The following is a 144179-nucleotide window of genomic DNA, read 5'->3' as shown; positions in this document are numbered from 1 at the left end:
AATCATAGGACTAAATATCTTATCTGAGGGAGGAGTTGTAAGGAGGGTGAGGAGAAGAAGAACCCAAAGAATTTTCCTGTTTACTCTTCCTCATCCCAACAGTAAGTTCTTAGTATGTGTTTCTTTTTCTCAATTCTATAAGTGCTTCTAAGAACATTCATGAATTTATTCCATCCAGGTGGAGATGATGAAACCTACCTAAGGAGGACTTTCACTCGGTTACCCTATACAAGACACACAACGAGTCTCTGCTAGCACCTATTAAGTTGGTAGGATAAGGTCCTAAAATATGAAGACCTTGACTTATTTACCATTGCATCTATCTCATATAAACAGCTCCCGGAACACAGAAAATACTGAAACATTTGCAGAGCAAATGAGAGCTAGCAATGGACAGAAGTGAAACCCAGAAATGCAGGAGGGGCAGGTGCACATGGTAGGCATTGAAAATGCAAAGGCTTCAACATTCTTTTCTTCATCTTTTTAAAACAATGCTGGAAACTACATAGGCTAAGCCCATTACAGCTTTTTCATAGTTCTTCATTCATTGGGAAAAGTACTGTTTTTTATTTATTTACTTTTTAAGGACAGTTCATTTTCAGTTAGCTGCTTCATATCAACCTTAATATCAATCTTTAATATCAACCTAATATCAACCTTAATAAAAACCTATGGTTTTTTTCTTAATGTTAAATGTATGAAGAAAAGTGCACAAATGCTACTTAGAGCATTTGATCACTTGGTGCTGTGAATATTTGGAAACCTCCTCCACGCCCACAAATTACCTGTCTCTGTCCCTAATTGTACAATTTAACTTTACAGCTTCATTTATCTTGGAAGTGCCAGACCATGTCCTATAATGGGAAGTCATTTTGCTTTAGTAAGGTTTTGTCTTATTGTTCTTTCTTCTCCCTGAGGCCCATTGTGTGGTCAGGGTAAAGACCGGAACTCAGATTAAATCCTAAAATGACTCCTTTCCTTTTCATTTCAGAAACTACTTTGAGGAAAAGACGGCCTTTAAGAGACTGGCTGAGCTGACAGATTGTAAAATGGGAATATGCACCATACTGGCGAGGTCCTTGTTCAGCACTGTCTCTGTAACACCTAGCCCAGTGTTTGGCTCATAAGTGCTCAAAGCATATTTACTCAACAAATAACTATGAATATGGAGATCCTAAGTCATGCTATGTCAAAGACTTTTTCTGTGACTTTTAACATTTTGTTGAGGATTTAAGCTGTGGACATCCAGAGGACTTTGTTTAGACAATATCAGAACACAGCATTTAATTAATAACTTTGTGTAAAGTCATTTGCTATACAACTATCAGTAGAAATCAATGGCACAACTGGTTAATTGGTTAGAGATGCATTTGCTTCATTCCTATGTACCCACAAAGTGTTGCAGGTTCATTTCAAATGAACGATACAGGAATCAGAATAATCACCAGAGTTTAAAAAAGAAGAACCCATATTTCCCTAAAATATTGGCAACCTAAGTTTGCCCTCACACTGCAGGAACTACCTTAATCAGGATCAATGGAAATATAAGGTTAAAGATTTATAAATAAATGCAGCTTGCTTATGGTCCTCTTTCAGTTTCTGCTGGGGACTAGTTCACTTAGGTCCAGGACTGGACCCTCATAAGCTGAGGAATTTTAATTACCTTCATTAAGACAGATAAAAGGCAATAGGACCTCTGGGAGTGGCCAGGAAATTCCTTTGATCTGCTAAGGAAGGTCTGGGAGCTAAATAGATTAATATGGCATTACAGAAGGATTTCTCAAATCAACAACTCTATGAGTTTATTCTGTTTAGATGTAACCATTAAAATATCCTGTTCAGCAAATAAAGAAACATACAAATGTGGAAAAAGACCAAGTTATATAAACTGTTTGGGGAAATACTAAATCATCACCACAATAGCATTACAACAAGAACAAGAATCTTAATGATTTCCCAATTTATAATCCAGAAGCAATAACATGTCAGAAAAATTTATAATATACTTAGGTACTGCAATAGCTTTAATGGGTGGTCACTATTAAATGTTAGCAATAAAAAATGCAAAAACAATTATAAATGAGACCGGAGACATGAATTTAAAAGAATAAATGATGGCCAAATAATATAGAAAATGACTATATCACTACAGACTCCCAACAGTATATAGGAACGCCTTACCTCAAGATAAAAACAAAAGTATGTTTATAATAATAGAATTTAAGCCAGAGTATAATTCTATTTCCTTCTACTGAAAGAGAAATTACACTTCTTCCAAGGAAAAGTGTTGATACACGTTTACATCCAAAAGGAAATCGGAAATAAATTCTCTTCCATTTAGTCAATTTCTTTGGTGAGAATTTTATTATCTCTAGTGGCTGGTGAGCCTGAATTTTGTTAGTCCAGAAGTTATCCAAAGATGGGGCAAATAATTAAGACTCTCCCTGTTTTAATTGTTTTTCCAAATCAAAACGAATAATATATGCAACATTTTTCTGCAAATTGTCTTAACACACCCTGCAAACAGTTTTAACACACTCTGCAAACAAAATGAAACAATCCTATACACCCAGAAGGTGCTATGTCATATCAATATCTTCCCTAGAGATTTCCCTGATGTGCCTCAGCAGAGGTGCCTTCTCCTTTGTCTAAACACCTGTGAGATGTGATGGCTTCATCCTGGTCAAGCATGAATACGTCTTTTCTCCCCAGCTGTATCATAAATTCCTCAAACTTCTCCATATCCCACAGAACAGCAATCAATCATAGCATGCCAGAAGCAGTAAATAATCAACAAGTATATTGAATTAGGGAGGGCAAGGAGAAAATCCTGTTACTTTTATTGTTTACATTATAATGGCTGTCACATATGTTGCATTTCATTTCTGCATGTAGTATATAAGGATACTTTCTAATAAGCTGAACTTGGTTCTGAATTTCAGCTTCACCACTCACTTTGTGTGTCTTGGGCAAATTCCATAACCGCTCTGAGACAGTTTCATCTGTAAAACGAGTATAATGATGCCAATCTCTGGGGTTATTGTCAAGATTTAGTGAGATAAGAGACAGGAAGGTCCTAGCACAGAGAAAGCATACCAAATACACCCAAGTCAGTAGGGAGAAGACAGAAAGCTGAAGTGTGTCCACCTTTTGGTAGCTACAAAAAGGTTGGTTTTCAACTTGCCCAGTTCCCCTAAGATATTCTAAATGCAAAAATCCTGCTCTCAGCCTGGTTCCACAGAGCATGCAGCAAGACAAGAAATCTTTCCAAAGCCCCGAGCCCAAAACGTTTGAGCAACCACCCTGCCCTCCAGTTGAGCAAGTGGAGTCTGGCAGATTGGTGAGTTTGTTTTGTTTTTTTCCTGTGTGTGCTGAAAGGTTCCCTTCAGAGTCATTCTGCCAACAAGGCCATTTCAATTCCCCTCCCCAAAAGCTCCCACCCCAATCTGTTGCTGGTGAGGGTTGGGTTCAGCATGAGGTTCAGAAAGGAGATATCCCCCCTTCCTCCCTGGGGGAGCCTCAGTTCACCCTCTCACCCCCTTCCCTGCATCACCTCTTGTTGCACGGTGCATGGTTCCCGGATGCTCTCCTAAGGAGTCTCCTTCCTTGGTATTTCATTATTGCTCATTCTTGGTGCCATGTCCTAAAGTCCATTCAGAAAAGTCATGCTATCATTTTAACTTCTCCGGGAAAGTTGTTTCTTTCTCTCTCCCTCTCTCGCTCCTCTTGTTTCCACTCAGTGTCTTCTACCTGTGCTGCCACCACAAATGCATGGTGTTCTAATGAAGGAACCCTCACTGCAGAGCCAGCATGGCTGAGCCTGGACAAGTATCTCTCTGACCAAGCAACTTCTCCAGACGTGATTCACCCCGAAGGAGGTTGCCTGTTAAAGTAGTGCTCCTCAAACTGCAGTGAGCCTGAGAAGCACCTGGAGAGTGGCACATCTGAAGGTGATCTGGGAATCTGCAGTCCTAATGAGCACCAGGGTGGTACAATACTGCTGAACCACAAACCACAACTGGAACAGCACCCTGTCAAAGGACCTTTGGCATGCATGTTAGGAGAACCGCTGGGTTCCTAAGAGAATGAAGAATGCAGCAATCAAGTAGTCGCGATTCATTTTGTTTCTGCTGCTATTGCCAGTTGGATCTCCAGCTCCACTGAATCCTGCTGCAGAGAGTCACTCTCCCTTCTCTCTGCTGATTAGCATTAAGAAGGTACTTACTGTGGCCAGGTGCGGTGGCTTACACCAGTCATCTCAGCACTTTGGGAGACCAAGGAGGGCAGATTGCTTGAGGTTAGGAATTGAAGGCCAGCCTGGCCAACATAGTGAAACCCTGTCTCTACAAAAAATACAAAAATTAGCCAGGCATGGTAGTGCATGCCTGTAATCCCAGCTACTCAGGAAGCTGAGGCACCAGAATCACTTGATCCAGGGAGATGGAGGTTGTAGTGAGCCGTAATTGCACCACTGCACTCCAGCCTGGGCAACAGAGCAAGACTCTGTCTCAAAACAAAGACAGAAAGAAGGCACTTACAATGACCTAAGTGCTCTACAGACATGATCTCAGCTGGCACTCACCGATCTCAGAGAGACACATCATTCTCATTTTACAAAGAGAAAATTAAAAGTTTAGAAACACGGAGTTCCCAAGGTCATGAGTGACAAAGGAGAGGTAGGAGCCAAGGCCTGACCCTTAATTCATGTCCTAAGTCCACCCTGAAGCCAGATTTTCCCCACTAGACTCTACCATGTCTCATTTCCTTCCTGGAGAAATATCAATGTGTGATGTGTGCTATTTCCTCACTCAGACAATGAACTTGTCAGCGTAGGATAGAGATACAATGTCAATTCTGGTCACAATAACATGGCATGTTCATTGTAGACTACTGAAGACAGTTTTGTCCAAGTGGATCTGATCTTACTACTCTCAAAACGTATGCAGTTCTCCTACTCATCTACCCATATGCACTCTTTGAAGATAAACAGGAAAGTCTACCTTTAGCAACAGGTACCCACGATGGCAGAGAGGGCAAAAGGACCTCACCCAAGTGATGGTGTGACTAGAATTCTATCCAGATCTTCTTGTTCCAGCCATATCGTGGTTCTACACAGCAGATCAGATGACCTGGAGGCAAATAAAGGTTCTGCCTCCCAGCAACTGTGTGACCTTTAAAGTTCTGTAAACCTTTTTGAATCTCAGGTCAAAATTGGAATAAAATGATATACCTTGCAAGATGGTGTTAAGGAATAAATGAGGTAAGATATGTAAACATGTTCAGCCCATAATAGAAACTCAGTAAATTCTAATTCTCTCTTTTCTTATCCATCTTCTAATCTTGTGCAGAGTGTCTTCAACTTTATTAGTTAAAAAAAAAAAAACAAGTCCAAGAGCTACCAGACTTAAGTGCACACTAAAAATCACCTGGAGAGCTTTTCAAAAATGCAGATTCTCAGGACAAACCCTGGGCCACATGAATTATCATCTCTGGGAGTCTAGTCCAGGAATCTGCAAACTATAATGTACAACCCATTTTACACATCACTAGTCTGTCCAAGATCAGAATGTCTGGCCCAATAAGTCATCTATGGTTCTCCATGGTCAACTGGAGGGAGGAGCCCACAGGTAAGGTCGGAGGTTTCAGAACTTGTCTTCCCATTTTTTCATTTCCTTTTCATCTTTTCCCCCATTTTTGAAAAAGTATAATGCGTGGTTTTCAGAAATATAGCACTTAGCTTATTTACTCTGTATTAAAATTAGGAAAAACCCAATATAAAATATCCTTCCATGAAAACACTATTATTGCACTCAAAGTAAATAAATGAAACAGGAAATTCAAAATCATTCTTCCCATGGTGGTTCAAACTCCCTATGCAAATAATAGCTATGAATGCATCAAATCAGCAGCCCCCTAGACAATGAGAAGGCTGCATATAGATAGGCAGGAAAAATGCATGCAATTACTGTCAGAATAACAACTTTGAATTCTTTGACTGCCATTCATTAAAATGCTCAGTCACAGCTTCAGATAAAGGGAGCTCCTGTGTCAACCTAATACATGGTTCAAGGACCTTTTGACTCAAATATTTTTCTAAATTAGATTGATAGATGTCACTTTACAAGTATTTATGCGACAAGGCATTGTATTCTCGTAGGACCTGGGTACCAGCTATGAATGGTACTTAATTCTCAAGTCAGTGTGCCAAGAAAAATTTGAACAATAATTTGTCCCTGAAGCGGCTTATGTAGTACATAGGGAAAGAATTCTTAGCTCAGGGGAAAAACACATAAAAGAGTGACCTTCAGCAACATGTTAGTAACAATCAATTTTGATGATTTTTTGAAAAATCTTATCTTTATACAAACTATCCATTGGGTCTCTCAATTTAGCCATTCTTCCCAGACTTATACCCCACCACCACAGAAAGCCTTGGAGTACTTAAAACAGCTTTGTGCTACTTATGTCCAGATAAATAAAAATATTACTAAAACCCAACCTTAACCCGGAAGTTGGCGAATAGTACTTCAGTCTGCTCCTGGTCTGGGCTCCACCTCTGGCATTGGCCAGAACTGTGTCCTAAGTCCTCACTGGTCCTAACTGCGATGTGCACTTTTACATTTAAAATGTGTGGCAATACTCAGCAATCCAAAAGTCCTGGTTTGGGCTCTCTCTTCGCCCTCTTCCATCAGGATGTTCGAAGGACTCAGATGCAGCAGCCACTTCTTCCCTCCTGAATCCCTTTTGGGTCTTCCTCTCACTGCCCTAATTGTTTCTTTCCCATCACTCTGCCCCCTTCTCTGCCTCACCTTTAAAGGTGGCTGTTCCTTATGCTTCCTTTTCTCTTCACTTTTCCTTACCCTCTCCCACCTTCCCTAAGCAATCTTATCTACTTCATGGAGCTAGAAATGTCATGTCTTTGTCCAAAACCACCACACTCAAAAAGACAACCGGGAATTCTCTTCTGACCTCCAGCTCCAAACATGCACATGCTTCCTTGGTATTTCCATGTGGATATATCAACAATACACTAAACAAGGCCTTCTTCTCCTGCAGTATTCACCATCACATTACCTACTGCGCATACAATTTGCTCAAGCCAGAACACTTGGGGCCATCCTCCCCACCGCCCTTTGCAGGCATTGCCCCATCACAGTCAAGGCTAAAAGAAGCTTCCAAAAATCATCTCAAATCTTTTACTTCTCTTCACCTCTGTGGCTCCCACTCTAGTCCAGGCACACATCCAGTCTCAGCTGGAGCCCTACCTCAGCTCCCGGAATGCACTCTTATTCCCTTTCAGTCCATTCTCCTTACAATCACCAGTTCTGATGTTTTTGAAATGAAAACCATATAACTCCTCTTCTTAAAAATCCTTCATTGGGTTCCTCTGTTTTAAAGATAAAATATGGAATCCTGGGAAGTCTAGAATGACCTGACTGTTCCTTACCTCTCAGACCCCATTTTTCTTCCTTTGCACTGACTGTCCTTTCTGCTATTCCTCATCCCTCTGCCCCAAGATTGGAAATGCAAATCTTTCCTCTCCTTATTTCCCCTCCTCCTCCCTACCCTAACAGAAATGCTTCTTTCTCAAGAAGTCCTTCTTGTATCTTTCAGACTAAGATAGATTCTTCTGTTATATGTTCACCTGGCTAGGACATTGTACTTTTCCCTCACGAGGCTTAGCACAACTGTAATTATATAATTATTTGTGTAACCATTTTGCCTCTCTATCTTCTTAGCTCAGAAAGGGGCATGTCTAATTTCTTCATCATTGTCATGCCAAAAATCAGTACAAAGCCTATCACATAATAGATGCCTGATAAACATTTGTTGAGTAAGTAAATGAAAAAAGTAGGCTTGCTGCTTCTCTTTTTCTATTAGCCACCTACATTTGTTTAGCAATCTCATGATTCTTGTAATTTATTTAGGAAACATGCTAAGAATGGCACCTATAATAATTTCTCCCATACGGTGGGAATGCCTAAATCTGAGTGGAAAGGAATAAGATTTGGAGGCTATGCAAATGGATTGGAAAAGAATACAGGGTATTCTTTTTTATTTTTTATTTTTAAAGACGGGTCTTATTCTGTTATCCAGGCTGGAGTGCAATGATGCAATCATAATTCACTGTCAACTCAAACTCCTGGGTTCAAGGGATCCTCCTGACTCAGCTTCCAGAGTAGCTAGGACTGAAGGTGCACACCACCAAGCCCAGCAAATGTAATTTTTTTTTTTTTTGTACAGACAGGGTCTCACCATGTTTCCCAAGCTGGTCTCAAACTCCTGGCCTCAGGCAATTCTCCTGCTTCAACCTCCCAAAGCACTGGGATTATAGGCATGAGCCACCATATCTAGCCAAAGCAGTAGAGTAATGACAAACTTCTCATCTATTTTAATGAAGAGATACATTCCTTATTGACCTGTGAGCAAGACAATGTGTTAAGCTGTTCTTCAGTGACCTTGAACTCAAGATCCTCACAAAGCCAAATGGCTGATGGCAAAAATGACACTGAAAGGCACATTACATGTATCATGATTCTTTATACTTTACACATAATTCACAAGTATCTTGTCTTCTCAACATTTAATAAAATGCTTTAAAGACAGCATAGCAATAACATACATGAAACAGATGCACAAAAGACTACTCCTTTTACACGGCTTCAAACCCATTCATTATCTCCATTCACCTGGGATGAACTGGCTGTGTTTCCTCCTGGGTTGCACAAAGAAAGCACAACCATATACCCAGCTCATCATAAAATCACCAACAATTCTTGCTAACAGGAAGTAGGCGGGTGATATTGGCACTTTAATCATTTTCATGGACTTTTCAATAGTATTTTAAAGAGAAATATGACTGAGCCCATAATGACAGTTACTTTGCAAGTTACTGGAAATAAAACTACTTGAGAGTTAATAAAAGTGATTAAAAATGGTGGCCAAATTATTTATCAATACATTTAATACACCAGGCAGGTCTAACCTAACAATTCTGCTTTTACAGGCAGCTTTATCAGCCATTTTTAATTTATCCTACTATGAAAAAAAATGTGCATCATGAAACTCAATTAAGTCAGCGGTGATAAAGCCTGAGAATATTTCTCCACAGTCTCTACATCAAAATGATTTGTGAAACACAGAGCTCTAGAAGGCAACCTAACATGCCTGGGAGAGACAGAGTGAATGTAGCCTGACCCTCTGCATTTTTCAGTGATATCAAATGAAACAAGACGTAGTGAGCATTAAATGTTGAAGATTTATTGCAAAACTCACCCATAAAATACTAAGTTGAACATAAGGAATTACACATAGTTAATACACTATTTATCTACAATACACATAGATGCCTTTCATCATCAGCTCTGCACACCGGCATGGGGCTCTTCCACTGCAATGAGGCAGCAAAGGGCAAATTTGTCTACATTTCAGGGAATAGAAAGGCCATTAAAAATAAATGGCCATCACAAATTGGAACCCTGCCTATTTCAACAAATTTGGTCTGGAGGTGAGGTTTGGCTATGCCTCAGGTGTTAGTGCAGATTTTATTCAGGGGAAAATCAGGACCAGAACATCTTGTGTTCTGTTCATTCAATAGGTAGAAATAAACTATTGCATTTTACTTATTATGTATTAAGGGTATCATTTGTTACAGCAGTTAGTCTACCCTAACTAATACATCTTCCATGAGGAAGGCAATGTTCTAAAAAGACAAAGATAAGTAAGACATAGTACTTGCCACAAGTCACTATTTTTTGTTAAAAATAGCATTTACTACTTCTTGTTAAAAAGTAATGTGCATTCGTTATAGAAACTTTAGAACATACAAAATGAAGATAATTCTAAAGATCAATAATCCCAATACCCAGAGATAAACACTGTTAACATTTAGCTATACAGAGTTCTAGGCTTTTATTTTTATTGAAAGATCAATGGGAAGAAAAGAGAAGGGAAGGGAAGGGAAGGGAAGGGAAGGGAGAAAGGAAGAAAGGGAGGGAAGGAGGAAGAGGGGAAAAAAAGGAGACAGAGAAAGAGAGAGAAAGAGAAAAGAAAAGGAAAAGAAAAGAAAGAGAAAAGTCAATCACACATATATTATACAACACTTTTCACTTGACAATGTGCTATAAACATATCTCTAAGTCATCATATTTTCTCCTAAAACAAGATTTGTAAAGACGATAGCACAATCCGTTATAGAGTTATCCAGTGTTATTTAACCATTCCACGGAAGCACAGTCAATCTGAAATGACAGGTAGTGACAGTACAACAAACAGGTAGACAGAGAAGCAGACTATTCTGGGAAAAGAGAACAATACGTACAAATCCATGGAGCCCTAAAGCTGCCTGGAGCATGTAGAGAATGTCATCAGTGTAGCACAAGGTTCCAGAGAGGAGAAGGAACTGGACAAGAACACTTGGGACAAAAGCTAAAAGCCCTTACATGCCATTCAAAGGGGTCTGAGTTTTATCCTGATGTCAACCAAAAAGCTTTAGGTAAAAGCACAGTACCATCTATTCTACTTTAGAAAGACCATTCTAGCAACAGTATAGAAAATGGATGAAAGAGGGAAAGAATCCATGCATAAAGAGGTTGTTACAGTTGCTTTAAGAATCTATTACAGAGAAGATGAAGTGAGGGAAGAAGGGATGAATCTGAGATTTGTTAAGGACATAGAATCAATGGGATGTGGTCACTAATCTGGTATGGGGCAGGAGAGGTTTCTGGTTTGAGGTAACTAAAAAATATTAATGCTGCCATATGGTGAGGGGTTAACTGAATTTATCTCAGCACCTACTACTCTGGCACCAGATAAGAGTTGACCAAGGAAGTCACTGGGAATAACTGTTGTGCTCATACTAGCAGTGAGGGTAGAGTCGTTATTAGGATACAAATGTGCAGAGGGACTGGCAGAGAAGATGAGGCACTGGTTAAAATATTTCACATAAAGTGTTTGTAGGACATAGGTTACCAGGTAAGTAGTTAGATGTACAGATCGAGAACCAAAAAGAAAGGTCTGGGCTAGAGATATAGATTGAGGAAACATACTTCATAACCAGCATTGGCTGTTCTGCAGTAGGCGAATCCACCAGGAGTCGGAGACATCAAACTGAAAGAAAAAAAAAAATGGACCTAGCCCAGCTAAGCCCTGCCCATCCTGCCCCAATGCCATGGAGCTGCCAATACCTCTTCATGCAGAAATGTAAGAAGTCAGATCAAACTATTCCCATTTGACAACTGTTTAAGCATTGCTTATTTTACTTACAAAAGGGCTTAAATGCATCCTTTTCTTGCTGAAACCATAAAAATCATAATTTGAGAAAGAACCCAACCCTGGCATCTCCCTGCAGTCATCAGAAATGGTGCCATCTCCCTGAAAACCAAGGTCTCCACATTCCCTGTGCCGACCTCATCCATTTCAGCAACAGTGCTAATTATTAGAACCTAAAACAATGCCCCATCAACATTGTAAAAATAAATTCATAGTAAATAGTAAAACCATTCAAATCTTTATTTTTCATTTTAGCACCACAAGTGACTGAACTTTCTCATTCTAAAGTATACAGTTGTGGATTAATCATACTTTATCATTTCAAAGACAGGCTTGCAGAGGCAATGGTATTTGCTTTTTGAAAAGACGATACCAGCGAATACAAATAACTGTTAGTATTTTTTAAAATGACACAGAAAGGCCATGGAGATAAGATTTGGAGGAAGAAGCCACCTTCCCTTGAAGGTTCCCTCTCATTCAGCTCTCTTTCTCTTCTCTTAGAGTGTCTAAAAGTTTGACAATTGTTTTCCTCCATGTATTCTCCTGAGAACAACACTAAATAAGAGGAGAGGAAGAGAAAAGCTCTAGAGAAAGGAGGTTTGTATGTTTGGGTCATTTCTGAGGACCAAATACAGTTTAAATGGACCTTGAAAAGCATTTTACCTTCTCATTTTGCATATTAGGAAACTGAGACCCAAACAAGTGAATAAAGTCAGCGTCCCACAATCACACAGGTACTAACTACAAAGCTGAAAGTGGAAAGGATTCTTCTGAATCTGAGGCCAGGGCACTTTTCACTGACAAGTAAGCTGAAGACCCTGCTAGTGTCCAAATGCAAGAATAGCGTTGGCTGCCAGTGAGGCAAGACACACAAAAACAGAGAAAATTTTAAAAATCCATACATTGTAACAAACACAATATGGCAGAGGAAAAGTTTGTAACAGTACCTTGTGTAAAGTACACAGGAAAGAGGAGTTCTGTGTTCAAATTCTAGAGTGCATATCTCAGGTAGGAATCATTACTAGTTTCGTTACGGAAGCAGTAGGATTTGAGCTGTTCCTAGAAGGAAGAACAGAAATTCCACAGGTAGAAATGAAGGTGGAAGAAGATTGAGGCAGAGGAAATGGCATATGTAAAAACAGGAGGGTTAGGAAAGTGCCTGGCCTGCTCAGGGAGCAGTCGGAGTGGATAAAGTGTTCATATGGGAAGGTGAGAAAGATAAGACTTTATTGAGGCTAATGAGAACATTGAATGTTGAAATCTTGAGTTAACTATGGTGCATCCATTGAAACTTTGAGTAGGGAACATGGCTTAAGAAAAGTAGTATTTCAGGCCAAGTGCAGTGGCTCATGCCTGTAATCCCAGCACTTTAGGAGGCTGAGGTGGGGGGGATTGCTTGAGCTTAGGAGTTCAAGATCAGCCTGGGCAACATGGCGAAACCCCATCTCTACAAAAAAAAAAAAAATTGTCCAGGTGTGGTGCCATGGGCCTGTGATACCAGCTACTCGGGAGGCTGAAGTGGAGGATTGCTTGAGCCCACGAGGTTGAGGTTGCAGTGAGCCAAGATCGTCCTACTGCACTCCTGCCTGGATGACAGAGAAAGAACCTATCTCAAACAAACAAACAAAAAAGTATTATTTCAGAATGACTCAGCCACTTCTGCAGTACTGATTAGAAGGGGATTGGAGTAATGGACAGGAATATAGACAGGGAAATTGCTGGGGTGGGGCAATTAATGAATACATTAAATCAATTAAAAGGTTCTGAAACTAATCAAAGTATGATAAGGCTCCTTTCTGGACTGCACTGACAGCAATATGAATAAAAATATAACATTCTCATGATAGCCTTGGAGGACTGTTTTCTGTAAGTGCATTTTCTAAGCTTATTCTTTACATCTTTCATTGTTTTTATTTCTAAGCTTACTCTTTAAATCATTGTTTTTATTAAGCTGTTATCCATTGTAATTTCCTTATTTCACAGCTTCAGATTCAGGATCTTACATGCTATTTAAACTAAGTTGAATAGATGAACACCTCTCTTTTCTGAGAACTTTTGCTTCTTATTAATGACAGTGTAATTAGAGACACTAACTTTGTATAGAAAACAACAACACTATAAAAACTGCTCACCACTATTCTACGTACATTAGAAAGGCTGGTATCAAAACAGTAGAAAATAACATGTGTGAGGGAGGATGTGGAGAAACTGGAACCCTTGTGTACTGCTGATGGGAATGTAAAATAGTACAGCTGCTATGGAAAACAGTGTGATGGTTCCTCCAAAAAGTGAACCTAGAATTACCATATGAGGCCGGGCACCACGGCTCGCTCCTGTAATCCCAGCATTTTGGGAGGCCAAGGCAGGCGGATCACCTGAGGTCAGGAGTTCAAGACCGGCCTGGCCAACATAGTGAAACCCCATTTCTACTAAAAAATACAAAACTTAGGCATGGTGGCACACACCTGTACTCCCAGCTACTCAGGAGGCTGAGGCAGGAGAATCACTTGAACCCAGGAGGTGGAGGTTGCACTGAACCAAGCTTGTGCCACTGCACTCCAGCTTGGGTGACAGAGTGAGACGCCATCTCAAAGAAAAAAAGAATTACCATATGTTTCAGCAATTCTGCTTCTGCATACATACCCCAAAAAAATTGAAAGCAGGGATTTGAGAAGACATTTCACAGCAGCATTATTTACAATAGCCAAAATGTGAAAGTAAACCAGGTGTCCACTGATGGATGGAGGAATGAATCAACAAAATGTGGTATTTACATACAATGGAATACTATTGAGCCTTTCAACAGAAGGCAATTCTGACATATGCTACAATATGATGAACCTTGAGGACATTATGGTAAGTGAAATAAGCCATTCACAAAAAGACAAATACCATATGATTCCACTTAAATGATGCACTTAGTAAAAATCAGAGAGGCAAACAGTAGAATAGTGTTTGTCAGTGGCTGGGGGAGGAGAAAATGAGAAGTTGTAGTTTAATGGGTATAGAGTCTTGGTTTAACAAGGTCAAGAGTATGGCAATGAATGGTGGTGACAGTTGTACAACATTATGAATGTATTGAATACTTCTGAACTCTACGCTTTAAAAAGGTACTTAGAGTAGTCAAACGTGTAAAGACAGAAAGTAGAACGGTGGTTGGGGAAAAGGAGGAAAGGGAATGGGGTGTTAGTGTTTAATAAATACAGAGTTTCCATTTTGGGAAGATAAAAAAATCTGGAGATGGATTGCAGTGAGGGTTGCACAGCAATGCAAATACTTAATACCACTGAACTACACGCCTAAAAATGGTTAAAATGATAAATTTTATGTTACCATAAATTTTTCTAAACTGCTCATTGGAATAAAACTATATTCCAAAATGCTAGGGTGTTTTATAAAATTTCTGCTCCAACAAAAAGAAAGGTGCTGGTATTCCTGAGGACAAGATGCAACCCATCTCTACGGATGAGAATGAAGACAACAGAGGAAAAGGTCATTCGGAGGTATCCAGGCTTGCAGAGCAGCAGCATGCCTAGGTTATCTCAATGTTGTGGCCCTACGTGCTGATGACAGGACAATGCGCACACCGGCTCTGAGCAGAACCTCTCCATCCTGGCAATCACTAAGTGGCCCCAACTGCCAGAACCACTTCCCAAGGCTAATGAGAAATTCTATGTGAAGCATCCATTTCCTTCTCAGTAGACAGCTCCCCTGCTCTGTACAGAGGTACAGCCGGGATGCTCCCTGCAGTGGAGGAAAATGCTGCCACCACATCTGCTGCTTCACTGATAACACATCGTCTCCCACAGTGCCTCCAGGGCCGACCACGGAAGTGAAGGCAAAGAACCTCATTATTCATCAGAGCCCAAATGGGCACGTGCCACCTCACCTGCAGGCTAACCAAGAGCTCTTGTGATGTTAGAAACAAGAAAAGTAAGTGAAGAGGAACTGATCTAAAATCTCTTTGTATTACTTCTTAGGGATATAAGCTGTGTTTTTCCATCTTCGATTATGAGAACAGATTTCAATATAAAGTATCACTTATAGTACTGAGATGGTTAAACACCTGTGAGGAGAGATCCAAGGAGAACATAAAATTTCTGAATGCTGAGATCTGTCACCCAAAATAAGTTGGGATGATTTACAAATGGTTCTGCTGAAAACAGTGGTAAGGGTTCATAGACTGTTGCAAAACTCTTCCGTACTTTTAAGTATTTACGACACTGGATTTTTTTTTTTTTTTTTTTTTCCCCTGCTGGGCTATAAGCTACACAGAACAAATACTGTTCTAAAAATAAGTGAGAGAAAAGTTTTGGGAAATTAAATAACCTTTCTCTGAAGCCCCAAAGGTCGATCCAGATTACAGTAAGGCTCTGGATGGGAAGAGAAGAGAACAGTGTTCTGGTATCGAACTCACCATACCAGAAACCAGAAGAGAAAAAAATCAAAAGTATGTTTTTATCTTTCTAAATTTAGGCTAGAACTATCCAACCAGCTGGGGTGCTTCAGTCATTTATTCATTAATTATTTAACAGGAATTTAATCTACACATAAAAATCAAACTCTATGTGTCTATCAAAGAGGCCAAAAAAATATACCAACTCCATAAGTGGTAGTTACAACTATGTGGTTTTAGTATGCCCTCAATTTTTTAGGTGTCTTTGCCTTAATGGCAATTCCCAGATAAAAGACAGCCATTTGGGATGACAGTATTACTGCTATGGGTTGTCCAAATTTAGCAAAGCTGACAGTACTTCACATCTCTTATCCCTCGTCCATCCCCTGGGCTCCTGGGTATACCCAGTACCGAGACTCTAGTGCCCTCATCAGGTATGTTCCCTCGCACTGGGCTTGATTCAGCTCACATATTCTGGCACAGCAGAGCAAAAGAAAAGGAAACAATTCCCTCCTCTAGGTTCTCTTGGGCCATTGCTACCTCCTGAATCTGGCTACCAGCTCCGGATTCATGCACCACTCAGAGCTGTTTTCTTGCTCCCAGCAAGCCAGGGCACATGTCCAAAGACAGAGCCTTGGGCTTTGGAGAGAAAGCCTCTGAACTAGAGATGCAATGCAGGTTACCATCCACGTCCTCATGGGATAGACAAAGAGCCCATCAGAAACAGAAAGACCATTTGCATTCACAGTCTTGTGATCTAAGACCTCTATTTTCCAACATTTCTTGGACCCAGACAGCCGAATTTCAAAGTTTCAAGAGAAGGCTAGTCCGCGTGATAATGACTAGCAATCCTATACTCACACACCAAAATCTACTCCTGGGCCCCATCATTTACCCAAGGCTTTCCCTGTAGTATCTTCATAGGGGAAATAAAGATGAAGAAAAAAAAAAAGAAAACAGAAGTCTGAGTTAGAAAGTAGTAGGACAGTCTCCAATGATCCATCCAGACTGTAGGTAAAATTTCTTCTTTTTGATTTTTTAGTTATAATTTAAAACAAGATATAAATTTTTACTAGATCCAAATGAGGTAAATCAAGGGCCAGGAAAGAACTTCCTAACAAACTATTTTCCATAGGGAAAAATAGCCTGGTTCTCCCGAAGAAGACCAAAAATTAAAGTAAATTACCACGTACGCATCTCTCTCTAGGATGCCGGGATGGCCAGTCTATGTTAGGCAGAACTGTTTCCTAATAATTGTATCCATGCCAAGAAGAGGCTAGTTGATCTATTTTTAACCGTCAACTTTACCAAAATTTCTTGTATTTTATCTGCTTCAACCTGTATGGAGCATTTAGGGATGAAAATCCAGGGGGCAAGGCTTCAGAAACAGATTTACTTCAAGTGCACTACAGCACTCAACAACTTAGGCAATATGAAAACACAACCTCTCAACTACGACAATCCCTCAACTTAAAAAGACCAAGTTTTGTCTTAGTCATACAGTTATTTGTGAATTTGTACATTCTGTAAATCCACAAATAATTCAACATTAGATTTCAACAGAATGTGTCAGTAAGCAAACGTTCAAGTATTAGAAAGCGACCGATATTCTGGAGAGGATGGGGGTAAACTAGCCAGGTTATATATTCTTTCATAACACTAATTTTAACTTACGTGTTATAACATAAAAGCAGAGTAACAATATGCAGGTGCAAACTTAGAGCATTCATATATGGGTTGAAAACTGTCCACAATGCCCACTTCTGTGATATAGAAATAAGATCACACAAATGTGATCTTATTTAGAAATAAATTTATTTAGAAATAATTTATTTAGAAATTTATTTAGAAATAATTTATTTAGAAATAAATTAGTTTTTGCTTTCTTATGAAGACTTTCACTAGGCCATGTTACACTGTTTTGGGGTGGTAACAAATTGCTTGAATCAGTAAGAACCCTAACTGTATGCTTTTCGTTTTCATTATCATTTATCTATATAAAGCTAATCAAAATACCCATTCATTAAGAGCTATCAAAAGAGATCATTTTTTCAGATCATTCAACCATATTAAAAACAAATAAAAGGCTAAGTATTGCTAGGGGGATTTAGAGATCTTTGGATATCTAAGCAGTTCATAAATTGTTATGAAAATGTACAAGAGGGTTGTAAAAGACATTATGTTTATAATTAAGAAAAAAAAAACAGGAAGAAAATAGGTATCGAAGCAAAGGAGATTTCCTGAACAATGAATAGATTATATTTGACAAGGGCAATAACCCGCCCAATCACGTCTTTTGCTCTCATTTGCTATAAATATACCAGCCAGAGGAAGTACAGCTCACTGTTTTAATTCTCTGTTGTCTAAACCTCCTAGTCTTACTTAATACATCAGGACATATGGTAAGACTTTCCCTAGATTCGGAGGATCTATAGATACTCCAGAACTGATGAGAACGATCCCCTGGTGCTAGTTAAATATTCTGACTCAGATATTTAAATCCACTTTTTAAAATATTTTTATTCTAAGGAGTTCTTTTCCTAAATGACCTATGTTGGTTTCATTTTTAACATAAATATAAACAAATATATATATAGTTTCTCTACTCAGTAGAAGGAGCTATTTTAAATTCAGCATATATTTTTGACAGCAAGATTTACAAAGTTTAAAAAGAGCAGTCACAAACACTTGGGAAATTAAATTTACATGTGTATTTACAACATACAAGCAGTCGGGCTATATCTGTTACTGTTCTGTTTCCTTAATATAGCTTTTATTAAGAATAGTTTTCTTAAATGCTGACTGGAAAATCTCTGCAGCATTTTCTTTCATTTTCAAAACACCACAAGGTTAGCACACTTTATTAAATAGTGACTGAACATATTAAAAAGAGCAAGTGCTATGTATCGTAAATATTTGATAAAGATGTTTACATTATCAATACATGCATACGTCTTCATTCTACCATCATATGATATAAAATACTTAGATCGGCTTGTAAGATCAGAATTGATGTACAAATCTGACACGGCCCAGTTGTAGATGTTATCCAACCTCAGTGTTTGTACTCCTTTTTGGAAATCAGCTTCTGCCTTGTATAACCACAATGCTTTGGAAGCTAAAAGTGTAGCACATCAAACAATGACTTGTTTGAATAATAGAGATTTAATTGAACAGCAAATTATCCTGCATACCGATGAACATAAAACCCAGGAATATTTCTTAGGTCGTTCAGTGAGCAACAGAAAAAGCGAAGACTACAAAAACTTTAAATAACTGTAAAGGAAGTGTAATTTATACAAACTTCAACTACAAAGCAAACAAGCTACGAATTTCCATGTTGTCTTCTAAAATACACTAATAGTTTCTGTTTCCAAAGGTCCATGTTTCAAAGAGCTTCTTGTTTTATCGACATTATTCAGGAGTTTATATTAGATGAGGGGGAAAGAGAAAAAGGAATTTCAAGAGGAAAGATTTTTATTAACTCAACCCTAAGGCTAATCTGTTGCATGTGTAGTTTCTACACTAGCAAACAACTTGTAGGAAACAACACTGCAGCTGACAGCAGCAGAGCTGGAAACTGTTCCCCTGGGTATGATATCACAAAATGACTTTGCTCTATTCGTTCTCCAGCCTAGCATTATGGCTCAAGGCTGCACACAACCATCACGCCCCCAGGGCAGCTTGGTGTTAGATGAGGGCCTTCTGCTCCATCACTCTCCCTGAAATCTTCTGACCAGAAGCAGCTCAACCAGGACAAATCAGTCCCCATTCTCATTCTTATTCTCTCCTCTCGTTTCTCTCTCTCTCTTTTCCACTTTTGTGTGTTTCTTTGCCTGGCAGATTCTGAATGGCATTATCTTAGACCACACAACTGGATGAAGTCACACATTCATTCATTCTCCCTCTCTCTCTCTCTCTTACACACATACACACACACACACTTTTACACTCAATATTCCAAGTACAGATTTACTGAATTTGCATTATATAAAATAGCTGGTATTATTTACTTTTATCCTCCAGTATTACAAGAAACACTATGTTTGTAAAAATGTGAGGAGAAACTTTTAGCACGATTTCAGTTAGAACTTAGCTAAATCTATTAGTTGAGGTTAAAAGCAATATCCTACTTTAAATCACATAACACTAAAATCACCTAGCACACACAATAACGATAGAAACCCAGGGCAGTCACTTTGTGATTTCTTAATATACTCGATTACATGCAGAAAGATTTCCAGCTCACTAAAAACCCACTTTTTAAAAATGTGCCACAACTTACAACTATGTGTTGTTTCTTTTGACTGGCAAACTGAGGGACAAAACTAAGTACCTTCAGTGAAGTTTTTCCTCCTTAGAAGCACAAGAACAGAATATGATTCCTCCAAACAACATGGGCTTTCCATTTCCAAACATTCTCTGGATGTTTATAGTAACTTTACCTCTCAAGTCTTACATTTCTTTCTAGTTAAAAGGCATAACTAACACAATTGATAATCTGGTAATGCACCCCCAATGCTAGGCATCATAGCTGACTACGAACCCCTTTATATCAACTTCCCACCTTGTGGAGTGAAAGATTCAAAACTCATATGACTTGGGATAAAGGGAAAATCCTTCCTGAATTATACACAATAAAACATGTGAAAACTGGACAGTGGTGTTGCTTAAAAGGTTTTGTTTCCGATTCTATAACAGAATAAAATATGCTGCAGTACAGTGGTGCTGAGCTTTTCTGTTCCCTAATAAGACAGTTCCCAGCAGAGCATTTCCCATGCTTTAGAGTGACATCTATCAGTGGGTCTCGGGGAATCCCGATGCCACTCAGCTTTCTTCAGCACCACTCTCACTGAACAGCTTCTGTCCACTGAGTGGTGCAATCCTAACAGGTCTCTGGCATACAAAGTACATTGTTCAGATAAGGGAACGGTGGGTGAACAATGATCTTTGCTGTCATTAAAACCAAATCATCAGGTATTAATTAACTGCAGGACATAAGCACCACAAATGCCAACTAGAAATTTAAATAATTGGCCCCCACCAGACACAAATTTAAAAGAACTGACATACTCTCCATCACAGGCAGACTCTGCATGGCATGGTGCTGAGTTTTATAAAAATTCAATTAACCCAAATGTCTATTAGACGGATACATAAAGACCAGGGGGAAAAGCTATTATGCATGTTGGAATTTGTGATGTGTAATCGTGTTAATTTACTGTTTGAGAAGAAACCCCGCTATGTGTTAGTGATTATATGGTAATCAGAAAATTATACAGATATTTAGATCATAGAAATTAGTTTATGAATGGCATAAACATAACGCTACCTCGGCAACATAATGAGATAATCAGCTAATTTCTCAAACCTGATCATATGAAGCAGACCCGGGAAGAATACTTTTCAGTGGTGAGTGGGAAAAGGTGTAGCAAATCAACTGCTAAACTTCCAAAATTATTCTTCTTCAGGGCCTACATGTGATACTCCATAATTTCGTTCATCTGTTCTGATTCACTGAAGTGCAAAAACATCCTCCAAACCAAAATATTGTGAAAACAAAATTTCTTGAGATGATTTGGCCAAAAAAAAAAAACCCCACCAATAACAACTTTATACTTCTCACCTATTGCACATAGTCACAAGGTACAGACCGCACCTCTCTGTTGGACATTGAGTTGCCAAAAAGCTCTACCTCATCTGTCGGGGAATGTCAGTGCACTGCCCCTTCCTTGCAGAGACTTCTCAGACACAGAAGCAAACCCCTAACCATCTCCACACTGGACTCCATGTGATGGGAAAGCGTTCAAATCCTGCGGGACTCACCCTTCCTCCTTCAAAGGAGGCCCAGAATCAGCAACTCCTAACCAAAACCAAGTTCATATCACCCACATGCAAGAAAGCAGCCGGCACATTTCCCATCTACTTGGTGAGCCAAATCCCAGAGCATTAAAAAGTTTCAGGCGGCCCCAACGGAAGACCAAACTTGGGCTTTCCCCAGTGGCAAAGCCTAAGACAAGGGAAGCTGGAGAAGGCGAAACCTCCCTCTCTGAGGATCGCTGAGAGCCCACCACCCTGAAACCAACAACTGGGACCCGGAGCGCCTCTGCTCTGCTCGGGGGGCCGTCGAGCCCCGGTGCCCGCGCGCTCGGAATGCGCCCTTCTCGCCGCGGGTTCGCGCCCCCAAGGGCGAGGAACTTACCGCACCGCTTGCACAGCACCCGGCTGACCTCCTTCTTGAGGTTCCGGCCCGTCTCCAGAGGAGGGAAAGAGGCTCGGAAGGCGGCCGGCACGCGGCTGGTGCTGTTGGCGTCCGGCTCCATGAAGAAAATGTACCTGCTGTCCTCCTTGAGCCTCCCGCAGGAGGGGAAGGCGGGGTGTCCCCAGGTCCCCAGACGCACGGTGAGCAGCGAGTCCTTCTTCAAGCCCCCGGCTTTCACCGCCCACACCTGGTGCACCTTCACCAAATAGGGTGCCTCCTCCCCGGGCTCGCCAGCGCTGGGCACCGGGGCGGTGGGCCAAAAGGGCAGGGTCCCGTTGGCGGCGAGCAGCGGCTCCTCGGCGGGCGGCCCCAGCGCCCGTGGGCCCGCGGCTGGCGGCTCGCGATCGCCGCCCCACGCCCCTGCCTCGCCCGCCGCCGCCGCCTTCCTGTCGAGTGCCCCCTGCTGCCGCCGCGGCGGGTGCACCTTTCCCTCGATCACCACCGCGGCGCGCTGAGCTAGCTCCTGCACGGATCCCACGCTGGGCGGGGACGAGTAGCACACCGAGGCCCCCGCGGGAGCCGCCTCGTCGCCGGCCGCCGCCCCCGGCGCCAGGGCCGCGGTCCCCAGCAGCAGCAGTAGGGGCAGCAGCGGCAGCGGCGGCGGCGAGCGGGCGGCTGGGCCGGGGCGCTGGGCCCAGGGCCCGGGACGGCCGGAGCGGCGCGGGGCGCGTCGCCATCTCATGGTGCGAGGTGCGTGCGGGCTTCTGGCTGTCGGTTCGGACTCTGCCCGGCTCTCTCGCGCTGCCTCCCTTTTCCTTCCCCTCACAGCACCACTCCTCCTCCTCCCCCCTTGCCCTCCTCCTATTATTTATTTATTGGGGGTGCGGGGGTAGGAGAGTTGTTTATGGGAGGAGGAGGGGGGAAGAAGTGGATGGAGCCACAGAAAGGAGAAGAGGTATAAGGGCAAAAAAAAAAAAAAAGCAAAATAGAAAAGGCAAAAAAGCCGCTGCCGCCGCCTCGGTTGCAGGGAGTGACAGGTCCCCCCACCCCCCGCGCCGCCGCTGCCGCCGCCGCGCCCGAGCCCTGCTGTCGGGGCTGCTGTCACCGGAGGAGGACGTGGAGGTGGAGGAGCTGCTCCGCGGGTGACAGTCCTTTGTGTGAAGTGGTGCTGCGGCTGCTGCTGGGGCTGCGAGCAAGCGGCTGGGAGAGAGCGCGAGGGAGAGAGCCCTGGAGGCGGAGTTGCGTGCCTGGAAATCGCTGGGTGGCCGCGGCGGCGACAGCGTCCTGCGCCTCGCCAGTCTGTTTACCTGTGGTGCCAACTCGGCCCGCGCGTCCTTTCCCCATGCTGCTGCCAGAGCGGAGCCGGACCCGCGAGTGGGTCCTCCTGGGCGTCCCAGTCCCCGCGCGCCTCCTCCCTCTCTGTCGCCCCGAGTGCTGCAATGGGAGGACGGGCGGCAAACAGGCTGCAGTCCGAGTGGGCTGCGGAGATTTACTGGGGAGTGAGAGGTGACGCTTCAGTGAGCAAGGACCTGTAGCCGGCGCAGGATGCCCAGGCGCCGGTGGGAGGCAGGCAGAGAGGGGCAGGTGGGACCCCGGGCGTGCGGGTCCTCGGTGCAGAAAAGTTTCGGGTGAACCGCTTGCTTGACACTTAAAAGGGAGCAACATGTTCGCAGGCGACAAGCGGCGATTAAAACAACAACTTTATAACGCGCTCTCTCCTTGCAACGCGCACACACAGTGTCCACTTCAGGTGTAACGCCTCCTCTACTCCTTGCTCCTTTGATCCTTCGGTCTTCATGACCCCCGCTTTTTCTTTTATTGAAATTCCTGCTTCACCATGACTTTATGACATGTGTGGTACTGCTGATAGGAGCATAGTTTGAATAAAATATTTGCTCAACGAGGCCATTTTGTATAAAGTTTATGGCACTTTGTCAAGTAATGGTTTTGCAAAAAAATAAAACATGAAATGAAAGAAGCTCCTATGGCTACTGGAACAAAAGATCCCAGGCATAAGGAGTTGTAGGTCTTTAACATCCACCTGGTATTGTGCCACCTGAATACCAAGCTCCCCCACCTCCACCCCCATCTGTCCCCCTATCCCCACATGTCCTGCCAAATTTAAAGAGCTATTTCTAAAACAAGAATCCATCCTCTCCTGGGATATTCTTTTCAAACAAATACCATTCCACAGAAAGGGAACACATTTTTAGCACTTCAAGGTAAATATTTCCTCTTATGTTCTTTTATGGTGAAAAATATATTCAGTGACCTCATAAAACAGTTAAAGTTGTTGTTCAATGGGCGATAGATCCACATTGTGAGAACTGAAGAATTTTAAAGTACTCTAACTTCATGATATCTTTACTCTGGGATTCTACGTGTTGCCTCTGGCAGTTTCTTGAAAGTATGTCATAGAAGCTTTAGATTTTTATATAAAAAATAAAAACAGACGGTAAACTACAAAGATCTTTTTGTTCTTGGCATAATATAGTTGGCTACAAAACAAGGTTCCGTTCTCTCAAAGTGCAGTTTAGAGGGACAGGGTCATCAGGCTCCCTGTGTGTCTCGGCAAGGGGAGATTCCTGTTTCTCATTCCCTGATGGAGCACTTCAGGAGAAGATCACTATTTAGCAGCATAGCTGGGCAGGTCTGGCCTCCAGCATATGTTCGCTTGAACCCTGCCTGGTGCTTCTAGCGATTTACTGAAAGAAAGTGGTTCAAACATCCAATCCTACTAGTTTCTCTACTTCTCTCTAGCCTGGCCTCACATATTTCTGACTTGACTTTTTGGGAGGTACAGCTCTGGCCTAGAACACTTTCTTCTTCTCTACCTTTCAGATTTCTATCAGTTATCTGTCACTATATGACAAACCACTTCAAAATTTGGTGACCTGTTGGTTCATTTAGCCCAAGATTCTGCAAGTTGGCAATTTGGACTGGATTCAGCTAGGGGGTTCTTCTGTTGATCTCATTGATGGCTCTGCTGAGGGCTATCTAGTCTCCCATGGCTTCAGCTGAAACATCTCATCTCATAAAGTATGTGGTCTCTTCCTTCCACAGACTTAACCTGGGCCTGTTCTTGGCAGCTGATTGTGTTTCAAGAGAGTGGCCAGAGATGTGTGAGGTCTCTTGAGGTCTAGGCTCAGAATTAGCATGTCAACATTGCCACCATTACAAGTCCAGCTCAAATTCTAGGGGCAGAAGAGTAGACTCTACATCTTCACATAAAGACCTGAAAAGTTGCAATGCCAAAGAGCAGAGATACAAGCAGGGGAAGAATTAGGCCATTTCTGCAAACAATCCACTGCTGATCTTAGACATCCTTTGAGATCCATCTGCCCCATGAAGCCTACTTTCTGACATACTAAACACTGGAACGACCACTCCCCAAAGTGCACTTTCCCTGCATTTGCAGTCTATGTCATGTCTTCTCATTCTTGATCATGTTATCTTATTGACCCCAAGTTTTTCAGGAGTTTTACTCCCATCTCTCCAACTAGATTGCAAACTTGTTAGAAAGCAGAGATGATAGTTTCTATATTCCCCAATTTTCATCCAGTTTGGGGCAAATATTAAGTACTCAATAAATGTCAGCTAATTAATCATGGACTGATGTGGCAATGTGCTTACCACACATTAACCCAACACTCTTATAGATAAATGGAATTCCAAGCAATAAAAACAACAATAAAATTTTAAAGCACTGGCTTAGAGTGTCATTAAAGGCATAGATATGCCCCTCTTAGTACTACACAAAGCATTTTGTCTATGATAAAACATAAGTTTCTTCTTTAAAATGGTATCTTTTTAAAAAGACCCTATTCCCACATTATCTTCTACTCTTCCTCTCTCTGTTAAGCGGCATTAGTGAGTAATTCTTATAGACATTTTCTGTGCAAAGGTAGGCCTTCTTTAAACTGTTCAGTACTAAGAACTGTTTGCATACATATTTCATTTCAATTCTTGTATCGGAGCCTTCATTTACCCACCCACACTGGAAGGATGTTGCTGATTTTACCCTTTTGCATGATAAGGGAATGGCATTTCTAATATGATTAACATATGCCTGAGAAAAGGTATGAATAATTGTTCAGTATGATTAAATGCTGTTCAGAAAAGGGACAATTTAATTTGTCCACACCACTGTTTTAAAAAGACAGAAAAAAGATTCAGTCTTTTGTAAACATCCTAAAACCAGTGGTTCTCAATTTTTAGTGAGCATCAGAATCATCTGTGCAAATGCACAGATTGCTGGCCCTGCCCCCAGATTTTCTGATTTAGTAGATTGGGGATGGGGGTGGACACAAATTTGCATTTCTAACAAATTCCCAGGTGATACTGATACTGCTGGTGATAGAGACTGTACTTTGAGAACTGCCAAAATCTTGAGATTTATAAGCATCAATATCCACAGCATACTAACCTGTAAGCATACTTACGCACGACATTCAAATATTCAATATCCCCTCTATCATGAATCTTCCCCTTCCCTATTTCAGTAAGGGAATGTGGATTGCCTCCTGGATTACTAGGGCCTGATACTATTTAGGAGACATTATGACCAGTTAAGGGGGCAACTCTACCTGTTGATAGTAAAACTGAGTGCTTCCTTGGGGCTCAACATGTTTCCATGGTCAAAGTCGAAAATAAAAGGAAAATTAGGGATCAGAGCAGCTGTCATCATGTTATCTGCTCAAGCAGGGAAAGAGCAGACATCAAATTATGCAGGTAAATGTGAAACACTATTTTTAGTAGTTTAGAAAATATGGGGGGAAAAAAAGGCCACAATTGCCTCCACAGTGCAATGGCAACCTGAAATGGTTTTCCCACCGCTAGCACTTTATACCTGATTAAATGCTCCTAAATGGTGGTTATTGAAAGGACAACAGAAAATTCACAGAGGCACTCATACCTACTTTATCATCATTGACCAACAACACACAGAAGTACACACCTCCAGCTATACATCATGAAACAACCATTCTGCAGTTCCTGGAGTCCTGAATTTGCAGGCTCTGAAAGAAGCCTCACTTCACAGCCTGTCTTAGAGCAGGTGCAGGATCCATTACTATTTAGACACAGCAGATTAACAGCAAGCTGGGTTTGAGTGAAGAACAAGTTACAAGAACTGGTGAATGTAAACTCTTATAGGTCACCCAGGAGAGAAAATGTAGCAGAATGTCTGTCTGTCAAATGGTAGCGAGAAAGTTAGGGAGATTCTTAGAAGACCAGCTGCAATATGAGTCTTTAAGAACTGGGCCTAGTTCCTTATGTCACAGACTCTAGGGTCCCTAGTCACCTCCACCTACCCACCTATCCATCCGTCTCTCCATCTATCCATTTCTTTAATTACATGTGTGTGGTGGTGTGTTTTTAAGTCAATACTATGTAGCATAAGGAGGAAATATAAAAAGATGAAAGGTTCCTGCTCTGAAGAAACTCACCATCTACTGTGCCGCTAATTTGTACAGTTGGTATGACATGAAATCCCATAGCTTTTGCATATTTTAGTCTAGCTGGGATGGAGGAAAAAAACGAATAAAACCAACAGGGTTTTCTGATTGTTTTTACGTGATTCAAAACTTCTTGGAACTTTGGGGCAGGTATGGACGATCAAAAAGTCTCACAGGTTTGCTTTTTCAACAGCCCTTTCCAGACAACAAAGAAATGAGCGTTCGTTGAACTTTTACACTGGGCAATATATGTAAAGTTTAAGGACATAATTGGTTGCCATCAGACTCCAATTCTGCTATTTGCCAGCCCTGAAACTCCAGGAAAATTTATCAATCATACTGAACCTCTTTCCTTATTTATTAAATAAGCACAATCCTTGCTTTATTTCACAGGGTGCTTGCAAGGATTAAAATAGCTTAGTATATGTGAAAATTCTTTAGAAACTCTAGTGTTATGCAAAATACAATGTTATGCTAAATAAATGATATGTTGCCCCCAGGTTTCTTCCAATCCAGCAATGAGGACAACAGATATTGGATGCCTCTTAAAATTGATCATATAATATGTCTACTTAAATGCCTTTATTGCTGGAAGCTCAATACTTCTGGGGGATGCTTTTCCCATTATGAGACATATGACACTATTTAAAAGTGCTTTTCTATAACAGGCTGCAAGATACTTATTAAAGACCTGGTCATAAAATTCAAATGGTGATTCTCTGTTGTGTACCATTATTATGTTACTCTTTGTTTAGACTGAGTCAGTGATTGCTGGTGTGCGGCTGACAATCTTGTCTCTCCCCATCTATTTCCATGAATTAATGATGTTTGGAGGATTTTTTTGTGTATGTGTGGGTGGATATACTTTGTTTGTTGCTCTTGTCCGTGTGTGTGTGTGTGTGTGTATGTGTTTGTGTCTGTTTTCTAAAGGAGAAAAGAGAGACTTGAGGAAGAAACAAAGGAAGAAGGATGATCAAAAATGGAGGGTGGAATGGGTTGTATTCCGCAGGCTGGCTTAGCAAAACAAGGGCTCATTCTCAGAGAGAGAGAGACTACAAGTAAAAGCTGAAGTTCAGGCCAGGCACAGTGGCTCACACCTGTAATAGCACTTTGAGAGGCCGAGGTGGGCGGATCATGAGGTCAGAAGTTCAAGACCAGCCTGACCAACATGGTGAAACCCCATTGCCACTAAAAATACAAAAATTAACCGGGTGTGGTGGGCACCTGTAATCCTAGCTACTCAGGAGTCTGAGACAGGATAACTGCTTTAACCCGGGAGGTGGAGTTTGCAGTGAGCCGAGATCGCGCCACTGCACTCCAGCCTGGGTGACAGAGCGAGACTCCATCCCAGGGAAAAAAGAAATGCTAAAGTTCAGACTATTTTTATGAAGAACATTGTGAAACTTCTTAAAGGCACAACCATGCCTGGTGATTTCAAACTCAGGTGAAAAAGCAAAAGTCCATGCGAATAAAAGAGCTTTTCCCAATTCTAGGAGGAAGGAAAATTGTAGATGTGTCCTAAAGAAACTAAGGGGGAACAACACAGCAGTGGGAATGTCACGGCACTTTTCAGAGAAGTAGGGGATCTGTGTTCTCACGGCAGCACCCCCTAAGGAAAAAGAACAGAAAAAGGGTAACAGATTGAGTTCCCACTAGGGCACACCTGAGGAGAGCTGGTGGGGGAAGGTGAATATCAAGTTAAGACTCTGCAGTTACACTTTGTAAGCTAACAAACTGGAAAATATAAGAATTGATGTTAATATGACCTCCCTGGGACTCTCTTGGGAATGCTGAGATGATGACTATTAGTACTATTAACATTATAATTAACTAATAACGTAACAATGCTGTGAGGTACGGAAGGGATTATTATCACCATTTTGCAAATGATCAAATCCACTTGTTGAAATCAAATTCTATTTTTATTGTATCCCTCCTCTTTGAGCACAAGTTTCTTTCTTATGCCTTAGTAGTGAGGTGCTATCTACAGATAACATATAAACCACCCAACAGAAATACGCCACTTAAGATCCTAAATACATTATACAGAAGTTACACATTTTCCCCCAAAAATTGACTTGGAAATCCCATCGTACAGTGGTATTTAGGAGTAAGAAATATGCATTTTATTTCTAAGAACACATTATTTCTAAGAACAGCTTTTTGTTGCTATTACAAATATGCCAAATTGGAATAAAGAAGAGGTTTGATGGTTAAGCTTGTTTTGAGTTTCATTTTTCTCAATGATAAAACAGCATTTTTGCTTTCTTTCCCTTTATTCCAAAAGTATTCACTGAAGATTCTTAAAACTTTCTAAGGAATTTTCCACAGGGATGAATAAACCCAAGAAGAAACTTTTGAAAACCTTGTAGGAAATTAAATGGTCATATTTACGATAGAATTTTTTGTCTAAACATTTAAAGTAACATGCACCATGGCTGAGTAAAGAAAGAAGGCAAAGAAAGCAGATCATGAATTATGAGTCTCAAAGGTTGAATCCTAAAGCTCGATTTTTGACAATTTGACAATTTTCTTTGCCATCGCAGCCTCCAATGTCATCCTTCCCTTGAAAGTGTTGGGCTATATTGATGGCACTTCCAGTCAGACCAAGAGAAAATAAATAGACTTTTAGAACTGAAGTGGCATTCAACCTACCTTACTTTGCCCATCTGCCTCCATAAAGATAAAAGTCCTCCAGTTTTGTCACTTTTGTTTTCCTTTGGTTTTATAGATTCTTCTACTTTAGCATAGTCCACACATGTGAATAGTAGGATGCTTTGAAGTCCTTAACATACACGTCACTCCATGAAAGCCATAATTACTATACTTTATACCAACTTCTATTCTGAAGTTTTCAGTGAAGGCTTCAGTGTGGAGGAGAGTTTATTGCTACGTCAAGGAGGGCACTGAAGTGTAGAAGCCTGCAAAACAAAGACATGTAATAAAAGAGATCAAAACAAGAGAAGTAATCAACTTGCTGCCCTACTGGTAAGTTTCACACCAGTTTTTTCTGTATTTACTGAATGAAAGAGTGGTATAAATAAATATTTTATCATCCACTCCTAACCCAGCATGCCAAGTTAGAATGGCATAAACTTCCCCATTAGGTTATGCTTTGAACCATAGAGAAACACATCAAATGTTAGACCAGGAAAGAATCCTAGATACCTAGTCCAAACCCCTTAATTTCATATATGATTTTAAAAAGGGTTTTGGAAACTGGCTTGCCTTTCCCAGGGTCATTAAGCAGATTGTTGTCAGAAGGGGGTTTAGAACTCAGGTATTGGCTCTCTCATTTCTGCACTTTGCCTAGGAGCCACAATAGTATAACTAAAAACCCTGTGTTAAGCCTTCCTAAGAAGTTGCATGCCTAGACTCTTATTTTCCAAAAACCATTTCTGGAAGTGATAGGATCCATAATCTCAGCAACTTAGAAATGTTGAGTTCTCAGCAGCTAGAATGCTAAATTCTTCATGTATAAGATAATTCCACATTACTTTGAGATAAGAGGTGCCACAAAGCCAGCATTCAAAAGCTGTTTCCAAAATACAACAAGCAATAGCCTTCTAATTGTTCCTGTTTATTGAGTGTGTCATTTTTCTATAGCTATGAGTTCCCTTGGCCCAAATTGGGACATGAAAGAGTTAAAGGCGTTTTCCTCATATTTTACAGAATGCATCAGAAGAGATTTGTTCCAGAATTCAAGGACAACTCTACAAAGGACCCACCAATATTATCAGATATAAATACAAACAGATACAGACACTACAGATAATATAGATATAGATGTTATAGATACATATATAGATATCTCCCAAGGCTTAAAGTCTAAATGAAATTACGATGTCTACTCCAAAATAATATTAAAGAAATCTATTAAGCTATCTATTTTATTGCAAAGAACACGTCTCTGGGTGATAACACCAAAAAAGATATTATAATAAATATTACAAACAGCTGAAACTCGGAAATGACACTAATGTGTCCTTTCATTCCAAGTCCTAAAGATATACCTTGCATTTATGGTTGGCCTTCCCAGAGCATTGGAACATATGAGTCTGAAGTCTTATCCAATGTTTTCAGGTCACATTAATCCTTCTCCTTGTAATCTTGTCTTTAAACTTAATCATAGTCTAAATTAAATTCTGTATTAGAGGAAATACCTTATATTATGAGAAGCAGCATAGCATGAGTTCCTGGGTTCAAATTCCAGCTTCAACTCTTACTAGCTACATAATCTTAGGCAAAGTACTTAACCTTTTTGCAACTCAGTTTCACTCATTATTAAACAATTATAATTTGTAGAGGAACTACCTTTTGGATTAAATTAATTACATTAGATTTATGTGCATAACACACTTAAAATAGTTCCCAGCACATACTAGCATGTATAAATTACTGTTATTTTATTTTTCTCCTTGAGCACAGTGACAACTGCCTTAGCATTACTTTTTTCTATGTGTAAGACAGAGGCAATTAATAAACATTTGAATAAATGAAGCAACAAATGAAGACCATATTAAAGACTTAGTAAATCACATACACAAATTTTAGTACTAGTAATAAGTCATTCCGAATAGACTGAGCCCCAAACATTGATTTTATTCACAGAAGAAATCTACCAACTTCTGTGGTAGTTGCATACCATCCTCAAAGGGACTCTTTACCAGTCAGCAAAATAACTTTACTGCATAATCTCTCTCAGTATAATCAATTGACTGAACAGTCCGAATTTAGTGGGAAATGGCTTTACTTCTCTCCAATCACTGCTTTTAAGCATTCTCTGTTGGACATGCATCTCTCAGTCCTTGTCTCAGGCAGATCACATAGCTGCCACATTCTCTCAGGTATACAAAGAAGCCCCATTCCATCAATGGTGACATCCATGCAGGGATTAAAGATATCTGGTCCAGTCTAAATCAAAATTTAATTTCATATCCAATTCAAAGCTTCTCTTCTACTCTCCTAACTCAGGGCTGCAGTGGTGGAGAAGAAACTGACCTGTTCCTTCTCTTTTCCTTCCTATCCTTCCCCTGCTCTTCTGGCTTCTCTAAGGTCAGGAGAGAGGAAGAGAAGACTAAAGGAAAGGTACATGTTTTGTTGTTGGCTTCAATTACTGTGCATTTTAGCTCTCCTTTGGTTAATACTGGCTGGCCATGAGTTACCTCTGGGTTGGTCAGACATCCAAATCCTAGCACTTCAGTGAGGTACACAGGAAGTTTCTTTAGAAGCTTTGAAAGCATACGCTTGTGCTCACTTCTTGACATTCTCCCTTACCTACCCATTGTGGTATATCTCCTCCCATCCCAACCTATTACTAGGGTGTTCTCTTGCCTTAGCAAGCCACCTTTGGAGCAAGAAACCTTTAAGGTAGCTTGTACCTTTCACAGCATCCTCTTAATCTGTGGGAAACTCAAACATCCTTTCCACACCAAAGGATTTTAAAAAGCAGGCTACTCTCAGACACCCCCTCATTTTGCTGTCGTTATGGCTGTTCCAGCTGCCCTCTTGCCTTCAGAATTCCCCAGATAATCAGTAAGCCCCAGTCTCTGAATTTACGGAGGCGTAATCATCAAGGAGCACTGTGCACTCACTCAGGATAAGTTTCACTCCCCATTCTATACTCCCCTGGCAGCCCCAGGAAAGGCAAAGGGCTTCTGTACTTCCGAAAGTCTCTAGCTGGGGACAAGAAGGCCAGTTTCCTCTTATTCTACGTACCCTCACTGTCTCCTAGTAGTACCCTTGCAGCCAACTCCTTGGTTGGCTTAAAGGACATGTTACAAGAGCCTCCTCTCACCTCTGCTTCCTTTACCTGAGGTGGCGGGGGCTGGGGGGCTGGAGGATGTTGCCACAGCCCTCCTCAGTAATCCAAGGGCTCATTACCTCTGTGAATCCCTTCACCTCAGTTTCTTCCCTCTGTATAGGCTGGGGTGAGTCACAAGTAAGGGAGTGAAAGGGTGAAGATCCCAGGACAAACCTGGCCACACGTGAGTCCACAAAGTACCCTACTGCTTATATAATCTTTGTGCCCGGCATGGAATTAGGGCAACATCACAAAATCAGTGAGAAAACTAAGTAAAATGTTCTATGTAATAGGGGCCAGACACAGTGGTGAACACCTGTGGTCCCAGCTACTCAGGAGGCTGAGGTGGGAGGATCCCTTGAGCCTAAGAGCTCGAGGCTGCAGTGAGCTATGATTGTGTTAAGGAACTGCAGCCTGGGCAACCGAGTGAGGCCATTTCAGAAGAAAGAAGAAAGAAGAAGAAGAAGAAGAGGAGGAGGAGGAGGAGGAAGGAAAAGAAGAAGAAATAGGAGGGGGAGGAGGAGGAGAACAAGGAGGAGAAGGAGAAAAAGAAGGAGGGGTAGGGGAGGAGAAGGAGAAGGAGAAAAAGGGTAAGAAAAAGAGAAGAAAGAAAAGAGAAATGTTCTATGAAATAAAAGAGGAGGAGGACAATTCTTCCTAGCAGTCAGTAAAACAATATGAAAGATCAGCCAAAAACTCATTCTGGTAAATAGGATTGAACATATCTGTATACCTCCCTTTTATCTATGAAAAAATTCAGCCTCCCAAAGGAAATATTCAGGAAAATACCAAAGCATTTAGTTATAATATTTATCCTGATATTAAAGATGCAGATAAAATGCAAAACTGATTGAGATTGAATTTCATAGACTGAGCATCCTTTTCTGTGTTGTTATGAGCAACCAATTATGTGCACTGTTCTGAAATTTTAGAAAATGGTCAGTTCTTTAAATAGATATTTTTCTCTTCGTTAAGTTAATATACAATTCTTGGGTTTCTTCATCTGCTCCAAGGCAAAAGTTCTTAATTATTAAGCATGTTAACTTAAGAGTTTATATTCTTACCATTTAGACTTCGTTACTCTCTAATGAATTGTGAAATTTCACAACATTCATTGATACTAGTTTTTGTGAGATTGACAAGATACCAAAATGATGTACAGACAGCTTTTGATTTATATGAGCTCAACATATGTGTGCATGCACCCAACTCAGAAGATATACAAATATATGTAAATAAAATATCTTGAGCCAGAACTAGAATATTATGTGACCAAGGAAATCTCCTTCTTTCCCTCTTTCTTCTTGAGATTCTACTCTACCTGTCTCTTCAATCTATTATTGCCTAGAAATGCTCCTAACTACATGTTTATTCTCTTCTAGCCCAAGAACTAAATCAAATCAGATTCAGAATGGGGTCTGGATACCACAGTATTTTCTGCCAAGAGGCACTGGAAGAAGAATTGTAAATCTTCACTGCTCTAAGCTGTACCTTTCCCAATAGTAATACTCTCCTGCCCTTAAAGAGCATCTCTATTCCTGATCCCACCTATCGTCAGTACTTTTTAATTTCCATTACAAAATAAGGTCACAAGTATTCCTGGCTGCCCAATATGAAGGCATATTTGAATTTTTCCATAGAAAAATTAGTCCAGTGCTTTGTGGCAACCAGAGATGAATGAGTCATTAGAGGGTTGGCATTGTAGACCCAAACACCTGCAAGTGTTTGCATAGGAAATTACCTCCAGAATTCCAAACAAAGGACATGAAACACTAAGAGATACCTTACATTCTTTATAAATAACATAAAATCAAAGAAGGAAAAGGTTCCTTATAAAGTTCCACCTTTTTGAATGAGTAATAGTGCCATAGTGCCTCATCTAGAAATATTTTCAGAATTTCCCATTTTATATAAAACAGCAAACTTCTCCTTGAAATTAATTATGGGTCCAATGAAGAATAAGATCTTCCTTTGTGATCCAATAAATGAATCTGCTCTGAACTTATCTGTTCTTATCATCTTTACTTTTCCCACTATCTTAGTCCATTCAGGCCGTTATAACAAAATATCTTAGACTGGGTAACTTTTAAATAACAGAAAATTATTTCTCACAGTTCTGGAGTCTGGGAAGTCTAAGATCCAGGTGCTGCCAGGTTTGATGTCTGCTGAGGGTCTGTTCTCTTCTCCAAAGATGGAACTTTCTATGGGTCCTCACATGGTAGGAGGGGCAAACAGGCTCCTTCAAGCCCCTTTATAAGGTTACTAATCACATTCATGAGAGCTTTAGCCTCATGACCTAATCATCTTCCAAAGGCCCCACTTTTTAATATCATCACCTTGGGGATTATGTCTTAACACATGAATTTGGGGGGCACACATACATTCAGACCATATCACTCACGTACCTAATGAGGCATTTTTTTCTGTTAATATTTTTGTTTCAAACATTAAAATTCTGCTAACAAACTAGCTGATGGTGGAACTACTCTCCTCTTGTCTCTCTCCCCAACTTAACAAAATTTAGTTACTCTCCACCTCTCTAAGGGCTAATATTACCTGGATATTCTCACTTGTCTATCATTCACCAGGAGGTTGGCTGTGTCAGATGTAAGCCATGCTTGAAACTGCCCTGGAGCAAAGAGCTTATGAGATCCACGATCTCATCACACATTTGGGAGGAGTGTTAGAAGTTCTCAAGGTTTACATCAGAGTGAATAGAAACTTCTAAGGGTTGAAAATTCTAGAACTGAGGACAATTTTTTAATTTGTGTTTCTTATCTAAGTGATACATGCACATAGTTCAAGAGTAAGCTACTTCTATGACTTGTTAATACAAACAGGAATCTCAAGACACCCCCACTTTCCATTTCTCCTTCCATAATCATTTTCAACTCTTAGCTGAGTCTCAGTATTTGCCCCAAGAACATGATCACATTGCTATTTCTAGATTTCTTTTCAGTTTTAGGTGTTATGTATTAACTATAGAAAGTAAAAGTGTAGTTCTTTTTGCTCTCCAAGTAAATGTTCACTCCCCATACCCCATTCCTTTCTAGTAAAGTCAAAATTTTGATTATTCAGTATTTTCATTATCAAATCTATGTATATAATTCAAAAATGAGCCATAATATAAATTATGATTAAAATTCTTCCTTGCTCAATATCCTACTTACCCTGGAGCTAACATTGTTTCTGGTTTTCTCCTATTTGCTTAACTTTGTGTGTACTTATCCCTAAGTCAGCTTCAAGTTCTTCCCTATGTCGCTAAATACCCTCTTGATATATTTCTTTACCTTAACTATTCTATCAACTTTGTGTTTTTGAAGACATCTCTCTCTCTGAAATTATAACCTCATTTACACTCCAGTGATTCCCCTTAATGCCTGATAGTTCTCATTCAAAGATTTCCTTTCACCATCAAACAAAGGGAGCTTGCTTGTCTCCTGAGTTGGATCTCCTGTTTCCTCCATCCAATCTCTCCCTTTTTCTTGTTTCACAAACTTGTTTTAATAAAGTGTATCCTTAGTAGCTTCCCAAGAAAGGGTACATGGGAGTAAACGTTTTGAGACTGTCCTTGGATTTTATTGACTATTTGGCTGAGTATAGATTTCTAGGTTGGAAATTATTTTCCCTTAGAATGTAGAAGATATTGCTCCATTGTTTTATAGTTTCCAATATTACTTTTATGAACTCTGAAGCTGGTCTAATTTCTTTTCCTTTTTATATAACTTGGTTTTCCCCTCCCCTGGAAGCTTATGGGATCTTCTCTTTATCCCCAGTGCTCTGAAATATTATGATGAGCCTTGGTAGTAGATCAATTTTTAATGACTTTGCAGCATCCTTTCATTCCAGAAAATCACATCTTTCTGTTTTGGGGAATAATCTTGAATTATTTTTGCTAATGAATTCCTCCCCTTCACTTCTCTGGAATGTCTTTCTGAAACTCCTGGACTTTGGGCTGGTCTTCTGATTTTCTTATTTTTTTTTTCATAGTTTCCATTTCTGTTTTTTGTTTGTTTGTTTGTTTGTTTTATTTTGCTTTGAGTTCTGGTTTTGCAGTACTCACAGGAAGAAATTCCTTTAATTTCTCAAGTATTTTTTTGAGTATCTTATTTCTTTTTCCACTTTATTTAAATTTCCAAGGTTTTTTGGGATATTCATTTTGAAGCATCCTGTTCTTTGTAAGTATGTAATTTTTAAATTCTGTTTCTGGAGATATTGAGAGTTTTTGAAAAGTATTCTTTCCACCAAATTGGATTTTTCTTTTTTAGTTGTTATATCTCATTTAGAAATTTCATCAGCTATCTAGTAATTCTTGGTTGTCTTCTCATATCTAGGAAAGGGAGCTAAAACGTTGACAGAAGCTACAAGTCCAATGGCACAGCTTTTGTACCAAGAATTTCACAGTCAACAGAACTGGGTGGACTGTTCATCTGGAACCTTCAATGTCAGTTTCTTTAGATATTTTCCTCTTGGGCTGGTCAGATTCCATAGAGCATTCAATCTCCTGCCCAGAAGGAAAAGTCTGCCTACTATTGTTTCTCAAGCCCATAAGGGAAGTAGGCTAGGAGCCTCAGTATTCATTGTGTACATATTCTCTGAGCACCTTATTGTCAGTATAATACCGCTATTCTCAATTTTGCCAGGCATCTCCAGTCCAGAGACTCTCTGTTTTACTCGACCCAAGGAATAAACTTCCAGTTCCATGTCTGGACAGAGAAGGGCAGTGCATGGGATCATAGAGCAGGTGAGGGGGAATCTAGGCATCTAATGCTTCTAAATCAGATGCAAACAGTTCTTTTTTACCTACACCCTTTCATTCCAACTTCCAAGAGTACTCAGTGCTGATAATTCCTGAGCCTTTTGCAACATTATGCAAGTTGATTCTTGACTTAACTCATTCCCAGTTGAAGATTTGGTATTCTCAGGTAATTTGCTACTTTTCAGTCTGATTCAAGCGTTCAAAATTTTATTGTTGTCATTTCCCTATTCTTGTTTCTTAAAGGTCTGTGGCTTTTAAAAAATTCCTTTATTCATATTTGGTTGAGTATCAGGAGTAAATAAAATTAGATTTATGCCATCTGAATCTGGAATTTAACCTAGGGTTTAAGAATGGATGCTCACTTGCTCCACAGCTGGAAAATCTACAGACCTGTCTATTAGTGCTAATTTGTTCAATCTTATTAAGGTATAACTTAAGTGCTTGAAAATGTACGTATTTAAGGCATGCAACCGCAACCTGACATGTATACACATGTCATCATGATAAAAACACCAAATATGTCCATCACTCTTAAAAGTTTCTTTGTGCCTATTTATAAGCCATGCATTCCCTCACCTCTTCCCTGAGCAATCACTCATCTTCTTTCTATCCCTATACATAAATTTACATTTAACAATATTAACATGAAATATGAACCCTGCAATATATACCCTGGTTTTACCTGGCTTTGTTTACTCAGCATAATTAATTTGATATTTGTACATGTTGTTCCACATATCAACAGATCATTTCTTTCTGTTGCTGAGTAATATTCCATTGCATGGATATATCACAAATTGTTTATTTATACATCCACTGATGGACCTTTGGGTTGTTTGCAAGTTGGGGATATTATAAGTAAAACTCTACAAACATGTGTATCTTATCTTTAGGTCAACATATGTTTTTGTTTCCCTCGAGTAAATGCCTAGAAGTGGAATGTCTCGGCCACAGTGTATGTATAAAACTTTTAAAGAAACTGCCAAAAAGTATTTTCCAATGTGGTTGTACAATTTTACAATCAAACTAGTAGTTTATGAAATTTCTATTTCCTCCAGATCCTTGCCAACATTTGGAATGGTCATTTTTTACCATTTATAGTCATTTAATATGTATGTATATAGCGGTATTTTATTGTGATCATAATTAATAGTTCCCTAGTGACTTTTTTAATGTGCTTATTTGCCATCCATCTATCTTCTCTGGAGAAGTCTATTCATACCTTTTGCCTATTTTTTTATTTAGTGTTTGTCTTATTATGTATGGAGTCATGAAAGTTCCTTACATATTCTACATATAAGTTACTTTCTTGATATGTGTGTTGTGAATCATTTCTCCCAGTCTGTGGCTTGACTTTATATCTTATTAGTGGTGTCTTTTCAAAAATCAATTTTTTTTATTTTTATGAAATCCAATTTGTCAATTGTTTTCTCCATGTTTCATGCATTTTCCTTCTAAAATATTTCTCCCATCTCTAGTTTGCAAAGATATTTGTCTATATTTTCTTCTAGAAGTTTTACAATCTCAGATTTTGCATTTAATGTCTATGATTCATTTTAATATACTTTTTGAATGTGGGGTGATGTAAGGATAGATGTTAATTTTGTTTCCACATGAGTATTTAGTTGACCTTGGACCTTTCTTTGAAGACTTTATTTCTCCCATTATATTGCCTTCCTTAGCACTTCTGTCAAAAACTCATTGATCAAGTACTTGTGGCTCTATTTCTGGACTCTGTTCTGATCTGAACTATATGGGTGTGCTTTCACCAAAACCATACTGTCTTTGTTACTGTAGCTTTGTCGTAAGTATTCAAATCAGGTAAGATAAGTCTCCCAATTCCATTCTTATTTTTAAAAATTTCTTTGGCAATGTAGTTTCATATACATTTTATAATCAACTTCTTAATTTCTACAAAAATGTGTGCCGAAATTTTTATTCAGATCATATTGACTCTATGACCAACTAGGGGAGAATTGTCATCAATACTGAGTGTTCTAATCCATGAACCTTTACTTTGGCCCTCTTTATTTTTCTCTCAGCAATGCCTTATTGTTTTCAATGTAGTGGTCTTGAACTTTTTTGGTTAAATTTATTCATAAATATTTCATATTTTTGGTGCTCTATAAATGGGATTTTATATCATTTTACTTTTCACTTGTTGCTGCTGTTACATAAGAAACAGTTGATTATTTTATATTAACTCTGTTTCCTGTGCCTTTACTGAATTCATTTATTAGTTCATGTAGTTGATTTGGAGACTTGCATATTTCCTTTGGGAACAGTCTATAACACGGAACACTTCTACTTCTTCTTTTGTAATCTTTATAATTTTTATTTTTGTTGTTGTTCTTTATTGCAATGACTAAGACCCTCAGAACAACCATTCATGGATGAAGCCACCATTCAACCTACTTCATCCCCATCCTTTCTTATCCCTTTGAAAAGCAGCAGCATTGTTTGGAATAAAGACCTTGGCTTCGTAACAGATGGACTTGGATTCTAATTCAAGCTCTGCCTCCTATGGTGACTGTGTGATTCTAGCTGTGTGACCTTTGATCAGTTACTGAAAACCAGGAGCCTTTCCCTCATCATTAAAATAGAAGCATTATCTGTTTCATAGACAGATATAAGGATTAAATGAAATAAATCACCTAACACATAATGGATAGGAATAACTGCTCGTTCCCCCTCCATCTTTATAAATAACCCCTCTCGAAGGCCAAATCACACATTTAGTGCTGCATACTAGACTTCATTAAAAGAAATCACTGAAAACAAAAGTTCAGTTTTTAGGCATGGTTATCGTTTGAACTCTGCCAAGTTTTCTTTCAACTGGTTTCTGTTTTCAATTTCCTTAGATCTGGTTCCGATCTTAAAATAATTAATAGTCACATGGATACATAGTCAGCTTATGCATTTTCTAAATATTTGTGCATTTTTGTCAATTGAAACTAACAAATATTTTAAGGATATGTATTAGTGCCAGTTTATGAGCCTCAAATATGTCTATAAACATACCTTATTATTTATCCACAATAATGTTATCTAACTCAGTCACCAACTTTTAATACCGGGCAACTTTTGGCTATTCTCAAAACCGGAATTGATCCTCAAAGAGTGAATATTTGCTTCTCTTGAGTGCATTCTAACAAATATGATAAGCAACGTAGTTGGGGAGAAGAACAATGAAAAGTCACAAGAACTTGCTTCAAAATTTGACATGTTATTACCAACCACATGACCTGAGGAAAGTAATAGAACCTTGCTGAACCTGTTTTTCTTCCACCAAATAATGTTGCAGGTATCTGTTTATTAACTTTTAGAGACATTATGCATACATGTTGCATGTAACAAAATATAAAAACCCCAGATTAGTCTAGAAATACAAAGTAGAGGGAGAAGAGAATAGACTCTGACTCTCCCTAGTGAACAAAATGAAAAAAATATAGTGCCGGTGAAAACATTTAAAAATTTTTAAGTGATATATGTTACTGGACTCCTCATGCTTCCAATAATGATGAGCACACTAGAATTATGGTGTGATACAGAACCCAACCTTTAGTAACCTTATGATTAATTATGGGAGTAGGCAATAAAACAGCTCCAGCCCAACCTACAAAGGAAAGTTTCTAAAACATTAATAAAGGCTAAGTTTTGCAATTCATTGCAATAGCTTTCAAAATTCCCTTCCAGTTCAACAGTCCACTCTCCCACTCCATCCCCCATGAAGCTCCTTAAAAACTTGTTAGGAGCCCTCTGGGGGCTAAGTCTGAAAATGTTGCTTTCCCACCAGACCTCAGAGTTATCTGGTGGCCTTGTGGTCCCCTGAAGCATGCAGTGCTGGCCAAGGAGCATGTGAAACCCTCTCTGGGGTCAGAATGCAGGGTTGTTTACTAATGATTATCAGAGTGTCCTCTGTATCAGCCTGTATCCATGCTAAAAAAAAAATAAAGGAAAGGTAAAGAATTCTAACCATAAAATTTCCATTAGCACAAAGCCAAAATATAAAACATGTTAAGAAGTGCAGGATACTAAATGTTAGCAGAATAAACTCAAATCAGACAATATTCTGGAATACTGAAATGAGAGAGGATTGCAGGCCAAACAATGAGGTCACTTTAAGAGACTCCCTGCTGTCCACAATTATATTTACCCAATTTTAAGTTCTATTCAATCCCATGAAAACACACAGCACAGTCCATGCATCACAGGTGAGACTCACTAGGAACACAGCTAAACTACATTTCCCAGCCTTCCTTATAGTCAGGTATAGCGCTATGACTGAGTTTCAAGCCAATAGAAAGTAAGCAGAAGTTATGTGCATCACTTCCAGGCCTGGCCCGCGGGCATCCTTCTGACCATATGGAAGAAGATAACCCCTGAATACCTTGTGCCAAAGAAGATGGAGTGTCCATCAGTCTGTCACTCCATGGAAGAGGACCACTCTACTGATCTGTCTACCCATCTGATACCATCACGGGAGCAAGAAAGAAGTTTCTACTACCTGTGAGACTTCATACATTTAGGGAATTAGATTCCTCTAAACCATAGACTCTGAAAGCAGTTCCTGGAAAAAAACTTAGAACATATGTGGAAAAACTTTCAAGTCATGCTGGCAACACTGACATTCTTGTGGGAAAGCAGAGTGGTAGTTATGAGTATGAGTTTTGCAATCAGATAGGCCTGAGTAAGAGCCTGTGTTCACTACCTTGTAGATATATGGTACTGATCAAGTTTCTGTAAGTGTAAGTTTATTGTTTGTTTGTTTGGTTTTAGACAGAGTCTTGCTCTGTCTCCCAAGCTGGAATGCAGTAATGCAATCTCAGCTCACTGCAACCTCTGCCTCCTGGGTTCAAGTCATTCTCCTGCCTCAGCCTCCCAAGTAGCTGGGATTATAGGTGCAAACCACTACGCCCAGCTAATTTTTGTATTTTTAGTAGAAATGGGATTTCACCATGTTGGCCAGGCTGGTCTCAAACTCCTTATCTCAGGTGATCCACCTGCCTCGGCCTCCCAAAGTACTGTGATTATGGGTGTGACACCGTACCCGGCCTCAGATTTTTTCCTAAATGTACAATATTGGGATATTACTGCAATAGAATCTATTTCATAATATTGCTCATTGTCACAGTGCCTAGCTGATACTAAGTGCTCAAGAAAAGTTAGCTTTCAGACTAAGTATCTTCCCAGATAACTTTTAAAACTTAAATTGCCATAATCTTAGTGCTGTTCCTGAAGTATTTCTGGTTTTCCTTCCAGGAAGAGGGCGGGATTACATTTTCCTTCCCACCCTTAGAGTTATATTTACCTACATGATTCATTTTGACCAATGAAATGTGAGTAGAAATGGCATGTTTCATTTGCAGGTAGAAGTGTTAAGAGTCAGCATGCATTTCAAATGCTATATTTTTCTCCACCACAGCAGTGGCAATGTTCCAGCTAGTGGCTGCTCTGTCAGGTTGAGTCCTAAAGTGAGGAAAAACCAGTCAACACATGATATACATGTGGCATGGCCAAGAAATAAATTCTTGCTGTTTGAAGCAACTAGAGATTTGGAGTGTATTTGTTACTAGCCCACCTGACCTAAACAGGAACAAATACTCATATAGGCAAGTTCATGTGAAAACCAGTTTTGTTATTTTATAGCAGCCTCTAATAATAATGGCTGACAAGTGTTGAGCTCTCACGATATTCCAAGAACTTCTATAAGCTTTACATGTGTTAACTCATCCACTTTCACAATAACTCGGTGAGATAACCTGCAGTATCTTTATCCCCACTTCATAGGGACAGAAAGGTTAAGTAACTTGCCCAAGGCTACATAACCAGTATGTGATAGAAGCAAGTTTCAAGCCAATGTATCTGTCTCTTGGACTGTGCTATTAACCTTCATTACATTACCTACCGTAGTGGATGCTATAGTGTACCTGGTAGATCCCAGCTTCAGGACTGAGGCTGAGGCTCTCATTTCCCTTTTTTTTTTTTTTTTTGAGATGGAGTTTCACTCTTGGGGAGTGAAGCTCTCATTTCTTCAGCTATCAGAAACATTGGTTGACAGTGGTTCAGAGCTTAGCCCCTCCTTGGGAATCACCCTCAGGCAAAAAGAGCTGCCTCACCCAAAGTGAGGCCCCTTTCCTGTGGGATTGATAGGGATTCTGTTGCAGCTGCATCACAGTTCAACTTCTCCCTCTGCCCTGCTTTCCTCACTCAAGTTCTCAAAAGTATTCCTCAATAAACTTTCCTCATGTAAATCTCAGGGTCTCAGAGTATGTTTCCAAAGAGCCCAGAACAACAATACCTCCCTAGATATTCCTACATGTGTACTGAAACATACACAGACTCTATATGAACTCCGTTCGCAATTAATTGACAAATGACGGTCATAGACCATGGAGTTGAGAGAATGTGAAGATCACTGGGCTGTCTGGAGAAGGTTTGGAATGATGAGCCTCTCACAAGTTAATGGAGATACAGAATCTTCTACTTTCTCAGTTGAATTCAGTGCAGTTCATTTCTCATAAATGTCATCTGTGGTTGTCTAGATCCAGAAAAAAGTCAAAGAAAGAATCACATATTTTGTATATAACAAATGATAGCTGGTCTTTATTATGACATATATTCATTCTTGTAAGTAGAAATGGGAACTCTCCATCTCTTTCATGAAGACAGATGTCTCCAGAGACTGGAAGCCATGTATCTTTATTTTACCAAATGTCATATATCTCTGTTTTAGTTATACATAAAAAAGCTATTGAAAACTGATGTCTTAAATTGATTTCTAAGAAACGATAAGTAGAACCTAAAATTTAATTCATAACCCATCAGCTCTCTCTTGGACATCTTAGGTAACTTGACACCTACTTCTAGTAAAATTTAAAATCACCCAAGTTCTAGTTCTAATGCATTTCTTTTACTGTAATTGAATATTTTTCACAATTTAAACTATCCCAATATCAGTTGTCTACATTTTCTCAAAGGAGAAATAGATGTTATAAAATTTGAAATAAATCAGCAGAATTATAGAGGCAGTAACAAAATATATCAAATATAAAACTAAAGGAATCTAAATGGATCTGTGGAATTTAAAATAAACATTACTAACTACTTTACATTGATATATGCATGTCTTATACATTGTACATTCTGCTTACGTATCTTCACCATACATTGAAGTAAATTAATGGCCAATGTTATACAGAGTTCAGGAGAAATTAGATGATTATATTTTCTTCTTGATGGTAGTTACTTTTATTCTTTGCCTAACCAAAGAATCTTGAATTCAGAAATGAAAACTTAAAATTGAGTAGCTTATGTAGTCCATAGAATTTTAAAAGAGCTCAAGCCAGTATGCAGCTTAAAGGTAACAAAGTCATTTGTTACCATCATTTCAAAATAAATAAGAATTACATTCCTTATTGGCTGCCTTAATTTCATTGAATGTACAGTAAATTATGCTAATGCTTCTGCGGAGACATATTTTTGCATTCATATTACTACCCACTGAACAATTGCTTTATTTTCACAGAATTGCAGATAGGAATAAGAAAACATTCATCCTCTAAGCTACGGTAGTACTTGAGAGAAACCCCTTGAAGTAACCAGGCAAAGAAGAGCCAGAAGAGTGAAAATGTTAAGTTATAGGATATTTTCAGAGAAATATAGTCTTTGAAAAAATTGCAAGTGCCTGAGACAATTCAAACCAATGAAATAACTACCATAATAGTGTTTTTTAATGAGGTTTGGCTAATGCCTGGAAAAGAATTACCTACAGTTAGCATACCAATTACTTACAGGTAGGCAGTTGCTTCTTCTCCAGCTTAAAGGTGTTTAAAAACAACTTGTTTACTGAAAAATCTATAAACCTCTCCACCAGCAATCTTGTTTTATATATTAACTTAGATATATTAAAGCAAAGTTTGTCACTAGTCTTGTTTTGAGGTTTATAAACTCATACTTCAGAAGCACCTTGTTCCACTCCCAGAAACTACGCCCCCTACTCGGCTAAAGCACAGTTCAGTATCTTTGTGGTATCAATTGCTAGACCTTTCCACCTCTTTTTGGTTAACTGAAAGACATATATTATGATTTTTCATTTAGTTGATGCCGCTATCAATTTTGTCATGAAAATGCCTAAGCATTAATTAAAATGCCCAAGTAAATTAAAACCATGTTTTAATTTAAAACAAGGTTCTAAAAGACTATTTGCCTATAATGTTTCTTCTCATTACATTTTATATCTTATGAATAATTATTTGAACCAATCCTGACTTTGCCCAGGACAGAGGAGTTCAAATGCATCGTGCACTCTTAAATCAGAGTGAGAATATCCCAAACCTGCCCAAGACTTTCAATCAGGCAAGCTCACCACCAACAAACCCTGAGACAGAATTAAAACTAAAGGAAAGTTTATAATCATGACTATAGAAAGTATTTTCCATTTAAAAGATATATTAAACAGAAAAGTACTTTTTCCATTTTCAAAAAAGTTACAAAATAGTTTCTTCTCAACATAATTATTAATAGCATGGAACTTTATTATATTTTTTCAAATGATTATAAATATTCAATTAGTATAGGGTAAATATGAAAGATTTTTATTGTAGTATGTATTTTAGGATAACAGGGCAATACTCAGATAGGTATATCTTACATTCTACAAAGAAGTTACTCTGTGTAATCATTAAAGAGAATGATAGGGCATATTAGTTTAGAATGCAAGATCTGGGGCCAGATTGTCTGAGTTCAAATCTTGACCTCAGCACTTCTAAGCTGTGTAATGTTGGGCCATTTACCTAACTCCCAGTGCCTCAGGGTTCCTCATCCACTAAATGGAAATGACCATAAACACCCACATCATAGGACTGTTAAGAAGATTAAATGTGTTCACACGTATATAGCAATTACAACCGTGCCTAGCACATGGTAATCACTCAAAAAGCATTAGTTACCCAGTTGCCAGTTAATTTTCTCATGCTGAGATTGACTTACAAATTCCCCAAATTTTAGTCCTAGTTTAGACACTCTCATGCAATCTTTTATGTGTACACATGATTTTTTTTTTTTTAAGTTTCTTACCATTGCAAAATGTGTGTATAACATCTGGACACCAAAAAAAAAATAAGGTGACTTTTTAAAAAGCTTGGTATTGTAAATAATCGTGATGCATTTACTATTGGTCTCTTGAATAGCCCAGCCTTTCACACCTAGAGCTTTGAACAGAAGAAATACCACACCGTATTGCACCCATGGCCACTGTAGCTGATTGTTCTCTCTTTGACAATGGTACCTAGAAGTCTCCAGGGATAATATTGATGCCCTCCATATAAACAAACCAAAACACTCAGGAACATATACAACCATCTTATATAACTTTCTTCAGACCCATCATCTATTCACTAATTTAAGCCTTTCCTTCTTAAATCATGTTAAATTTTTTAATCTCTTGCAGACTATGAGGCAGACAAACTAAATCAATGTTATTTTCCTTTTATATTTATTCCAAAGACTACACTTTTAATCTTCACTAAGTGCCTTTTTGTTTTAGAATTCCACCAATAATTAATATTAAAGTGAGAAGAATCATACACATAACATACGAGTTGAAAGCTATTCTGGATATTTTGTACTTAATTCCTAGAAAGCTTTATTAATCCTATAAAGCCTGTAGTAATGCTTGTTTCTGGGAAAAAAAAAAATACAGTTACAATTACACTCATGATTCCCCTTGTTCAGATCAATGAACTTTTCACCAAACCAATGAAAATGCTAAGGCTTTTGCAGTTCATTATAATACAAGCAATCATTTCTTAGCATAGTTTCTCATTTTATTTGCTATGAATTCTCTATTTGTACATTGATTTACACTAATTAGCTTTGTGTTTCTGCACTTGAGAGATGTTATATAAATAAGTACATGAAATGGCTTCTTATATTTCCTTCCTCAAAATGTGTGATAATTAGAGCCATGCATCTAATTTTTTTAATTACCTTCATTTAATATAGGTTCAAGTATTCCTATAAGTGAATCGTTTGGGGTAATATTGGGGTTCTAAAGTAATACCTACTCACTCTCTCTGTATATATAGTTTATATCAGTAGTTGACTAGAGTACTACATATCCTTTACACTTAAAGGTGTGCTTTTTTATATGGTTAATATTCCTTGTTATATAAAATAAGCAGCCCTTCACCTTTTTTTTCAAACATGCAAATCAAGTCAAAAGAGCTTTAAGAAATATTATTTATAAAGAGCATTGTTAAGCACTACAAGGTTTTGTTTTTCTAAATCTTGTCCTGAAGATAGCATGACAAAAGTTAACTTAAATGTGTTATATAACCCAGCAATTCTACGCCTAGAAATTTACCCAAGAGAAACGAAAGTATATACCATACAAAGACTTTCATGTGATATGAGCCATGCTTATGGCAGCATTGTTTTCATTAAACAAAAAGTTGAAACAATTCAAATGTTCATCATCAACTGGTGAATTGTTAAACAAAATGTGACACAACCATACAACAGCACATTATTCAGCAATAAAAAGGAGGTTGCTGATACACAGTACAATAGGAATGAACCTCAAAAACATTATGGTAAGTGAAAAAGCAATATGCAAAAGATCACACACTGTATGATTCCATTTACTTGGCAGGTATTATATATGTATATATAGTATATATGTAATATACTATATATCATATGTAATTATATAATATATATTATGTAACCACCTATTATATAATAACCACTTATCACCTCTGAGAATATAATACATTATAATTATATATGTATTATATATAATTATATATTATAATATGTCGTATTACATATTATGTATAATAAAATATATTATAATTACATATATTTGATACATATAATTATATATTTATAATATATAATTATGATATATTCTCAGAAGTGAGAAGTAGTGGAGCTATTTCTTGAGACTGGACTGCTATAACTAGTTCTTATCACAATATTAGGGAATAGGGTAGTACTGAGAAATTGTAAACTTGACATCCATGTCATTTCTTCCTCCCGACCAAACACCTACATGTAAATCCCTCAACTCAATATATAAATAACCATATTCGTTTGACACAGATGCAAAATCATCCAGAAAAATACTTATCCAGCACATCCTACCAAACTTACTTTGTACCAGCAAATCACATGACACATCAGTAGTAGGCTCACCAGACCACACTGTTGTCTCAGTGTCTGTCCTCTGCTTCCTTTCTTCCTTTCTTCTTTATTTCCCACCAATATTTACTAAACACCTCCAAATTCCAGATACATTTCTAGCTAGGTATATGACAAAATTATTTACGATCATGAAACTTACATTTTAGTAAATTCTATGTATTCATTGTTGACTGCTATGCAACAATGTTACCCCAAAGTTGGTACCTTACAAAAACACATGGTTATTATTTCATAGTTTATAGGAGGCTAAGCACAGCTTAGCTGGCTGTTCTGCAAGGTTACAATCAAGGTATAGGCCAGGGCTTCCTATCTAAGGCTCAATTAGGAAAGGATCTGCTTCCTTACTCCTGTGATTGTTGGCAGCAGTCAGTTCCTTGTAGGTTACTGGACTGATGATCTTGGTTCCTTATTGGCTATTGGCCAGAGGCTGCTCTCAGTTTCTTGCCGTGGGACCCTCTTCATGTGTATCTTATAACATGGTAGCTTGCTTCTTCAAAGTTAGCAAGGGAAAGACAGAGTCCGCTTGCAAGATACAATTGCAATCATATGTGACTTAATCACATTTATATAATTACATACATACATCCCTTTTGCCATTGGTTAGAAGTGAGCCATGGATCACACTCACACTAAGGAAAAGTGGCTGCATAAAGGCATAAATACTTGGGAGGTGGAGACCATGGGGGCACCCTACAATCTATCTGCCACAGTTCACCCTCTAGCCCCCAGTGATTCACATTCTTCTCATGTGCAAAATACATTCATCCTCTCCCGGGTCCCTCAGAGTCCCATCCTTTTATAGCATCTCCACAATATCCAGAAATGTATTATCTACATCAGGTCCATGCATTGATGAAGGCTGTTTAAATTGATCTGTCAATCTGTCAAACCAAAAAGACAAGTTATTTGCCCACCCACACACCCAACATATAATGGTTAAACAGGCGTAAGAAAACATCTATAGACATACAGACATTCTTGTTCAACATAGGGGAAATAGAAGGTACAAAAAAAGTCACTGGTCCATAGCAATTCTGAAATCCAGCCTGGCAAATGTTAAAATTTTTCTTAACTAGGTTTCTCAGCATAGGATAATTCTTCATGACTCTCAGCTTTGCCCTCTGAATCATCCTTCACGCCTGTGTGTGTGTGTGTGTGTGTGTGTGAGAGAGAGAGAGAGAGAGAGTACATGTTTGCAGCTGAGTAATTGTAACAGCCTGCTCCTGCCTGTAAAATCTGAGGGTCCAGAAGCCTCTTTCACATTTTATTCTCTGCCACTTTCAGTTCCAGTTAACATTGTTTTTGCTGTAACAATTTTCTCAAATACTTTGTGGGACTCCTGTGAATTTCACTGAGGTTCACTCCATTAGACAAAAGGACAATACACTTAACTTCTTAGAGATACTATCATTTACTCAAAAAGTTCCATGAGGTACAACTTCAGTCTCTTGAAAGGGCACTTTATGTAACTGAAGACTACTCTGGTCCTTTGATTTTTCTGAGGTTTTTAACAAAAAGTTGTACAATCACACCCTCATGTTTTTCTTTAGACCTTCATTTGTGGCAGGGACTAGAGTCATTTCTCAAATGTCATGGGGTTTTTTGTTTCTGGAGAGGCCAAGAATTTCCTAAGTCATCCAGCCCTTGTTTGTTTTTGTTTAACAGTTCTCTCAATTTATGACTCTCCTCTTGCATCTTACCATAAGCAGCAAGAAGAAATTAGGCAGAATATTCAACACTTTTCTCAAAAATCTCCTTAGCTAGATAACTATGTGCATGATACTTACAAATTCTTCTTTCCATATAAATTGTAGGAGACAATTTTGCTAAGCTTTCTGCCACTACAGAGCAAAGATTCTGTGTTAATTACCTACCTATTACCACAAACTTAGTACCATGAAAATGCTTTTATTGTCTCACTGGTTCTGTGAGTCAGGAGTGTGAGTACAGCTTAGCTGAGTATTCCGCAAGGCTACAACCAATGTGTCAGCCTAGTAGTTTCTCTAAAGCTTGAGAGGAGAAAGGTCCACTTCTTTGCCCATGTAACTGCTAGGAATATTCAGTATCTTATGGGTTGACAGACTGAGGGCCTAAGTTTCTTGCCCTGTGGACTTCTTACAACACAGCAGCTTTCCTCTACAAAGCCAACAAAAAAGAAAGGCTTCTCACAACACACACATTACAAGCTTATATGATCACATGCACATATTCACATACATCCTATCACCTTTATCATATTCTATTGGTTAAGAAACAAATCACAGTTTCCATCCACACTCAAGGAGAGGAGACTTGGGTGTATTAATGTACACCAAGAGTTAGAGATCTGCTGGTGCTCTGAACTTGGACTTCCCAGCCTCCAAAACTCAGGAATAAATGTTGTTTAAGCTACCCACTCTATGGTATTCTGTTACAGCAGCCAGGACTGACTAAGACAGATGCCAATATACTTGTGCTTTCAATAATATATTATTATTCACGGATTAAATAATCTCCTCTAACAACTGAGATACTGCAGATGACATAAGGATGATTTAAATCAACATACCACTGCATTAGAGATGATTTTAGTTGGTATTTTGACTATTAAATGAATTTGCTTCTTAGTGTCCTTTTTTAACGTAAAATACATGAAATACCATGGGATAGATTTTGCTGTAGTTTAACACATATATATGGATATAGATATAGATATAGATATATTTTGTTGCAACAACCATATAAGAAATATGCTACTTCATTGAGATTCTCCAGATGTGGTAACCATTTAAAGAGAGATTTCAAAATTTGTCCAGTTTCACAGAGCTGTAAGTGGTGAAGCCTGGATTAAAATCCAGGCATTTCACTTCAAAGTCCATGTTCTTAGCCATGACAGAGCTACCTCTCTTAATGGGGGTTCTGTAAGAATTTATTAATATCTGACCTATGTTAGAGGATAAATATTGTTCCAAATATTCAAATTGTTTTGTATTGTCAATTTAGATTTTAAACAGTAGGTAGACCAGGGGACAACTGCAGTAATTTACTTGAATAAGCAGAAAAAAAATATAAAATATTATGTACTTAAATTGCAGGCATTGAGAAAAGGTCACTCAAATTGAGAATCATAAATGGCAGTCTTAGAGCAGGCTTTATTAAGAAAAATAACTGAAACGAGTTTATTCTAAGGAAGAGGGTAGACTCCAACCATGCAAAAGGAACAGATGCTTATCTAGTTAAGGATTTTTAACAGCAAAACTTAATTTAGGAAAACTCAAAAAATAGATAACTAAATCATTACATTAAAAACAGATATTTTAAATAATATTTTCAAAAAACAGAGTTGTATTACTTATCTTTAAGAAAAAATGAAAACACTCTTTAATTTTTGTTGATCTTTCCATCAATTACTTCAACAGAAAATCAAAACTGAGAATTAAATTACATGAAGGCAATGGTACTGACTGCCTATATAATCTAGCAAATACTACAGCTTGTTTTACCTCATGCTCTTGTGCATATATTCCACATTCTGCTAAAATGAGTTACACTCTTTGTGCCTCAAGTTCTCAGCCTTACTAACAATGAGGTTGTTTCTAAAACCTATAACATGTTCATTACGAATTTTAAACCCCTTGTTAGGAAGCCACTTGCTATATTTAAAAAATTCTACCCATCTGTGAGTAGACACATACCCCCCCAAACATGCAAAAAGAAACAGGAAATGAAGGAAGAGAGAATGCAACCAAGCATTTTCTATGTCTCATGAGGGCACTAATGATAATTTTATTAATAAGTTATCACTGCAGAGACACTGAAGGTAACTACAGGAATATTTTTGTGAGGCATCTTATAGCTACCCAAAATGGTAAAACAAGAAAGCCTAATGATTATGAAAGTTATTTAAATCAAATATCCCCAGGTCTTCCACCCTACTCCCCAGAATTCCCAAGTCTTTTAGGTTTTAGTCCCCATTCCACTTACTATGAGAAGTCTAGTGTTCTAAGATTACTGCAGATTCTCTGAGAAGAACACAATGGAAATCTGGAAGTGAAGTGAAATCTCCTCTCCCTCCCCATTTAAATTGCTGCCTCTGCTTAATCCTTGACTGCTGTTCATGGTAAGCCTTCTGTACTGCTCAGCCCTTTCTTATTTTGCCCACCATGGCCATCATCTTCTCCCTCAATACCCAAATTAAAACAAACACAAGGATATTATATGTAATCAATTTGAAGATTTAATGACAGAGAGGATAATGACCACATAGAATAGTAAAAATCTTTGAATACATGTCAGACAGTACTGTTCAAAAAAATTTGCCTCCAGTCCTATCCACAGGAAATCTACTAAACAATTCATTCTTAGGCTTTGCTTTTATTATGCTAGGACCCTTCTCTCATGAGAACATTATTCTGTTTTTTCTAATTCCAGTGACAATCAAAGAAAGAATATATATTTTTTTAAATGTGTTTTTCTTTAAATTGTCAAAAATCAAATTCTTAGTAAGGACTCCATCCCCTATCAATGTTTACAAATAAAATAATGGAAAGTACAAAGTAGTGGGCCCATGCCCACATTAAAATTTATTTTCTCTCCTGTTCAAAACAAGTATCGGCTATGTGGATTTTTTCCATTTACATTAGGATATAGAAATGTTTGAGAATTCTCGAGCAACTCTCCATACACACATGTATGCATGTGCACATACACACAAATAGTATCCTATAGTGGAAAAAAATATTCCTTTTGGATGAAAAAGTACAAGATTTGAAAAAAGATAGACCTGAGTTCAAACCCTCACTTTCACTTTCTAGGTGTATGGCCTTGTTTAAACTCTTAATGTCAATGAACCTCCCTTACATTGATTTTCTGAGGCTAACAAGAGACAATGTATGGTAAGTAACTTTTCTAAAGGATTTGAGCAATAAATAGTGGTTCCTCTTTTTATCTTGAACAAAACCATGAAGCTCATAAATGCCTACAATTCCTATCACTGATCTTTCTTCCAGGACTGCAGTGACATATAATTTGATAATATCTAAGGAAGCATCTCAAGCTTTTAGAAGAAAAAGTATTAAATGTATGGCACGTTTGTGTTATTTTCAAAATGATCTTCCTTTCTTCTTTATTTTTTTTTTCCAAAAAGTTTATTTCTCCAAGCTTATATGGTGTGGCTGTGTCCCCACCCAAATCTCATCTTGAATTGTAGTTTCCATAATCCTCATGGGGGTGGTTCTCCACATGGCATTCTCATGATAGTGAATATGTTATGATATCTGATGGTTTTCTAATGCACTTCCCCCTTGGCTTAGCTCTTATTCTTCTCCTTTCTGCCATCATGTCAAGAAAGACATGCTTGCTTCTCCTTAAACCATGACTGTAAGTTTCCTGAGACCTCTCCAGCCATGCTGAACTGTGATTAAATTAGATCTTTTGCCTTTATAAATTACCATCTCAGTTAGTACTTTATAGCAGTATGAGAATGGACTAATACAATAATTGGTGCCAGGAGTGGGGTGCAATAAGTATGCCCAAAAATGTGGGAGTGGCTTTGGAACTGGGCAACAGGCAGAGGTTGGAACAGTTTGGAGGGCTCAGAAGAAGACAGGAAAATGTGGGAAAGTTTGGAACTTCCTAGACATGTATTGAATGGCTTTGACCAAAATGCTGATAGTAATAAGGACCATGAAGTTTAGGCTGAGATGATTTCAGATGGAGATGAGGAATTTGTTGGGAACTGGAGTAACAGTGACTCTTGTTATGCTTTAGCAAAGAGACTGGTGGCATTTTGCCCCTGCCCTAGAGATCTGTGGAACTTTGAACTTGAGAGAGATGATTTAGGGTATCTTGTGGAAGAAATTTCTAAGCAGCAAAACATTGAAGAGGAAGCAGAGCATAAAAGTTTGGAAAATTTGCAGCCTGATGATGCAATAGAAAAGGAAACCCCATCTACAGGGGAGAAACTCAAACCTGCTGCAGAAGTTTACATACGTAAAAAGAAGCTAAATATTAATCACCAAGACAATGGAGAATATGTCTCCAGGGCATGTCAGAGACCTTTGCGGTGGCCCCTCCCATCACAGGCCTGAAGGCCTAGGAAGAAAAAACGGCTTCCTGATAGCGGGTCCAGGCCCCTGCTACTGTGTGCAGCCTGGAGACTTGGTGCCCTGCATCCCAGCCATTCCAGCAGTGGCTAAAAGGGGTCAAGGTACAGCTCAGGTTTTGACTTCAGAGGGTGTAAGCCCCAAACTGACAGCTCCCACATGGTGTTGAGCCTGCGAGTGCACAGAAGTCAAAAACTGAGGTTGGGAAATCTCCATCTAGATTTCAGAAGATATATGGAAATGCCTGGATGTCCAGGCAGAAGTTTGCTGCAGGGGCAGAGCCTACATGAAGAACCTCTGCTAGGGCAGTGTGGAAGAGAAATGTGGAGTCAGAGTCCATACACAGTCCCACTGGGGCACTGTCTAGTGGAGCTGTGAGAGGAGGGCTGCCATCCTCCAAACCCCAGAATGGTACAGCCACTGACAGCTTGCACCAAGCACCTGGCAATGCCACAGACACTCAACGCCAGCCCATGAAAACAGCCAGGAATGGGCTGTACCCTGCAAAGCCACAGGAGTGGAGCTGCCCAAGGCCACCACCTCTTGCGTCAGAGTGCCCTGGATGTGAGACATGGAGTCAAAGGAGATTATTTTGGAAATTTAAGATTTAATGACTGTCCTACTGGGGCCTGCAGCCCCTTTGTTTTGACCAACTTCTCCCATTTGGAATGGGTGTATTTACCCAATGCCTGTACCCCCATTGTATCTAGGAAGTAACTAACTTGCATTTTATTTTACAGGTTCATAGGTGGAAGGGGCTTACCTTGTCTCAGATGAGACTTTGGACTTGGACTTTTGAGTTATGCTAGAATTTGTTAACACTTTGGTGGACTATTGAAAGGGCATGATTGTGTTTTGAATTGTGAGGACATGAGATTTGGGAGGGGCCAGGGATGGAATATGGTTTGGCTTTGTCTCCACCCAAATCTTATCTTGAATTGTAGTTTCCATAATCCCCACGGGTCATGGAAGGGACCAGGTGGAGGTAATTGAATGATGGGGGTGGTTTTCCCCATGCTATTCTCATGATAGGAAGTTTTCACAAGATCTGATGGTTTTGTAAGGGGCTTTCCCCTTCACTTGGCTCTCATTCTTCTCCTTCCTGTCATCATGTGAAGAAGGATGTGTTTGCTTCCCATTCTGCCATAATTGTAAGTTTCCTGAGGCCTCCCTAGCCATGTGGAACTATTAGTCAATTAAACCTTTTTACTTTATAAATTGCCCAGTCTCAGGGAGTCCTTTATAGCAGTATGAGAACAGACTAATAAACAAGCGTATTTTAAAATAGTATTTGAAATGTGTTAGTAATCCTAAACTTTGCTTTTGAATACATTACACTTGATTTCACAGGCTGGATATCAATTTTTAAAAACCTGAAATTCACAAATATACATAAATATGAATCCAACCATTTTTGTAATATATGGTCACCAAACTAGAACCTATTGATAGTGTTCATTTATGCCAAACTACCAAATCCCACAAGTGAAATTTGAATTGAGGCATTCTTCTGAAACATCTACAGAAAGGATACTGACACCTCATGGCCTCAAAAGCCATGAATGCAGTGAAGCTGAAAAAACCTGTTGGCTTGGTTCTAGGCTGTGCTTTGCCAAGAGAAGCTTTTGTAAAGGTTGCTTTTGTAGACTTTTCAAAGCATTCACAATTTATCTTGGCCAGAAATTATCTAAATGTCCTCAGTGTAATGGTCCAAAAATTCCAGAAAATTCAGTAAATTAAATACAAATCCTAAAAGGTTCACAGATGTTTCCTATCAAACATAAAAAGGTATAGTTGATATTAATATTCTTAGTTGCATAAAGAATTACATCTAAAACTTCAATGGAAAACTTATTATGTAAATTATAATACATGTACATGAGAAATACTCACAGCAATTAAAAGAAAAAGTTAAAATTATAAAAGCTAATAGAGAAAACATCTTCAAGATATGTTAATGAAAAAAAGCAGGTGGAAAACCATGAGTTCCAAAAGATAAATAGATAAAGTCAAAAGGAGAATTTCATATTTGAGATTTTACCTTGTGCCAGTATTTTAAAATAAAATGAAAATTTGTCAGAACTGAATTATTATACTAACAGATATTGTCATATCTTAAATTACATGAGATTTCTCATACTGGAAAGTGAGGATAATGAGGAGTTAGATAATTTGTGAAAACTATTGATTCACTAATACTCAAAAAGAATTTGTATATTAACATAAGGTTGGGCTGTCTTAGAAATATAAAAAAGAAAGAACTGTCAAGAGCTTAAATTTAAATAATATAATTCTCATAATTATCATCAAACTACCTAAGAGCAAACTAAAATTTGTGCCCTAATTTACATATTCAATATTTTTCAGAGATGAAAAGCTTCAGTATTTTCATTGATTTTATAATGCAAACAACCTTTGCTTGACACTCTAAAAAAGTTTTAAATGCTCTACTTTTTATTCTGCAAACTGAGAAGAAAGGACTCTTTTCTTACCACTAGAAACAGTGGAAAATTATCAATAAAAAGTTGCAAGTTCTTTAGAAAAGAGCCACTGATTATCAACATAAAACAATTATAAGGCAAGATAACTTGGTAGGTAATTACAGAAAGTTTCAAGATTTCTATGTTCATTGTCATTTTAGATCATTATAGTTCATTCATTTATTCATTCACTAATGTTCAAAAAAAAGTGAACAAAATAGAGTACCTGATCTCCAGTGAGAGAGAAAATAGATATCTAAACAAAGTCAAAGACTGATAAATAATATCAAAAAATTTAAAAGAGTAAGGGAATTGCTTCTACTTCTAGTCAAGAAGGGCCAGATTTAACCTCCAAGCTGAAATAACAAGAAACAAAACAAAACAGACAAGAATATACATTACAATGGTTTTCAAGACACTGAACATCAGGTAATGAAGGACAGAAATGCCAGAGAAACAAGAAACCAATTAAGAAAGCCATATGATTGTTCCAGATATATTGCCTCAAGAGAATTTCCGGACCACAGGACAGAGAGGGAGAACCCATGCAAAGTCCAGTGGACTCCCTGAGTAGAAGTGGAACTAAAAATCTAAGGATACCTAAGGTAGCTAGATTTTGTAGGGAAGAGTACTGGAGAAGAAAACGGTGAGGAGAAAGAGATCTTGGAGGTCTGCAGAGAGTCTCCCTTGAGTACTGATCAGTACATGCATGTGAGGAAACTATCTGAGTCCAGAGAGCCATTCAAAAAAATTAGAGGAAATCTGGCATGTACACAGTTCTTGGATATTTCTTGTTGCCACCAGCCTGACTTTAAAACCTCATAATTCAGGGGCATTAAATAGAGTTCACAGAAGGATTTTGCCTCATTGGTGAGAAATAAGTAGCTCTAGACTAAACTGCTGTACTGTTCCTACATTACACATCTGAAAAGCAAGATGCAAAAAGATCTGTTTCTAAGCAACTTACCTGCATCCCACAACAAAGATCAAAAATATTGATAGAAATATAAAAATATCTAGCACTCAGTAATATAAAATTACAATGTCAAGCATCTAATCAAAGATGACCAGTCATGCAAAGAAGCAGGAAAATATGAACCATGATGATAAGAAAAATCATTCAAAGTCAGACCTGAACTCACCCAGATGTTAGAATTAACAGACAAGAACATTAAAACAGATAATATAACTGTATCAACTATACAAATAGTCAAAACTATGGAAGATATAAAAATAATCCCAATAAAATTTCTAGATGAAAATAGAGTGTCTAAGATAAAATCAACATTCATTGAGATTCACAACAAATTTGACAATGCAGAAGAAAAGATTAATGAACTTAAATACATCACAGTAGAAATTATCCAAAATGAAAGACACAGAGAAAGAAATGGATAAAAAGAATAGTATTGTCCTGTGGGACAACTTCAAATAGCTCATATATATGTAATTGAATTCTCAAAAAGAGTAAAGAAGAAGGGCATGATACAAAAAAAAATGGCTAAAATTTTTCTGAACTTAATGAAAATTATAATTCCACAGATTCAAGAAGCTCAGTGGCTATAAGGACAAAAAACATGAAGAAAACTACACGAAGGCACATCATAATTAAATTTATCAAAACTAATAATAAAGAGAAAGTTTTAACACATCAGAATAAAATAGCATGATACATAAATAGGAAAAAGAATAATAATAGCAAATTTCTTATAGTGAGTGATGCCAGTGAAGTGCTGGTAAAGTACTGAATGAATAAACATCAAATTGCCAACCTAGAATTCTATACACAGAAAAATAAATTTTAAAAATAAAGACAAATAATGATTTTTTAGATTTATAGAAAAGCACAGAAAATTTATCACCAGCAAACCCACAGTACAGATATGTTAAACATGTTTAAACATTCCTTAAATTAAAGGAAGTCCTTCAGGTAAAAGAAAAATAATGCCAGATGGAAATATGAATCTATTTTAAAGAAAGAATATTTGAAACGGTAACTGTCTGGGTAAATGTATGAGATATTTTTCTCATTTAAATATATTTAAAAGATAATTGACTGGCCAGGCACAGCGACACCTGTAATTGCAGCAGTTTAGGAGCCCAAGGCAGGCAGATCACTTGAAACCAGGAGTTTGAGATCAGCCTGGTCAACATGGCAAAACCCCATCTCTACTAAAAATATAAAAATTAGTCAGGTGTGGTGGTACATACCTATAATCCCAGCTACTTGAGAGGCTGAGGCATAAGAATCACCTGAACCTGGGAGGCCAGGTGTGTGGTGAGCTGAGATCATGTCACTGTACCCCAGCCTAGGCAACACAGCAAGACTCTGTCTCAAAATTAAAAAAAAAAAAAAATACAAAAGATAATTTACTATTTAAACAAAAATAATAACAATGAATTATAATACCTATAACATATGTATAATAAAATACATGACATCAATAATATAAAGAATAAAAGGAAAGAAATACAAATAATACTATTGTAAGGTTCTTGTACTACACATTTAGTAATATAATACCACTTGAAAGTAGACTGTGATATCTTGAATATGTATAAAATAAACTCTAAAGCAACCACTGATAACAATAAAACAAAAAGTTATAGCTAGTAAACTTGCAAAGAAAATGAAACAAAATCATAAGAAATGTTAAATTAATCCCAAAGAAGACAGGAAATTTGCAAAGGGTAAACAAAGTACAGAGGACCAGAAAACAAATGATAAGGAAAAAGACTGAAACTTAACTGTATTAATAATCACTTTAAATGTAAATGGTCTAAACATCCTCAATTAAAATAAATTGTCAAATTGGATTTAAAAACAAGGCACAACTATATGCAGCCCACAGGAAACATATTTTAAATGTAAAACACAAACAGGTTAAAAGTAAAGTGATGGAAAAAATATATACCATTCTAATACAAATCAAAGAAAAACCGGAATGAATATAAGACAAAGTATATTTTAGAGCAAAGAATATTACTGACAATAGAGGAAGTCATCACATGTTGTTAAAGAGTTCAACAAATATCAGGAGACATAACAATTCTAAAGTTTTGCACATGGTAACACAACTTCAAAATATGTAAGGAAAAAACTGATAGAATTATAAGAAGCAGACAAATCCATAATTACAGTTGGATATTTCAGTATCCTTCTCTCAAAAGCAGGTTGAAAAGTAGCTGGAATATCAGTGAAGACATAAAAGTTTTGACCAACATTGACCTACATTAACTAGCTTGCCCAAAATGAAATTGATAAAACACTCCACACAAGAACAGCAGAATGTACATTCTTCTCAAGTGTATATGGAGTATTTACCAAAATAAACCAGAGTCTTGGTAATAAAACAAGTCCCCATAAGATTAAAAGAATTTAAGTTATACAAATGTTTTCTGAGCAACATAGAATTAAATTAGAAATAAATAATGGAAAAAACTTTGGAAAATCCTGAAATATTTAGAGACTAAATAACACACTTCTAAATAACCTATAGATTAAAGAAGAAATTTAAAAATTAGAAACCATTTAAATGAAATAAAAATGCAGACACAATCCATCAGAATTTGTAGCTGCCACTACAACAATAACTAGTGGAGAAACTGTAGCACTAAACATCCATATTAGAAAATAAGAAAGGGTTCAAATCCCCAGGAGGCAGAGCTTGCAGTGAGCTAAGATCGCGCCACCGCACTCCAGCCTGGGCGACAGAGCGAGACTCCGTCATTAAAAAAAAAAAGAAAAGAAAAGAAAGAAAAGAAAAAGAAAATAAGAAAGGATTCAAATCAACCTCAGTTTCACTTCAAGAAACTAGGAAAAGAAGAGAAAATTAAATAAAAAGTAAGTAGGAAATAAGAGCAGAAATCAATTAAATTTAAAAAATCATGAAACCAATAATGATTCTATGAGAAAATCAATAACATTAATAAAACTCTAGTCAAATTCATCAAGAAAAGAGAATATACAAATCACCAATATCAGTAATGAGAGTGTGCTATTTACAAAGATTCTACATATATGAAAAAATAAGGAAGGACACTACTTTATGCCAAGAAATTTGACAACATTAATGACATGGCCCAGTTTCTTGAAAGACACCAACTACAAAACTCACTCAAAAAAGATAAATAACTCACATAGCCCTACATTGGTCTGATGACACAATATTGTAAAGAAATCTATCCCTCTCAAGTTGAACTATACATTTACTGCAATCCTAATAAAAATTCCACTAGTTTGTTTAAAAAAAGAAAAGAAAAGAAAAGAAATAGACTAGCTCTAAAATTCATATGGAAATACAAAAATCCTGGATTAGTTAAAATAACTTTGAAAAGGAAGAATAAAGTGGAAATGCTAACCCTGCCTGATTTCTATTTCAGGATTTATTATAATGCTACGATCAGGGCTGGCTTCATGGCCGTGCAGCCTGTGTAGTTGCACAAGGTCCCACTGTCAGAAGAGCTCTGTGCTTGGTTTAATGCTCTTTGTCACTGTCTTGACATTCTTAACTTTTAACAAAGGAACCCATATTTTAATTTTATCCTAGATCCCAAAAATTATGTAGTTGGCCCAAGCTACAGGAATCAAGACAGAGTGGTACTGGTGTAAAGATAAAGAAATAGGTCAGTAGTCTACAGCCATATCACCCTAAATGTACTTGCTCTCATGTGATCCCAGAAGCTAAGCAGAGTCAGGCCTGGCTAATACTTGGATGGGAGAAATAGGTCATTAGATTAACTGCAGTGTCCAGAAATAAATGCACACACATATGGACAACTGGTTTTTATTACAAATGTGCAAAAGCAATTCAGTGAGGAAACTATAGTCTTTTTTAACAAATGATGCTGAAAACATTTGATATTAATATGCAAGAAAATGAGTTTTAATCCTTTCTTACACCATATATTACATTAACACAAATAACAATAGGCTTAAAGTAAAAACTAAAATTATAAAACCACTAGAGAAAAACTTCAGAGAAAACATCTCTAACCTTGGATCAGGCCAAGATTTCTTAGCAACAACATAGAAAGCATGATTCATCAAAGATAATGATAAAGAAGATGTCGTCAAAACTAAAAACTTACGTTCTTTAAAAAAAAACGAATTAGAAGACAAGCCATGAACTAGAAGAAAATATATGCAAAGCCTACATTGGATAAGGCATTTGTATTTTTATATATAAAGAATCCCCAAATTTCAATAATATGAAAACACAGCTCAATTAAAATTTGGCAAAATATTTGAATGAAACTCCTTCAAAGAAAATGTATGCATGTAAAACAAACACATACAAAAGATGCTCCGTGTATCTTTAGGGAAATGCAAGTTATAACCACTATGAATAGCTAAAATTAAAAAGACTGACCATACCAAGTGTTGGTGAGGTGCAGAGAATTTGGAACTTCCATAGCCTAATGGCAGTAATGTAAGACGGTACAAACGCTCTGAAAAATACTATAATAGTATCTTGAAAAAGTTAAAAATATACCCACTATATGATCTAGTCATCCCATTCCCAGGTATTTTCCCAAGAGAAAAGGAAAAGCTCTTATCTATACAAAGACTTGCATGTAGATCTTCATTGCAACTTTATTCATAATATCAAAAAATTGGGAAAAATCTCAAATATTCATCAAGTTGTGAATGTATAGTCACATTGCGATGCATCCATACAATGGAATAATACTTTGTCATAAAAAGGAATAAGCTATTAATACACACAACATAGATGAATCTCAAAAGCAGTATGAAAAGTTTAAAAAGCTGGCCACAAAAAAATGAATATAAAATTCCAGAAAAGGCAAAATTATAGCAATAGAAAACAAATCATTAGTTACCAGGGTCCAAGGTATGGAGCAATGACATTAATTAACGTGGAACATGGATGAACTCTTTTTGGATGATAGAAATGTTCCATATCATGACGTTTGTGGTAGTTACATGACTATCCACATTTGCCAAAATTCAGCAAATTATGCATTTCGAATTGTAAAATTCATTGTATTAATTTTGTTTTATGTAAATTGTAACTCAATGAAGCTTATTTTTTTTTAATTACTTATTAGAATGCTTTCCCCAGGATAGGATCCTATTGGTTATCCAGAAAAATACAAAGAAATTTATCTTTAATTTCTCTCTATATAATATCTGAAAAGGTTGTCTTCATAATTTTACCTGATATCTGGTTTGGAAGAACAAATACAGTACTTACCCATGCACGAAGTAATACACCAGCTCCAGAATTTCATCTTACAGTCTCATTTGGCTTTCTCATTGCATTTTAAACTGTGTAACACAAAACAAACTCAGTATTAACATTCTTTGTTTACTGTCCTTCCACAAATAGTTCCAAGTCATAGGCATGTAGAAAACATCTCTCTGCAAATTTTTACTAGTGTCCCTGAAATCTTGACAGGGCTCCTTTGAAAGAGTCTTTTAGATCCAGAAGATGGTCTACTACACTGCATACCTTAGAATTTGAACATTTAAGGCCTCTCAGAGCAAACAGTTTTGTTAGTAAATTTCATGTAACTAGAATCCTTAATTCTCCGGGAAATGTGTTCTTTCATGTTATCTTAGAGCACCTCCTGGTGTTTAGATACTGAAGGTTTAAATCTTGGATACCCAAGTCCTTATTTTTCTCTACAGCCAGATAAATTATAATTCTTCACAGTAAGAATACAGAAATGAATGAATTTATAAACGTATAAATTATTACAAAGAAATAAACTGAGAGATTCTTGATTTGAATCAGCCCCTTCTTTTTCAAAAGAAATAAAAGCAATATCTACTTACATCATAGTTCTGACTTTAAAAAAACAATGAACACATTGGTTTTTAGCAGCAGTTGATTTAAAAAAAAAAAAAAAAAAAGTTTGTTTTTAGCCATCCAGCCACCCCTAACCCTACATAGAGTGTTTTCCTTCAAAAGGACTGATTATTGCATTTAAAACTAACAAATATTGTCTTGTTATGATTGTAGTCCCAGAGGGAGATGAGAGCCAGTCTCATTAAAGTCATTGTGTGGCCAGGTGGCAAGTTTTCAGGTGTTTGGTCATGTTTTCATTCTTTCCAGCTGGTAAGATGAACCAAAGCACAGCCTCCTCCAGCCTCAGCTCTACCACTGAGTGAGTGAAAAAACAAAAAACACTGGGTCCAAAAAAGGTTAGGATGATAAACAGGGCAGCTGTCCCCATGGGTAATGAACCATTGCCAATCAATGCTAGCCCTGATTGTGCCCTGTAAGCTGGCGTCTGCAGCAGCAGGACCCTTTATCTTAGTCAGGTTCCAAGCAGTTATTAGGGATGGAAAAGGATCAGAACCACTTTCACTGGAGAAAGCAGGTTACAATTTGTCAGGGGCAAGAAAAAAAAAAATGGTTTGCAAGAGAAGAGCACAGCTCATACAGCCACGCGTATTTAAGGATGAGGATCTAAATTTAATGCCTTTTGCCTTATGCCTACACACAGACCACTCAGTTTTCCCTAAACTTCTGTTAAAGTAATTAAAAAAACTAGGAAACATAAGAGGAAAAAAATTAAAAAGGACATAGTACATTTTGCTGCATCTCAGTGGTTGAAATAATTTGGAGGCAGGGGAGATGAAAGCTAAAATGTCTTAAGATTATCTGTGGATTTCATTTATCCATACTAACACTCACCCCAATTCCATAGGTAATCCAGAGTCAACTGGAGTTCATGTCTCCCATATGGTTATGAAACAGCCATGTAAAGAGAGAGGAAAGCTTTTAGAATTGAGTTAAATTTTAAAAGCCGAACAGTATAACTGATTTCTTACTAATGTCATCTACCTGTAACTAATAGGTAGCATGTCTTGGTATAAACACCATAAGCTTGAAACTTGAAAATTCATAAATTGGTTAGTTAAAATGATCCTTCTATTTAAGTCTTTTCTTTTTTCAGTTTCTGCTATTTGTGTATTATTAAAATACTTTTTAGTCTACTGAAGAAAATCAGCAGGTGCTCTTTAATTATTCCAACTCCTTTGGAAACCAGATTACTTAATGTAATTACATCTGGGATTTTTAAAAATACTAAGAAGAGTCATTTACAGTTCTTAGGGAATTTGACATATATATTTGACATTTTATAAAGAGACAGAATTGATTTCTCATTTTGACTTATTTTCATTTTGTTGTTCAGAAGAATTACAGAGCAACAATCAGAAAAAAAGACGGCAATGTTTATCTTGAAGATAAAATGTGCTCTTTTCAGCTATGTAAATTTTATTTATAAAAAATCCATTTTGTTTTGTTGTAGTTACACCCAAATGCATACATAATGAGCATGACATCTCTGGAAAAATAAATAAGGGAAGAATTTGCTCTTACTCAAGTAAAAGAACATTTTATAACTGAAAACAAAACAAATACAGTTACTCAACATAAATATCCAAGCAGGCATACACAGAATGCACAACTGCTACTATGAGAGAAGAAAACACTCAGTAATTAACAATATAATTTGCATGTTTTAAAACAATTTTATTTTCTTTTAGAAAGCCAGAATCTTATGAAACTGCTTTTCAATTATCCCCTAATTTTGAATAAATTGGTAAGTGTTTTGGATGGAAAATTTAAGTGCAGCTGTTCTGATATGAAAACCTCCATAATTTCTTACTTGAGTCAACCAGTAAAGTACTGTCAACCTTTCACAACTTCAGAAAAAGCCTCGAGCGAGCATTTTTGCCCACCGCAATATGTAAAGGCTGCACTTGGCTGGGATTTGACTCTGGGGAAATTATTCTGAAAGGAGCAAGTCACGAAGGTATAAGCACACAGACTTGTAACACAGCAAAACATTTTCCTTCCCAGTGTAATGAAAGAGCAGCTGCACATTTCTCATGGCCCACAGTTATGATCTATGTGTACCAACAAAACACACAGATTCTGCTTTTTATATTAGTGTTCCTGCAACTGACAACAAAATCTCATTTCAAGCAGCTAAAACAAGGCATAAAGTAGAGCTCTCATGATCCAAGCAGCTCTCACAGAGGTAACTATAAACTGTGCTTACAAACGCATGCCTTAAAATAACTTGTAATTAGCATAAAGCCTCTAGGGCTTATCATAAATTGAACCATTTATTTTGAAAAAATTAACCCTTTTTCTTCTGAGAGATATCTCTAATTAAATGATTGAGTTGATTTGCAGTCCTTTTTATGTCTCATTTAAGATTAGGATTTGCTCACCTCCATCATTGCTTTCGCAAAGCACTGGTATTTTATTTTTCAGCCAGTTTCTCCTTATAAATATACTTATTCATCAGCTGTTCTGTGTTGGCCAATTAGAGAAACTCCTTTGACTCCTTGTAGATTTTCTTTAAGAAATGATACACAGGACTCTCATCTAAAATTCTCATTTTTTTTAATGAAGGTGTTTGTATACAGTAATTGCTTGTTAAGAGCCCTACTTGGCACAATATAAATATTGTATGAACTTCCAAGGCCTGTAAACTTTTGCTGTTACATGAAATACAAAAAGCTGAGCTTTCTGAAAGCCCGCAGTCCCATGACACCCCCCCCACGCCCCCTGCCGCCATGTTCAGTAACAAAGTAACAGTTTTCGCAAGAACAGAAAACCAAACACCGCATGTTCTCACTCATAGGTGGGAACTGAACAATGAGATCACTTGGACTCGGGAAGGGGAACATCACACACCGGGGCCTATCATGGGGAGGGGGAGGGGGGAGGGATTGCACTGGGAGTTATACCTGATGTAAATGACGAGTTGATGGGTGCTGAGGAGTTGATGGGTGCAGCACAGCAACATGGCACAAGTATACATATGTAACAAACCTGCACGTTATGCACATGTACCCTAGAACTTAAAGTATAATAAAAAAAATAAATAAATAAATAAGTGACATTAGGCATCCGCTATGGCCAGTAGGAAAGCTTCCTCATTAGGAATTGAATGGAAAACACTTGATTTAATATTTATATGCAAAATAGTTGTTCTATCTTAAAAGTTTGTTCGCTTAAGTAGCCATAATAATCACCCATTATGTTAGTCTCCAAAATCTTGTACTTACTGTTAGTTTGTTCATGAAATTTTCCTTAAAAATAAGTTATTGCAAAGATAAATTTTATCTCAGATATTCCCAGAACAATCTCCATCAATAGAATTCAAAGAAGTGAGTTAATTGGGGCTGTCAGAGACTCCTCGATTCTTCAGCCTCAACTTACTCAGAGAAGCACGGACCCTCATCAAAATCCTTCCACTTATTGCTGTGTGATGTCTGGTACCTCATTCCGCTTCCTGCACCTTGGATTCCTTCTTCTCTAAATGGAGGCTACATGAGTATTCCTGAGCTTCCTAAGATAGAACTGAAGTTTACCTTATAAAATTTCAACGATTGCTCTGACAGTGTTTTAATTCATAAGTTAGGTCAAAGTGTATGATTTCAATGTTAAAAGGAAAATAATGACTCTCAGGGACGACTTTCCACGGGTGGAAGCCAGCTTTGCATGTTGATGCTTACAGGTAGCAGGATTATACAGAAATATGGAAACTGTTGGACGGTGGTAATTAACGTAGGTTTTTTCCATAATCTATACTTTAAGTTTATATAATTGGTAGATATATAAACCCATACTATATTTGTGAGGCCAAAAACACAACAGGAAAAACTTATGTCATTGATATTTTATTACATCTGTGGATATTTGTCTTTGTTTGCTTTTCCTCATGAGATAGGATTTTAGCTTTTGGATCCAAGTGTTACAGGTTCACTAGCTGGATTTCCTATATTCTGCAATTTTCTGAGTAACCTCCATTAATCTAGATTCTCAAGAGACTCGAGGGCTATTAGATCCTTTAAATTGAAGACTTGTCCTTTTGTGTGCTTCACAGAGAATACACATTGAATTTCCATCTTATCCACACAGAGAAATGTTGATTTAAAACAAGTGTACATGGGGCTGGGCGCGGTGGCTCACACCTGTAATTCCAACAGTTTGGGAGGCCAAGGCAGGCAGATCACGAAGTCAGGAGTTTGAGACCAGCCTGGCCGACGTGGTGAAACGCTGTCTCTGCTAAAAATACAAAAATTAGCCAGCCATGGTGGTGCGTGCCTCTAATCCCAGCTACTCGGGAGGAGGCTGAAGCTGGAGAATTGCTTGAACCCAGGAGGCAGAGGTTGCAGTGAGCCAAGATCCTGCCACTGCACCCCAGCCTGGCAACAGATCGAGACGAAAGAAAGGAAGGAAGGAAGGAAGGAAGGAAGGAAGGAAGGAAGGAAGGAAGGAAGGAAGGAAGGAAGGAAGGAAGGAAGGAAGGAAGGAAGGAAGGAAGGAAGGAAGGAAGGAGAAAAGAAAAGGAAAGGAAAGGAACAAAAAGCAGGTATATATGTAACTTCTTTGGGTTTCTTTAATAACACTTTGGTGTTATTATCAGTTTATCCCTAAAGAGCAGCATTTAGATATTTTCTTTTCTCAAACTGCCTACTTAAGAGTCATAGCCTCCTTCTATACTATTAGAAAAGAGTAAATTACACAGTGTTAAAAAACATAGAGCCATGGATATAGTAAGGTAAATATGCCTAGCATTGTCTGTGATGAAATGCCCCCTTTTTAAAGTACTTAAATGCAAACTGGCTAAAAATAGAATATTTTCAGGAATGTTTTGAATCTTCATGTATAGTCTATACAACTATTCTAAACATTATTGAGAATGCTAACACATTTTAAAACAGGTTCCAAAAATAATTACTCTTGGTCGGGCATGGTGACTCATGCCTATAATCCCAGCACTTTGGGAGGTTGAGGCAGGAGGACTGCTTGAGTCTAGGAGTTCGAGACCAGCCTGGACAACAGAGTGAGACCTTGTCTCTGCAAAAAAAATAAAAATATTAGCTGAGTGTGATGGTGTACACCTGTAGTCCAGCTTCTCGGGTGGTTGAGGCAGAAGAATTGCTTGAGCCCGGGAGTTTGAGGCTGCAGTGAGCCCTGATTGTGCCACTGCACTCAGCTTGGGAAACAGAGTAAGACCCTGTAACAATAATAATAATAGTAATAATAATAAATCTTAATCAGTACAGAAGCCAAGATGTATTTTGCTACTCCACCCCACCCCACCCCCAATCTAAGTAAAAACCTTATCTTACGTTGCAAGTGCAATTTCAAAACAAGCACCTAAGCCACTTCCGTTGCCATATTCTCTCCCCAACCCTCCCCTAAGGGAAATTCTGGAAACACACTGTTTTTATTAACACACCATTTTAATTGTAAAGATAAATTTTCTCATCTTCTCTCTCAAAGTTAATGAGAGCCTGACTAGTAAATTGAAAAGAGGACTGGCCTATCATAAGGTAGCTTCTTTCCAGGTCTGGATGAACCCCTAACAAGCTTGGGCAAGTCCTTCCACATTTTGGGGGTACCAGTTGTTTCCTTCATTTTAACATAGGGCAAATGGACCAGCTACATAGACTCTAAGAGTCCACACCTGGTGATGTTTAACCTGAGTCATGGTAAACTGTAAAAATACCAATTGAACATTCTGAATTTGTATATTCACATTAATTATTTAGGATCACTAATAATTTTAGTAGATACTCCTGATTGATATCATTCAACCCTGATACTAACAAAATATAAAAATATATGGAAAGGGAATAGAAGGTAGGGGAGAATTTAAGTAAAATATTTGATTCTTCCAAAGAAGAATCTTAAAGATTGCAGAACCAAATGGCTCTGCAATTTTGTACAGTAACTTCTGATATTTGTTAATAAAATGTATTTGAGGTGTTCACTAGACAGACTTGAGAATACCACTGGTAACAACTGTCTAGTATACAATTTGCAGTTAGCAAATAAGATATACATGTTCTGGTAGAATCTAGGCTTACTATAAGGATTTTTCTAAGATGAGCCATGCATTTATAATGTAAAAGAGGGGTTTCTGAATACATCATCTAAGGCTAAAAGAATCATTCATGGTGTCCAGATCCTGGAAGCCTGGGCAAAGAAGATGGAAAATTTCCTAGGTCAAAGTCCATTTCTGTCAATAAGATTCTGCATACATGGATCATGTGAATCTATCCACTTGGTAAGTATAGAAAGTGTTTAGATAGGGAGACATGGAATTGTGATGCTTAACAACCATTTCCTAATAGAAACTCTCAAAATGATAAAAGGGATACCTTCTATCGTTTCAAAAACATGGTTTTCTTGAAAATTTCAGAAAAAGATTTCATATGCTCCCCTGATAAAAAACATTTTAACACCTGTAGTCTGCAATTTTCCATATCTCATTATTTCTGTATCCTTCCCTCTCTCTTTCCGTAGACGTAAGATGTTGTTCTGTTTGCCCAGGCTGAAGGGCAGTGGCATGATCACAGCCTACTACAACCTCAAATTCCTGTGTTCAAGCAATCCTCATGTATTAGCCACCCAAGTAGCTAACACTACAGTTGCATGCCACCACACCCAGCTACTTAAAAAAAATTTTTTTTGTAGAGACAGGGTCTCACTATGTGGCCCAGTCTAGTCTCAAACTCTTGGCCTCAAGTGATCCTCCCACCTCAACCTTCCAAAATGCTGAGATTACAAATATCAGCCACTACATCCAACCCTGTATACTTCTCTATGAAAATATCACTTCCTTTTATTGATATTATTTTTCTCATTTATTCACATAATGTTTGGTCTGGATGCTAATCCTTGTTCTGTTGCTAACTTCCATTTGTTCCTCTTAACCTCTCTAGGATATGTATTTCTCCTGCTATAAAGTTAAAGCCTTGAATTGTGTAATTTAAAAAAATTATTTTAACCTTTTCACTATAAAATAAAATAAGTAGAGAAAATATACATTTAAAAATGTGTAGCTAAATGAATGACTACCACCCTTGTAAGCACCACCCAATTTAAGAAATATAACTTTTTCAGCCACTCGAGCAGCTCTTCATAAGCCTTGTTCCAGACACCAATCCTCTCTCTCTCCTCAATGTTACCAATACTCTGATCCTTATATTACTCATCTAGGTATCTTCATACCTTTATAGACCAAGGGTGCATCCACACACATCATAATTTTTTCTTCCCTTGTACCCCATGTCTATTACTATGATAATGCTGCGTAATAACCACAAAACGAATTACAGTAGTACACAGCAGTAAGTTCTAATTATGTCTGGAGTAGTCAGTTGGGAGCCCTACTGATCTTAGCAGAACTTGCTCATATATCTGCATTTATAGGCTTCTAGCTCCTTGATGCTGGCCTCAGCTTGGATGATCTTGATGGCTTGGCTATATTCCTTCTGCTTCCCAGTTCCCAGCAGGCTAAAGTGCAAAAATGAAAAAGCAAAAAAAAAATAAAAAATAAAAAATAAAAGCCAACAACAAAAAGCAAATATATCAGACATTCTGAGGCTTAGTTTTGGATTAGCACACTGCCACTTCTACTTCCTCCTAGGACAAAGCAAGTTACATGGCCATGTACTGAGTCAGAATAGAGGAACACTGCAAAGTAAAATGGCAAAAGACATGAGCATAGGGAGCAGTGAAAAAAATGGAGCCGTTTTTACCATCTACCATAGTCTTTACTCATGACGACAATTATTCATTTCCCCATACATGCTGAGATACATTGCTAGTGGTGACACTCACAAGACTCTCCAAAACATCTCATCCCATAGAGCATCAAGTTTAAAATTCAGCAACTTGTGGTAGACATATATCAGGACTTGATGCAGATTAGGTTCCCTGGAAGGTATATTCTGAGAAAGAAATTAGCACACACTATAATTATTTGGGAGTACTCTTGAGACAAACTCTTGCAGAAAACAACAAAAGAAGGACAGATGGAGATGTTGATCTCTGGTTCAGTTCCAAGAAAGCCCCAGGTAACCCAAAAGAAATTCCACAGCTTGCAGTGACCCCTCATAATTGTGCTAAGTTGGGTATAAAGGGCTGGAACTTCATGACCAACATGAATCAGAGCTGTCCCTATAAGAATATATGACCTTGGGAAATAACCCATTGGAAAGGCCCAAAGAGGGATGACAACTAAGGACTATCTTTCGTGAGCACTCCAGCAGCTGAGAAAATAAGTCCTCCATTCCTGAGGGATATCTAGGCAGAACAACACACTCTCCACCACAAGTATAGATATGGCTCATCTTGATCTAGAGGCCTATGAATTAAAAGACAAATCATCATATAGTGGTGAAATCAGGCAAAATAGTCACAATAAACACAGCCATTCACAAAGGGGAAAGATAGGAGGCACATTGTACTCACTGGTACATAGCAATTCTGCAATCCCACTGGATGGTGGGTCTATTTTTAGGATGAATATTTCTTGATAATGCCCCGATTTAGCTTCCTGGGAGTGGCTCCTCAGTCAGTTGTTTTCCATAGCCCTTGGCTCCATGTTCTTGGAATCCTTGTTTTTCCATCACCTTATTTGGCCATTTTTGAAGAGAACATGAAAAAATATACCCTTTGAACAACTTTCTCAGCCTGTTTCTTGCCCGTAGAAAGTTGAGGTTCCATATGGCTTTCAGAATTTTGAACAGTCCAAATTAATGGCAGTTTTACTAGTATAGCAACATAAAAACCTTCTGGGTTTCCTGTGGTCTTTAATCCAGCCCATGTCATTTCCCAAAAGCTGTAAACCCAATTACAAACATCCCCCACCAATTTAATTACTGCTACAGCTACATTTGGCACATCAGACTACAGTGGGAAATATTATTATGATTTCTAGAAGTCAGAATTCTAGGTCATTGAGGAAAACAGCAACTATCCAGGTTCCTGTTTACAACCAAAAGCAATAAAGAGAAATAATAAGAAAAACAAAACTACACAAATTATGTCCTCAGCATAAGCTGAACATAGAGAATACCCAAACTTCATGATAACTGTAAGTAACAAAAAGAATAAACACCAAATCCCCATGCGTGGTTTCTCATGGTCTTACCCTGCTGGCCAGTTTTGTGGTAAGAAAAAGCACACCTAGAAAAATGATAAAAGGCAAAAAAGACTCATCATACAGAGAGAGAGAAAGAAATATAGCAAATAAAATATACATAACTATAAACTACTGTGTCAGAGTTTAAAATAAAAGTTGCAACCATATAAATATAAATATAAATGGGCTAAATATAAATATAAATAAAATGGGGTAAACAAAGCAAAGGATTTTCAGTTTGGTACACAGAGCAAGATGTAACTATATGCTACATACAAAGAACACATATAAAACAAGGGGAATCAGAAAATCTAAAATTAAGAGATGAACAAAATATTAAAGTCAATGGAAACAATAAGAAATCAGGAAATGTGATCTGCTATCAGCCAAACTAGAATTCAATCCAAAAAAATTAAATATAACAAAAAAGTTAAAAGTCACAACTTAATACTAAAGAGTTACAAGATCTAGACAGCATGTACAAGGGAGATTTTATAACCATATACCAAACTTTATAAGCATATACGAAATTTACAGCCATACAAGGGTAAATAATACACCTCTTCTCAAGTGCAATAAAACATTTACAAAACATAATCAAATGTTAAGTCACCAAAAAAAATCATTAAATTTCATAAAGTAGAAATATCACAACAAATAAATATCATAATGCAATAAAAACTAGAAATTGTTAACAGAATCAAAGAGCAAAAACACTCTTCCATGCAAATTTTAAGAAAAAATGTTTATTGCAAAACATTCTACCTAAAGGGAAAATAAAAACTTACATGACAAAATTTCTGAAAAAAAAAATAATGGAAAGATGTATTGAAATTAGTATTTAGAGGAAAATTCATAGAACTAAATAAACTAAATATTTCTGATCAAAAAATTTAATGAAATTAAGAAATTAAAAACCCAGCTCAAAAAACAATAAAAAAGCAAAAAGAAAGCACAAAGAAGCACAAAATAAAGATAAAAGTAGAAATTAATCAATTAAAAATAGAAAAACAGTAGACTTATTAATCAAACTCCTATACTCTGGTTTCTCTTCAGATTTTATAAATCTTTTGCCATGGAAATCAAACTCCTGTAGGTTTGAAGAAATTAATAAAATAGGGGAGAAATTGTAAAATAAAAAATAGAAGATGACAATGGGAAACAACCACTGAATCAAAAATTTAAAACATCGTAAGTGACTATTTTGCAGACCTCTATGCAAATAGCTTTGAAAACACAGGAAATGGATAATTTCTTAGGGCAATAAAATAAATGATATTTGACTCAGTTATAGATAGACAACATTTTCCATAGAAGATAAAAAGTAAGCTATTAAGAAACTACATCACCAAAAAAGCACTTTGCCCAGATAACTTTAGAAGAAAATTCTACCAAATCATCAAAGATTTGATATTTCCAACATTTCATAGAGTGTTTTAGAACATTAAAGATGAAGAAAAAGCTCCTAATTTTTAAGAAGCAAGTACTACACTAATACCTAAGTCTAAATTTTTAAAAATACAAAAAAACCTACAGAGCAATATGTTTATGGATATTGATGTAAAAATACCAAGTAAAACATTAGCAAACAAAATCCTATACATTGTGAAATTAATACAACATGCCTAAGTGGAATTTATTTCAGAATGCAAAGTTGGTCCAATATTGGATAACCCATTGGTATTATAATCCACATTATTAATCAAAGAAAAATATTTATGTATCTCCATAGATAATGAAAAATCCTCTGAGGAAATTCAATACTGATTCCTGGTGAAAACATTTGAAAAAAAGAAACTTAAAATTTCTTTCTTAACATAATAATTTAGACAGATTTCCTAAGCCAGTATCTTACTAAATTGGAAAATATCAGAACCATTTTCATTAAGGTTATAAACAAGACAAGATGACCACCATCCTTATGACTATACACCATTGTATCAGAGGTATTACCTAATGCAATTAGAGAAGAGAAACCAATTAAAGGTACAAGAATTGGTAAAGAAGGAGTAAAATTATTGCTACTGGTGATGATATTTGGTTGGTGCAAAAGTAATTGCGGTTTTTGCAATTAAAAGTACAGCAAAAACCACAATTACTTTTGAACAAACCTATTAGTGTGCCTAAAAAACTTTAGAGAATCAATGATAAAAGAAGCATTACCCATGAAAGGATTCAGTGAAGTTGCAGAATATAAAAATAATATGGTGAAATCAGCAACCTCATTTAAACAAGCAAACCTGTTAAAGATTATAATGGTAGAGAAAACTTCATCTGCAATAGCAACAAGGAGAATAAGTATATAGGAGTAAACTTAGCAAATCATGTGTGAAACCTGTATGAAGAACTTTAAAAACAAAGAAACTTCCAGGTTCGGCTGCAGGTAAAGGGCTTGGATATTATCACTTCTGTCTACAGCAAGAAAAATTTGTAAATCAATGACTTTTCCTGGACCCATAAGGAAATTGAAGTTTCAGCGTAAATCAACACCCCCAAATCTGGAGAGACAGGCATTTACAGAGAGGCACAGCTAAGATCTACTTACCTGAAACTTAAGCTTCTTGAGCCATCATCTGGTAGGAACACTTAAGTAATTATTTTAGTGAATTGCTGGAGACTGAGTGTGGACTAGCATGAGCATGAGAAACTCCTTGATGGCTGAGGTCTGAGGCAGACCCCTAAATATTCAGGAGCTTTATCTCCAGGAGCCCCAACAGATAATCATCCCATCATGCCTCTGCAGGGAGAGGGAAAGAGTAATAATTGTAAAGTAATCTCTGACCCTTCTTTGAAATAAAGGCCTACTATTTAAGAGAAGAGGCATTTTTTGAGCTTATGTTACATGGGGGAAGGTCATTCCACCCACTCCAAGCCCTTCTAGCTTTCCTATCTCACCTCAGAGGAAAAAATAATCAACAGGAGCCAGGGTTTTAAGGAAATGGACTAGGAAGACTGCATCCAAGGAAGGGAGAAGGGAGCAGAAAGAAAAGAAAAAAAGCTATACCACTGGGAAGACAGTGCTGATGGTCATAGCCAAAAGACACAAACCATTCCCCCTCACCAAAACACTGAGACTTAATTTTAACATTATATACAGACTGCTCTTCTTCCCCACCTTTTACCACCATACCATCAGAGCTCCAGTGTAATAATAATTGATTACATACAAAAGAGCTACAAGACACTGACTTTCTCTGAAGAAGAGAACGTAGGAATCCCTCAAGGGTAGAGGCAAAAACAAGGACACTGAAGGGTTCTGAAATCTCTGGCAGCTATAGCTACAGCAAACATTAAACCCATATTAACATAAATTTTCTCACTGAAAACATATTTACCTCAGCCCCTAGTACATAACACAATGTCTAGTTTTCAATACAATACTATGAGGAATACCAAAAGACAAGCAAAACAGTCTGAAGAGACAAACCAATCATCAGAGTCAGACTCAGATGTGACACAGATGTGGGAATTATCAGATGGGGAATTTAAAATAACTATGATTAGTATGTTAAGGGTTCTAACAGAAAAAGATAGACAACATATAAAAATGGGTAATGTGGCCAGGCGCGGTGGCTCACACCTGTAATCCCAACACTTTGGGAGGCCGAGGCGGGAAGATCACGAGGTCAGGAGATCAAGACCATCCTGGCTAACACGGTGAAACTCCATCTCTACTAAAAAAATGCAAAAAATTAGCCGGGCGTGGTGGTGGGCGCCTGTAGTCCCAGCTACGTGGGAGGCTGAGGTAGGAGAATGGCATAAACCCAGGAGACGGAGCTTGCAGTGAGCAGAGATTGCGCCACTGCACTCCAGCCTGGGCGACTGAGTGAGACTCCGCCTCAAAAAAAAAAAATGGGTAATGTAAGGAGACAGATGGAAACTCTAAGAAAGACTCAAAAGGAGGTGCTAGAAATCAAAAACGTAGTAATAGAAGTAAAGGGTGCCCTTGATGAGGTCATCAGTAGGCAGGACATAGCCAAGGAAAAAATCAGTGAGCTTGATGATAAGGCAATAGAAACTTCTCAAACTGAAATGCAAAGATAAAAAAAAGAAAGAGGGAAATGAACCCAACAAAACAGGACATCCAAGAACTATAGGAGAATTTCAAAAGGTGTAACATCAGTAGAAGAAGGAAAAAATGAAGCAGAAGAAGTATTAGATGTAATAATGGCTGAAAACTTTCCAAAAATAATGACAGAAACTGAAACAGAACCAGAAAGCTCAGAGAACACCAAATAGCATAAGTAACTGATATGGTTTGGCTGTGTTCCCATCCAAATTTCATCTTGAATTCCCACATGCTGTGGGAGGGACCTGCAATCGAATCATCATGGAGGCAGGTCTTTCCCATGCTGTTCTCGTGATAGTAAGTCTCACAAGATCTGATGGCTATTATAAGGGGGAGTTTTCCTGCACGAGCTCTCTCTTTGCCTGCTGCCATCCATGTAAGATGTGACTTGCTCCTCCTGGCCTTTCAACATGATTGTGAGGCTTCCCCAGCCATGTGAAACTGTAAGTCCATTTGAGCCCCTTTCTTTTGTAAATTGCCCAGTCTCAGGTATGTCTTTATCAGCAGCGTGAAAATGGGCTAATATAGCAACCCTCACCCCCACCTTCAAAAAACCACCCCTGCACGTATCATATTCAAACTGCAGAAAACCAAAAACAGAGAAAACCTTAAAAGTAACCAGAGGAAAAAACATATTACCTGTAGAGGAACAAAAATAAGAATTACAGTGGACTTCTCAGAAACCATGCAAGCAAGAAAAGAATTGAATGAAAAAAAATGGAGTGAATATTTAAAGTGTTGAAAGAAAAAAATTCCACCAACTTAGAATTCTATATCTAGCAAAATGACACTTCAAAATTAGGAGAGAAATAAACACTTTATAAGACAAACAAAAACTGAGGTAATTCATCACCTGCAGACATAGTTAGTAAGAAATGTTTAAAGAAGTTCTTCAGGCAGAAGGACAATGATGTGGTTCAGAAACATGGATCTACAAGGAAAGAGAGAGAAATGAGAGAATAAATTAAGGTAAAACAAGATATTTTATTTTTCTTATGCTTAAGTGGACTAATAGATGACTGTTTAATGATAGCAACGTATTAAGTAATTACAGCATATAGATCAGTAAAATAAATGACAACAATATCAAAAGGGACAGGAGGGAAGAATGGGAAATAATATTGTATTATAAGGCAACTACACTCTACATGAAGTGGCATACTGTTTCGTGAAGTTAGACTTATATTAGTTAAAACATATATTGTAAACTCTAGAGCAATCTCAAATTCTTTAAAAGTATAATTGATATGCTAAGAGAAAGGATAAAATGGAATCATATAAAATGCCCAGTTAAAAACATAGAAGGCAGAAAAAGAGGGGAAAGAAGAAACAAAGAATAACGGCAACAGATAGAAAACAGTTATAAGCATGGTACCTGTAAATCTAAATATATAAATAACCATCACTGTAAGCGTAACAAACTGGTCTAAATACACCAGATAAAAGAGATTTTCAGGGTTGATAAGAAATTAAGATACAATCTATGTTGTCTATAAGCAATCCACTTTAAATTTAAAAAGACTCAGATTAAAAGTAAAGGGATGAAGAAGCATATACAATGCTGACATGTATCAATAGAAAGCTGGAGCAGCTATATTAATGTCAGACTAAGCAAATTTCAAAACAAATAAAATAAGCAGGGGTAAAAAGGAGCACTGCATAATGATAAAGGAATCAGTTCTCCAATGTCTTTGTGAAGGTATATTCACCTAACAACAGAGCATCAAAACATGAAAGGCAAAAACTGAAAAACCTGAAAGGATAAATAGACAAATACTCCATTATAGAGACTGCAACACTTCTATTCAGTAATTAGTAGGAAAAGCAGAGAGAAAAATCAATAAGACTATAGATTATCTGAAGTATCAATCATTATCAATCAACTTGATCTAATTGATATTTATAGAATATTCCATCCAATGTACAACAGCAGAATGCATAATCTTCTAAAACTTGGAGCATTCACCAAGACAGACTACATTGTGAGCTATAAAACACACATTAACATAGGTAAAAGAATAAAAATCACACAAAGTATGTTTTTAGACCACAATGGAATTAAGCTAGAAATCAATAACAGAAAAATAGCTGGAAAATCCCTAGATATTTGAGAATTAAGCAGCATACTTTAGAATAAGCCATGAGTCATGAAAGATATCTAAAGAGAAATCTAAATATATTTGGAAATAAGTGGATCCAGGATACATTGTCAGTATTTAAAAGTAAATTGCTGTCCTACATACCATCAATGAACAATTGGAATTTGAAATTTTAAAATAATACCATTTGCCACTGCACCAAAAATAGAAAGAGAAAAAAAAATAAAGAAAAGAAATACTCCGGGATAAATCTAACAAAATACGTATAAGTGGAAAACTACAATGCTCTGATGAAAAAAGAACATATAAAAATAAATTAATTAATAAAAAAATTATGTTCATGGATTGGAATGCCCAATATTGTCAAGATGTCAATTTTTCCCAATTTTATCTATAGAGCCAAAGGAATCCAATCCAATTCCTAGGAATCTATTTTGTAGATATCAACAAACTCATCCTGAAGTCTATAGAAGGTCAAAAGGCCTACAATAGCCAACATAATACTGGAGAAATGTAACAAGTTAGATGACATACTACTGATTTCAAGATTTACTACAAAGCTACCATAATCAAGGCAGGATTGTACTGGCAAAAGAATAGATATATAGATGAATTGAACAGAAATGAGACCCCAGAAAAAGACACACACACAAATACAGTCAACTGAGTTATGTCAAAAAAAATCAATAGAGAAAGAAAAGTTTTTTTATAAAATAATGCTGAAAAAAAAGTCCATATGTGAAAAAATTAACTCAGATACAAGTCTTACACCTTTTACAAAAATTATCTGAAAATAGAGTGTAGACCTAAGTGTAAAGTGTAAAACTATGACATTTCTAGAAGGAAACAGGAGAAAATCTACAAGACCTTGAGTTTGATAAGTTTTTAACACAACATCAAAACCAAAATCTATGAGAGAAAAAAAATTGGTAAGTTTATCGATTTTGTAGCAATTGTGAAAGGAAGTTCTTTTAAGATTTGGCTCTCTGCTTGCCTGTTGTTGCTGTATAGGAATGCTAGTGATTTTTGCATATTGACATTGTATTCTGTGACTTTGCTGAAGTTGCTAATCAGCTTTCAAAGCTTTGGGGCTGAAACGATGGGATTTTATAAATATAGGATTGTGTCATCTGCAAACAGAGACAGTTCCTATTTGAATACCCTTTATTTCTTTCTCTTGCCTGCTTGTCCTGGCCAGAACTCCCAATACTATGTTGAATAGAAATGGTGAGAGAGGGCATCTTTGTCTTGTGCCAGTTTCCAAGGAAAATGCTTCCAGCTTTTGCCCATTCAGTATGATACTGGCTGTGGGTTTGTCATATATGGCTCTTACTATTTTGAAGTATGTTTCTTCAATACCTAATTTATTAAGAGTTTTTAACATAAAGGGATGTTATGTTTTATCAAAGGCCTTTTCTGCATCTATTGAAGGTTTTGTTGTTGTTATCATTGTATCTCTGCCAGGTTTTGGTATTAGAATGATGCTGGCCTCATGGAATGAGTTAGGGAGGGATCCCTCCCCTTCAATTTTTTGGAATAGTTTCAGTAGAAATGTACCAGATCTTCTTTGTACCTCTGGTAGATTCCAGCTGTGAATCCATCTGATCCTAGGCTTTTTTTGATTGGTAGACTAGGTATTGCTGCCTCAATTTTTTTATTTATTTATTTATTTATTTATTTATTTATTTATTTATTTTACCTAAAAACAATTTTTATTATTTGTTTTCATCTTGTTGAAAATCATATACCACCTTAGTGTATATTATAAGTTACAATGGAAATTATATGTACCCACTTTTTTAAAATTATACTTTAAGTTCTAGGGTACATGTGCACAACGTGCAGGTTTGTTACATATGTATGCATGTGCCATGTTGGTGTGAACTTGTTATTGGTCTATTCAGCAATTCAATTTCTTCCTTGTTCAGTCTTGGGAGGGTATATGTGTCCAGGAATTTATCCATTTCTTCTAGATATTCTAGTTTATATACATAGAGGTACTTATAGTATTCTCTGATGGTTGTTTGTATTTCTGTGGAGTCAGTGTGATATATTCCTTATCAATTCTGATTGTGTTTAACTAGAAATACAGCTAACAAGGGAAGCAAAGGACCTCTTCAAGGAGAACTACAAACCACGGTTTAAAGAAATCAGAGAGGACACAAACGAAAGGAAAACACATTCCATGCTCATGGATAGAAAGAATCAATATTGTGAAAACAGCCATACTGCCCAAAGTAATTTATAGATTCAATGCTATTTCCATGAAACTACCATTGACATTCTTCACAGAATTAGAAAAAAAAAACTATTTTAAAATTCATATGGAACCAAAAAAGAGCCCAAATAGCCAAGACAATCCTAAGCAAAAGAACAAAGCTGGAGGCATCATGGTACCCAACTTCAAGGTATACTACAAAGCTACAGTAACCAAAACAGCATGGTACTGGTACAAGAATAGACCAATAGACCAATGGATCAGAATAGAGAACTCAGAAATAAGACCATATACCTACAACCGTTTGATCTCTACAACCCCTGACAAAAATAAGCAATGGGGAAAGAATTCCCTATTTAATAAATGGTACTGGGAGAAATGACTAGCTGTATGCAGAAAATTGAAACTGTGCCCCTTCCTTAAACCATGCACAAATATCAACTCAAGGTGGATTAAAGACTTCAATGTAAAACTCAAAACTTAAATGTAAAACTCTAGATGAAAATCAAAGCAATACCATTCAGGACATAAGCATGGGCAAAGATTTCATGATGAAAATGCCAAAAGCAATTGCAACAAAAGCAAAAATTGACAAATGGGATCTAATTAAACTAAAGAGCTTCTGCAGAGCAAAATAAACTATCATCAGATGGAAGAGTTTACACAAGAAAATAAATCAGTGTTGAATTGTAATCCAAAGTATATCTATGAGTCCATACTAATATAAATCAATGATTGAATAAATTAATGGGGAAAAAGAGGCAAATCTCCCATGCAGAATTTATACAGACATTCTGCCTTCAAGCAGAAGGAGCATAACTCCCTACTCCTTAAATGTTAGCCATGCATAGTGATTTCTTTCTAAAGAGTACAGTAGGAAAAGCAGAGAGGGAGTAACTTGTGAGTAGAGAAAACTGACCCACATCACCTCAGTCAGGGGAGCAAGATCAACATCAACAGTGATGTCATGTTGATAGTATGAGGTCTTCTTCCCAAAAATCCTTATACCAAGTCTAATGAGAAAAATATCAAACAAATCCCAATTAAGAAACATCCTATAAAATACCTGACCAGTACTCCTCAAAACTATCAAGGTTATCAAAACCAAGGAATGTCTGAGAAAGTGCCACAGCCAAGAGGAGACCAAGGAAATGATGAATACATGTAATATAGTTTCCTGGATGGAATCCTGGAACAAAAAAAAGGGAGGACATTAAGTAAAAACTAAGGAAATCTGAGTGAATTATGAACTTTTGTTAATAATAATATATAAATATTTGGCTAATCACAAAAATGTACCATATACAAATATAAGATATTAATAATAGGAAACACTGGATGTGTCTGAGCCCAGCGTCAAGGGGTAGAGCAAGTAACCCCTCTTGTGGTGGAAGGGTACTGTAACATTAGGCAGCAAAATACACGAACATCAACAAGATGAGGAATTATAATCGCTTCAATGTAATAGATACCTACATCTCTTTTAATTTACAAGTTTTCCCTCTATCTCTTCTATTTTCCACTCTATCTCTTCTATTTTATCCTTACAATTTACTCGATGAAGGTTGATTCTCTATAAATGTTCTCATGGTCTGGGTTTTGCTGATTGAATTCCCATAGAGTAGTTCCATGTATCTTCTGGCTGCTATGTAACTTGTAAACTCGTTGTTGGATCCAGATGGTTGATCAGAGGCAAGTGTCTGTTTTGGGTATGACCCTACATAGTGGTACGATCTTTCAGCAAAAGGCACATAGTGTCTAGTTGTCCCTCTTTTTGTGATGTTAGCAGCCACTGACGGTTAATACTTAGATCTTAAGTGGTTGCAAATAGTGACATTCTTTGGGTTTTTCTTTTTTAACTTTTAAAGATTTCTAAAATCAACTTTATTGAGATATAAGTTATATACAATAAAATTTATGAATTTTAAATGGCAAGAAAAAAGTTTGCCAAAATAAAAATGCATGATTATAATAGGTCTGTTGAAATTTACTGCCTTACATGCAAATGAAGGCATTATCTATACAATCATTATCTACACAATCATTCTTTCCCCTTTATTTACAGAGAACAAAACAAACATAGTTTTCAAAGAACAAAACTGTGGGAAAATGTGTCTCTTTTTCTGTTCACTGACATCGCTGGTAATCCTATACTTGCATAAGTAATAGTGGCATTAAACTTCAGACTGAAGTACAGTTTCTAGATCTCTTTAATTTGTATAGCTCATCATACTTTGAAACAACATTTGTTTTTTCATTTGATACAAATAACCACATCATAAGAATGCAAAGTAGATATTGCCAATACCATAGCTGTATTGAATTTGGACAAGTGAGGTGAAGTTGGGGGGGGAGAAAATAAGAAATAAACATGTAAAAAATAAAATAAGCATGCATGTGTATGACAGAAGATGAGGAAACATGTTGACAAAGCTCATAATGTTGGGTAGAAGTGACCATTATCAGTTTGAAAATACATTTAGGTTTTTAGGTTTTGAGAAGAGTCACGTAGCTAGGGCCAATACAAATACGTAGAAACCTATTCACAAGCAACAACAAAAAACTCTCTATGAAAATCAGACGAATAAATTGGAAAGTAAAATAAACTAAATTCCTTTTCCTAAGTCAGACTTTTACATTTTTTCAAAAGTTTATATGCATTGGCAGGAATAGAAAGAACACTGGAGGAAAAAAGAACTGGCTTTAAGTCCCAATGATACCATGTACCTGGGTGACCTTGGGTGATTTGCAAACCTCTGTGCTCTAATTACCTCATTTGAATAATGAGAAAATAATGTCTATTTCTGAGGACTGTAGAAGAGACTAAATAAAATGGCACATAGAATATTCTGGGACAAACACTATTTCTAATGAAAGCTCAGTTCCTACAACATTGTGTGGGGTCACCAGGACCCAATCACTAAGGTACTTGGGTTCCTTTTCTCTCAATAACTCAGAAACTGTTCCCAAGGAGAGAAAAACTCAATTTTATTCACCTTCAGTAACTTCTCCAGCCAAGACAAATTGGCAAACGGGTTATGCAACCAGCATATTATTATGAAAATTGACATTAGATATGGTCCAGAAAAACTTATCCAATTTAAAGCAAAAACAAAATCATTTCTCAAAAAAACGGGTTTCTCCTTTCTGCCAAAGTTTTTCTTAGTTTGTTCTCTAAACAGGACTAAAATTATCATTTTGATACAAAGTTTATAAATGTGTTTGATTATAAAATGTTATCTATATGAGTTACATAGCAGGAATACTTATGGATTATATTATTACATAATTATTTATCCCCATAAATAACAAAAGCAGTAAATCATAATTTTTACTTCAGGGCCTCAAAACCACTCCTCTTAAACAGAACACTGAGCAATAAAAGAAAATTGCAGAACAATATAGAAAGTATAATGCTATTTACATAAATTTTAAAATATGAAAAATATTTAGTGCTTTACCATTCATATAATATGTGATACATATATTGATTTAAAATGTGTATATATCATAAATATAATATGAAAAACAAACACCAACCTCCCCTGGGGAAGGAGAGGAATTATTAGGTGGAAACTTCAAATGTATCTGTAATATATTCTTTCTTAGCAAATATCTGAAGCAGAGATGGTAAAAATGATTTGAAAAATCTAGCTATTAAGAAAAAAGGTGTTTATTATATTTCTCATTATACTCTGCTGTATTATGTAAGAATTTTAGAATTATTAAAACTAAAGCAATGTATGTGCATAAAAAATGCTTTAAATGATAATAAAGGGTACAATATGAAAATTTAGGCCTTCCTAATCTATTTCTACTATCCCAGGTTTGCTTGCTGAAATTATCACTTTTAATCAACTATGTTTTAGTTCTTCTATAGTTATCTCAATAAATTAAAATATATACTACTTGTCCTGATTTTATTAATTTGAAGGAAAATTATTAACATCCTTCCATAAAACAGAGAAGAACTAGTTCCCTGACACTGTGTTCTTTCATCCCCCTCCTCCTCTCAAATTCATTGATCATCATTCAACAATTTGAAACTTTAAGTAATGTTACTTTGGCAAGATATTCATCAATTACAAGGCCCAAAGACCCTCACCTTGCCCTTGTTCTCGGCAGTTTAAATCTCATTTGTATTTTTTAATGGTAAGATTATAATTTGGAGAAGAAATGGAATAATTGAACTAGAAGCCCATGATCATCTTTTTATTATTTTTAATTGTGGTAAAATGCACATAACATGAAATTTAACACCTGTATTATTCCATTTTCACACTGCTAATAAAGGCATACCCAAGACTGGGTAATTTATAAAGAAAAAGAAGTTTAGTGGATTCATAGTTCCACATGACTGAGAAGGCCTCATAATCATGGCAGAAAGCAAAGGAGGAGCCAAGTCATGTCTTACATGGCAGCAGGCAAGAGAGTGTGTGCAGGGGAACTCCCTTTTATAAAACCATTAGATTTCATGAGACCTATTCACAATCATGAGAACAGCATGGAAAACACTCACCCCCATGATTCAATTACCTTCCACCAGGTCCCTCCCAGGACACATGGGGAATTATGGGAGCTACAATTTACGATGAGGTTTGGGTGGGGACACAGCCAAACCATATCACCACCTTAATCATTTTTAAATGTACAGTTAAGTGACATTGAGTACATTAATATTGTGCAACCAGCACTGCCATCCATCTTCAGAACTCATCATCTTGCAAAACTGAAACTCTGTACTCATTAAACATTAACTGCCCATTCCCCCTCCCTCCAGCCCCTGGAAACCACCATTCTACTTTCTGTCTTTATAAATTTCAGTACTCTGGGTACCTCTTATAAGTAGAGTCATACAGTATTTCTGTTTCTGACTGGCCAATTTCACTTGGCATACTATCCTCAAGGTTCATCCATATTTGTAGCACATGTCAGAATTTCCTTCCTTTCTAAGGTTGAATAATATTCCATCATAGGCATATACCACATTTTGTTTATCCATTTATCCATCAATGGACATTTAGGTTGCTTTCACCCTTTAGCTGTTGTCAATAATGTTAATATGAACGTAGGTGTTCAACTATCTCCTCGAGACCCTACTTTCAATTCTTTGGAGTATATACCCAGAAGTGGACTTGCTGAATCATACAGTAATCATTTTCTAATTTTTTGAGGAACCACCATACTGTTTTCCATAGTAGCTATACCATTTTACACTCCCACCAACAGTGAACAAGGGTTCTAATTTCTCCACATGCTAGCCAACACTTGTTATTTTCTGCTCAATTTTTGTTTGTTTTGCTTGTTTGTTTTGAATAGCAGCCATCCTAATGAGTGTGAGGTGCTGTCTCACTGTGGTTTTGATTTGCATTTCCCTAATGTTAGTCATGTTGAACATCTTTTCATGGGTTTGCTGGACATGAATATCTTCTTTAAAGAAATTCCTATTCAAATATTTTGCCTGTTTTTGAATTGGGTTGTTTTTTGTTGTTGAGTTATAGGACTTATTTTATATATTCTGGATGTTAACCCCTAATCAAATATGTGATTTGCAAATATTTTCTCCCATTCTGTGTGCTGCCTTTGCACCTTTGCACCCTGTTGAATGTTCCTTCGATGCACAGTTTTTAATTTTGATGTAGTTTATCTATTGATTTTTCTTTTGTTGTCTGTGCTTTTTGTGTCCTATTCAAGAAATCATTGCCAAATCCAATGTCATAATGCTTTTCTCCTGTTTTCTTTTAAAAGATTTATAGTTCTAGGTCTTACATTTAGAACTTGGATCCATTTTTAGTTAATTTTTGCATATGGTATAAGGTAAGAATCAAACTTTATTCTTTTGTATGTGGATATCCAGTACCCACCCCCAATACCACCATTTGTTAAAAAAGACTGTCGTTTACCCCATTGAATGGTCTTGGCACCCTTGACCACATATATGAGAGATTATTTCTGGTCCCTCTCTTCTAGTCTCTTGGTTTATATATCTATCTTTATGCCACTCTGTTTTGAATACTAGAGCTTTGTAATAAGTTTTGATAATGGAAAGTGGGATAATTCATACTTTGTTCTCCCTTTTCAAGATTATTTTGATTATTCAGATCCTGTAAGATTCCATATAAAGTTTAGGATAGGTTTTTCTTTCCTTTTTTGTCTTTTCACTTTATTTATTCATCCATGTTGCTGCAAATGACATAATTTCATTCTTTTTTGTGGCTAGGTAGTATTCCATTGTGTGTGTCTTTGTGTGTGTGTGTGTGTGTGTGTGTGTATGCATACTACATTTTCTTTATCCATTCATTCAATGATGGACATTTAGGTTGACCCCACACTGTTATTATGAACAGTGCTGCAATAAACATCCAAGTACAGGTATGTCTTTGACATACCAATTTCTTTTCCTTTGGATGAATATTTGGTAATGGGATTGTTGGATCATATGGTAATTCCATTTTTAGATTTTTGAAAAAAACTCCATACAGTTTTTCATAGTGGCTGCACTAATTTACATTCACACCAACAGTATGTAAGAGTTTTCTTTTCCTCTGCATCTTTCCCAGCATCTGTGGTTTGTCTTTTTAATAATAGCCATTCTAACTAGGGTAAGATGGTATCTCACTGTGGTATTGGTTTGCAGTTCCCCAGTAGTTAGTCATGATGACCATTGCTTTGTATACCTGTTGGTCATTTGTATGTCTTCTTTTGAGAAATGTCTGTTCATGTCTTTTGCCAACTTTTTAAGGGGATTCTTTGTTTTTTTGGTTTTTTTTTTTTTTTTTAAGTGTTGAGTTGTTGGAGTCCTCATATAGTCTGCATCTTAGTCCCTTGTTGGATGAGTAGTTTGCAAATATTTTCTCTCACTCAACAGGTTGTCTCTATCTCTACAAAAATGTTTTGGGGTTTTGATATGGATTGCATTGAATCTGTAGACTACTCTGGGTAGTATCAACATCTTAACAGTAATATGTCTTCCAATCCATGAACACAGAATGATTTCCCATTTATTTGTTTTCAGCAATATTTTGTAATTTTCAGTGTATAAGCCTTTCATCTCCATGGCTAAGTTAATTAATAAGTGTTTTATTATTCCCGATGCTATTTTAAGTGGAATTTGTTTTCTTAATTTCCTTTTGAAGTTGTTCATTGCCTGTGTATACAAAACAAAATAATTTTGGTGTGCTGATTTTGTATCCCGGAACTTTGCTGAATTCATTTAATAGTTCTAACAGGTTTCTGTGTATGTATGTTAATCTTCAGGGTTTTCTACATATACGATCATGTCATCTGCAAAGACAGATAACAATTGAATGTCTTTTATTTCATTCTCTTGCCTAATAGTCTGACTAGGACTTCAAGCACTGGGGTGAATATAAATGGTGACAGGTGGCACTTTTATCTTGTTCATAATCTTAAAGGAAACGATTTCAATCTTTCAATAGTGAGTATGATATTAGTTATGGGCTTTTCATATATGGTCTTTATTATGTTGGCTAATTTCCTCTTATTCCCAGCTTGTTGCATGTTATTATCATGAAAAGTGTGTTAATTTTGTCAAATGTTTCTTCTCATCAATTGAGATAATTATGTGACTTTTTTCTTCCTTCTGTTAATATGGCATATTACATTAATCAATATTCATATTTTGAACATGGGTTTTGAAACTTTTTAATGTACTGTTGAATTTGGTTTGCTATTATTTTGTCGAGGGTTTCTGGATCAGTATTTATCAGGGATATTAGTCTTGCAATGTTTTCATCTGGCTTTGACCTCAGGGTAATGTTGGTCTCACAGAATAAGTTTGGAAGTCTTTCCTACTTACATGTTTTTTGGAAGAGTCTGAGGGAGACAGATGTTCCTTTTTTTTAGTGTTTGTGAGAATTCACCAGTCAAGCCATATGTGCCTGAGTTTTTCTTTGTGGGGAGGTTTTAGGTTACTAATTCAGTCTCCTTAATAGTTATATACTGTTGAGATTTTATTGCTTGGAGATTCAGACTTGATGAATTTTTTTCTAGGAATATATCCATTTTAACTAGGTTCTCCTTGTTCATAATACTTATAAGCATTTTCATTTCCATAAAATTGGTTGGAATGTTCCTGCTTTCATTTCTAATTTTAGCTATTTGAATAGTATCTCCTTTTTCCTTAGTCCATCTAGCTAAGTTTTGTTTGTCAATTTGGTTGATCTTTTGGAAGAAACAACTCTTGATTTCATTAATTTTCTGTATTGCTTTTTCTATTTTCTTCTAACTTGTGTTTGTTTATCTTTTTCTATTTTCCTTTTTTTTAACTTTTATTTTAGATTTGGGGGTACACATACAGGTTTGCTACATAGGTATATTGCATGATGCTGAGGTTTGGTATATGATTGCTCCTGTCACACAGATAGTAAGCATAGTACACAATAGATAGTTTATCAGCCTTTGCCCTTCTACCTTTTTCCCTCCTCTAGTAGTCCCCAGTGTCTATTATTCCCATCTTTATGTCCATAAGTACCCAGTGCTTAGCTCCTGCTTATAAGTGAGAGCATGCAGTATTTGGTTTGTTTCTGTGTTAATTCACTCAGGATAATGGCCCCCAGCTGCATCCATAATAATACAAAGGACATGATTTCATTCTTTCTTATGGATGTATAGTATTCCATAGTGTATATGTACCATATATTATTTATCCAATCCTGTTGATGGGCACCTAGGTTGATTCCATATCTTTGTTATTGTGAATAGTACTGCAATGAACATATGAGTGCATCTATCTTTGGGGTAGAACAATTTATTTCTCTTTGGGTATATATTCAGTAATGGGATTGCTAGGTCTAATGGTAGCTGTATTTTAGTTCTTTGAGAAAACCCCAAACTGCTTCCAACAATGGTTGAACTAATTTACATTCCCACCAATGGTGCATAAGGGTTCTCTTTTCTCTGCAGCCTCACCAATATTTATTATTTTGGACTTTTCAATAATAGCTATTCTGACTGGTGTGAGATGGTGTGTGATGAGGTTTGGTGGTGTCCCCACCCAAATCTCATCTTGAATTATAGTTCCCATAATCCCCACATGTCATGGGAGGCACCTGGTGGGAAATAATTTAATCATGGAGGTGGTTACCCTCATGCTGTTCTCATGATAGTGAGTGAGTTCTCATGAGATCTGATGGTTTTATAATACGCTTTCCCCTTCTTGCTCAGCACTTCTCCTTGCTGCTGCCATGTAAAGAAGGACATGTTTGCTTCCACTTCGGCCATGATTGTAAGTTTCCTGAGGCCTCCCAAACCATGCTGAACTGTGGGTCAACTAAACCTTTTTCCTTTATAAATTACTCAGTCTTGGTTATGTCTTTATTAGCAGCATGAGAACAGATGAATACGGTATCTCACTGTGGTTTTGATTTCATTTATGTTATGATTAGTGATATGGAGTATTTTTTGATATATCTGTTGGATATTTGTATGTCTTCTCCTGAGATGTGTTTATGTCTTTTGCCCATTTTTTAAAATGGGATTATTTGTTTTTGCTTATTGAATTATTTAGTTCTTTATAAATTCTGGATATTAGATCTTCGTCAGATACATAGTTTGTGAATATTTTATCTCATTCTTTAGGTTATCTTTTTATTCCACTGATAGCTTCTTTTGCTGTGCAGAAGCTCTTTAGTTTAATTAGGTCTCATTTGTTGATTTCTATTTTTGTAAAATTGCTTTTGAGGACTTAGGCATAAATTCTTTGCCAAGGCCAATGTCCAGAAGGATATATCCTAGGTTTTCTTCTAGAATTTTTATACTTTGAGGTACTATACTTAAGTGTTTAATCCACCTTAAGTTTTATATATGGTGATAAATTGGGGTCCAGATAACTAGCCAGTTATCACAGCACCATTTACTGAATAAGGAGCCTGTTTCCCACTGCTTATTTTTGTTGACTTTGTTGAAGATCAGTTGGTTGTAGGTGTGTGACTTTATTTCTAGGTTATTTTGTTCCACTGGTCTATGTGCACAGTTTTGTACCTGTAATGTTGTTATGCTTACAGTGACGTTATAGTATAGTTTAAAATTAGATAATATTATGCCTCTAGCTTTGTTTATTGTTGTTGTTGTTGTTTTGCTTAGGATTGCTTTCGCTATATGAACTCTTTTTTCCAGACAAATTTTATAATAGCTTTTTCTAATTCTATGAAAAATGACATTGGTAGTTTGATAGGAAACTACCAATGATAGTATTGTATCTGTACATTGCTTTGAGCACTATGTCCATTTTTAAAATACTGATTCTCCCAGTCCATGAATGTGGAATGTTTTTCCATTTGTGTCATTTCTGATTTCTTTTGGTAGTGTTTTTTAATTATCTTTGTACAGATCTTTCACCTCTTTGGTCAGATGTATTTTATTTTATTTTATTTTATTTTATTTTATTTTTATGGCTATTGTAAATGAGATTGCATTCCTCATTTGTCTCTCAGCTTGAACATTGTTGATATATATAAAAACATTACTGATTTTTGTACATTGATTCTGTATACTGAAACTTTACTTAAACTCTTTTATCAGTTCTAGAAGCTTTTTGGCAAAGCTTTAGGGTTTTCTAGGTATAGAATCATGTCATCAGTGAACGGAGATAGTTTGACTTTTTCTTTACCTACTTGGATGCCTTTTATTTCTTTCTCTTACCTGAATATTCTGGGAAAGATTTCCAGTTGTTGTTGTTGTTGTTGTTGTTGTTGTTGTTGTTGTTTTCTTTGAGACAGAGTCTTGCTGTCGCCCAGGCTGGAGTGCAGTGACACGGATCTCGGCTCACTGCAAGCTCCGCCTCCCAGGTTCACGCCATTCTCTTGCCTCAGCCTCCTGAGTAGCTGGAACTACAGGCGCCCACCACCACGCCCGGGTAATGTTTTGTATTTTTAGTAGAGACGGGGTTTCACTGTGTTAGCCAGGATGGTCTCTATCTCCTGACCTCATGATCCACCCGCCTCGGCCTCCCAAAGTGCTGGGATTACAGGCGTGAGCCACCGCACCGGACCAGATTTCTGGTTTTATACTGAAAAGGAATAGTGAGAGAGGGCATCCTTGTCTTGTTCCATTTCTTAGGAAGAATGCTTCCAGCTTTACCCAATCAGTATGATGTTCGCTCTGGGTTTATCAGAGATGTCTCATTATCTTGAGGTATGTTTCTTCAATACCTAGTTTCTTGAGCGTTTTTATAATAAACGTCTTTTGGATTTAATCAAAAACGTTTTCTGCATCTATTGAGATGATCATATGATTTTGTTTCTAATTCTGTTTATGTGGTGAATGACATGTATTATTTATGTATGTTCAACTATCCTTTCATATAAGGAATAAAGCCTACTTGATTATGGTGAATTATCTTTTTGATGTACAGCTGGATTCACTTTGCTAGTAATTTTTTCAGGATTTTAGCATCTTTTCATCTGGGATATTGGCCTATAGTTTTCTTTTTTCATTGTGTCTTCTCCAGGTTTTCCTATCAGAGTAATACTGACTTTGTAGAATGAGTTAGGGAAGAATCCCTCCTCCTTGATTTTTTTTTTTTTTTTTGATTAGTTTCAGTAGAATTACTAGCTCTTCTTTGTACTTCTGGTAGAATTTGGTTGTGAATCCATCTGGTCAGGGCTCTTTTTGATTAGTAGATTCTTTATTACTGACTCAATTTCAGAATTCATTATTCTGGGTTTCAGTTTTTTCCTGATTCAAACTTGGAAGGCTGTACTTTTCCAGGAGTTTTTCTATTTTCTCTAAACGTTCTAGTTTGTGTCTACAGAGCTGTTCATAATAGTCTCTGATAATCTTTTGTATTTCTGAGAGACCAGTTGTAACATCACCTTTGTCATTTATGATTGTCCTTTTTTAGATCTCCTTTTATCTTTGCTAATATAGCTAGCAGGCTATCATTCTTATTTGTCCTGTCAAATAATTCATTTTTGGTTTTGTTAATTGTATGGATTTGGGGGTGTCAATTTCATTCAGTTTTGCTCTCATTTTCATTATTCTTTTCTTCTGCTATCTGTGAGGTAGTTTGTTCTTATTTTTCTAGTTTCTTTAGGTGTGATGTTAGATTGTTCATTTGAGATCTTTCCAATTTCTTGGTGTAAGCATTTAGCACTATAAACTTTCCTCTTACCGCTGCTTTTGCTGCATCCCAGAAGTTTCGGTATGGCATGTATCTATTTTCATTTATTTCAAATAATTTTTTAATTTCTGCCTTAATTATGTTGTTTAGCCAAAAGTCATTTTAGAGCATGTTGTTTAGTTTACATGTAATTGTTGGTTTTGAGATATCTTCTTGGCATTCATTTCTATTTTTATTCTTCTATGGCCCAAGACTATAGTTGGTATAATTTTATCTTTTTGATTTATTGAGACTTTCTTTATGGTCAAGCATGTGATTAATCTTGTAATATGTTTCATGTGCAGATTAGAAGAATATACATTTTGTGGCTGTTGGGTGGAGTAGTCTGCAGATATCTATTAGGCTAATTGGTCAAGTGTCAAGTTTAAATCCAGAATATCTTTGTTAATTTTCTGCCTCAACAATCTGTCTAATGCTGCCAGCAGAGTGTTGAAGTCCCCCAGGATTACTGTGTGACTGTCTAAGTCTTTTCATAAGACTAGAAGTATTCATTTTAATGAATCTTGGTTCTCCCATGTTGGGTGCATATATATTTAGGATAGTTAAGTCCTCCTGTTGAATTGAACCCTTTAACATTATGCAATACTCTTCTTTGTCCTTTCTACCATTGTTGGTTTAAAATCTGTTTTATCTGATATGAGAGCATCTATACCTGTTCTTCTATGTTTTCCATTTGCATGATAGATCTTCCTCCACTCCTTTGCTTTGAGCCTCTTGGTGTCATTAGATGTGAGAAGCGTCTCTTGAAGACAGCAGATGGCTGAGTATTTTTACATTCAAGCTTAATATTGATAGGTGAGGTTTTGATTTTGTCATAGTGTTGTTAGCTGGTTTCTTTGTACTCTCGGTTGTTGCTTGATAGGTTCTGTGAGCTATGCACTTAGGTATGATTTTTATTGGTACCAGGTACTGTTCTTTTGTTTCCATGTTTAGAATTCCCTTACAGATATCTTCTAAGGCTGGTCTAGTGGTAACGAATTCCTTTAGCAATTGATTGGAAAATATTTGATTTCTTCTTTGCTTGTGAAGCTTTGTTTGGTGATTTATAAAATTCTAGGTTGGAATTTCTTTTATATTAAGAACACTAAAAATGGGCCCCAACCCTCTCCTGATTTGTAAGTTTTCTGCTGAGAAGTCATCTCTTAGTTAGATGGGTTCCTTTTGTAAGTGATTTGTCCCTACTTCCTAGCTGCCTTTAAACTTTATTCTTTTGTGTTGACTTTAGAAAGAATCATGATTATGTTCCTTGGAGATGGTCATCTTGTAAAATATCTAATGCAGTTTCTCTGTGTTTCTTGGATTTCTTAGAAAAAAACAATGACTTTGAGAAAAACGATGACTGTGCCTTGGAGATGGTCATCTTGCATAATACCTATTGCAGTTTCTCTGTATTTCTCAGATTTGCATATCAACCTCTCTAGAGAGATTGGAAAATTTTCATTGACTATATTCTCAAATATATTTTTCACGTTGCTTATTCTCTTTCCTTCTCATTTAGGAATGGCAATGACTCACAGGTTTAGTCTCTTTACATTATCCCATATTTCTTAAAGACTTTGTTCATTTTTTAAAATTCTTTTTTTCTTTATTTTTGTCTGACTTGGTTGATTCAAAGGATTGGTCTTCAAGCTCTGAAATTCTTTCTTCACCTTGCTCCAGTCTGCTGTTAACACTTCAAATTGCATTTTGAAATTCCTGTAGTGAATTTTTTAATTCCAGAAGTTCATTTTGGTTCTTTCATAAAATGGCCATATCATCTTTTTAGATCATTTACTGGCTTTCTTGGATTTCAACTTTCTCTTGAATATCACTGAGCTTCCTTCCATCCAGATTTTGAATTCTATGTCTGCTATTTCAGACATTTCAATTGGGTTAAGATCCATTGCTGGGGAGCTATTGCAATCCTTCAGAAGTAAGAAAATGCTGACTTTATGAATTGCTGGAGTTCCTTCCTTGATTACGTTTTATCTGGGGGGCTGATGTTTATTTTTCTTTTTGTAGTTTCTGTTGTGTGAATGGGGCTTTTTGTTTTTATATTTTTTTCCCTTGAGGATTTGACTGTGGTATTTCCTTTTTTTTTTTTTTTTTTTGAGACACAGTCTTGCTCTGTCGCCCAGGCTGGAGTGCGGTGGCATAATCTCAGCTCACTGCGAGCTCCGCCTCCCGGGTTCACGCCATTCTCCTGCCTCAGCCTCCTCAGTAGCTGGGATTACAGGCACCCGCCATCATGCCTGGCTAAGTTTTTTGTATTTTTAGTAGAGATGGGGTTTCACCGTGTTAGCCAGGATGGTCTTGATCTCCTGACCTCGTGATCTGCCCGCCTCGGCCTCCCAAAGTGCTGGGATTACAGGCATGAGCCACTGCGCCGGGCCTGACTGTGGTATTTCTAGTGCATAATCCACTGGCTTCTCTTCTGGGTGCTTTGAGAGAGCCAAAGTTCTGTATGGGTTCCTTAGTTGTGGCTAGTTTCCTGCATTGAATTTCACAGGCTTTCTATGCTGAAGAAATTTATTTTTGATTGGTGGTATAATTCAAGCTTAGATACAGTAGATAGCACTTAAGAATATGGGCCAGAAGACAGGCTCTTACTGAGCTGTGGACCACTTTTGTATTTCAGTGATTACGCAACAGTGCTCTGGGGATGGGGAGATGGGGCAAGAGATGATCGTCTTACCAAGTCTGTTCCCAGACCTTGGAGAAGCCCCGTTCAATCACTGGCATCACATCTACACCTCCTTAGCCCCAAGAGGGGCCCTTGTAGATTGCACTCGGCCCTCCATTAGGGGTGGCCCATGCCAAAGGTTAGGTCACAAGGATAGTTGCAACACTCTGTGAACTTGCTAGTCCTCTGAGTTTGGGAGAGTCACACCAAGTTGTGGGATATGTCTGGTGGTGGTCTGGTGATAACAGTGGGTTAAGGGTGGAGGATCCCCGTGTAGGGCTGTGGTGCCACAGGTGTGCCGTTTGTGTGGTGCCCTTGCCCTGGGATCTTTTAGCCCAGCACATGGCTGTGGAGTCCACTCAGCTCACCATCCCCCTACCAGGTCTCCCTCCAGTGTCTGCCACAGGAGCAGGCCTGACCAGCTAAATTCATCTAAAACCTTCTGTGCCCAGATCACTGGGCTCTTCCAGGGCTCCCTCAAACAGAAGCTATCACTGGCCAACAGACTACACCCTGCCCTGATCAGTTTTGCAGAGGGAGGAACATCTAGCACTCACACTGACACAGGAACCCATGCCTCATTCTTCTCTGTGTTTTGAGAGTGGGACTCCTTCCTGCTTGAGCTCTGGACACAGATTTCAGCTCAAAACCCTTGGGTGGTATGATTGAACCCTGGGGGGTTGGGACCAGCCTGCAGTTTTGTCTTCTGGCTCCCTGGGGTCAAGCACCAGCAGTACTGGGGATATGAACTGCTCCCAGGAAGCTGGCAAAACACTCAGGTGGGTTCATAGAGGCTGTGCTGTATATACCCTTTTGAAGGAGCATGGGGTCAGCAGAAAAGACAGCATGTGGATCAGATGTGCCCTGGTCTCATGAGAAAGGTAACTCTCCTCTCTCCTATCTTGACAGTCAGCAAGGGCTACAGTTACTCAGAGAAAGATGGAGAGTCTTGAGGGATGGGCACTTATGGTTGCATTTTGCTGTAGCTGCCCTGTGCACTGTAAAACCTTCTGGGCTCCATGCAGGTTTGAGCTCTACCTCTGCCTACTCTTCAGGCACTTCCCTCTGCCAATTCAAATGTCTGTTGGGGTCATGGGCTCTCTTGTAGCTAGGATCCCAGAGGTCCATGGCAGGGGTGTGGTGCCCCATAGTTCCTTCACTCACCCCTTCCTTGAGACCTATTCAGGACCAGAAGCCAGTCCTGCTACTCGATGACTCTATGCAGGCTTCCCAGCTTCCTCCCTCTTCAACCTCAGGGTCTCCGTGTTCATTGATTTTAAGTGTTTTCTCTCAAAGATCTGTTTGAAGTCTGATGACTTTCTCAATATTTTGAGTTCTCTTTGTGGGATAGGTGTTCCCTGGCTGCATCTAGTCAGCTATCTTAGCTTTTTCCCTCTTTATTTTCTTAAGATGTAAATTCAGGTTATTTATTTGCATTTTTTAATGCAAGCATTTACAACTATAAAATTCTGTCTTAATACTGTTTTTCTTACATTCCGCACATTTCAACACATGGTGTTTTTATTTTCATTTGCCTCAAGATATTTTACAATTTCCGATGTGATTTCACTTTTGACCCATTCATTGTTGAATATCATGTTGTCTAATTCACATAGTTGTTGAATTTCCAGGTTTCCTTCTGCTGTTGATTTCTAGTTGTAATAAAAAGGATACTTTCTGTGATTTTAATCTTTTAAAATTTATTAAGCCTTGTTTTGTATTTTAACATGTGATTTATTGTAGAGAATGTTCCATGCATACTCGAGAAAACATGTATTCTGCTGCTGTTGGGTGTAGTATTCTGTATCTATTGGGTCCAATTTGTCTATAGTGCTGTTCAGGTTCTCTATTTCCTTATTGATCTGCCTTCTTTTTCTATTCATTATTAAAGGTGGGGTACTAAAGTTTATTACTAATATTGTAGCACTGTCAATTTCTCCCCTCAATTCTGTCCATTTTTTATTTCTGTATTTAGGAGCTCTGATATTTGATTCATAAATGTTTATGACTATTGTATCTTCTTGATGAATTGACCCTTTTATCATTCTATGATGTCCTTCTTTGTCTCTTGTAATAGTTTTTTACTTAAAGTCTATTTTGTATGATATTAGTATAGCCACCTCTGCTCTCTTCTGGCCACTGCTTGAAATATCTTTTTTTTTTTTTAATCTTTCACTTCCAACTATATGCTCTTGTACACAGTATATAGTTGGATAGTTTGATTTCTTTTTCCATGCTGCCAATCTACCAATCTATGTCTTTTGACTGGGGAATATAATCTATTTACATGACTTGAAAGTAATTACTGATATGAAAGTATTTACTATTACCATTTTGTTATTTGCTATCTATGTATCTTGTGGCTTTGTTATCCCTCTTTTCCTCCCTTACTGCTTTTTTTTTGTGTTTGATTGAGTTTTTGTAACGACATGTCTTGATTTCCTTCTCATTTCCTTTTGTATATATTCTATAGATATTTTCTATGTGATTACCATGGGGATTATATAATGCCCTAAAGTTGTAACAATATATTTTAAAATAATGACAACTTTAACCAAATACAGAAAAAATGGTACTCCTTTACTGCTCTGCCTACTCCCCACTTTATGGTTTTTGTTGATGTTACAAAGTAAACTTTTATATATTGTGTATTCATTAACATAGATTTATAATTTTTTATTTTGTCTTTTAAGTCCTATAAAACAAAAAAAAGTTGAATTATTGATCATAATTACAACAATAGTTTTTAAATTTGTTCATATGTTCACCTTTACTGGGGAACTTTGTATTTTACTATGGTTTTGAGTTTCTGCCTAGTGTCCTTACATTCCAAATTGAAGAACTTTCTTTAGCATTTCTTGTAGGCAGACATAATGACAATTAACTCTTTCAGCTTTTGTTTATCTGGAAATGTCTTAATTTGTTCTTCATTTTTGAAGGATTTTTGCCAACTATCAAATTTTCAGTGGACAGGACTTTTTCCCCAGCACTTTAAATATGTCATTCCACTACTTTGAAGCCTGCAAGCTTTCAGGGGAGAAATCTTCTGATAATCTTATTTAGGATCTTGTATACATGAAAAGTTGCTTTTCTGTTATTGCTTTCAATATTCTTTGTCTTTCACCTTCCAGTTTCATTTTAATGTGTCTTAGTGTAGGTCTCTTTGGGTTTATCCTATAATGTATTGAGCCTCTTGAAAAGTATTTCCATGTTTTTCCTCAAATTCGAGAATTTTTTCAGCTATTATTTCTCCAAATAAACTTTTTCCCCCTTTCTCCCTTTCTTCCCCTTCTAGGACTCATGTAATATGTATATTGGTACACTTACCAATATAACTTAACTGTTATTCCATAAATTTCTTAGGCTCTGTTCACTTTTCTTCATACTTCTCTTTTTTGGTCCTCAGACTTCATAATTTCAAATGACCTAGCTTCATATTTGCTGATTCTTTTTTCTATCTAGTCAAGTCTGCTGCTGAAGCCCTCTAGTGAATTTTTAAATTCAGTTATTGTATTTTTCAGGTCAAGAATTTATGTTTGGTTCTTTTTCATAATTTATATCTGTTTGTTAAAATCCTCATTGTTTCATATATTATTTTTCTTTTAGTTTGCTGCCCTTGTACTTCTTTTATCTCATTGAGCCTATTTAAGACAGTTGTTTTTGAATCTTTGTCAAGTAAGTCTGAAGCCTGTTTCTTTCAGGTCAGTTTTGGTATATTTACTTTGTTAATGTGAAGAGGCCATGTATCTCTCTTTCTTTATATGCTTTATGATATTCTGTTGAAAATTTGGCATTTGAATAAAATAGCCACCACAGATAGTCTTTGGAAACTGACTCCATGCAGGGGAAGACCTTCACAAATTGGCCCAGTGTAAAAGCTTAAGGTTTCCTCAGGACTTTTCTTGGAATTCATCTTTCCTGGGCCTGTGCATGTGCTTTTTATCCAATTCCCTTGCTTTTAAAATCTTGATTTCCAGAAGAGTCTCACCTCTGCTCCTTCTCAGGGCCTTAGATGTTCTACTGTATTCCTCTGCCTGTAATCTCTTGCCCCAGGCACCAGTGGGTCTGCAGTTATCCTGAAGCCCTCTCATGCCATCATGACTAAACTGTTTTCAGCAACTCCCAACTTGACATCCAAACTCTGCCATCATTTCTGTCAATGTTCCAAGTCAGGCAAGATAGAAACAAGTCCATTGGTCAGCCCCCTATACAAGCCGGAATGTTGCAAACAAGCTTTACTCTTTTTATTTTTTATCCTGAAAGAATAGTCGGTCATTGGTTGGCTTTTCTTCCTTGCTGCATCAGGGAAACAGTGAGTTAAATCTGAAAAAGTATCACAAAATTTCTATTTTGACTGTGGATTTTTCTTGGTTGGGCACTTGTTAGGTTGTTGCAGATCCTTACCGGTTTCTAGCGTTCTCACAGAGTTACCTTGATTGGTATGTTGTTGTTTACTTGGGAGCTAGAGAGCCTGGAGCTTCCTAGTTTGCCATTTTCCACATTCGTTCTTTACAAAAATATAAATTGGGTGATATACCTCCATAAATTCTATTAAACTAGTCAATATCTTCCTATTAAAATAAGACCCTAGCTCCTTGGCCTTCAGGCATTATATAACTTACCTGATGCTTTTGTTTTCCTCTCCCACTGTAATTTGCTCCATTCTTTCCCTTTCTCACTAAGCTCCAACTATAACCATCTTCTTTTGGTTCTAAGAAAGCTCAAGCTTGTTCTGTCTTGGGGTCTTTTCATGTACTCTCACTTGCATCTAGAATACCTTTCCTTCTCTCTCTGCATTACTAATGTCTTTTTTTGGCCCTCTTGTGTTATAAGACCCCTCCTCAGGAATGTTGTCGCTGACCTTTCAGATTAGGGTAGCCCCATTGTCATATGCAACATGAAACCAGATTTTTTTCTTCATATCACTTTTTCAACTGTAAACATATCATATTTCATGAGGGTATTCATTCAATATCAATATCCCCTACAAGCTAGTATACTCTTTAGCCTAGAGAAAATATTTGCTAGTTATTTCTATATCTACAGTACCTATCACAATTCCTAGGACACAGTAAGCACTTAAATCTATTTGTGACTGTTTCTTTGATGAATTATTGAAGCTTTTCGTTTGTCCATTTGCCTTGTTTCACTTTGCCTTGTTTCACTTGTTTTCCTCTTTGGTCCTATAGAAATGCCTTTGCATATGCTTTTCTTTCTGATTTTAGTACTTACACATTAGGCTAGACTGTCTCAATGTCTTTCCATAGTACCTGGGGATGACCCAGGGAAACATTAAGAGAGTAGCAAAGCCTTCTCCTTTCAGTGTTCTTTGCCTACCAAAATCATTTCCTTTCACTTTAGGTAGCCAGTGCTCTTACCCTGTGAAGAAGTAATTGCATTTCTAAAAATTACCTTGAGTTCTTACTAAATTCTGGATTTACTTCAAGAGGCTCTTTTAGCAGCAGGCAGTACATAAGCATACCGTGGAATTGCCTGCATCGATGACAGGCATGGAAGAAAAACAATTTTACATCTACAACTTTAAAGTAAAGATGCAGAGTTCCTCCTAGTCCATCTCATTTCTTTTTTCATTCCTTCATTCACTGCAATGTATTGAGTACCTACTATATAAACACTTAATTAAGGAACTAGTAGCAGCACAAAGGTTAATAAGATTTTATCCTATTCATTAAATTCAGTCTAGTAAAAGACATAGATATTTGAATAAGCAATTATAACATGTTACCAATTATTAATTATTAATTCATTTAAAAACATTTATTGAGAGTTTACCATATGTCAGGACCTATACCAGGTATTGGGGAAACAAAGAGGTAAAGAAGTATCTTTCCTCACAAATTAAATACAATATAAAGGAAAATACACTTGCAAGCAATTATTGTTAAAATCCATGGCCAAGATCTCAGAGAAGTGGGAAATAATTGCCTCATATAATTCTTTCATTTATTCAGCTAATAAAGGCAATTTCTATTCTTAAGAGTATTTTTCTGCTGGTCCTTCTAACAAATGGCAGAGACAGACTTCTTTTTCCAGAAGGAAATATAGTATGATATAAGAAGAAAATTACAATAAAGGGAGACAAAAAGGCCTATAAAATTAAGGAAAAAAATGTCAAGAGGATAAAAGGTTAGAGTAAAAGCACAATTAAACTCTTAATAAGGCCAAATGGGAACCAATTAAAAACAATAATACTTTCTCAAGTCAGTCCAGAGCTGAAGAGCTGATAGGGACCTTGTTTGGTTCCTGGTTCAATTCCCTGCTTCTAGAAATTTCAGCTATCCTAGGTAGTGACTGTGATGTTCCCACCTGTAACCCCTGGTTACTATGCATTAGCATTCTTTATAATTCATTGCTTCTTCTGAGGCTTCTCAGAGGCAGTATCTGGTATGGAACTTAGTAGCACACTCACAGCACAACATGGACTATCTAAAACACAACCCCTTAATCTTTATTATGAAACTGTGAAGAAAGATACAGTGTGAGCATCTGAAACATAGTAAAGTAGCTTAACCTATGTTTTGGTACCTTGATGAAGTGACACTTGGTGAATGTTTGAATTTTATTGTCTGTGCTGTGTTCCATAATAACATATGTGATATTTAAGGTCCCTCTCAGAGTTGATAGTCTATGAATCTATATATTCTAATATTTTATTTGATCTTATAAGGAGAAAGTCAAATAAAATCACAATTGTAGTGGATACAGTGATGCTCTGCCCAGAACCTACCTCAAAGCCCATCCATCCACCCCTCGGTTTTTCAATATCAAGGGGCTTTTGTGCATGGAAAACACATTCTTTGCTGTATTTTTGAATGCTGCCAGTAAAACTTCCAACAAATTTTCCTTTGATATTTTAACACTTATTACAAACTTAATAATTAAATCTCTTTAAACAGTTTAGAATAGACTTACTGATTTAGAATGAATTTAGTGATTCCTTTGAATGCCTCAAACACCTTCATTAGTAGACAAAACATATAAAATACAATGTTTTGAAAATATGTTACTATATCCAGACTTAAGCTTGTTCTAGAAGATTAACAACATGTGTTTGACTTATTTTCTTTGTTACTTCTATATTTCTTCACATATTTCTAGTGTTATGGCAATGTTAACTTTGATGCCATCCCAGAGTTTCAGTATTCTTATCAAATCAATAGGATAAAGAACACAAGCTCAGAAATCCATGGTTATAGAATTTGAGTTACCAACCAATCGATCATGAGACTTGTTAATCTCAAGAAGATTTTAAAAGATAATGCAGTCTTTTATTGTCATAGTTACAATAAGGATTCTTAAAACCATGATTTCAACTAGATTTTAGCTTTGTATAACTGATGGCTACTCCCAAAATGATATACCTAAAAGATTCACTTGTTTGTTGTTCAATAACAAATGTCCCATTAAGCAGCATTCAAATGTATTGTATTAGTCTGTTCCCATGCTGCTAATAAAGACATGCCTGAGACTGGGTAATTTATCAAGAAAAGAGTTTTAATGGACTCACAGTTCCACATGGCTGGGGAGGCCTCACAATCATAGTGGAAGATGAAGGAAGAGCAAAAGGATGTCTTACCTGGCAGCAGGCAAAAGGGCATTTCAGGCGAAGTCCCCGTTATAAACCATCTGATCTCATGCAACTTATTCACTATCAAGAGAACAGCACAGGAAAAACCTGCCCCCATGATTAAATTACCTCCCACCAGGTCTCTCCCATGACACATGGGGATTACTACAAATCAAGGTGAGATTTGTGTGGGGACACAGGGCCAAATCATATCATCTATATACAGAGTTTTCCTCTTCTCTGGAGTTTCACTTTTGGTGGCTTTAGTTACACACAGTCAACTGCAGTACAAGAATATTAAGTGCAAAATTCCAGAAATAAGCAACTCATAACTTTTAAACTGCATGTCACTGTAAGTAGCATGATGAAATCTCACACCATCCTGCTCCATCCCACCCAGGTCATGAATCCTGCTTTTGCCCAGTCCACTCTCTGCCCATGAGTCACTTACAAGCCATCTCAGTTATCAGATCTGCTGTTGCATTATCACTATGCTTCTATTCAAGTCACTCTTATTTCACTTAATAATAGCCCCAGAATGCAAGAGTAGTGATGCTGGTAATTTGGATCTGCCAAAGAGAAGCCATTAAGTGTTTCCTTTAAGTGAAAATGTGAACATTCTCAACTTAAAAGGAAAGGAAAAATCTTACGCTGAGGCTGTCAAAATTTGCAGTAAAATATGAATCTTCTACCTGTGCAATTGTGAAAAAGGAAAACAAAATTCATGCCAGTTCTGCTGTCGCACCTCAGACTGCAAAAATATTGGGCACAGTGCATGATAAGTGCTTAATTAAGATGGAAAAGGCATTAAGTTTGTTGGTGAAAAGCATAAATAGGAACATGTTCCAACCAATTACATCAGGTTCAGTACTATCTGTGGTTTCAGGCATCTATTGAGGACCTTAAAACGTAAGCCCTATGGCTAAGGAGGGAATATTATATGTGCAATAATACCCTAGTAGCAAAAAGCACACCCCAACACTCAAGACTTGGTTTCAAGATACTATTACCTGATGAAAGAAGCAGGGATATTTAAAGAAATGACTCATTCTATAGATGGAAAGAGAAATTACAAGTGGAACCTGGAATATTTTACTGAGCCAAAAAGTAAGACATTGCTCACAAAACAATGAGAGAAATGCTAACTAAAATATATGAAAGGATTGAATGAAAAATTACAAAAATTTTCAACCGTATAGTCATAATAGATTCAGACAAGAATCATTAATGGGTGCTGAAATCATTGAATGAAGATTTCTTGGGATATTTACATACTTTCAGTGGTAGTACACCACAGTTTATTTGGCTTTAAAGGGAAAATGGCATGTTTACAATGGAGAATCCTAACAGATAACACCTTAATCCAGTGATCAAAGTTAACATCATCAATATCTGTGACACCATTGATGTCACAGAGGATATAAATCACGTACATAGTTCCTAAGGAAAACAAACTACCTGAATTTACATGAGGAAACACGCAAATCCAAATTGAGTTTCATTTTTAAAAAACAATTGGCCTATACACTTCAAAATGTTAATGTATAAAAGCAAAAATGGCTGAGGAAATCTTCTAAATTAAAGAAGATTAAAGTGATATGAATTCAATGCAATGTGTGATACTGGCTTGGATCCTGGACTAGGAGAAATTGTTATAAAGAATGTTATTGGGATAATTGGTAAAATCTGAATATGGATTATATGTTCAAAGGTAATTTTTATCAATGCTAAATTGTATGAATGTAGTAGTTATATGGTGGCTAGGTAAAAGAATGTCCTTGTTCTTAGAAAATGCACAGTGAAATATTTTGTGGTAAAGTGTTTAAGTCTGAAACTCTCAAGCATTTTAGTGATTTAGCTATAATAATTATATATATATACATGTGTGATAAAACAAATGTGGAAAATGTAAACAGTTGGTGAATCTACGTAAGTAAAGGATATACAGAAATGAGGAATGTGGGTTGTTGAGAGGAATGAAGCACCACTATTGTTTCACTATTTTTGATTGACAAATCCCTTGTTTTAGGCCCATGAGTTGTATTACTTTTTGCAGTGTAATACAGTATACTATTTGGAGAGTAGTATATGTATATTATGTAGTAACATATACATATACACATATTCTGTATACTACTATGTACTATATATAGCAAATATAAAAATATGCTGCAGTATCCTAGGAGAGTAAAGTTTAACCACTACACCTTTTTACTACATTGCTTAGATACACTACACACCATACCTCTGATGATATGTTTACATTGTTGGTACTTCTTTCTGGTGGGTCTTACCTCCCCTCCTCAGTCTCAGCTGAGAGAGAACCTCCTCTCCACTCCTACACTCTCTTTCCCAGAAGGCTGGGTCTCCTTCTCCTCTGCTCCCATAAATCTTCGTATTATGCTCTGATGTTGCCATTGTTCCTTCTGCCTTATAGTTACCTGCTTTTAAATGATGTGTCTGGACTGCTGGACTGCTCGCAAACATTTCCCCCTACACTCCACTCACAATTTTGAAAAGGAGTGTGGGATTTATTTTCCTCGAATTTTATAACTTCCCTCCCCCTTCTCTCTGCTTCACTGCTCAGAGTATCAGAATAGTTAAGATCTGCAGTCTTTGGTGTAAGTCCCACCCCATTTCAAATGCTGGTTCCACAACCAGCCAGGTTGAATGTTACATTCTCTATGTCTCGGTTTTCTTATCATTAAAATGGTAAACTGTATTTATAATGTCTTCATGAGCATTACATAAGTTAGTGAATTCAAAATTCAGCGTGACAATTAGTGAAAAACCACTCAGTGAATATTAACCTGCTATTACCACCACCACCACCATTACCATTATCATCATCACTATCATCACCACCAACATCATCAATGCCACAGTAGCATAGTAGCTGTCAGGTGCCACAAAGTCAGAACAATTGATGACATCTATTGTCTCAGGTTGCTAAAGTTAAAGAGTACTTAATGAAGTATTAACCATATTTAACTCTTATGACCCAAACTTCAGAAACTCATGGAGGAAAAGTCACAGCAATTTTTAGTCCTGAATTCGCCAAAAGCATCCTTTTTTTTTTTTTTTTTTTTTTTTTTTTTTTTTTTTGAGACGGAGTCCCGCTCTGTCACCCAGACTGGAGTGCAGTGGCCGGATGTCAGCTCACTGCAAGCTCCGCCTCCCGGGTTTACGCTATTCTCCTGCCTCAGCCTCCCGAGTAGCTGGGACTACAGGCGCCAGCCACCTCGCCCGGCTAGTTTTTTGTATTTTTTTTTCTTTGAAACGGAGTCTCGCTCTGTCACCCAGGCTGGAGTGCAGTGGCGCGATCTCAACTCACTGCAAGCTCCGCCTCCCGGGTTTACGCCATTCTCCTGCCTCAGCCTCCCGAGTAGCTGGGACTACAGGCGCCCGCCACCGCGCCCAGCTAGTTTTTTGTATTTTTTTTTAGTAGAGACAGGATTTCACCATGTTAGCCAGGATGGTCTGGATCTCCTGACCTCGTGATCCGCCCGTCTTGGCCTCCCAAAGTGCTGGGATTACAGGCTTGAGCCACCGCAACCGGGCTTTTTTTTTTTTTTTTTTTTTTTTTGATGGAGTATTACTCTGTTGCCCAGGTTAGAGTGCAGTGGCGCAATCTCTGCTTACTGCAACCTGCACCTCCCAGGTTCAAGTTCTTCTCCTGCCTCAGCCTCCCGAGTAGCTGGGACTACAGGTGCGTGCCACCACACCCAGCTAATTTTTGTATTTTTAGTAGAGACAGGGTTTTGCCATGTTGGCCAGGTTGGTCTCAAACTACTGACTTCAAGTGATCCACCCACCTCAGTCTCCCAAAGTGCTGGGATTGGGATTACAAGCGAGCCACCATGCCCAGCCCATTTATTCTTAACATAATTAATCTACCTTAATTTTAACAATATGTTTCTCAGAAGTGGAGAAGTGTATTAACCAAATAGAATATGACTTGTGCAACACTTGGTCCATCCTTTTAGGCACCATCTCTTGAGCACTTACTATATGTACCAGGTACTCTTCTAGATGTTAGCAACATTGCAATAAACAAAGTAGACAAATTCCATGCTCTCATGAAACACATTCCGAACAGAAATGGGAGAAATAGTCATTCCATTAAAAATATACTGTATATTATGTATTAGTGACAAAAGCAAAGACAAAAGAGTAAGGAGATAGAGAATCATAAGGAAGTTGCTACTTAAACGACATCAGAGACGGCCTCTCAGATAAGGAATCATTTTTGAAATTTCTGATTAAATTCATTTTTTCATATTTTAAATAACACATTAAGTATAACAATATACACCAAACTCATACCTTTAATTGCATAAAATCTTGCCCAAGATCAAATATTTAAATAGAAGAGCATAATTACTGATTATGAATGAATTCCAATTCACAGGTATACCTGGGGCTCTCAGGAATATGTTGGAATACACTCCAATTGCAGTTAGTTCCATAATATGAAATGCCACTTGTTTTTCAGTGAAACAAGAAAGCCAGCCTGGGGCGACTAGTTTACACTAGCCTGAGCTACATTTAGGCAATTTCTGGGAAGTAGTTTATTCCAGACTCATTTATCAGTCTACGAATACCATTCTCCTCTGTGTTTGGTGTCTGTTCAATATGCTAATAGTTAGAGGTACTCTTCTGTAATTAGAGTACGGCAGGCCATTTCGTTTTCTCTTTCCCACCCACTTTTTTGTTTCCTTCATTTCAAGCACACTAAAAGCTCCTGAAAGTCTCTACTTTGAAAAAACATAAAATATATGACTCCAATTTCGAGGTTCCTGTCACATTATATAAGAGATCCCATATTTCATTTGGTAGTGGACACACTGTCCAGATTCATCTTTAAGAATGAAAGACCTTTTCTCCCAACTGCTGGAACTGCTTCCAGCGGAGTCCTCAGCTATCAACCTCTTTTGGAAGTGCCTTGGTTGAAGAGAACTGCCTTGACCACACATCTAGGAACTGGTCAATACAAGACTATCAAGGCCCAGTCCCCTCACCTAGCTCAGGACAATTCTGCAGGGCCAATCCACACCAAGAGCGCTCGAGGGATCAGTTATGGTACTCACTGAGATTGTATTCCAGCCCAACTTTTTCTTCTGTCCAAGCTTCCTTCGTTTTTTCCACTTTCATGGCTATTTTTTCCAGGGTACTCTCTAATAAGCTGTCATATTCCAGGTCTTCCTGGAATTTGGCAGAAATTTAATGCCCTCCATGAAAGACCTAATGGATGCAGGAGGATGAGTCCCATTGTATCACCAATTAATTCAACCACTCACCTCCCACTCCCCCGTCTACCAAAAAAAAAAAAAACAAACAAGATGTATCCTGGAGAATAACAATGGATACCACAGACTCAGCCAAGCAATACTAGCTCAAATATGGCATCTTTGCTAGCATATATGACAATGACCTCAGGCACCTGGTATGTGACCATTCATCTGTCAAATACATTATTTTCTAACCACACCAAAAGCAATCAGAAAGAACTCTCATTCATTTGAAATGGACAAGAATATACATTTGCAATCTTGTCCAAGGGCTATGTTAACTCTTCTGTTCTGTTCCTTTATAGTCTAGGAGATCTTGATGACTAGGCTATCACAGAAAACTTCATTAGTCCACTATATCTAGGATGTCATGGCAATTGAACCAACTAGAAAAAAAAGTGGCAAGTACATTGTAGGCCTAGGCAAAATATATACACACTAGAGGATGAGAGATAAACTCTATAGAGATTCAGGGTCTGACATATTAGTAATATTTTTAGAAGTCCCATGGTTTTGACTATTTTGGGATATCCCTTCCAAAGAAAAGACAAATTATTGCAATTTACACTTTCTATCATGAATAAGGAAGCACCTTGCCTAGTAGGTGTTTCCATGTTCTGGAGGCAGCATATTCCATTGCCAGGAATACAGCACCAAATCATACATCAGGTAGCATGAAAGGTTGCTAAATTTAAGTAAAGACCAAAGCATTAAAAGAATCTATAGAAATTCAGACTGCGGTGAAAGTGACCCTTCCCTTGAGTGATATAAACTACCAGTATGATACAGCATTAATCTATGGTGGGAAAAGGGGCCATGTGGTGTTTATTGAAAGCCCAATGGGGGAATCAAAATGCAGATGCCTAGGGTTGTAGAGTAAAGCTGTGCCATCTGCAGCAGATACATCTTTTGAAAAACAGGTCCTGGTTTGCAACTGGGTCCTGGTAGAAGTGTAGTGCCTGATTATGGACACCAAGACACCATGAAGCCTGAACTGCTCATTTTGAGCTGGGTAATATCAGTCCACAAGGTGGGTCCTGGACCTATACATCCTGAGATAAAAGTAGTACATTCAAGATTAAGCATTAACAGAAACAGACAACACAAGCAGGTGGCTTAGGCACTGAAGTCATCCACTATTGATGCTGTAGCTCTTGACCATCATCTTATGCCTATCAAAATAGACGAGGATCCCTTCTAGCCAATGAACAAAAGAGGATAAAAATCCAAATTTCATGCTTCAGGACATTGGTTTTGGCAAAGGTTTTTTGAGTAAGACCTCAAAAGCACAGGCAAAAAAAGCAATAGACAAATGGGATTACATCAAGCTGAAAAGCTTCTGCATAGCCTGATGCAATAGCTTGATAGAATATACAAGGAACTCAAACAACTCAACAACAAATAGGAACAATTTGATTAAAAAGTGGGCAAAGGATCTGAATAGACATTCTTAATAGAAGACATGCAAATGTCCAACAGGTACATGAAAAGATGCTCAAGTTCAGTGATCATCAGGGATATGCAAATCAAAACACAATTAGATACCTCACTACAGTTAAAATGACTATTAGCAAAAAGACAAAAAATAACAGATGCTGATGAGGATGTGGAGACAGACAAATGTCCAACAGGTATATGAAAAGATGCTCAAGATCAATAATATACATATATATATGTGTATGTGTATATATATGTGTGTGTGTATATACACACACACACACACACACACACACATACCGTATCCATTGCATGGTTTCACAGGCCTGCCATATATAATTTAAGCCATCTTTTCTCATTCAATTTTTTTTCCTGTAAGACTTATTAAGGCCACTTAGTGACAAAAAGTAATGTGGTATTTACACTTCTATACAGAAACAACAATGAACTGAATATATGGTTTTGCTTGGATATAATTTTAAAGCACAATGTGCTAAATTTAAAATAAATAAGATTTATAATAATATGCTCAGTAAAAAAATGGAATATATACAATGGAGTATTGTTCAGCCATAAAAGGAATAAAATTCTGTCATTTGTGGCAACGTGGATTTACCTGGAAGACATTGTGTTAAATGAAATAACCCAGGCACAGAAAGGCAAATATCAAACGTTCTCACACATATGTGGGAGTTAAAAATGCTGATCTCATGAAGCTAGAGTGTAGAATGATAGACCAGAAGCTGGAAAAAATTGGGAAATGGGACATGAAAAGTGGCTGATAAATGGGTAAAAAAAAATACAGTTAGAAGGACAGGTTCTAGTGTTTGATAGCACAGTAGGATGACTATACTTAACAATAATTTATTGTATATTTGAGAATAGTTAGAAGAGAAAATTTGGAATGTTTCCAAAACAAAAAAAAAAATGATAAATGTTTAAGGTGATGGATATCCTGATTTGGTCATTACACATTGCATGCATGTATGAAAATACCACATGTGCCCCATAAACACATATAATTATTATGTATCAATTTCAAAAACAAAAAGAAAACATTTGGTTTAGAGATGGGTTGGCTTGGTATGTGTGTGCAAGCAGGAAATGGATGAAGGCTTTATCACAGCCTGACTTTGAGGTAGCCCTTAACAACAGTGACAAGGAGAAATCCTGTCAATAGGTAGAGTTATGGCAGTGTATGTGGTGAGCTCTTTACATAGAAAAGGAAGGGTCCTGTAGTTAGAATGTGCATGGGTTCATGAGCAATGGCAAATGGCTTGACTGGGAGGTTAAGGGGTAAGAAAAAATAAAATTGAAAGGACAGAAAAATAAGGTCTGAGGTAGAGGGATTTGTATGGACCTATAGGAATGGGAGTGAAATATACAGATTTTTGTATCAAATGTTAACATCTACCAGAAAGCACCTACCATGGAAGAGGCATGAAATAACAAGCTAGACGATACGAGTTGGTCAGTTCACATCAGTCAGTCTTTCTCATTAGCCTTCCCAGTGCTAGCACAATATGCATATAAATAAAATAGCTATATTTTCAGGGATAGAAGTTTTGCATAGGATCAGCAGGATAGCCCTCCACTTACTGAGGCTGATAAGTGACTGGTCCAACCAAATATGCAATCTGCTAGAAACCGAGACTGACACAAATTCTCTGGAATGGCACCATCTCTACAGGAGACCAAACAGTCCCTTAGTGATTGGACCTTTCATCCTGGAAGAGGCAGTAATTCATTTTTAAAGGAATAGACACATGTTCTAGGTATGGGTTTGGTTTTTTCTGCCCATAGCACTTCAGCCAGCACCACTACTTGAAGACTTACAGAGGTTTGATTCACCAGTGTGGGTCCTACATGATAGAGCATCAGATCAAGGGATTTGCATTAAAGAAAGGAGGTTGAAGAGTGGGTATCTTGTGCCTGACCACTGGATCACTGATTTCTATCCACATACCACACAAAGCAAAATTTGCTGGTCTGACGGAGCAATGGAATGGCCTGTTGAAGGGACAGCTGAAGTGCCAGCTTGAAGATCACATTGTCAATGTGGGGCCCTAACCTCCCAAATACACTGTACACCCTAAATCAATGATCTTTATATAGTATTGTATCCCAAGTGCTTGAATACATGGATCCAGGAACTGATATACGGAAGCAAGGGTGGTCACACTTATCACCACTCACAGTGATCCACTTAGGTAATTTGTACTTCTCATACCTGCAACTCTTGGAGCTGCATGTCTTGAAGTTCTGCTTCCCAAAGAGGAAATGCTTCCACCAGACAACATAGGAAAATTCTAGTTGTAATATAAGCTTTAGCTGGCACCTGGGCATTTCAGGTTCCTCATAGCAAGTAACCAGCTTAAAATAAAAAAAGTCACCATCTTGGCAGTAGCAATTAACCCTGAAAGAAAGCAGGGATTCTTATATACAATGGGGGACAGGAAGAAATATGTTTGGCACACATGTGGTCTATTTGTCTATATTTGACGATAAATGGACAAGTACAGCTATGGCCTGAAGAGGACAGGGTGGCCAGGGGCTCAGGGTGGTCACCACCATGCCACTGGGGAAGCCACCAAGACCAGCAGATGATGAGGAAAATCTAGAGTGGACAGTGAAGAAGGGAGATGATAAATATCATTTGAGATGTTGCAACTAGCTGTTTCTGCAGGGGTACCAGTTTATCCTATCAACCTTATTCTTACAAGACTCCGCCAGCAAAGGAAACCTACTAAGATCCTGGAAGATTGATATTCAGTATATATATGAAGATGTGTATCCGAGTGGTATAAGCAGTAGACTGGAATACTCACTGGTATTCTGCCAAGATGTCCCTTTAAGAATGAAAGTCTTACTTTACCAGCTTCTGGAAGTGCTGACAGCTGTCAGCCCTTAGCTGTCAGCCCTCTTTGTTAAATATCCTGGCTGAAAAGCACATCCTTGCTCAAGGTCATGGCTTCTCCCTGGGTGTAGCAAATAAAGACTGATCTCAGGGTTATAAAGGACTGACCCCTTTGCCCCAACTCATGACAATCCCCAACAGCCATCCAGTCTCAGGATTTCCTCCGGGATTATCTATGACTTTGATTAGACTGCATCACAGCCCACTTTTCCCCTCTTCCCAATTCTGCTTCCTCCCCTTCCATTCTATAAGTGCTGTTTCCAAGAGAATTCCCTAATAAGCCTCCTGCTCGCTAATCTTTATGTCATTTCAGGAAACCCAACCTATGAAACCATTGATAGTTTCATGTCAAGCAAATTTATGCTCTGATCCAAAAATCAAGAGATGCTTGTTCTAGTCATATGATTGCTTTTAATGTGTTGATTTCCCTCAAGCAAGTCAATAAACTACACGACCTTTATTTTTAATAATCACATTTACTGAGAAAGGAAAGAAATTGCTGTGGTTCTTAGTCCTAGACTAAGAACCAGAATACCTATACTTAAGTTCCTGAGTGGCTGTTAGTTGGTTTTGTGACCTTGAGAATAACAATCCAAGCCTTTCGTCCTGTCTCTAAAATGAGAAGTAGACTAAATGATTTTTAGTGCTCTTTCCAGCTCTAATAGCCTGTGGGTCTAAATATATAAATCCCACAATCATTATTTCTGTAACATAGCATTTAAGATGGCATTTTCCATTTTATGAATAACCTTGTTGTCAAGAAAAAAAAAATTAAGTCCTGGTGCTCATCTCTGACTTTATTCTTTCTCATCTCATTGTTCTTTCCTTGACATTTTAAAATCCTTCTTAGATATGTACTTTCTTTTTTCCTATTCCTAGAAAGACACGCAAATAATGGAAGAACAACATGAGTATCAGCATTGACATACAACTATTAGTTCACTTAATCTTAAACACTTCATGTTTTCTGCTCTTTTCCCTATTTATTTTTTACCATCTCTATTGCATTGTGGGAATTTTCTACCTTGGTCTTCTTTTCCTATATTCATCAAGTGTTTACTACTAGAGCTCTTCAGAAATAATGTCAAGTTTCACCAAATTCTTTCCTTCTACTAATACCCTTTCTCAACTACCTTCCTGCTCCACTCCATTCAATTTGCTCCCCTTTCTGGTCATTATCATAGAGGTTGACTCAAACTAGTCCTTTTCCTTTCCTATCTCTACTTTCATCCAAATGATCCCACACGTTTTCACAAAGAAGACAAGAGATGTCAACACATTGCAACAGGAGCAATTAGAAATGGGCTTGACGGCTGGCTTGTGTCATTCTGGACATCTGAGGAGGAGCCAAAATTAGAAATGAGCTGAGTCTGTTTATGGCTTAGTGCTGCCAGAGGAGTTTTCTCAGTTAGTTCTCCAAGGCTATATTTTCTGAGTCATCTTTCACAGCTCGCAGGCCAAAACTCATAACTCATACGCTGTGTTCTCCATCAAGACACAGTTAATGTCAGAAAGTGGTTACTCTCCAAAGGAAGATCTTTACTCATGTCCTGACGGACAGCCCACAGAGTCTGTGAAATGAAGGGCATATCGCTCACCTGTAACAAAGTTGCAGTGAAAATCTAAACCATAGGGGTGCCTCAAATAAAAGTTAACTCATCTTCTCATTGTCATCTCTCCAAACCAATGATGTACTTAAAAATGAACCATGTTAAAAAGACACATACATTGGCATGGTTCACAGACTCCAAGCTATGTGAAACAGTGACTTCATGGAAGAATGGGAAAGTGAGAAACCATGGGGTCTCTCGGTTAATATCTCCCAGGCTTGTTACCTTCTGGAGGTTTACTTTTTATTGTTCCATGAATGTCAAAGATAGCGGTGTTGTTGGTGTTCTCAAATCCTGCCACTAAATTGCACAGAATCAGTGGGAGGTTAAAACCCAACTCTTTTAAGCTAACTCATGATTTTGAGCTTTCTTCTTTCCATGAGCCTCTAAATGCCAAAGTTGTCAGTTGCCTCCCTAGCGTTAATTATTATTAACCATGCCCTGTTCCCAATTCCTGGGTCTTAGGTGGCTTTACAATAAAAACATTTGCCTGTCCTCAACGCATGAGGTCACTAAACTAAGCGGTAATTGTTTTCTTTCTTTCTTCATTTCTTTCTTTGGTTTAAGGAATAGCTTATAATTGCAAAGGCTGTAATAAGGGCGTCACCAGAGATGGTTACTATATTAGTCCATTTTCGTACTGCTATGAAGAAATACCCGAGACTGAGTAATTTATAAAGAAAAAGAGGCTTAATGGACTCACAGTTCCACATGGCTGGGGAGGCCTCACAATCATGGCAGAAAACAAAGGAGCAACAAAGGCACATCTCAGATGGGGGCAGACAAGAGAATGTGAGCAGGGAAACTGCCCTTTATAAAACCATCAGATCCCATGAGACTTATTCACTCTCAGGAGAACAACATGGGAAAAACCCAACCCCATGATTCAATTACCTCCCACCAGGTCCCTCCCATAACACGTGGGGATTATGAAAACTACAATTCAAGATGAGATTTGGGTGGAGACACAGCCAAACCATACCAGTTACTAATTATAGGATTTTGACTATAAGCTAGAGTGGGGCCTAGGAGCTTATTGATACACATAAATCACAGCCAATTCCACCTACTCTGTTGTTCAATTGAGCTCCAAACACTGACATGAAGCTGGGGATGCTGCATTAATGCCACAGTTGATGCTAACAAAAAAAAATAAGGATGCTGGCCATGAAATTTCTTGGAGAGAAGGAAATATTTACTGTCTGCATCAAAGTTTTTTTGTTCTTTAAATATAGCTCCCCAAGCCTGCTGACTTTGTAAGAGAAAGCAGGTTGGAGAGTCTGTTTCTCGTATTCAAGGTTCTCAAAACAAATCCAGATGGGAACAGTAGCGCCACCAATGGATGTTGGTAAGCAGTAACTAATAAAAGCCAGGATAAAACACCTGGCACATGGAGGGTGCTGGGTTAATCACCATCAACCTAAAGTTAATATATATTGGCTGCAATGTTGATTTAAATGAGAGGAGAGGTGTCACATTACAGCCATCTTTTCAAAATTTGTACTCTACTTCTTCAATGTATTTTGGCCACAGTATGTAATATAAGGTGTTAGAAAACTTTACATTTATTACTTGTTGAAATATTTTGGACTCTCAGTTACATTAAAAACATGCTGTCTGCAAAAACAAAGATGATGGGTGGACCAACATGTTCCTTAACACTACCAGCATAACATGTTCCCAGCTCTGCAAGGGGAAATGATTTTGCAATTCCTTCAACTACTGAGAAGAAACTATGGTCAAGGGAGCATCACTATGGGTACACCAAATGATGTTAACAAGCTCCTTCACTCCACCATCCACCCTAACTCTCGGGAAATGCACTGTGCTATTAACAATGTGAGAGGCATGTTTGAGAAAAAAATTGATGACAGCACATCATATCCTACAAAACTGAGAGCTATAACATTTCCAAGCACCATGTCCCCATGAGAAAGAATCACAAGGTGCCCCCTTTTGATGTTATTTAGGTTTTATGCCTTACCCAACAATTATATAGTTGAGAGATAAGAGTTTCTTTTTAAAAATTGTTGCCTGGGTGTGATGGGTCACACCTGTAATCTCAAGACTTTGGGAGGCTGAGGCAGGAGGATTGCTTGAGGTCAGGAGTTTGAGACCAACCTGGGCAACATAGTGAGACTCTGTCTCTACAAAAAGTAAATTAGGCACAGTGGCACATGCCAATTGTCCAAGTTACTCAGGAGGCTGAGGCAGAAGTAAAGATTGAACCCAGAAGGTCAAGGCTGCAGTGGGCCATGATTACATCACTGCACTTCAGCCTGGGTGATAGGGCCAAGACCCTGTCTCAAAAATAATAAATAAATACATGCATACATACATACATACATACACACAGATTTGTCAGCCAGGTGCGGTGGCTCATGCCTGTCATACCATCACTTTGGGAGGCTAAGGCGGGTGGATCACCTGAGGTCAGGAGTTCGAGACCAGCCTGGCCAACACGGTGAAATACAAAATTAATAATAAAAATTAATACAAAAATTAGCTGGGCATGGTGGCAGGCACCTATAATCCCAGCTACTTGGGAGGCTGAGGCAGGAGAATCACTTGAATCCAGGAGGCAGAGGTTGCAGTAAGCCAAGATCACACCACTGCACTCCAGCCCGAGCAACAAGAGCAAAATTATGTTTCAAAAAGAAAAAAAAAATTGTCAGCAACCCAACATGCTATGGCATAACAGCTGTAACAATAAATCATTGCATTGATATATTTGTATAAGGCATTAGAGTTTCAAATGCCTACAAATATATTCTTATTCAATTAAATACTCTCAATATCTTTTAAGATCTTACAAACAAAAGATCTCACACACAAAAATACAACATCAAACGAAGCATTATTAACTCCAACAAGAAAATGATGAAAAGTAAGGCAGGGGGTATAAAGTAACATTCCAAGGTCACAAGCTGACAGATTCGAGAAAAGGTTAGCAAGAAACAACAGACAGAAGTATTACCAAGACGGTAAAGGTCAGATACTGAATAACTCAATTATCAAAAATAATGAATATATAAAGGAAAAATTTTAAGCCTCTACTTAACTCAGAAGCCTCGATGCTGTTAACCACTTCAACAACTCCACCCCACCAAACATTTGAAATTAAACCCCTAATTTTACTTGTTTTCATTTTTTTCTCTTCTTTTTCTATTAGAAGTATAAGTGAATAAAGAAATTACCTAATCTGATAATCACAGATAGGGATTCGTTACCTTTGTTGTATTGCTGGCACCTTTGGCCAACTGTTAAGGTCCGTGGACCACTTCTCAGATGAGTGTTTGAATGTATGAAAGAAAATACGTAGGATTACGGAAGACACCAATTACATTGAAATACAATTATAAAAGTATCTAGAAAAATGTGATTTAATGATGTCTTTCTATATTAATGCATTAAGTAACAAACTCTAGCTGCAGGTCTAATAACTACTATAACTTTCAAAACTAGTGATAAAGCATAAATGATGTTTCAAGATATCTGCAACAACTGTGATATTATATCAAAATACCAGTGTTTTCTACTGCTGACAAGGTCAGAGACACTCAATACTACTGTGGTTTGTGCCGACATATATAATTGAAGTTAGTAGTTAATTATTTAAAAGATGGAATTTTACCGCTTGCATTCTATCCAAGGGCCTCTTGTGGGTCCATGGACCCTATATTAAAAACTCCTGCCATATAACAAGGAAAGGATAGGAATATTCAGAATGCACATAAAGTATTCATCGTAGCCTGAATTAGGATAAGGTTTCATCAGCCCAGACAAGAGTACTGTCTTGTACTTCTCTTACAATTCCCCACAGCCCGTAGAACAATGTTTGATAAATAGCGGTCAGGTGCTCAGGAATACTTGTCTTTGGACTCATGGCTGGCCATACCTCATGGCTGAGTCCCCCGGCAGGGTCTCCCTTCCTGAGCTGACTTTTGTCCCTCCTGGTGATAGGTGGACTCTCCTTAACAAAACGAGCATGTGGCCTTCGTGAGCCAAAAGAGTAAGAATGAAACAGCCCCTTATCTCCACTGGCAGGTGGGAAAATTACAATAGCAAAATGGGAATAAAACAAATTAAAAACATATCAGAGAGAATGTTTCATTTAATATAGTTTCTACTTGACAAATTATTTCTCCTCCTAGTGGAACACTTTATTTTATATGACACTAAATGGCAAGAATAAATCAAAAGCATTGTTTAGTTGGGGTAAGGAAAGAAATAAACTTGAATGAATTTAAACTGTAAGTCAAAATGATGCAGATACCTCTGACAAATGACAGTGATTTTTCTCTCAATGGTTTCATTATGCAAATTATGCTATTTGTTTTCTAGCTTTGCCCAAAACAAACGATGGTGCCAGATTGAAAGCAAATCATATCCTTATCAAGGATCTCAACAATGTGACTTAAAGTATTACAAAATGTACCATGTGCTGGCCGTTTTTATATCACCCATTGATCATTTAATTTCAAATGTCGATGTGACAACTTAATATCATCACCTCAGTTTTTCCTTAATAAAGATCCTGTACATAGAGCAGTATCATGGATAATTAGAGCTTATAGTAAGAAGAACAAAACGGCTGCGATTTTTCTAGTCTTCCTACCATATAAATAAGTTATTTCTTGGTTTGTACCAGTATGTTTACATTTCCTATTATGCCTCCATAGTAACAGTGAAAAAAAGCCAAGTATTTCTGAATTAATGAAATAGCAAAATGAGGCGTATTAAAATAAAATGTTCTCTGGAGCCAGATTTTTTTCTGTGGTGACTTGTCTTTTCCAGGCCAAGAGAACCCATTTCCCAGTCCACCTCTTTCCCTCAATTCTCAATTTTGTTTCCTCACATCTCTGCTTAGCATCTTCTCAGTGTGGGTGCCACAGTACTTTTTCTTTCATGCCCACCTAGCTTCTACTAATGACTTTATTCCTAGGGCAGTCACACAGAAAGCAGCATGAAATAAACAATCCAAAACAATGATTCTAAACAATAAATCTAAAACAATGATTCAAGCAAATTTAGAATCATTTGCTTGAACCCTGGTAGTCAAGTAAATATCCAAAAGTGTGAAAAATAGAGGAGAGAAATAGTTAAAATTCAGCAAATCTATTAACTTTTTTTTCCCTCTAAGGATTGGGAAAAGACTATAATTGATTTAGCAGTAGAAGGGTTCATATATTTAGATTATCTACATCATTTTACTAATAAAATCTTCATTCTCAGTGATCTCCATACCTGATCCACCAGTGAAGTGTCTTCCTGAGCCAGAAAACTATGGGTTTTTTTTAAGAAATCATAGCCATATTTCAGCCAGACAAAAAAATAGATCAGGAGAATAATGTTTTAGAACATTGGCTCTGAGCACTAAAAGGCAGTTATACCATCTTGATCTATTTACTGTTCAGTTCAAATCAATAATATTCATTGAGCCTTTGTGCTGTATAAGGCTTTTGAGGAATATGAAACCACTGGCAATGGCTGTGCATATGTCATGAGTAGAAGGAGTGATGATCTTTATTCTATGGACTATAGTAAGATTTTTAAGCAAGAAAATGACCTGGTCCTGTTACAGTAGTCAGTCGGGCAGACATAAGCAGAGCAGGTGAGGGTCCCCCCAGCCACCAGGAATGTCAGGCAACTATGAGGTGATGGCCCGGTGGTGGCTAAACTGCCCCTCTAAAATACTAATTGGTCACAACTGGCACCAAGGAAAGGCAGTCTCCCAATAGATAGAAAAAACTATGAAACTGGTGATCAGTAGCTTCCCAGTAAGATCTCAGGAGTTGGGCAAGCTCAAGCATGTGCACTAAGAGGCAAAATGGTGAGTTTACCTGGTAGATGACCTCCTAGGAACATTAGACTGGTAAAGGAAGAATGCCTCAAGTGAGCATGCGCACAACACCAGTACATACACTGCATGCTCCCCTCCCGATTGCTGACAGGCTACTGCTCACGTAGACTGCCCATCCCAAGGGAAAAATCGGGGGAGAAGGGATACAACCCCTTGGAAACATGCCAACATACAAAGAGCAAACAGTGCACTTCATCTCTCAAGTCACTGGCTTGGCTTTCTTCCAAGTGTACTTCACTTCCTTCCATGACTTCATTAAAGCTTTGAAATAAACTTTCACTCCTGCTCTAAAACTTGCCTCAGTTTCTCCCTCTGCCTAATGCCCCTCAATTGAATTCTTTCTTCTAAGGAGGCAAGAAACAAGGGTGCTGCATACCCATATGGATATGCCACCACTAACAGCCCCAGCTTCACTTTAGTAAGATTATTAAAAAGAAAAAATTGAAAGAAAAAAAAGCATTAAATAATGGCAGGCAACCTATGTGACTTTTTTCTCTTTGCTTGATATTCATGCATCCTTTGCAGTTTTCTACATTCTAGTGAGCAAGTGCCATGCAATTCATATCTCTATTTCTACATCCAATCTATTTCTATGTAACTATCAACGAATCATTCAATATTAGTATTAGGCCAACTAGTTTAAGTCCCATTTTAAAGATTAAGAACTTGAGGTCAAAGTGCTTGTTTCATTTAAAGTCATGTAGCCAGTGGTATAGTTGAGATTACATTCCAAGTTTATTGACTTCATAGCAAGTGATCTTTCCAGTATTTTGTGGTCTATGGAGTCAGGCTTACAAAATTTTAGTGTTTGATTGAGTCTAATAACATTGCTAAGACAGTGTGTTTTGAATTTTTTAAATGTTAGACCTAGGAGTCACAACTAAAAATTCCTTATGCCTTACCATTCAAAAGACTTTCTAATAAGAGAAAACCAAATTACTCAGAATATTAAAATAAAGTCAAATGAACCAACTCAAATATGATTACCTATAAGAATATTAATACATTGTTTTAGCATCTAACCAAAAGGCTTATGGAATGTTAAGAAAATAGATCTATTTTCTTAATCACTAAATTATTTGGAGAATTCATAGAGAATGAAAGACTATTCTCACTGCAAGAATGAAGATTTTATTTCATATATTCAAAAAGGTTTTCAAGTAATTTGGATTAAGCCATTTATTTTGGACTTCTTGTTAAATAGGGCAGGTTTATCGTGTCTTCCTCCCAAACTCCACTAAAATAAAAGCAAAGGAAATCGGTATAAAAAATAAAAGCAAAGGAAATCGGTATAAACCCATGATAACAAAAGACATGAGTTCAGAGATACTAGTGGGTGACAGATGTTGATACAATTTTGTAAGATGGTGTGGGTAGATGAGCAGTAGTTAACAGAAAAGAGAAAGTTAAAAGCCTACTATCAGTTTTGGGGTAAATGGCGGTTGTCAGAGAGAAGCAATGCCTCTCATGGTTCAGAACCCTGGAGAGTTCAGAGAGTAGAGCCACCAGGAAACTATAACTTTCAAAATGGGTGCGGGTCAGAGATTACAATAAGAAGACTGTTCAAATGTCAGTATATATATATAAATCAGCTATACATCTGTGTCTTCTTTCCAAGCCCAGACTATCAAATAGCTGCCCCTTCCCTATTCTGGAATAAAACAGGGGATTCAATCTCCAGGATAAATAAAGCTGAAGAGGCTCTTGCCTCAGGGACAGTAATCACAACTGAGGGTTCAAGTAGAGTCCCTGCCAGAAACAGGATAACAGGTGATCTAAATATTGACTGGGCACGGTGGCTCAGGCCTGTAATCCCAGCACTTTGGGAGGCTGAGGAAGGTGGATCACTTGAGCTCACGAGTTTGAGACCAGCCTGGAAAACATGGTGAAATCCTGTCTCTACAAAATATATAAAAAGTATGTGGGCATGGTGGTGTGTGCCTAGAGCCCCAGCTACTTGGGAGTCTGAGGTGGGAGGATGGCTTGAGCCTGGGAGACAGAGGCTGCAGTGAGCTGAGATCATGCCACTGCACTCCAGCCTGGGTGACAGAGCCAGACCTTGTCTCAAATAAAAAGAGAGATGATCTACACATTGACTTGGCTTCAGAATGCTAGCAGTCTGGCACATATGTTTCAGACAGGAGAATAAAGCTCCTCCTGGAGAAAGCAGTCAGTTCAAGACAAAGGGCCCAAAGAAGTGGCTAAATGCTCAATTAATCCATGGTAAGGCCCAACGGTTCACAAAACAACCCATCCCCCACATCCACACATTTACAAAGTGCTTCCAATTACTTTTTCATACCTCATTTATAAATATGATGAGCAGTCAAGCAGCATCAAACATTCTCAATGAGGCCTATCCAGACTCTCCTTTTTAAAATGTAATATCAGCCAGGTATGGTGGCTCACACCTGTAATCCCAGTACTTTGGGAAGCTGAGGCAGGTGGATCAGCTGAGGTCAGGAGTTCCAGACCAGCCTGACTGGGTGAAACCCAGTCTTTACTAAAAATACAAAAATTAGCCAGGCATGGTGGCGGGTGCCTGTAATCTTAGCTACTCGGAAGGTTGAGGCAGGAGAATTCCTGGAACCCAGGAGGCAGAGGTTGCAATGAACAGAGATCCTGCCATTGCATTCCAGGCCGGGCCAACAACAATGAGACTCCATCTCAAAAAAAACAAAAAAAAGAAAGTAATATCACCCACCTTTTGGTACTTGCAATCCCATATCTGCCTTCAACCATTAGAAGATAAGATCCTCAAGGGCAGGGGTTTGTGACTATCTCCAGCATCTATCTTAGTCCCTGGCATATCATAATTATTCAATAAATATTGTTGAATGAATGAATGAATGATGAGAAAAAGGTCTTTGAAATTGAAAATATGGTAGCAAATGCAAAAATTTAATAGACAAGTTGTAAAATAAAATTGAGGAAATCACCCAGAAAATAGAATGAAAGTATCAAGAGAAGAAAACAAAGGAGAAACAATTCTGGAATAAATAATACAAGAATAGATTCCAAAATGAAGGATGTGAGTTTCCAGATTTAAATGATCCAAGTAGTGCCCAGAAAAATAATTTTGAAAGACCCAAGCCATAGTACATCATTGCAAAACTTTAGAGTATCAAGGAGAAAGATCCTGAAAGCTTCAGAGAGAAAAAAGTCAATTATACACAGTAACTAGAAGTCCACGCATTATTAGACTTCTCAGGATCAACTCTGAAAATAGAAAATAATGGAAAAGTGGCTTAAAATTTCAGAAAAAAAAATTTATTTAAAATTCACTGTCTGGCAAAACAGCTAATCAAATGTGACAATATAACACATAGTTTCAGACATGCAAGTTTCTATAAAATATTATTTCCCCTAACCCCTTTCTCAGGAAGTTATTGGAGGATGTGCTCTACCAAATAAGATGTAATCTAAGAAACAGTATTCAGGAAATCCAGTAATCTTACAAAGAACCAAGGAGAACAGTAAAGGGAATTTCCAGAAAAGAGTGAATGTAAGTGTCTAAAACAACAGCTGTGGAGCAGGCTTAGAATGTAACCAGTTAAGATTAGAGTAGTTGGATAGAGATTTCTAGGAGGAATTTGCCAAGAAAAAAGAAAAAAAAAACTGACCATACTGAGATTTTTATAGTGCTTGTGCAAAGCATATGACTGATTTAGTAATAGGTAAAAAGAAATTTAAGAAAACACATTAAAATAAGAATATTTTAACTCCAGGAAAAGCAAAAGCATTTGTAGTAAAACAAAAATGTTATTACATGTAGTACACTACAGGGTTCAGCTCTAGCCATAGTCATGGTAATGAAAATTCTAAAGTTAAATAGAAATTACATGTAAATCTATTAGGAAGATGGAGAGAGGAATAGTCGAAGGGAAAGGCGGGGGGAGGAGTGGTATAAGAAAGCAAAATTCTCAAAGCGGGAAGTCAATAAATAATACCTAAACTTTAAAATCAAGAAGTCACAGTATAAGCATTTTATTTAGGAATCAGGGGACAACAACAGAAGTGTTGAAAGTGTAACTAAAAGAATTGAAAGTGGTTGCCTTGGAGAAGTAAAAAATCAGAACTGGAAGGGGGTCAAGTTAATGAGTGTTGTTATTATAAGTTCTGTAGCACTATTTGACTTTCTACATTATGTATAATTACTATTTAATAAGCATACAATTTATTGTGAGCATTATTTCAAGTAGTACTACTGCAAATAGTACTGGCATAAGCTCCATTTATATGAGGATTGTAGTCATATGCACATTTGTTTCTATAGAATAAATTATGCTGCTTACTGTGGACAATATTTGCCATTATTAACAAACAATATATTTGGCCTATCATAGAAAAAAATTAGAATCTCTGATCCTAAAATTTCAAAAAACTGGGTTGTTTTTTTTTTTAATACTTTAAGTTCTAGGGTACATGTGCATAACGTGCAGGTTTGTTACATATGTATACTTGTGCCATGCTGGTGTCCTGCACCCATCAACTCGTCAGCACCCATCAACTCGTCATTTACGTCAGGTATAACTCCCAGTGCAATCCCTCCCCACTTCCCCCTCCCCGTGATAGGCCCCGGTGTGTGATGTTCCCCTTCCCGAGTCCAAGTGATCTCATTGTTCAGTTCCCACCTATGAGTGAGAACATGCGGTGTTTGCTTTTCTGTTCTTGCGATAGTTTGCTGAGAATGATGGATTCCAGCTGCATCCATGTCCCTACAAAGGACACAAACTCATCTTTTTTTATGGCTGCATAGTATTCCATGGTGTATATGTGCCACATTTTCTTAATCCAGTCTGTCACTGATGGACATTTGGGTTGATTCCAAGTCTTTGCTATTGTGAATAGTGCCGCAATAAACATACGTGTGCATGTGTATTTATAGCAGCATGATTTATAATCCTTTGTGTATATACCCAGTAATGGGATGGCTGGGTCATATGGTACTTCTAGTTCTAGATCCTTGAGGAATTGCCATACTGTTTTCAAAAGAACTCAAACAAACTTACAAGAAAAAAACAAACAACCCCATCAAAAAGTGGGCAAAGGATATGAATAGACATTTCTCAAAAGAGGACATTCATACAGCCAACAGACACATGAAAAAATGCTCATCACCACTGGCCATCAGAGAAATGCAAATCAAAACCACAATGAGATACCATCTCACACCAGTTAGAATGGCGATCATTAAAAAGTCAGGAAACAACAGGTGCTGGAGAGGATGTGGAGAAATAGGAACACTTTTACACTGTTGGTGGGATTGTAAACTAAAACTGGGTTCTTTAAAATTTGTTTTTCGTATTTTTGTTTTTGTTTTGACAAAGTCTCACTCTGTCACCCACGCTGGAGAGCAATGGCCCAGTCTCGGTTCACTGCAACCTCCATCTCCGGCTCAAGCAATTCTCATGCCTCAGCCTCCCAAGTAGCTGGGATTACAGGCACGTGCCACCACACCTAGCTAACTGAAACTGAAGCTTTTGGGGGTATATTTTCTAAGTCCACACTTAAAGGGATGTGGCAAAACTGATTAAGTTATGTGGTAACATGTGGATGAAAAGAAAAACAAGAGAGCAGTTTTTAAGTAAGCACTCTAGTCTATACATTTGCAGATGAATTATCAAACAAGACCTATCTACCCGGAAGAAGAAAACAGGTTCAGGAAGCTTAAGTAGAAATTTGGTGATTAATTGGATATAAAAAAATGAAATGTCAAGAAGGATGTGAGTCTATTTTACTTGAATAACAACAAGATGGATAATGGTATCATTCCCTGAGAGAAGGAAAAGGAGAGGAAGAACAAATTTGGAGAACTGGGAGAGGTGAAGAGTTCTGTCTTAGTAGTGTTTGAGAAATCTAGCAGTTACTTGGCCCTGTAGTTGAGGTCAAGAAAAAGATCTGGACTGATATCAGAGATTTAGAAGCCATCAACATAAAGGTGGTTATCGAACTCCTGAGTGCTTACTACTTGTGTGTGTGTGTGTGTGTGTGTGTGTGTGTGTCAGAGTCTCACCTCACTCACTCTGTCACCCAGGCTGGAGTACAGTGGAGCCATCTTGGCTCACCGCAACCTTCACCTCCCGGGTTCAAGCAATTCTCCTGCTTCAGCCTCCCAAGTAGATGGGACTACAACTGTGTGCCACCATGCCTAAATAATTTTTGTATTTTTAGTAGAGACGGGGTTTTGCCATGTTGACCAGGCTCATCTCAAACTCCTGACCTCAAGTGATCTGCCCACCTCAGCCTCCCAAAGTGCTGGGATTACAGGTGTGAACCACCATGCCCGGCTGAGTGCTTACTACTTGGTAGGGTCAGAAACATCACTAAAGGAGAGCATGTATCATTATAACAGAGACAAAGAGGGAATTGTGAAGAATATTAACAATTAAATGACAGGAAAAAAAGGAACCTAGGGGAAAAAGTGAGTAGGAGAAGCCAAGAAAGAATACCAAGTCATTATGATTGATCTGACAGCAGACAAAAACAGAGAAAAACTCAGGGATAACAGAGTGGTCTATAGATTTGGATGCTGTTGAGAGACAAAATGACAATGAATCCATAGAGTCAGAAACAAGAAAAACACTAATGTCCTTAGTTGGAGTGATTTCAGAGGATGTGTAGGAGAAGCCCTATTGCATTGGGTTGGTAAGAGAATGGAGATGAGAAAATGGTAACAATGAATAGGTGACTCTACAGACAAGAAGAAAAGTAGTATAGGGATCAAGGGAAAACTTCCCTTTTTCCCTCCAAAGGTTTGCAAAAAAATTGACAAAAGGCAGATTAATACTAGAAAAGACATACAAATTCTTATTAACATGAATGGGAGAAATCACCCAGTGATCACCCCAACACCCACTGGGGTACAAGTAGTTATCTACACTTCTTCTTAGGATAATGGGAGATGAGGAAATATGGATGATTTTATGGGGGGAGTAGTAAATTATTTTTAGGGGAATTCAATGGGCTTGAAGAATATACGATGGCCTGGGACAAAGTCTGTTAGGCCCATAGAGCAGACAATGGCTGGTAAATGATTCAACTTAATACTGAATGGGACTGAAGCAGAAGACAATGGTTTATGACAAAAGTCTGTCCAGGTGTGTTAACAGACTTCAATCTTTCTTCCCTAAAAGTGATTTCAATTAATACAAACTCAGGGAAGGGAACAGAGGTAATTGTTTTATTCTTTGACAGTTCCAGACTTTAGGCAGATCAAAGAACTTCAGAGAACAACTTTACCCTGTGTTTTGGGGAAGACAGAAGATTGGGAGTGGAGGGGAAGGCCAAAGATATCTGCGGCTTTTCCTTCAACTCAACATGTCAAAGCACCATATATTGGGGTATCAACTTCTGAGCCCCAACATGAGGAGGAGGGGCTTTGGGCAGTTGCTGGAAGAAAAGGCATTAACATGAAACAAAACAAACTCTCATCTACTCGACAAAGCACCTAAAACCCTGCCTACCCTTTTCCTAGTCTCCCTTTCAGAAAAACTGGTTCTGTTTTCAGAAATCTTAGATGCTGCTCAAACTCTTCAACCAAACTGAAAAGACCACCTCGAAACAGTATACTTGCCAGATGCCTAATTTCTAGTATTATTACCATTAGGGACTCTTGTTGGCATGATTCTCATTCATACTTTGCCTCTCTCCTGACACTGCCCTACACTAAGCGTGAGTTCACTGCATTATGTTTGGCCCTGCGATTTTGACGACCGGCTGATAAGGTCCAGCACTCTGTGCACTCCCCAAGCAATCCTCCTCCCCGACTAACCAGAGCCACTTGAGGGTCCACCATGCTTCAACACCCTTAGTAATAATAATTGCCACTATGTTGTGCTAATTATCGGCCAGGAACCATGCCAGGTGACTGTTAGCCATTATCTAATTTCATCCTCACAATTTTATTATTCCCTTTATTTCCAGATGAATACATGAATGCTTCCAGAAATTAAGAAATGTACCCAAAAACCCATTTAATAAGTGGTGGATCAAAGATTCAAACTTAGGTTTATCTGACTCTGGAGCCCTATCTAGGATGTTACGAATTAAAACAGACCTCACATATGCATGGCACGTCCTGAGGAAGCCATGTATCCTGGAGCAAAAGGATGAGTCGAGGTCATCAACATGTCATTGTTCCTCCTATACAGCCACTGGAATACATAAGCACAGAAACAAACAACCCCTGCCCTCAAAGACGTTTTAATCTAGCTAAGATCAGACAAATAGGCTTGAAAATGCAATGAACCATATAAAGTAGCACATGATTCCCGGTCAAAGTACTGGTACAGGTTAGAAGTGCTGTTAAGAAGAAGAGGAAGGAGTGATTAAATCAAACCAGGAGGATCAGGAAGGGTTTCAGAGCAAAATCCCGAGCTAGACCTTGAAAAGTGGCTCCAGTTTTGACAAGAAGAGAAGAGGGAAGAGGATATGAAACCAATCAGTAGATCGGAAATTGGTACTGAAGTGTTGGTGATAGCAAATGCAGGAAATGAGCAGGTCACTAGGATTTGATCAGGGGAGAGACATTTTTTCTCAGCGTGGAAACATCCGCAAAGTTATCCTTCTCAAGCTCAATTATAATCTTCTCACCTGATGATGGTTGTATTTTCTTCAGCATTAACAAAAAGTTTTCATTTTGTGAGATACTGCTCCATCCTACCATTAAACAACCTCAGTTCAAGTTATTTCAGGATGTTGATTTCTCATATTTTCGGATATGACTCATGCAGCTTGAAGGAACAGGCTTAAAACCTCTAATTGAGGTGGCAAAGATAGGATAAATTAAACTTTTTAAGTCTGTATTGCTTCCAAAATGTTGTGGAAGAATGAAACACACATATTCATGTTTATATATGCTTTAAGCTAGATGAGCTCATTAAATTAAAACAAAGAGTTCAAGCAAACTAAATACACATTTTTAAATGTTGACTGCTTTATTAGCCAATCATTCCAGTTTGATAAATGAGAAGAGGATTTCAGAAAACTGTCTTATGAATGAAAATCTGTCTCTCCAGAAGTAGGTATGATTATACTCAGGCTATTATAAAGTATAAGAGTAATAACCATTGTGTTTATTTTTTAAATGATTAAATAATAAGATGACGTCTTCATTTCAGCTTTTGTCGTTCCGATTTATTAAAAATGATACACAAGAAAATATTTGACTTAAGAGTGAGGGGTTCAAGAACCATACAGGAAATAATCACGTTTGATATTTACAAGATGCTAATGTTCTCAATCTTCGCCTAAATATCATTTTTGGCATTGGTGATTAAAGTAAGTAACTACAAGTGGTGACATCCATTGCTGCCTTTATTCCTGGGTAGACCTTTGAATGTACAGCTTTGGGTTTTTAGAGAGGGTATAATTTTTTACTGTCTGGAAATCTCAATGCATGATTAGATTCAGCACTCCTCATTTGCATATAATGTTACAATCAGCTCTACTCCATTTGCAGTCAAATGTCCACTGCTAATTGCCAGGCAATTAGCAGTGGACATTTATGTGTTTAAATATTTATATGTTTAAATATAGTGAGCAAATATTTGTGCCTAGAAAATAATGAGCTGTATTTTAATTAATTTGAAAATAAATGACACAACAAAAAGGCCTTGTGAAGTAGAAGCTATTCTAAACAGAAGACATTAAGAAGATTACATTTTTGCTTTCTATCTATATTCATTTCAATACCCCCCAGAGCAACACTCTATGAGCCTTCAGTAAACGATTGTTGGATTGATTTTGCAAAATAGAAACATGCAACTGACCAACTCTAGTCAATGGAGGCATTGCTGTGTAGCCAGGTTTCCAACTGAGGCCAAATTTGTTTATTTGTGACTGGTTTGTAGGTGATCATTGCAGGTTTTCATTTGCATGAATTAATATTCATATCAGTTTTAGTGTTTTGACTAAAAGAAGAAAATATTTGGGTTTTGCTTCGTTGTTTGCTTGTTTGTGATATGACTGGTTGGAGAAGGTCAAAGAAATGGTAAAGATGATAAAGAGGATGGCAAGGAATTTCCTTCTTTCCTCCCCACATGACACCTGGGGAGGGAAAAATGGGATGGTGACAGGTGAAGGAGCTGACTTCATGAAAGACTATGCAAGGCTCTGATCATGACCATTGATGCTTTAAGGCATCAATGACAAGGTCCTCACCAAGTCAGGCACCTAAAGAACTGCTCTTCCTTCAGGAACATCAGTGGATCGTACCCCACTACAGAAACACACATTTTCAGGGAGGGCAGCTCCTGCAGAACCAGAACTAAGAGATGGAAATGAGAAGCCAGAATTAGTACAACATGAGCAGCCTTGTTCCTGAGCAAAACATCCTGAAAATTTCCAGGGTTCTCTGAAAGGGATTTTAAGAGGAAGCTGAGCTCCTATGTAAGCAGTGAGGAGATGGAGAGGAAGTGGTAAAAGAATTAGGCCATGAGTACCCTCATGGTTTTTCCTGCAGCGGTGGCTGGCTCTTGAATATTATATAAGTAGAAGATATGTTTATGAATTTAATATTAAAATGTCAACCTCCCGTCCAAAGGGAGCCAGGCAAAAAACTTCAACCAGATAAACTTGTTTGAAGAGTAGCAAAGGATGAACCTCTCAGCATGAAAATCAGTGAACAGTAAGTGATGAATATCTGAAAAAAATAATTTTCCACTACACAGTTATTTTTGCAGGACATTATGCATTTTCTATATGCTACAGAATTGGTTGTTTCATCATTTTAAAAAAAAAACTTTCCATAAGGATGTAAAATGTGCTCTCTTTCAAAGCTGGGAAGGAGATAATTATTTACAATTTGTTTCAGCTACTGTTGTATCCAGTATTAATGCAGTTAAATTGAGACAGTGGATGACTTTACTAAGCAATGGACCCTTACTGCATCATTTTCATGCTGCTACTCGAGAATTTTAATTCACCTGCTATAATCTACTAATATCATACTCAACAAAAGATTGAATGTTATTGAACTAGACTAGGATCAAGAGAAGGATGACATGCTCAGCTCTTGTATTCCATATTGTACTACAGGCCCTAACCATTGCAACACGGCAATAAAACTAAATAAAAGGCATACAGATTGGAAACAAAGAAATAAAGCTTTTTTCATAGTCAGTATGATCATGGACATAGAAAATTCTAAGGAATTTACTTAAAAATCTATTATGACTAATAAATGAGCTTAACAAGATTTCAGAAGATAAAACCAGCGCACAAAAAGCAGTAATTATACTTCTATATACTAGTGATAAATATTTTTAAATGGAAATTTGAATATGCCATTCAAAATAGCATCAAGACACAAATGTATCCAAATATATTTGTGGCTTATACATTGCAAACTGCAAAATATTACCAAAAGAAATTAAACAGGACTCAAATAAATAATTAAACCATACTAATGGATTAAGGATTCAAAATTGTTAATATATCAATTCTTCCTAAATTTATCTATAGCTACAACACAATCCCAATTAAAGACAGCAGGAATATTTTAGTAGAAATTTACAAACTAATTCTAAAAATGTATTATGTGTGGTGAATGCTATGAGGTACCACCTTTATTATTTTTCAGAAGTAAAGGAATTAAAGCTTTAGCTGCCTACGAACAGCCCTAGGATGTCAGCCCCATTTGGGAATTGCCTCAGCAGAAGAAAACTGCTTCACCCAAGGTTACGCCCCCTTCCCAGGGCAGCCTACTTTCAGTAAGTGATAGACACAGAGGTTTAAAGGCCTGGTTCTGTCATCTCAGCTCAAGACGACTTGAAGTTTGTTCCATATAAATTCCCTGCAGCATCTATTGAGGCAGTGTATTCAAACTGCACTACAGAGTCACTTCTTTCTCTGTCAAATGCTGTTTGTTTGTTTTCTCTTCCTTTACACAGAATGGATACCAAAAGCACTCCGTGATAAACTTGCTAATTTCTAAGTGTCTTCTTTCTAGGGTGTCCCACTTGTGATAAGAGTCAAGGTATAAAGTCACAGGAACTTGACTTGACATTATAAACAATGACTGCCAGACAATTAAAGTGGTCCAATAATACATTCCATCCTGAAATGCAGTCAATTTCTTAACAAGGAGTGATCTCAAAATGAATGCCAGAGAGATTGTAGAGAATTTCTGATTCAGTAAAAAGATTTAAATACTATATAACTAAAACATCTATTCCAATTCAACAAACTTCCAGTTTATTATAGCCCGACTAGGTTTTCTGACTTGGGACAAATCACTTATTCACTTAAGACAGTTTCCTTTTGAAGAAACCAAAGCGTTAGAAGTCCCTTGTTGTATTGTGATTTTATAATTTTTTTATTTTATTTTTCCATAAGTTATTGGGGTACACGTGGTATTTTATAACAAGTTCTTAAGAAAGGTAAAGCTACTATGACCCCAGTTTCACAGGTAATGAAAAAGAGGCATGAAACGTTTAGGTCTATGTCTATCACAGTAGAAAAAGAATGCAGAACACTCTGCTAAACTCCTGGCTTCCTTTGAGACGCTCCAAGTTCCTCTGAAAAGTGTATTTGCTGAAAACCAGCCTATTATAATTGATTCTAGTTTAGTTTCTTTCCTCATATTTCTCAAACATCCCCTTTAAGATGCCACACCAACACCTTATCTTCATGCCTACTGGTATATGAAACCTTTTGCTGAAAGGTTTTCTGGGGCTCAGCTGGAAAGTTTAAGAAATTCTATTTTACTTTCTGATATTGGGAAGAGTCGCATTGCTCACCAAAAGACAGACAGAGATTGAGAGAGAGAGAGAGAGAGAGAGAGACTTTCTCATTATTTTTATTATCCAAAGTTCTTAAAATCAATGATATGGTAACATGATAGCATGCTAATAATATTACCATAAATAATGTTAATATTTTTGAATAGTACTTTACAGTTTAGTAACAATTTTCATGTGCATTATTATATTTACGTGTATATTTACAAGTGTTGTAGGAGTTGCTTCTTGCCCTTGCCCCACATGTGCCTGGCAAGATGGCCGCCCCCACATAGCTCCACGTGTGTAGAGAATTGCAGAGAATTTCTTTTTTTTTTTTTTTTTTTTGGCTGGAGTCTGGCTCTGTCGCCCAGGCTGGAGTGCAGTGGCCGGATCTCAGCTCACTGCAAGCTCCGCCTCCCGGGATCACGCCATTCTCCTGCCTCAGCCACGCGAGTAGCTGGGACTACAGGCACACGCCACCTCGCCCGGCTAGTTTTTTGTATTTTTTAGTAGAGATGGGGTTTCACCGGGTTAGCCAGGATGGTCTCGATCTCCTGACCTTGTGATCCGCCCATCTCGGCCTCCCAAAGTGCTGGGATTACAGGCTTGAGCCACCACGCCCGGCCTGCAGAGAATTTCTGTTGAACATCATGGTGCCCTGCATTTGCATATTAAAAGCTAGGGTGGGAGGGCCAGCTTTTTCCCAGGCTACGTGAATCACGTGCCTGGTCAAACCAATCTCCTGAGCCCTGTGCAAATCAGACACCACCTCCTCCATCCTCTATATGTACCTGGCTGGTTTCTGCTTCACTTGGGGTTCCTTCTCTTGGCTTTGGAGCCCTCCCTCTGTCTCTGTACAGGGGAGCTTCTTCCTTCTTTCTTGACTATTAAACCTTCTGCTCCTTAAAACCACTCTGCGTGTGTCCATGTTGTTTTATCTAATTCAACGTGAGACAAGAGCCCTAGTGTTCCTCCACTCATCGGAGCCGTATCACAAGCAGAGAAGTAATGCCCAAAAAGTAGTAGTAATTATTATTATGTCCACTAAGGAAAGAACAAAAGAAATAAATTTATCCTGTAGCATATAATATTGAGATGAGACCTTGGAAATAATATCAGCCACATGGACTATTAGACTTTGAAATGAAAATTATCTAATATTTTTCTCGGAAGGATTTTTAAAGGTGGAATAAAAACGAATCACATGTAACAAGGGAAATGTAAAGTGGGTGTGTGTGGAGCCACCTACTTAACAGCCTATTAAGGATCCGGGAATAAAATCACACATCCACCAATACTTCCTATACTATTTAAATGATGAAACATCAGAGGATCAGCCAAAATTTTTTCTGAATTTGTCTTATTAGACCATTGAATATAATAATAAGTCCCCATTAAGTTTCAAAGATGCTTCCAGCAAAGTCCACGAAAACAGTGTAGCCAATATTGCAGCTTTCATTAAGCAGCCTTCCAAATCATTACATGGAGACTTTGTATTTGATCCTAATCAGCAAAATTATCTTGTGATCATTAACAAATGTCACCAATCTATTGATCAATTTCAATATTAATTAAGGTATATTCGGAAGGTAGTAAATTGAACCCCATACTTTAAAAACACTCCTTGGATATTTCCACCTTGTCTGCAAAATTTTTTTTGCTGTTTTGCATATTTATTTGTTTGAATAACAGAAAAGATGACAATCCACTTGGCAAACAAATAAGAAAATTGGAGTCAAACATGGTGGCTCATGGCTGTAATCCCAACTACTTGGAAGATGGGAAGATGGCTTGAGCCCAAGAGGTCAAGGCTGTAGTGAGCTATGATTAGAACACTGCACTCCAGCCTTGATGAAAGAACAAGACCCCTACCCTGTTTCTAAAAACTGGTCAACACCTATTCTTCATTTCAAGATTCCATGGGGCTAAAATCATACAGGGATAGCCCTACATTTATCTCACATTTTCTAGAGTATGAGAACATAGGATGGAAATATATACTGTAAAAACATAACTAAAAACTATAGCCCTAAGTAGCTGCTAGCTGCTTAACATTAATTCTGGTAGCCATTCTTACGCTTCATGAGTTATGGTTAAAAAACAAAAATACAGCCAAAACCGAAAGAATACATATAGGATGTTGAACAGACTACTGAATTTTGCTCTTTTTTCATGAAGAAAATTATCTTAAGAAGTGAAGAGTAGTTCCATTTCAAGATGATGGACTGAGCATTCAGGGCAGCTTCCACTTCTGGTACAAATTCCTTTACAAGCTAAAAGAAGAAGCAAAAAAAATGTTGGTGCAAAAGTAATTCATTTTTTTTCCAATTAAGATTGCCAAAACCACAACTACTTTAGCACCAACCTAATAAATAAATCTATCACAACAATAGAAAGAAAAAAAAAACAAAAAAAAAAAAAAAAAAAAAAGGAGATACTATCAGGACTTTAAAAGGCAGAAAGCAAAAGATTGAATTGAATTGAGAACCACAGCCCAAATGCCCTTAAGAGAATGGAAACTATAAAAGGCAGGAGAAGCACCAGTAACCTCATGTCTGAAAGTAGCAGAAACTAGAAATAGGGCAGGGGCCAGGCAAAACAGGGTGGATCATTGTGTACCACAGCAGGAGCAACCTACACATCCTTCATCTCCTCTCTTCTCTCCTCAACCTGCCCAAGAGTCAAGCAACAGAAACAAAAAAATCTTCTTCAGGTGGAGGAGAGTGGCAAAACACTGGGTCAGAGAGACAAAGTCGTGCCTCAGGCAACTGTCAACACCAGTAGAAATGTTGAGCCCTGGGCACAGAATCTTATCTACTTCTTTTCCCGTTCAAAAATTAGTACTCTTTCTCACCAAGCAGAATGCAAAAGCAGATACACACTTTTCTGAGTTTAATAAGGAATTTCAGTTATGAAAATGTGCAAGAACCATCAAATATTTAGAGAAAGCCGACACCATGGGCAAACAATATGTGACTCAACAAAGAGAAGAAATTTATATGCAAAGCAAGAAAATTAACAGAGAGTAGGACAAGACTTTTTATCATTATTGATAATATTCTCCAAAACATATTAAACAGTTTCATCCTTAAACAAAATCAACAAAGGATCGAAAAGATTAAAATTTTGACTACATGGGGCATTCCAAGATGGTTGAATAGGAACAGCTCCGGTCTGCAGCTCACAGAGTGATTGACTCCCAGCAAAAGATGGGCGATTTCTACACTTCCAACTGAAGTACCTGGGTCATCTCATTGGGTCTGGTTGGACAGTGGGTGCAGCCCATGGTGGGCAAGCTGAAGCAGGGCAGGGCATCACTTCACCTGGGAAGTACAAGGGGTCAGGGGATTTCCCGTTCCTAGCCAAGGGAAGCTGAGACAGACTACCTAGAAAAACGGGACACTCCCACCAAATACTGTGCTTTTCCCAAGGTCTTAGCAACCAGCAGACAAGGAGATTCTCTCCCATGCCTGGCTCAGCAGCTCCCATGCCCACAGAGCCTTGCTCATTGCTAGCGCAGCAGTCTAGATCAATCTGTGAGATGGCAGCCTGGCTGGGGGAGGGGTGTCTGCCATTACTGAGGCTTCAGTAGGTAAACAAAGTGGCCTGGAAGCTCGAACTGGGTGGAGCCCACCACAACTCAACAAGGCCAAATGCCTCTAGTCTCCACCTCTGTGGGCAGGGAATAGCTGAACAAAAAGCAGCAGACAACTTCTGCAGACTTAAACATCCCTATCTGACAGCTGTGAAGAGAGCATTGGTTCTCCCAGCATGGCATTTGAGCTCTGAGAACAGACAGACTGTCCCCTCAAGTGGGTCCCTGACCCCTGTGTAGCCTAACTGGGCACACCTCCCAATAAGGGCCGACAGACACCTCATATAGGCAGCTGCCCCTCTTGGACGAAGCATCCAGAGGAAAGATCAGGTAACAATATTTGCTGTTCTGCAGCCTCCACTGGTGATACCCAGGCAAACAGGGTCTGGAGTGGACCTCCAGCAAAATCCAACAGACCTGCAAAAATCCAACAGACCTGCAACTGAGGGACCTGACTGTTAGAAGGAAAACTAACAAATAGAAAGGAACAGCATCAACATCAACAAAAAGGTCATCTACACAAAAACCCTATCTGTAGGTCACCAACATCAAAGATCAAAGGTGGATAAAACCACAAAGATGGGGAGAAACCAGAGCAGAAAAGCTGAAAATTCTAAAATTCAGAGTGCCTCTTCTCCTCCAAAGGATCGCAGCTCCTCGCCAGCAATGGAACAAAGCTGGATGGAGAATGACTTTGACAAGTTGACAGAAGTAGGCTTCAGAAGGTTGGTAATAACAAACTTATACAAGCTAAAGAAGGATGTTCAAACCAATCACAAGGAAGCTAAAAACCTTGAAGAAAGATTTGACGAATAGCTAACTAGAATAAACAGTGTAGAGAACTTAAATGACCTGATGGAGCTGAAATCATGGCATGAGAACTTCATGATGCATGCATAAGCTTCAATAGCTGATTTGATCAAGTGGAAGAAAGGGTATCAGTGATTGAAGATCAAATTAATGAAATAAAGTGAAGAGACAAGGTTAGAGAAAAAAGAGTAAAAAGAAACAAACAAAGCCTCCAAGAAATGTGGGACTATGTGAAAAGACCAAATCTACATTTGATTGGTGCACCTGAAAGTGATGGGGAGAATGGAACCAAGTTGGAAAACACTCTTCAGGATATTATCCAGGGGAACTTCCCCAACATAGCAAGGCAGGCCAACATTCAAATTCAGGAAATACAGGAAACACCACAAAGACACTCCTCAAGAAAAGTAACCCCAAAATATGTAATTGTCAGATTCACCAAAGTTGAAATGAAGGAAAAAGTGTAAAGGGAAGCCAGACAGAAAGGTCAGGTTACCCACAAAGAGAAGTCCATCAGACTAACAGTGGATCTCTCAGCAGAAACCTTACAAGCCAGAAGAGAGTGGGGGCCAATATTCAACATTCCTTTTTTTTTTTTTTTTTGAGACGGAGTCTCGCACTGTGTCACCCAGGCTGGAGTGCAGTGGCGCGATCTCGGCTCACTGCAAGCTCCGCCTCCCAGGTTCACGCCATTCTCCTGCCTCAGCCTCCGAGTAGCTGGGACTACAGGCGCCCGCCACCACGCCCGGCTAGTTTTTGTATTTTTAGTAGAGACGGGGTTTCACCATGTTAGCCAGGATGGTCTCGATCTCCTGACCTCGTCATCCACCCGCCTCGGCCTCCCAAAGTGCTGGGATTACAGGCTTGAGCCACCGCGCCCGGCCACTTTCAAACCAGAATTTCATATCCAGGCAAATTAAGCTTCATAAGTGAAGGAGAAATTAAGCTTCATATTAATTAACTACAAATTAAGCTTCATAAGTGAAGGAAAAATCTTTTACAGATAAACAAATGCTGAGAGATTTTGTCACCACCAGGCCTGCCCTACAAGAGATCCTGAAGGAAGCACTAAACATGGAAAGAAACAACCGATACCAGCCACTGCAAAAACGGGCCAAATTATAAAGCACATCGATGCTATGAAGAAACTGCATCAATTAACGGGCAAAATAACCAGCAAACATCATAATGACAGGATAAAATCCACACATAACGATATTAACCTTAAATGTAAATGGGCTAAATGCCCAATTAAAAGACATAGACTGGCAAATTGGATAGAGTCAAGATTCATCAGTGTGCTGTATTCAGGAGACCTATCTCACATGCAGAGACACACACAGGCTCAAAATAAAGGGATGGAGGAAGATCTACCGAGCAAATGGAAAACAAAAAAAAGCAGGGGTTGCAATCCTAGTCTCTGATAAAACAGACTTTAAACAACAAAGATCAAAAGAGACAAAGAAAGTCATTACATAATGATAAATGGATCAATTCAACAAGAAGAGCTAGCCATCCTAAATATATATGCACCCAATAAAGGAGCAACCAGATTCATAAAGCAAGTCCTTAGAGACCTACAAAGAGACTTAGACTCCCACATAATAATAATGAGAGACTTTAACACCCCACTGTCAATATTAGACAGATCAACGAGACAGAAGGTTAACAAGGATATCCAGGACCTGAACTCAGCTCTGTATCAAGCAGACCTAATAGACATCTACAGAACTCTCCACCCCAAATCAAGAGAATATACATTCTTCTTAGCACCACATTGCACTTATTCTAAAATTGACCACATAGTTGGAAGTAAAGCATTCCTCAGCAAATGTAAAAGAACAGAAATCACAACAAACTGTCTCTCAGACCACAGCACAATCAAATTAGAACTCAGGATTAAGAAACTCACTCAAAACTGCACAACTACATGGAAACTGAACAACTTGCTCATGAATGACTACTGGGTAAATAACAAAATAATGGAAAAAATAAAGATGTTCTTTGAAACCAATGAGAACAAAGACACAACATACCAGAATCTCTGGGACACATTTAAAGCAGTGTGTAGAGGGAAATTTATAGCACTAAATGCCCACAAGAGAAAGCAGGAAAGATCTAAAACTGATACCCTAACATTACAATTAAAAGAAATAGAGAAGCAAGAGCAAACAAATTCAAAAGTTAGCAGAAGGCAATAAATAACTAAGATCAGAGCAGAACTGAAAGAGATAGATATCTAAAAAACCCTTCAAAAAATCAATGAATCCAGGAGCTGGTTTTTTTTAAGAGATCAACAAAATTGATAGACCACTAGCAAGACTAATAAAAATAAAAGAGAGAGGAATCCAATAGACACAACAAAAAATGATAAAGGGGATATCACCAGCGATCACACAGAAATACAAACTACATCAGAGAATATTATAAACACCTCTATGCAAATAAACTAGAAAACCTAGAAGAAATGGATAAATTTCTGGACACATACACCCTCCCAAGACTAAACCAGGAAGAAGTTGAGTCCCTAAATAGACCAATAATAGGCTCTGAAATTGAGGCAATAATTAATAGCCTATCAACCAAAAAAAGTCCAGGACCAGATGGATTCACAGCCGAATTCTACCAGAGGTACAAGGAGGAGCTGGTGCCATTCCTTCTGAAACTACTCCAATCAATAGAAAAAGAGGGAATCCTGCCTGACTCATTTGATGAGGTCAACATCATCCTGATACCAAAGCCTGGCAGAGAAACAACAAAAAAAGAGAATTTTAGACCAATATCCCTGATGAACATTGGTGCAAAAATCCTCAATAAAATACTGGCAAACCAAATCCAGCAACACATCAAAAAGCTTATCCACCACGATCAAGTGGGCTTCATCCCTGGGATGCAAGGCTGGTTCAACATACACAAAACAATAAACATAATCCATCACATAAACAGAGCCAATGACAAAAACCACATGATTATCTCAACAGAAACAGAAAAGGCCTTTGACAAAATTCAACAGCGCTTCATGCTAAAAACTCTCAATAAACTAGGTGTTCAGGGAATGTATCTCAAAATAATAAGAGCTATTTATGACAAACCCACAACCAATATCATACTGAATGGAAAAAAACTGGAAGCATTCCCTGTGAAATTTGGCACAAGACAAGGATGCCTTCTGTCACCACTCCTATTCAACATAGTGTTGGAAGTTTTGGCCAGGGCAGTCAGGCAAGAGAATGAAATAAAGGGTATTCAATTAGGAAATGAGGAAGTCAAATTGTCCCTGTTTGCAGATGACATGATTGTCTATTTACAAAACCCCATCGTCTCAGCCCAAAATCTCCTTAAGCTGATAAGCAACTTCAGCAAAGTCTCAGGATGCAAAATCAATGTGAATCACAAGCATTCCTATACACTAATAACAGACAAACAGAGAGCCAAATCATGAGTGAACTCCTATTCATAATTGCTACAAAGAGAATAAAATACCTAGGAATCCAACTTACAAGAGATGTGATGGACCTCTTCAAGGAGAAATACAAAGCACTGCTCAACAAAATAAAAGAACACACAAACAAATGAAAGAATATTCCATGCTCATGGATAGGAAGAATCAATATCGTGAAAATGGCCATACTGCCCAGAGTAATTTACACATTCAGTGCCATCCCCATTGACTTTCTTCACCGAATTGGAAAAAACTACTTTAAAGTTCGTATGGAGCCAAAAAAGAGCCCACATTGCCAAGTCAATCCTAAGCCAAATGAACAAAGCTGGAGGCATCACGCTACCTGACTTCAAACTATACTACAAGGCTACAGTAACCAAAACAGCATGGTACTGGTACCAAAACAGAGAAATAGACCAGTGGAACAGAACAGAGCCCTCAGAAATAACACCACACATCCACAACCATCTGATCTTTGACAAACCTGACAAAAACAAGAAATGGGGAAAGGATTCCATATTTAATAAATGGTGCTGGGAAAACTGGCTAGCCATAAGTAGAAAGCTGAAACTGGATCCCTTCCTTACACCTTAGACAAAAATTAATTCAAGATGGATTAAAGACTTGAATGTTAGACCTAAAACCGTAAATACCCTAGAAGAAAACCTAGGCAATACCATTCAGGACATAGGCATGGGCAAGGACTTCATGTCTAAAAAACCAAAAGCAATGGCAACAAAAGCCAAAGTAGACAAATGTGATCTAATTAAACTAAAGAGCTTCTGCACAGCAAGAGAAACTACCATCAGAGTGAACAGGCAACCTACAGAATGGGAGAAAATGTTTGCAATCTACCCATCTGACAAAGGGCTAATATCCAGAATCTACAAAAAACTCAAACAAATTTACAAGAAAAACACAAACAACCCCATCAAAAAGTGAGCGAAGCACATGAACAGACACTTCTCTGAAGAAGACCTCTGTGCAGCCAACAGACACATGAAAAAATGCTCATCATCACTGGTCATCAGAGAAATGCAAATCAAAACCACAATGAGATACCATCTCACACCAGTTAGAATGGCGATCATTAAAAAGTCAGGAAACAGGCTGGGTGCAGTGGCTCAAGCCTGTAATCCCAGCACTTTGGGAGGCTGAGACGGGCTGATCACGAGATCAGGAGATCGAGACCATCCTGGCTAACACGGTGAAACCCTGTCTCTACTAAAAAATATAACAAACTAGCTGGGTGAGGTGGTGGGCACCTGTAGTCCCAGCTACTCTGGAGGCCAAGGCAGGAGAATGGTGTGAACCCAGGAGGCAGAGCTTGCAGTGAGCTGAGATCCGGCCACTGCACTGCAGCCTGGGCGACAGAGCGAAAAAAAAAAAAAAAAAAAAAAGTCAGGAAACAACAGATGCTGGAGAGGATGTGGAGAAATAGGAACACTTTTACACTGTTGGTGGGAGTGTTAATTGGTTCAACCATTGTGGAAGACAGTGTGGTGACTCCTCAAGCATCTAGAACTAGAATTACCATTTGACCCAGCAATATATCCAAAGGATTACAAATCATGCTACTATAAAGACACATGCACATGTATGTTTACTGCAGCACTATTCAAATAGGAAAGACTTGGAACCAACCCAAATGTCCATCAATGATAGACTGGATTAAGAAAATGTGCCACATATACACCATGGAATACTATGCAGCCATAAAAAAAATTGGTGAGTTCATGTTTGCTCAGAATGATGCTGGAAACCATCATCCTGAGCAAACTATCACAAAGATAGAAAACCAAACACCGCATGTTCTCACTCATAGGTGGGAATTGGACAACGAGATCACTTGGACACAGGGCGGGGAACATCACATACCAGGGCCTGTTGGGGAGTTGGGGGTTGGGGAAGGGATAGCATTAGGAGAAATACCTAATGTAAATGACGAGTGATGGGTGCAGCAAAGTAACATGGCACATGTATACCTATGTATCAAACCTGCACATTGTGCACATGTACCCTAGAACTTAAAGTATAAAAAATAATTTACTATAGAAATAAAAATTAACCAGATTAGTTTTATCTAACCTGGTAAATACAGAAGAGTTAGGTAA

At 37.7% G+C, this 144179-nt stretch overlaps 1 long non-coding RNA gene across 1 annotated transcript; it reads right to left on the bottom strand.

Annotated features, from left to right (window-relative positions):
• Positions 1 to 42877: 42877 nt before the first annotated feature.
• On the bottom strand, positions 42878 to 67285 carry LOC103886725. Its single transcript, XR_002523756.2, has 3 exons — positions 65326 to 67285; positions 63877 to 63950; positions 42878 to 44428 (listed from the first exon to the last, which is right to left on the bottom strand). It is a non-coding gene; the product is annotated as an uncharacterized LOC103886725 (long non-coding RNA).
• Positions 67286 to 144179: the final 76894 nt, after the last annotated feature.

The sequence above is a fragment of the Papio anubis genome, chromosome 8 (assembly GCF_008728515.1).
Source record: "Papio anubis isolate 15944 chromosome 8, Panubis1.0, whole genome shotgun sequence".
Taxonomy (NCBI): Eukaryota; Metazoa; Chordata; class Mammalia; order Primates; family Cercopithecidae; genus Papio; species Papio anubis.
Note: the sequence above shows the minus strand (reverse complement) of the source record. Positions and strands in the feature narration are given on the sequence as shown.